The sequence below is a fragment of the Lepus europaeus genome, chromosome 14 (assembly GCF_033115175.1).
Source record: "Lepus europaeus isolate LE1 chromosome 14, mLepTim1.pri, whole genome shotgun sequence".
Taxonomy (NCBI): Eukaryota; Metazoa; Chordata; class Mammalia; order Lagomorpha; family Leporidae; genus Lepus; species Lepus europaeus.
This window is the reverse complement of record NC_084840.1, coordinates 43,395,058-43,520,253: the sequence shown is the minus strand read 5'-3', so window position 1 is coordinate 43,520,253 and position 125,196 is coordinate 43,395,058. Positions and strand designations below refer to the sequence as shown.

Here is a 125,196-nt window from a genome sequence, read left to right as displayed (position 1 = left end):
TCCTTCAAAATAGTTGACTTGTTGTAAAGCCACTGATGTGTTTTCTTCTGATCTCTGACTCTAAGAGAATAAAACCCTCTCAAATAAATAAATTAATATTTTTTTTAAAAACCTGGATCATTGAGTTATAAGGGTCACAAGCATCAGAGCACTTTGACTTACCCCCTTCTGGGAGATGGGCAAACCCTAGCCCAGGGAGACTGGCATTTTATAAGATGGGTATCCCTGTGGTGACCAATGATGAAACAGCTTTTTTTTTTTTTTTTTTTTGACAGTGAGAGAGAGACAGAGAGAAAGGTCTTGCTCTTCTATCGGTTCACCCCACGATGGCTGCTGCAGCTGGCCCGCCGCACTGATCCGAAGCCAGGAGCCAGGTGCTTCTCCTGGTCTCCCATCGGGTGCAGGGCCCAAGCACTTGGGTCATTCTCCACTGCACTCCCGGGCCACAGCAGAGAACTGGACTGGAAGAGGGGCAACAGGGATAGAATCTGGCACCCCGACCGGGACTAGAACCCGGTGTGCCGGCACAGGCACCGGCCGAGAAATGGCTCTTCTTAGGAGATCTGGGGTTCCACCCAGGACTATGTAAGAGCTGGTCCTTCCCATCTTGGGATGCATATTCCAAGACTGGATGAGAGATAAAGCTTCACTTGTGCACACTCATTAATGGTGCTTGTGAGGGGATGTGGGAGCATAATAGCATGTGGAGAGTGGATGGGAGCTCAGCAGAAAAGCACTAAAGTAGATTTGAGCTTCTATGTCCTGGTAATTAACAGGAAAGCCTAGAGAGGCTGCAGCTCTAGTTAACTCGGATGCCCTTGGCTGCATTACCTTGTATATGATGTTAGATGTCTAAGAGCTTTCGGGAAATACCCCTCCATGAAAGAAAATCCTGAAACCTAGTGTCCGAGTCACAGTCTAAAGGCTGTGCACCTCTGAGTCTCCTGGGATGTCTGCTGAAATGCAGATTCCAGGACTCCTCTGACCCAGGCCTACCTAATCAGAATCATAAGCCTGGACCCAGAGTTTCGCTCAAGTTCTTTGCCTGGCTTTTATGCCCAGCAAAACTTCAGAACCCTTAAAACCCTGAAAAAGGGACATGCCCAGCAAGTTTTGAACTTTCTTGCCCTTACAGAAAAAATTAAATCAACATAGGATTAAAAAAAAAAAAAAAGCAGTGTGGTAGCTTTGCAGGGTTCTTTAAAAGTCTGAGGGAACTGTGTGCGCACAGCTGTAACCAGATCAACAGGAGAAAGCTGTGATAGGGAAGGTTTCCCATCCCGCGGAGCTCGTTGAACAAGACCAAGAAGTGTTGCCAAAACCGAACCCTGGAGAGCCGCCATGAATAGCATTAATATATTAAAGCCCCCACAGCACAGGCCAGCTCTCCAGCCAGTTCGGGCAGCCTTTCTAATGTCAGTGTCACTCTCCTTTAAAGGAGCTGCCTCTCGCCGAGCCCTTCCAAATGAGAATGGTATTTACAGAACACTGAAGACACACTAACACCAAAGTATGTCTTCTTGCTACGTTCAACAGTTGGGGTGAACTTTCCCGTTGAAGCCATCGCCTGATACATTTTTATGATCACATCCACTGAAGTTAGGCCAAAAACAATGTTTTAAGGAAATTTTCTTAGTTGGTATTTGGGCACAACACAGATTCCCTCCCAACAGCCAGAAGCATGAAGAGGCAAATTCTAACGTGATGATTTTTGGACAGAGCCTCTTTTGGTAAGATAGGGAACCATTCGACCTCAGGAAATTCATCAACGGCTCACTGACAACTGTGAGAGAGAGTCCTGCATTCGCAGTCTCAAGAATGTGACCCCACGGAGAGCCTTGGGAACAACGGACACCTTCAGGTTGGTACCATTTGCCATGCCTGTTCACCTCTTAGTGTGTGCTGCTCTAACAGAACTTTAAACAGAACAGCAGCTTGTTTTCTCAGTTCTGAAGGCTGGGAAGTCCAAGATCAAGGTGCCAGGGTCTCTCCTGCCTTGGCCTCAGGAGATGAGAAATGCTGGCTTCCCCCTTCCTGCCCCTTCCGCGTTAGAAGCCAAGGCCGGGAGAGAGGAAGGCCAGGGGAAGCCTCTTTTATAAGGGCCTTAATCACATGCTTGAGGGAGGAGCCCTCTTGAGCTAAGGCCTCTCAAAGGCCCCACCTGTGGGCACTCTCACCCTGACTACTAAGTTGCAAACACCTGAGATGTGGGGCGGGGTGCACATTCAAACCCCAGCTCCTCATTACCCAACAGAACAGCTGCAGGTTTTCCTGTTCTGCTCCTTTTTGTTCATGAAGGCGATGCCTCAGTTCCAACTCCCAGATTCTGGTTTCACGGATCTGGGGTGACGCCCAGGTTGCCGACACCGAGCGCCAGGCTTTAGAACACTCAGCCTCCTAAGACATCAGCAGAGAACACATTCTCCCTCAGCGAGGTGATTTAATTCTTAGTAACACAAGCCATTTTCCAAATTAAGATAGGATTTTCTACCCCAGTTCTGTTATAGAGAAAAGCCAATTGTTGCATGCTTCCCACGCTGATGTGACATCTGTCTGTGGGGGGAGCCGAGCCCAGTTCCTCATGGGTCCACTAGGGTAATTTTTACGGCCCTCAATTCGAATGTCTAAAGGAGAAACGTTTCTGGCCTCTTTCAAATGAGGCCACATCGCACATGCAGCTTTGATTACGGAGGCAGACATGTTGTCTCCTGGGCTGAGTCACACGGGCAGAGCCTGACACCACATCCGGGTGCTCTGAATGCAGATTGCACGGAGAGGCCCACACACAAGAATGCCTTCTGTCATCCTGTCAACGTCTCATCCTGAAGCTCCGGTCCCGCCCACCTCTCCATGTTCGTCACATTTGTGCTTCTTATGAGTCAGCTGTTTTTCATTTCAAGGGTTTTCTCTGCCCAGTGTCCATTCTTGCTTCTCCCAAGATACTTTCTACTTGTATTTAGGATTCTGCTCAGGTCTCCACCCAAGCGGCACCTCTCTCAGAAACTGTCCCTGACATTCAGCATGGTTTCAGAGACGCTAAGGAGACTTAGTTTAGCTTACTAACACTAGGTCCCTTTCATGGTGCCAGTAGGGGCTCTATCAGTCTTTCATACGGTCATGCTTTCATTTTTTGAAAAAGATTTATTTTGAAAGAGTTACAGAGAGAGGGAGAAAGTTAAGAGAGAGAGGGAGAGACACAGAGAGATGGATCTCCCATTCGCTGGTTCATTCCAGTCCTTTGGGCCATCTTCCACTGCTTTTCCCAGGCCACGAGCAAGAGGCTGTATTGGAAGTGGAGCAGCTGGGACACGAACTGATGCTCGTATGGGATGCCAGCACCCAAAGTGGTAGCTTTACCTACTATGCCACCATGTCAGCCCCTACATTTTCACTGTGTGGGAGGTTTTTTTTGTTTTGTTTTTTGGTGTTTTTGTTCTTATAGAGAGCCCTGGAGAGTGTAACCTTCATGCCCCCACAAAACCTGGCTCTGCACCTGCTGACATCTTTCATTGTTCCACTGATACCTTTAGCATATTTTACCAAAGAATCCACCACTGATGCAGTAATTTGTGTCTGGGCAACCATGAGACTGCACACTTCTTGTGGGTTAGCACCGCTTCTTATCTATATTTGAATCTACAGGGGCTAGCTCAACACCTGACACATAGATACTCAAGAATTAGTTGATGATAGACTGGGTAAAGTCACAAACAGATGCAGGAGTGAATACTGCAAATGGATGACTCAAGGTTGGTTGCCAAAGACATCATCTTTATTTTCAGAGTTCAAGTTATAGGTTATTCACACAGTTAGAGTTCAACTGGGGAAAAATACCTTTAAGAATCTTCCAGCTGTTGCATTCTGATGAGCACGATACCAGTGAGAAAAACAAACTTAAACCCTTCATCCACAGAGAGAATTCTGGTTAAAAATAAACAAATCAACTATAATAACTAAAACCAATGAGTAAAACAAACCCCAAACCTTCTCCACTCAACACCTGTCCCACCAAAATAGCCTTGATATTTGAATATTGTGTTTTGATAGGTATGTGGATACTTGTGGATTATATGTTTGAGAAGGTGATGTGAGAAATGCAATCTTGAGTCCTGTCGGGCAGACAGACTGTTCAAATGAGAAGACATTGCAGTCTGAGATATATGTTGTTTGGAGTCTAAACTGTTTTCTGTGAAAATGTAGTTCTAAACTATAATGAAACAGACTTGTATAAAGAATTTATCAACTGTGCTCACTCAAATTCCTAATTCTCCCCTGTATTTTCACAGGAAACACACACACACACACACACACGGAGAGGGGTTTCCTTGGCATAGTTCATCATTATATGGTCCATACAGCCTGCTCTGATGCTGCAGCCATTGTTTCCACTGGAGTGTTTTGAGTGGAAAATGCTTTCTTCTCACCAAGAAAATGAAAAGTGGTTTGTTTTGCATTATTTGAGGTGCAGAAGGCAGTCGTTCATACTCAGCACCCTTTCCCACAAGCGCTCGCTTCACATTTTCTGTTTCTTTCTCCCTGTCACTGGTCTTTTTTTTTTTTTTTAATTAACTGGCCCAAATAAAACCTTATGTGAAACCCCAAGCACTGCTTTTAAAATTTTTTTTCATTTGAGAGATAGAGTTACAGAAAGTGAGAGGGAGAGAGAGAGGTCTTCCACTCCCTGGTTCACTCCCCAAATAGTCACAGCAGCCAGAGATGGATGGATCTGAACCTAGGAGCAGAAGCCTCCATGTGAATTGAGGGGCCCAAGCACTTGGGCCATCTTCTACTGCTTCCCCAGGCCATAAGCAGAGAGCTGGATCAGAAGAGGAGAAGTAAGGAGTAGAACCAGTGCCCATATGGGATGCTAACAGTACAGGTGGAGGATTAACCTACTGCATCACAGTGCCAGCTCCCCAAGCACTACTTTTGAGTCTTTCAATCCATAACCAAAGGAGACATCTAGCCATTTTTTCATTTCCTTGAAAGGATTTGTCTCAGGCATGAATGAGATCCATAGCAACAGCAACTGCAGAATTTTCCTTCCCATGAACAGTCAAGGTTTATAGACCCCTGAGTAAGAGGATTAGTCTCAGAAACAGGTGGAGTCTCAGCTTGTTGTGTTTTAATTGTGCTGTGATTAGACATATTCTCCAAGCTGCTCATTTTTTTTAAAGATTTATTTTATTTATTTGAAAGGCAGAGTTACAGAGAGAGGCAGAGAGGCAGAGAGAGAGAGAGAGAGAGAGGTCTTCCATCTGGCTGGTTCACCTCCCAGATGGCCGCAATGGCTGGAGCTGTGCCATCTGAAGCCAGGAGATTCTTCTGGGTCTCCCACATAGGTTCAGGGACCCAAGGACTTGAGCCATCCTCCACTGTTATCCCAGGCCACAGCAGAGAGCTAGATCAGAAGAGCAGCAGCCGGGACTAGAACCGGTGCCCAAATGGGATGCCGGTGCCTCAGGCGAGGGCTTTAACCCACCCCTGTCACTGGTCTTAATTTGCATGAAAACTCCCTACTCAGTAATAATGCTGCTTAACTTTTTTTCAGTTAGGTACTTTCTTGAAAATGTAGCTGATTTCTGCCCCCACCACCAAATGTCACAAATACAAACAAGTATTTTGTATGCAGTTTTTGAGATCTTCACAGACCTCTTAGTGCCATCTGCAGTGTCGTGCCCAGGGACCCCTAGGTAAAGAACTCCTGTGCATAGCCAATCAACCTCTTGCAGGAGTAAAAGGAGGAGTTGCTGGTACAGTTGCCTTTGTGGAAATGTGAAATCTACAAAATACTTGCACTTAAAGTGTTATCTAACTTTAAAAAATATTTATTCTATTTGAAAGGCAGAGTGACAGAGAAGAGGAAGAAGGAGAAGAGAGAGAGAGAATCTTCCATCTGCTGGTTCTCTATCCAATGGCCACAATGGCTGGGGCTGGGCCAGGTCAAAGCCAAGTACCTGGAACTCCATCCTGGTCTTCCACATGGGTGTCAGGGGCCCAGGTACTTGGGCCATCTTCTGCTACTTTTTCCAGGTGCATCAGCAGGGAACTAGATTGGAAGTGGAGCAGCCAGGACTTGAGCTGGCACTGTAGGATGCTCCATATTACAGGCCGTGGCTTATCCCCCTGAACCACAACACCGTTCACCAATGGAGTAATGAGTTCAGAAAGACAAAAGCAAAGATAGTAAAGCAAAGTTTATTAAAAGACGTTTCAAGTTAGGAATGAACCAGCCAAGAGAGTACATGGCCTAAGGTAAAAATCTTAAGCCAAAAATACTTCAAAGGGAGTTAAAGAGAGAAAAAGATATTGAGAACTCTAATTCCCAGTAACGGTTCTTTTGATTGTTGAATCTGAGTTGAATCACTGTTAAAGAAGATGATCTAGGAAAATTGCAAAAGTCATTATGGCAAAAAAAAAAAAAAGAATCCATTTTGCATAGTGTTTTAGCAACAAAACCCTTTCCAAAAAGATGATGAGTTTAAAGAATTCCTCTACTAATAATATTTTTAAGACTAAAGTTAAGTGTAAATGGATAAATAAATCTAATTTAAAAGCAAACTTAGTTATCAAGATCACCAAAATGCAAATCTTTAAAAATAGAACAAATCTTTAAAAATAAAATGTTTATTTCACATTATCTAAGTACATCCAGTTATGCAAATTTACATTTTTATTTCACATCTTTGTGTTCCTGATATACATATAACAGGACAAAGAACATATTTGCAATGCTCAGCTGGTAAAACCTTGCGTGGGAAGAAGATTCTCAGCTGCCTTAGTCTTCAAATAATTGGAGTAGAAGTCAAGAGTGGTAAAGAGAAAATTGAATAAATTTTTATGCCATGAGAAGTCATTCATGCTTGATTTAAAATGGTCTTCTAATTTTTAATCACAATTCAATAGGTAACATATCTTTGGGAACTTCTTAAACTATTTCAGAAGGTTAGTTGATTGTTTCTGGAACTCTAATGATCTGCATGAACTTGACACTCAGCTACGCAGCAAATGATGCTTAAATGTTGGCATTGTAGTCATGATGTGCACTCACCTAAGATATTTTTAAAGGGTAATCACTTTTTAAATTTATTATCCTTTTTTAAATTTAAATTTATCACCTCTTTTTTTTTGCACTTGTGAAAATATCTTGACAGGCTAGAAAATGAGCAATTATTTCTTCAATTATGCAAAGAAAAAGAACAGACTAGTACAATACAGTACTCACTTTAAAAGAAACAATTGCACTGAATTAAAGAATTAAAATTTTAGTTACAATATTATGAAATTCAAAGATATTAAAATCACATTATGCCACTAGATGACTGCATGTTCATTCTGTTCGATGTTGCCCATGAGATCTTTGGTGTCACTAGTTCCCGGGCTTGACCGGCTGTTAAAATAAAGAGTGTTTTCAAAGGTGCCCTCTTGAGGTATGTGCACGCGTCTTTTCTTATAAAAGAAATAGGCAGCAAAGCCAGCACCAGTCAGAATCAGAAGGGTCACGATAATCACCACTCCTGCCATGCTGGAAGACTTTTTGGAAGGGGCATCCTTTCTTGAGTCAGCTAGAAACAAAGAAAATCATTAGTGATAAAGTTGAAGGAGAAAGGGATGCAACTTAGTGCTACGGAGAACAGTACAATTTTCTTGTTGGAAAAACTAGAATGTATAAATATTCTTTCAAGTGAGATTTGTCAAGCAGAAGTGTAGGACATGAACACAGAGTCCGTGTGACATAGAGGATTATGGGAAATGATGATTATTCAGTTGCTTTGTACTAGGTAATCAATGCTTCCAAAATACATATACTGTGTTTCAGAATAATTTAAGACTGATTACAAATACATTATAAGAAGATAAATAGAATAGTCAAAATAATGATGATTAAAGTTCAAAACAAATGAAAAATTTAGGGAAAAAAGGAAATAAGAATAGTGTAAATTTGAGCTAATGACTATCATTAGTAAACAAATAGCACCCAGAATTTAGTAAGGGAATGACAGGCATTCTCACTTTGAGGCTTTTCTTAGCAGTCAAAATAAATGTTACCTAATTCAAGTTATCGATAAGAATTAAAGCAGAAAATTTACTTAAAAAAAAAAAAGACCCACAAAGAATCTTGAACTTGTTTTGATAAAGACACTATAGGGCCGGCACCACGGCTCACTTGGCTAATCCTCCTCCTGCGGCACTGGCACCCCGGGTTCTAGTCCCGGTTAGGGCGCCGGATTCTGTCCCAGTTGTTCCTCTTCCAGTCTAGCTCTCTGCTGTGGCCCGAGAAGGCGGTGGAGGATGGCCCAGATGCTTGAGCCCTGCACCCGCAAGGGAGACCAGAAAGAGGCACCTGGCACCTGGCTTCGGATCGGCGCAGTGTGCTGGCTGTAGCGGCCACTTGGTGGGGGGGTGAACCCACAGAAAAAGGAAGACCTTTCTCTCTGTCTCTCTCTCTCACTGTCTAACTCTGCCTGTCAAAAAAAAAAAAAAAAAGGTACTATAAGGTCTGTTACTCAAAAATATCATCCAAGATACACTGGTGGCACAACAAAGGCCAGAGCAGTCCAAACAATTCTGCTGAAATTGCCCAGGGGGTAGGAGGGGAATATTGTGGCTTTCAAAACAAATTGTGTTGATGCATCACTCACACTAAACTGAACATTTCATAATGGCCTTACCTTTTGTTGTAACTTCCGTCTGAGTAGGTTCAGCATCAACAACTGTTTGTTTTAAAAAAAAAGAAAATAATGAAATATTAGTAAGATTGCATGTGAATAGCAAATACTATTTGTTTTACAGTTATGCAAAATCTTTTATTTTGGTTCATGGTGATATGATATAATATGTATCACATTTGGACTAGTGAGCGCTTTACCCTCTTGCTCCTTGAACAACACACACACACACACATTCCGTATTATCTATTGACCTATGTGTTATCCAACTAGCCATCTATCTATCTAGTGTCCACCTATGTTACAGTAGCACCCTACAACTGCATGGTGACTCTGAATGCATTAGAAGATCTGAAAACGAGATCCTTCATGTTGCATTTGATCCATTGACCTTCACCCCCTAAGACTGACCCAATCTGTGAATAGGTATTCTAGTCTAGGGGGTTTAAAATTGGCCCATTGAAGCCTAAGATGTTTCAAGGTATTCAAATGAAAAGTAACATAAGACTCCAATGTTGTACCAAATGGTGCGGAAGCAGAATAGATTTTAAAAACATTAAAGACCTGTGCAATTAATTTATTTAAATCTATTATCTAATTAATAATTTCATCTCTTGGGAAGGGTATTCTCTGAGGCAGAATGATACCCAAATATCTTCAAAGGCGACAGTGCTATACCTTGAGCATTTTTTTTTTTTTTTTTTGACAGGCAGAGTGGACAGTGAGAGAGAGAGACAGAGAGAAAGGTCTTCCTTTTGCCGTTGGTTCACCCTCCAATGGCCGCCGCGGTAGGCGCGCTGCGGCCGGCGCACCGTGCTGATCTGATGGCAGGAGCCAGGTACTTATCCTGGTCTCCCCACTCTGTCTCCTTTCATGGTTTCCATTCCTATCAGAAGGAGACTGAATGGGTCTGACATGACTTATTCCATAATCAGTTCTGAGTCTTCACCAGAGCCCTGGCCTCTTTGGGCGGCTGACTGCTTCCCCTCTTCCCCTCTCACACAATAGGCTTTGTAGACTGATTCTCCCGACTGTTTGCAGCTTGGCAAACCCATATCCATGGATATGTCATGATAGACGAACTGATTAACAAAAACTACTGCCAGCTAAGCAGAGAGTGCCGCTTACTCTGACCCGCAGACTGCAACTGCTCACCACAACAGAACGGATTTTTCAATGAGAATGGGAGAAAGTGTGCAAGCGACCTACAAATTTGTGGAAAATCCATACGATCAAAAACTATGTGTGGATTTCAAAAAACTTTGCAGTAAAATAAATGTATCTCAATTTCTTTTTTCCTTTTTTGAAGTACCCTTGTATAATCATATACCTGACCTCTTCCTATTTGAAAGAAATGGTGGCATGTGAAGACAGGGACCATACAATAAGCTTCTCACTTACTTTTTGGTCTTTTACAAATATAACCCTTGTAGGAAGAACAGTGAATGTTATTCCAAAGTCCAGATGATGCATCTAAAAGCACACAGTCATTTCGTTCACCAGAGGGATCGCCCGTGTTCCAGTTGACAAAGGAGACTGGGTTGTTGTTTACCCACAGCCACATTCCTGATCATCGACCAGAATCAAGAGAAACAGAAGTTACAAATCACCCTCTTAAAACAGTTCAACTTATTCAAAATTTATATTTATTAAATAAAAGTTTTTTAAAAAAAACAGTTGAACTTCTTTGTGTATAGTTTCTAAGCATATTATGTTATGCTAGACTCGACAGTCAGTTACAATGAGACTTTTACCAGGCAAGACTATAATGACTAATGATTCCAGGGAAGGAATCCAAGAAAAATATGTTTCCTATATAGCTATAGTTGAAAATTTATTTTTAATTAGTACAAATATTTATGCTTATCCTTCCCGAGCTTTTTTGTTCTGGCAAAACAAATAACAAATGGAAAATGTTCTTAAATCTTCTTACACTAACTGAGCTGCAGAACATATTTTTAATTAGCAGCTTTGACAGCACATGTGAGACACATAAACTTTCAGTTATTATCTCAAATAAAAATATAAATTTGAATCTTCAAACTCTTCATGAATTAATCATGACTTACGTCAAGACTTTTTGGAATTGAACCCTTACCTTACATGTAACATTTTAAAACACTTGTGATTAAGTAATGGCTTTGCAAAAAAATTACCTTCCACATTTCTGAACATTCCTATCCAAAAATTGGTTTTACTTTTAAGAGGCTCAACCCGATACGACAGAAAACTAGACTCAGATGCACTTTCAATGGAAACCAGAGAAGAACCTGCAAAGCATAAAAAGACTAATAAGATGGGATTTTATTTAAGTAGTTGAACATATATTTTAAAACAGTACTGATAAGAGTAAAATGAAAATGCCCAAAGACTGTGGACTCAAAAGGCTTCCATAGCCTGGGCAACTCATGGTAAGAACCATCACAGACACTGACATCATACATAAGAGAGTTAGTTGATAAATTAACAGCAGGAGTCACTGTGCACTTACTCCCCATGCAGTTCCTCTGTCCTGTAAAACTTGTTCTCAAACAGTTTTTTATATTTTGTGTGTGTGTGTGCATGCGCGCGCGCAAATTGTTGAAAATTTTACTTAGTATAGAGTTGGTCTTTTGTGCATAAAGTTTATTGAAAATGAACCTTACTGGAGAATGGGACTGGGAATGGGAGAGGGAAGAGGAAGTGGGGAGGGAGTGGTGGTGGGAGGGTGGGTGTGGTGGGAAGTATCACTGTATTCCTAAAGATGTATGCATGAAATTTATACTTATTAAATAAAAATTTTCTAAAAAAAAATCCACCCAATGTCTCCATTCAAGCAAAGAATTTCAAAGAGTGAATATTTGTCTTCTCAGAATTTTAGCTTCCATTCTGAAAATATGGTTTTTTAAACATTGTGAACAAGCACTGAACTAGTTCCTGTAGGATAAGCAAAGATGACCAGGATGTGGGCTATATCTGAGAAAGTTATGGTTCATGGACAATAATAAATTGGGAGTACAAATGAACCTCATATAAGAGAAAATAAAAGTGCTATGTTATGGGCATGTCAAGCAATTTTGGATGATATAACTGAAAAGGAAGATGGGGAAAACAGAATTAAGCAGAGAGGAGGACAGGATATCACATAGAATTTCAAGCAGAAAGGGTAGAAAATCATACAGAAAGAGGGAGCAGTAAGAGAAAAGACAAAAGAGGGGGAATTCAGGAACACAGCTGGCTTGTTTGTCTGGGGTACGGCATCAATCTAGTCCACGGGCAACACAGACAAGGGGTAGGCCTTCCTACTTGGTGTCAAGAGATCAGTAGTTGGGGAAACACAGTGATAACGAACACTGCCTGTGCTCAGGCAGCAGATGATGCAGTGTTAATAGCACTGCCACATATAGGGCCTCTCAAAGCAAGAGGGAGAAAACTGTAAGGCCAGTAGGATGGCTGTGGGATTCACACCCATACGGAGTTAACTGTTAGCATTCAATGTTAGAGTAAGAATCTATAACCTACAACAATAACCAATGTATTATAAGCATTTTATATTACACATTTGAACTTTCATTAACTCATCAAAATCATATAACAATTTCATCAAATAGGTACTATTGTTACATTTGATTGATTAGGAAACTAAAGCACAGGGTAATTTGTGAAGATTCTAATGCTGGCGGAGCCGTCACTGTATTGTAACGTAGGCATTGTGAATCTTGGGGGTCTATACTTCACCACAGCCCACGTGCACTACTTCTGGATCCTGGATTACTCTCTCGATGATTGCTTTCATTGCGTGATTGAGTAAATAATCTATCATTAAATATATTTCATAGACATCAGCCATTTCAAAATATTTGTGACATACTCTGACAAATAAGAATTATTCACTTTAACAGAAAATAAAATCATCTAAAATTGAAACAAAGTTTCTACCTATTTACTGCAAGATAAAAAAAAACACTTAGCAATATAAAGGAAATCTTTGTTTTAAAATTTAAAATGGTGAAAGCAGACTTCAGGGACATCATCAGAAAGACCACAGTAAGTGCCTCTGAAAATCCTTTCCTCTACAAAAGCAACTGAACAATGGCAAATTTGTCAAAATCATCTTTTTTTGCATGCTGAAAATTGACCAAAGGCTTCCTTCCAGGAAATACTTGTTACAAAAAAATTATATCTAATTATTAACAGTAAATTTGTGGTGTTTCAACTTATTCTAATGCCAATGCCTTCTCCCTAGTTCCATGGTAGCCCTTAAAAATGAACAGCCTCGCAATCACAGTGAAAACCAGCAGCCTGGAAGTCCCTGGAGCAGTCATAAAGGGGCTGGAGCTCTTTACAAGCCCCATTCGCACAGAATTTCCATTATTTTTCTTCTCTGACAATTTCCTAGAAAAACTCATTTGAAAAGCTTGCTTTCATTTGAGCTGACTAGAGCTCACTCAGAGCAAACTGATTTCTCCCCGGGAGTATTTATTTAAAAAACTATTGAGCTGCCTCAGTTAATGATAACAGTTGTGAAAAAACAACAATCAATAAACTTCAAAGCAAACTCTAAGGAATGAGGTATTCAAAGGAGACTTTTAAAAAATTGCCATTTCCCTGGGAATCTAGGACGTCATAGACATACACTGGGGTGCACATGCCCAGAGCTGTGTGCATGATTGAGAAACACTGAGAATTAATTAACTTCTGGCTCACCCTGGGGCTCTGCGTAAGTAGGACGTGAAGGCTAAGGCAGCTTTTTAAACAGCCTGGATGAGTGTTGAAAATACATCATACTACGCACACAGTTCTTCCACAAAACTTGAAAGACTAATTAGTTCTAGACACTTAAACAAATCTGTGCTACCACATCTGGGAGATCCAAACTAAGAACATTATAATCTGATGGTCAAAAATCAAAAAGAGAGTCTTGAAACCAGCAAGAGAGAAATGACTCATCATATAGAGAGACCTTCATGTCGATCGTTCAGAAACCATGGAGGCCAGGAAGCATACTATACTATTTATAGCATATTATACTATTTAAAGGGCTGAAAGAAAATAGCTATTGCTGAGAAATTTTCTAACCAGCAAAAGTACCCTTCAAAAATTAAGATATACCTTGATAGCAAGGAAAAAAAGAGACTTCTTTAATACAAGAAATAATAAAGCAAAATTTTCAGGCTGAAATGAATTGACACTCAAGAGTAACTCAAATTTACATGAGCAAACAAAAAATAAAGAGCATTGGTAAAGGTATATAAGTAAATAGAAAAGTATAAATGTATTTTTATAACTTTCTTTTCTGGCTTAAAGAACTGTAAAAAACCGTAAGTGTAAATCTGCAATGGGTCTACAATATATAAAGATGTTCTTGTATGACAATAACAGCACAAAGAAAGGCAGAGGGAATGGAACTATATAAGTATAACATTTTTGTACACTATTGAAATTAAATTTATATTCATGGTGGTGAGCATTTGACCTAGGGTTAACACATGGCTTGGAACTCCTGCAGCCCATACCGGAGTGCCTGGATTCAAGTCCTGGATCCACTCCCAGTTCCAGCTTCCTACCAACGTGCATCCTGGAAGGCAGCAGGTGATTGCTCAAGTAGTTGGTCCCCTGCTACCCATGTGGAAGAACTGAATTGAGTTTCCAGCTACCAGCTTTGGGTTGGTTCAGCTCCAGCCAGTGCAAGCATTTAGGGAGTAAACCAATGGATGAGAGCGCTCTGCTTATCTGTCTGCCTGTTTCTTTTTCTCTAATAAATACAGATAAATTTTAAAAATTAAAATAAGCAGGGCCGGCACTGCAGTATAGTGGGTAAAGCGCTGCCTGCAGTGCCAACATCCCATATGGACGCTGGTTCAAGGCCTGGCTGCTCCACTTCCATTCAAGCTCTCTGCTATGGTCTGGGAAAGCAGTAGAAGATGGCCCAAGCACTTTGGCCTGTGCACCCATATGGGAGACCCAGAGGAAGTTTCTGGCTCCTGGCTGTGGATCAGCGTAGCTCTAGCCGTTGGCAGCCAACTGGGGAGTGAACCAGCGGATGGAAGACCCCTCTCTCTCTCTGCCTCTCCTTCTCTCTCTGCGTAACTCAAACTTTCAAATAAATAAATAAACCTTTAAAAAATTAAAATAAGCATAAAAATAAACTTATATTAATCTAAACTATATTGCTACAAACTAAGATTTTAATTTTAATCCCCAGTGTAATGATCAAGAAAAAAGTTGAGGGGCTGGCGCTGTGGTACACTGGGTTAAAGCCCCAGCCTGCAGTGCCAGCATCCCATGTGGGCGCCGGTTTGAGTCCCGGTTGTGCCTCTTCCAATCCAGCTCTCTGCTATGGCCTGGGAAAATAGTAGAAGATGGCCCAAGTCCTTGGGCCCCTGCACCTGTATGGGAGACCTGGAAGAAACTCCTGGCTCCTGGCTTCAGATCAGCTCAGCTGTGGCTATGTAGTCATTTGGGGAGTGAACCAGCAGAATGGAAGACCTCTCTCTCTCTGCTTCTCTTTATCTCTGTGTGTAACTCTGACTTTCAAATAAATAAAATAATTCTTAAAAAAAGGAAAAAGTTGAATGAATATAGATGTTACTGGACTTATGATGGTATCATATCTCAGTAAACCCATTGTAATGTCAAAAATTTGTAAGTAAAACCATCATAAGATAAGGACTATCCATTCAGTAAAAAAAAAGGAATTAAAATGGAATACTCTTCACAAGCTGACTTCTGCTGAAGCCCAGGCTTACCACATTGAAAGCCACTGCAGTGGACTGGCCTGTTGGGTCTCCTTGAGGGCAGATCACTGTACAGATCAGCAATTAACAGGCCTGCCACCCATTGCTTCTGATGCCGAGCTTTCTTTTCCTCCTGGTTTTTGTTAAAGCAGACCAGAGGATGCAAGTCAAGGGAGTGCCCGTGTCCGATCTCTAATCTTCGGTGGCCTGAACTACAAGTCTATAGTCACAGGCATGTTCTGTAGTAGCTTTTCTAAGGTAGACAATGCCCATGAGGAAAATTATATTCTCACTTTAAAACTTTCTTTCCCTTTGGTCTAAAAGGGAGGTTTTTTCTACTTACTCTATACTTCGCTGATGGCGAAGTGAATCTAGCTATGAGATTATTATTTAAGTTCTTATTTTGGCTATGCTATTACAGAAAAATGTTAGCCATCTCTTTTATAAGGTCTAAAGATTAAATTGTGCGTCCTACAGATTCCTTCATAATAGAATTAGTTTCCTACCTTGAAGAGAATAGAGAAATGAAAGAACAAGTTGGGCTTAGAATAGAGAAATGAGGGAGCAAGTCCTAGATCGCTTGCTGACAATAGCAATATCACATGAATACTTAGCAAACAGTTTCAACCATTAGATAACAACTTAAGAAAACATTTACCAGAAGGTCCAATGCCTTCTATAAATTTTAAGAATCATGTATTTGAAAACACCTCTTAAATATCTAACATGGTGTAGTTTGTTTAACCAGTAAACTTAAGCACAACCATCTAAAATGTTTTTAGTTTCTTTCTACCAACAAGTTTAAAACATATGATACACAAATTCAGGTCACACAAATTAAAATGTATCTTTGATTGATTTTAGCAGCTTAAATTTATGGACAATCTTATCTATAAGCCATTTAAAATAAAACTCTTAATAAAATTTCCTATGTGGACATACAATATGTACACACATATAACATAGCATAATAGACCAATATAGCAATTTTAATAATAGCTTTTAAAATCTTTAACTCTTTTTGTAGATTGCCAATTGATTTGAATTGCTTTTTTAGTAATCTCAGTTAACCATACTTTCTCTCAGTTGGTACTGTTAATACATTATTGGCTTCATCTGTTTACAGAGCCATCCCAAAGTACTGAATACAATAGAAGTGGCTGGAAAAAATCCATAGGAACCTATAGGAGGACAGCTAAACACAGAACCAACAACGTTTTAGTTTTATGAGCAGCAAATCATATATAACTGTGGATGACAAAAGACTTTAAGAGTTGGATCACTGGAAATGGACCTGCCCTGGAGTCGAAGGATGCCCAGGTCAGAGCCACAGATCTTATTGGCTCTAAGCTGAAAAGCCCTTCACTCAGCCCAACTTCCAAAGTGACCACTGCAGCTGAGGGGATGGTCAAGTAGGGTCAGCAACATGGCAGGCAGAACTGTAAATTTCTTGTTAGAGATGCCACCTGCCTTTACCTGGCCAGCTCTCCTCCCAGGCCAGCCAAGTAATGAAAGTCAACAGAGTGCCTTCCCCTAGGAGGTTCACACCTCCCTTAGGATATACCCCATGTGAAGAGATAGATAGGTCTGGGCCTCTTAACTTACAAGGCCTAAAGCCCACCAGATTATTATCAAGCCCCTTCTGTCAGGTTCTATTTGCCTCTCAATCAGAAAACTTAATTGTAGCTTAGACAGCACCTTTCTTAGCTCCTCTAATAATGACTCTGTCCTTTGTTCTAGGCCCTGTCTAGCGTACTTGGGCCTCATTCCTTTGTAATCATAACCTCTACTCTACCACCAATGGCTCTACTCCCAACCTGTGTGTACTGATAGTCCTCTTCCCCACTTAATGTTGTATAATTGTTCAAACCTGGTAAATGCCACTCTTAGGATCATTGGTTACTATCCTCACTCTGTCTTTTATGACCTTGTCTAAATATGATCAGAGTCGGCAAACTTGGAAGGCTTCCATAGCTTGGCAACTCATGACAACAGCCTAGGGTGGTTACTGGCGCCATAAACTAGAGTGTCAATTTGTTGGGTCAACAACAGGAGCCGCTGTGCACTTGCTCCTCATGTGGGATCTCTGTCCTTAATGTGCTGTACATTGTGATTTGATGCTATAACTAGTACTCAAACAGTATGTTTCACTTTGTGTGTCTATGTGGGTGCAAACTGTTGAAACCTTTATACTAAATTGATCTTCTGTATATAAAGAGAATTGAAAATGAATCTTGATGCAAATGGAAGGGGAGAGGGAGCGGGAGAGGGGAAGGTTGCGGGTGGGAGGGAAGTTATGGGAGGGGGAAGCCATTGTAATCCATAAGCTGTACACTGGAAATTTATATTCATTAAATAAAAGTTTAAAAAAATGGTATACTATAAATTATGAATTACAAGTTACCTAATTACAAAAGAAGATAGTAATAAAGAACTTAAGGAACTCAAAGACATAGAAATATGAAAAATAATGGCAAAATTACAGACATAAATCCTACCTTGTCAGTAATTACATTATATATAAACGGATTAAATACTCCAATTAGAGATCAGCAAAACAGAAATAAATTAATTAGAAATATTCAACTACATGCTCTCTGAAAATGATGCATGTAGCCTGAAAGTAAAAGCTGTTAAAAGATACGCAATATTAACAACAGCTTAAATAGAGCTGGAGCAGCTATACTAATATTTGACAAAAGAGGTTTTCACACAAAAATTGTTATTAAGGACAATAAGACATTTCATTTTCAAAAAGTCCAACTTGTGGAAAGATATGACAATTGTAGAAATATGAAGGGGTCCTCAAAAGTTCATGGAAAGTGTATAATGTGAAAAAACTATGCATGGATGTTTATTTTGGTGCAAAAAAATCTTTTAAGTCCATTTTCTATGAACTTTTTGAAGTATTCTCATGTATGTACCTAACAACAGAGCCCCAAAATACTTGAATCAAAAACTGACAAGCAGATTTCATCTCACTCAGACTTTTGAATGGACCCGAAGGAAATGAGAATAAAATTCTTGCACAACACCGTTGTATGAATAGCCATGAGCTGGAAAATAATAAAAATATGGTGAAAATAGTTCAATGAAATTCAACTAAGTGGCTTTCAAATGAACCCTGTCAAATTCCCCTTATTTGACATTTTATACTTCAGGGGGACACTCTCCTATGTTGTGCCTACTTGAGCTTTGTTTTTCTTCACAAATACAATCAACAGATATAAATCCTATTCTGTTACTGGTAAAATAAAATGTTTCGGGTATTTTTAAAACCTGAGCTTATCCACTCTGAGAAGGAAATAATACAACACTCTGTATACATAAAAATGAGAATATTAACAGTTAATAGAAATAGAGCAGAAAGGAAGAATTGTTGAGCAAATCATTATTTTCTACCTTAATTATCAAAAATGCTGATACTGCAAAGTTAGAAATTACATTTGGGGGGGCTGGCGCTGTGGCGTAGCAGGTAAAGCCACAGCCTGCGGTGCCGGCATCCCATATGGGTACTGGTTTGAGTTCCAACTGCTCCTCTTCCAATCCAGCTCTCTGCTGTGGCATGGGAAAACAGTAGAAGATAACCCAAGTACTTGGGCCCCTGCACCTGTGTGGGAGACCCTATAGAAGCTCCTGGCTTCCGGTTTCTGGCTTCAGATCAGCACAGCTCTGGCTGTTGCAGCCATTTGAGGAGTGAACCAGCGGATGGAAGACCTCTCTCTCTCTCTTCCTCTCCTTCTCTTTCTGTGTAACTGTGACTTTCAAGTAAAATAAATAAATCTTTTAAAAAAATAAAATAAGAAGAAGAAATTACATTTGGGGGCAAGCACTCTGGGGTAGGAGGCTAAACCTCCACCTGCGGTGCCAGCACACCACACAGGCACCTGTTCATGTCCCGGCTGATGGAAGACCTTTCTCTCTGTCTCTCCCTCTCTCTGTTTGTAACTCTGCATCTCAAATAAATAAATAAAGCTTTCTTTAAAAAAAGAAATTACATCCAAAGGGCATGATATTCACCATTCTGTTGTAAAATACATTATTAAAAATAAACATATATTTTTAACATTCTAGTTTTTTTAATGTACAGTGTTATTAGAATCACCAGGCTCCAGAAAAGATGATTATGAAGCTTTCTTTCAGAAAATACGTCACTTACCCATTCGGAGACATTCCAGAGACGCCTGTCCCCAGTTCCTTGTGTATGAGGATTCAATATAGTAGCAGTGACCATGGAAAGGAATCCAGGCCGTGTGCTCGGACTCCGGGCATCTGCCAGGCAGTTGTGGGGGCTCCGTGGCAGGGATCTCTGTTAATACAAACATACTTAAAATACCCAAATTTCTGTAGTATGTAGAATAATATTTTCCTAGCTAAGGGAAATTTTATCATCTTTCTTTTAAAAAAATTTCTAATGGTTATTATTTAGTTCCACCATTTTTATTGTTAAGATTTCTTTTACTTTATCATTTTTTTTTCAATAGAAATAGGATGTACTATGGTATGGTGGCAATAAATCACACTAATAATTATGACTATAGGTCTACTGATACCTGTAAAAATGTTAACAAATTTTTCAAAAAGTCACCCCCAGAAGTTTGTAAAAAGATTCCGCTTTCAAGCCACTCTTCCCCTTTTCTGGGATCTTGCTCTCCTACAAATTCTTCTTAACTATCAATTGTGCCTGTGACATACCTAACTGCTACTGTTAAAATTCTACTAGGACTGTGCCCATAATATTACTGATTCTAAATGAATACATGAATTCCGAATACATTCTTTTGACATAGACTTGTTGCCAACATCCAAAGCAAGCATAACTTCCTGGGGCATCTGATACCAGATTCAGGGGGAAACCTAAGCAGTAAGCATCCAGAGATTTATAAAAAGCAAAAGAAAAAAAAAAAAAGAAAAGAAAAGGAGAAAGTTTCTGAAAATTAAAAAAAAAAAATCACTAAATCATTTCGATTGTCTTGATCAATGTCTGTTAGTTTATAGCCATGTCAGTCTTTCGCTGAGCGGAGGAATATGTTCTCTCTTATTCTTAGCTACTCCAGACACATTACTGTTTAATGACACCAACAATGGGATGCAGCATGTTATTCAACTCCCCCAGTTGTGTTCATATATTCAATTACCATCTGATCTTTTGCAGAGAAAATAAAAGCTTTCATTGCAATGTGCTGTCTTCCAGTAGCCATCAAGATCCAGATAGACACATGCTGACTTCAGTTTGGGCTCATCGGGAGCCCAGTTAGTGTACCTCACCCTCCATCTATCAGTCCAAACGTACTCATTGTTGGTCTGCAGGAACAAAAATAACCATTAGCATGGAGCCTCGCTCCACTCAGAAAATGCCAAAAAGGACTCAGTGAGATACCAAAAGTATAGTGATTTGATATGGAATCTTGACCACTTGGGAATAAAAAGAACTTTACAAATCATTTCTACCAACTCAAATTCAGTAAAAGAAGGCTTTCTTCTTCTTCTTTAAAGATTTATTTTATTTATTTGAAAGGCAGAGTGAGAGAGAGTGAGAACGAGAGAGTGAGAGAAAGATATCTTCCATCTACTTGTTCATTCCCAAAATGGTTCCAACAGCTGGGGCTGGGCCAGACCAAAGCCAAGAGCCAGGAGCTTCTTCCGGGTCTCTGAGGTGGGTGCAGGGGCCCAAGCACTTGAGCCATCTTCTGCTGCTCTTCCCAGGAGCATTAGCAAGAAGTTGGACTGGAAGTGGAGCAGCTGAGACTCAGACTGGCACCCATATGGAATGTTGGCTACGCAGGTTGCTTTATCTGCTATGAGACAACATCAGCCCCAGAAAGACTTTCCTAAAAATGGTTATTTCTTGAAAATCCCCAGGAATACATTTTGAAAACAATTTTGAAAAATACTGATATAGATATAGACATAGATAGATCTTATTGCAGAAAACTCTGCAGGTTTTCAGCACAAAAGAGAAGCTTTGGGGCCAGCACTGAGGAGCAGCGGGTTAACACCCTGGCCTGAAGTGCCGGCAGCCCATATGGGTGCCGGTTCTAGTCCCGGCTGCTCCTCTTACGATCCAGCTCTCTGCTATGGCCTGGGAAAGCAGTAGAAGATGGCCCAAGGCCTCAGGTCCCTGCACCCGCATGGGAGACCCAGAAGAAGCTTCTGGCTCCTGGCTTCAGATCAGCGCAGCTCCGGCCTTTGTGGCCATCGGAGGAGTGAACCAGCAGATGGAAGACCTCTCTCTCTTTCTCTCTCTCTGCCTCTCCTCTCTGTGTAACTCTGAGTTGCAAATAAATAAATAAATCTTTAAAAAAGAGAGACAGAGAGAAGCTTTACCTTCATAAAATATAAGGTATTTCCTATATTAATATTGTAATTATAATAAAAATTAAACAATTTTCATTGAGTTGAAGGACCCTAAGAGACACCCAGCTTCTTCTCATTGCCCTTTTATAGAAAGAGCACCAGGGATAAGTGGCTTAACTAAGCTGACGTAAGCATGTAAGTGAGACACCTCAGCCTATTGACTTCCAGTTAGGCAATCTTTCAGTTATGCGAATCAGGATGTTGTTTTTTAAAAGGTGATTGTCTATGTTTTAAAAAGACTTATTTAATTATTTGGAGGGCAGAGTTTTGGAGAGAGAGACAGAGAGAGCAAGGTCTTCCATCCACTGGTTCACTCCCCAAATGGCTGGGCAGATCTGAAGCCAGGAGTCAGGAACTTCTTCTGGGCCTCCCATACATGTGCAAGGGCCCAAGCACTTGGGCCATCTTCCACTGCTTTCCCAGGAGCATTAGCAGGGAGCTGGATCAGAAGTGGAGCAGCCAGGACTCGAACTAGCGCCCATATGGGATACCAGCACTGCAGGTGGTGGCTTTACACAGGGCACTGGCCTCAGGTGACTGTCTATCCCATGTGGGTGCAGATTTCTTAGAAGTTTAGTCAAACATATTTATGATCACATACTAGTTGGTAACTTCAAAAATAATATCTTCTAATAATGTAAAGGAGATTTTATAGATAACGTTTAAAAATGGATGATATACAACATTTATCAGAGATAACTGAATCTTAAAAATATAAATAATTGTTCTCTTTATTACTGCATCATTTAAATCACCAAGTTAATTACTAAAGATCTATTCACAAAGTCAACAGCCTGAGTTTTCTCAAGTTACGATCTGGTAGTATTCCACCATGTTCAAACAAATAATGCTTTTCATTAATTCCATAGATGCAAGGAAGACAGTAGTACTTGTTTTAGTTATAAATATTAGTATGAGGGAAAACTATTTAATCTAAAAATACATAAAAGCTTATTTGCACTTGTAAGAGACTTATGACCATGTCTGCGAGAATCCAATGCATATATGTTGAAAAGTTGCATTTTAGTAGAAGATGGCCCAAATCCTTGGGCCCCTGCACCCACATGGAAGACCCAGAAGAAGCTCCTGGCTCCTGGCTTTGGATCAGCACAGCTCCGGCCATTGTAGCCATCTGGGGAGTGAACCAGCAGAATGGAAGATTCTCTCTCTCTCTCTCTCTCTCTCTCTGCCTTTCCTCTCTGTGTAACTCTGACTTTCAAATAAATAAATAAATCTTTAAAAAAAAAGAAAAGTTGCATTTTATCCCATAAAAATATACATCACATGTTAATTCAAAAATTTAAAATAAACTTAAAAAACAAACATAAAATGTAAAGAGAAAATGAATGACTTATCAAATGAATTATTAAAAATCTAGTCAACAGAATGTTTTACCTAACTTTAATCACAGAAATCATTACAGAACTGTGAAGTCTTCATTGCAGACAATGTAGGCCTCTGTCTCTGTGTCATGGAATTGGGAGCTCTGCATAACCTGACACTAATCTACCCTCCAGTTCCGTCCCCTTCTATATTTTCTCTTTTCTTGGTACTCCTTCCCTATGTTCTGCCATCCTAGACTATATCTATAAAGTTTGACTTTCTATGAGAAGCCCTCTCGGTCCTCTCCTTTGGCCCAACTAGTCCCCTTTCTCTCCTCCCGAAACACTTTGGGTACACCTCCCTTTAACACTGTTGGTATTACCTCTTAATTACATACTGATATATCAATTTCCCCTTCCAGGAAGTTTGCTGGTTGACTATCTAGATTAATGCGGGGAGGGAAAATAGATGGGTTACAAGGCATGAGAAGAAACTCATGTTAGGAATATTTTTGCCACTCGATCATCACTGTTAGATCTGGGCTTCAACCCTCTTACCACCCAATTCTCTGCCAACCTTCTTTCCTATGTTACAGAATACAGGAAATTGACTACAAGGAAACATTTCTCACCCATGGAAGCACTAGTACTTTAGGGCCAATACCAACTCTAGAATGGCTTATCACAAAAAAATAAAAAGTATCTCCCCAAACTGTTTAGAAGCATAATACAATTTTAATATTCCAAACCAATAATGTCAAGTTGTATGTGTTTTTGTAGCATCTTACCAAGTTACTGTTCAGAGCAATCCACACAGGTACATTAAATGTCTGCATTTGCATCCACACAAATGCATTGCTATAGGGATCCAGAATGCTAGCAATGAGGGAAGTGTCATCCTTGCAGTATTTGTCTGCTTCATGCCATTGTAACTTCAGTTTCATGAGTGAGTAGCTGCTTTTACCATATCTAATAAAGCCATCTGTTGGAACTGTTGTCCGAGAACTAGGCAAGGAAGGGTCTAGAATAAAAAAGAATATTTTCATTAGTGTTATCAATAAATATTAGTTGACCACAATCAGCACACAACTACCATGTCTCATCCATAATAAAATTATTTGGAATAGCATCAACATGAACATTCAGATGTCAAAAATATTTTCATGAGTTATTTTACAACAGAAAAAAAAGCTTTATTTTTAATCAGTATGCCTGGGTAAACTGAACAATTTCCAAACTGCATATAGGCTATTGATGTAGATATGTGATCAAATTTCCATGTGATCTAGCATATAGATGAAAGAAATGCCACAGTTTAATCACAAATCACAAATTAAAAAATATGTCTTCTTGTGCTTACTGATCCTTATTTTCCCACCTCAGTCATATATCAATGTCAAGAACAGCCTTCCTCTTCCTCTCCTGTTTGTTCCACTCCCTCCATGAGTGTACATCTATTTGTATCTACTTGAATCTATCCATAGCTAGTGTTATCCTCAGGAGACTGACTTAGGTTCTGGAATGGGGACACATACACACACAAGTGACTGACACCTTTAATCCTGCCCTCAGGATCAGCCTTTACGCTTACTGATGACTTCATTTAGGCCCTCACCTCTTATGCAAACTGACCCATGGGCTGGAGTCTTTCTAAGCCACAGTCATTTCACATTCCTAAATTTTCCTACTCAATATCTTAGTATGGGTTTCCAATCACTGCCTTATGTCTATCTATCTACACTGGGCAAATTAATCAATATACAAAAAGTGCTTGTTTTCATATATCTTAGCTATATGCCTTCTAAGTCTCCACTCTAGGGAAAAGGTCAGCAAATAATGGCCAGAGGGTGAATTTTGGCCTATTGTCTGTTTTGGTAGCTCATGAACTAAAAATGGCTAGAAACAAAACCAAAAAAACCATAACATTAAGGAATGATTTTTATTGATATTATAGACATATGAAATTCAAATTTGTGTCTATAAGTAAATTTGTTTTGGAGCAGTCATGCTCATTTGTTTACATTGTGCATAACTATGACCACAACAGAGTAGAATAGTCCCAACAGATACTGTATGGCTTGTACAACCTAAAATACTTAAAACCAGCTCGTCATGGAAAAAATAACCCCTGGTCTAGGGTCCTAAATATCCTGGCCTGCCAGTTTTTTCTTGGTTGATTCTCCGTCCTGTTTGATCTGATACCAACCAGTCCCACCACCTGCTTTGTTCTGTCACTACAGAAGTGCCAAACTTCCTTCTGGTCAGGCTCGGTAAACGATAACGTCATTTCAGCAAAAGGGAAGGCAGCCTCCCCTTTCTTCTGCTGTTGCTGCCATCTTGTGTTGGCATAGGATCATTAAACCAAAGGCATATGTCAGGATCCTTAAAATGTTATAGCATGTAGAGAACTACGCTATCTGATAATTCCCCAGCTTGAGATCCAGACATATCTTAACACCACTAGAAATATTTTGGATCATAAAAAGTGGCAAATAACACTTGAAGCACATAACAAAAACCAGTTCCAAAGAAGGAACTTCAAATAATTTATGGAAATATGGAATAAAAAGAGAAGCTGCCTTTGGTAGACAAAAAACTTGCAACCTGAGCAGAGTTTCTTCATAATTTTCACTTTCCATAAACTTTTTGAAGTCTGCTTGTACAGCGAGGAAACTTAGCTCCCCTGGCTAATTTGTTTATTTATTAAAATATTCACAGGAGAGGCAGAGCAAGATGGCAGTTAAGTCAGATGATCTGGTCAACACATGGAGATACAGTTGGAACACCTATTCAAACACCAAGTCACCTGCACAAGAGCTACAGAATTCAGGTGAGGGACTACCATGCCTGGTTTTAGTGTTGTAGTAACAAGATAAGATGCATGGAAGGAAACAGAAGGGGAAAAGTTGCCCATATCACCTCTCTCCCAGGCTCCAAGAAATACAGCATGAAGAGAGACACCTTGCCTTCCACTTGTGGGAGGGAGAGGGAATTAAATCCAAACCCTAGACTTGAAACCCAGTACCAGCCCCAACACAATAAAAAATCAGTGCCAGAAGAGCCTCACAGCTGCTGCTCCCAGGTCAGTACCTGGAGATTGAAACTTTGGATCATCCTCAGCCCAGTGGCCAAAGGATACCTTCACCATCTCTCCTTCAACCTGAAGTTCAGAGCCAGTTCTGCCATGGTGACAACACCAGATAAAGCCCAAAGACTCTATCCTCAGGTCATTGCCTGTGGAGAGAACCTCTAGACTTACCCAAGCCTCAGGCAGAGACTTGTGCCCCAATAGGATGGGCATGCTTTGGTATGCATCACTGCCAGGGTTGTGGCCCAAGAATCTGCAAGATTTTTGACAGTGAGTCCCAGGTGGGAACCAGCTTGGTATAAACCTGATGGCCAATAAGCTGCCTTTATCATCCTCCCCAGACTTTGAGCAGACAGTAAGGAATAAGGACTGTGCTGTATGACCCAGTGCCAAGTTGGAAAATCCAACACTGAGCAGATCCTAACAGTCCCTATTCCCAAGTCAGTGCCTATGGAGGGATCTTCTAGACCTGTACCAGTATCAAGTGGAGTCCCATGGCCCCCACATGGTCAGACTCATGTATCTCAACCAACATCATCTATGGTTGGTTGCAGTAGCCTAAGGCTGTGAGACCACCTCAGTATCAGACTGCTAATAGCAGTGAGAGGTTTGGTCCTAAACCTCATACTGTACTGATCTCAGTGAGCGAGCTGTGGAATTCAGATGTAAGCTAGCATCGCAGGAGCTAGGGCCACAGGATGAAGTATCCGGGCCTATCCCGGCCCCAGGCATATGTTTGCAGAAATGGACTTCCTTTGTCAGACATGTCCTCACTGCATTCTGAATATGTCAACCACTGATCTGGTACAAACTTGGGCTTGGAGTGTTTTCTATGGCTGAAACCGTGACAATGCATCAACAGCAGACTTGTGGCAAATTCTGACCTAGGGAGTCATCTGATGCTGAAATAGTAGAAGTGTTCACAGGCTCAGAGAAAATAAGCAATACTCTTTTAATATCTGGAAGGATGGCCATAAATAAAGTATTTCTTCAAACTATAGATATTGTCATAAGCATCAAAAACTTTCAGGTAAGTAAGATCTCACCTAACAAACAAAATAAAGTGGCAGAAAACAACCAGAGAGCAACCGACATTTGCAGATTCTTGGATTAAAAATTGTAAATAACTGTTTCAGGGAAGCTTGATGAACTTTCAGAAAACACCAACTTAATACTCTAATAGAGAGACTTAACAGAGAGATGGAAAGTAATTTTTAAAACGCAAACAAATCCATGCAGTGCAAAGTACATGAAGTGAAATTTAAAATGTGATGGAAGGCATCAACAGCAGAATAGATCAAACAGAAGAATCAGTGAAAACACAGATGAGAAAGAACATAGAATTGAGAGGAGCAAATAAAAGCTTACAGAAACTTTGAGATCTATTAAAAGAGCAAATATATAAGCTATCGATGCTTAAGCAGGACTTGAGAAGAACAAAGAGGGTAAAAAGCACATTCAAAAAGCTAGTAACAGAAAACTTTCCAAACTGAGAGAGAGATCCAACTATTCAGGGACAGAAAAGTCAGAGGTCAGGGGTCAGATTCAAGTCAACCATGTCTGCCCCAAGACATTATAATCAAGCTCTCCAGGTTAAAGATAAAGAGAGGACCCCCAAAACTGAAAGGGAAAAGAAACAAGTAACACATGCAAGTGTCCCAATTTGACTGACTGCAGACTTCTCACCAGAAATCTTACAGACCGTGAAAGAGTGGAATGACACTTTCACAAAATTGAAGGAAAAAAACCTTGCCAACAGAGAATAGTGTACTTAGCAAAGCTATCATTTAGATATGAAGAAAAGACAGACATTTCCAGACAAACAAAAGCTAAGAGAATTTTTTTTTTTATTTGACAGATAGTTATAGACAGTGAGAGAGAGAGAGAGAGAGAGACAGGTCTTCCTTCTGTTGGTTCACTTCCCAAATGGCTGCTATGGCTGGCGCTGCGCCAATCCAAAGTCAGGAGCCAGGTGTCTCTTCCAGTTCTCCCATGTGGGTGCAGGGGCCCAAGCACCTGGGCCATCCTCCACTGCCTTCCCGGGCCATAGCAGAGAGCTGGACTGGAAGAGGAGCAACCGGGACTAGAACTGGCACCCATATGGGATGCCAGTGCGGCAGGCAGAGGATTAACCAAGTGAGCCACAGTGCCAGCCCCGCTAAGAGAATTTATCACTACCAGACATGTCTTACAAGAAATGTTACATGGAGTTCTTCAAGCTGAAAGATAGAGACATTAATGAACCAGAAGAAAATATCAGAAGGTAGAAAACTCACTGGTAAGAGTACCTATACAAATTCAGAATGTTCTGGTATTGCAAACATGGAGTGTAAACAATCAATAATTTTAGTATGAAACCAAAACAATTAAAAATAACTGCATTAACGTGTTTAGAGATAGTCAATGTAGTAAGATAAAATAAAACATCAAACATCCAAAATGTGGACAGGAAAGGAGTGCAGTGTATTTTATTTGTATTTCTTACATATTTTTTCTTCTCTTTTTTCTTTTCCTTTCTTTATAAGCAATCATTTCAAAATAGCTTGTTAGATATCAAAGTGGCTTTTTGTAAGTCTCGTAGTAACCACAAAGCAAAAATCTGCTATAATCTATACTACCAAAAGTAAATTATAATATATATTTTATATGTATATTTTAATATAATATTTCATATTTATAGTTTTATATTTGTACTTTTATATATATTTATACTTTCATATAGCATATAAAAGTAAATTATAATTCTAATAAATTTGCCAAAAGTAACAAGCAAGGAAATATAATAAAACCAGAAAGCAAGTATCAAAATGGAAATAGTAAGACTTTCACTATCAATAATTACCTCAAATATAAATGGATTAAATTCTCCAATTAAAACACACCGAGTGACTGAATGGATAAAAAAAAAAAAACTCAACTGCTAGAAAAAACTCATGTCAGCTATAATAAAAAACGTAGACTGAAAGTGAAATGATGGAATAAGATATTTTATATAAATTGAGCCCAGAAGAAAGCAGGACTATAAACACATATATCAGATACAGATTTTAAATCAAAAGCATTTAAAGGAGACAAATAGGATCATTATACAATGATGAAGATTCCAATTTAGAAAAATGAAATAGAAATTGTAAAAACATATGCAATCAATATTGGAGCACCTAAATATAGAAAGCAAGTATTAATAGATCTACAGATAGAGGCGGTAATAATGGGCAACTTAAACACCTCACTTTCAGATATAGACAGAACATTCAGAGAGAAAATCAACAAAGAAACAACAGAATTAAACTGCATTCTAAATTTATTAGCCCTAGCAGACATCTACAGAACATTCCACCCAACATCTGCAGGATACATAATTTTCCCTAAAACATATAGAACATTCTCAGAACAGATCAAATTGTAGATCATAAAACAAATCTCAAGAAATGTTTAGGGGCTGGCACTATGGCCTAGCAGGTAAAGCCACTGCCTCAGTGCTGGCACCCCATATGTGCACTGGTTTGAGTCCCGGCTGCTCCACTTCCCGCACAGCTCTCTGCTATGGCCTGGGAAAGCAGTAGAAGATGGCCCAAGTCCTTGGGCATCCTGTACCGGAGTGGGAAACCCAGAAGAAACTTCTGGCTCCTGGCTTCAGATTGGCGTAACTCTGGCCATTGCAGCCAACTGGGGAGTGAACCAGCATGTAAGACCTCTCTCTCTCTGCCTCTGCCTCTGCCTCTCTTTTTCTCTGTGTGTAACTCCAACTTTCAAATAAATAGATAAATATTTAAAAAAGAAAAAAAGAAATTTTTAAAAACAGAAATCCTGTTAGGTACTTTTTCTGATTATAATTCAATAAAACCAGAAATCAGTAACAAGAGAAACTATGGAAACTACATAAATACATGGAAATTAAGCAACTTGCACCTGAGCAACAGATGAATCAAGGAAGAAATTAAGAAGAAAATTTAAAAATTCCTTGAAACAAATCAAAATGGAAACATAACGTGCCGAAACCTATGGGATACAGTAATAAGACAGAAGTCTATAGCAATTAATGCCTACATTAAAAGGTGGGGGAGGACGGGGCTGTGGCATAGTGAATAAATGGGACACCAGCATCCCAAATGGGCACCAGCTCGGGTCCCAGCTGCCTAACTTCCAATCTAGCTCCCTGCTAATGGCCTAGGAAAGCAGTAGAAATAATGGCCCAAATGCATGGGCCCCTGCACCTGCGTGGGAGACCCAGATGAAGCTCCGGCTCCTGGCTTCAAATGGGCCCAGCTCCAGCCATTGTGGCCTTTCTATCCAGAGGATGGAAGATCTCTCTCTGTGTCTCTGCCTCTCTGTAACTCTGCCTTTCAAATAAAATAAATAGATATTAAAAAAAAAAAAAAACAGAACGATCTCAAACAATTTATTGTTGCACTATAAGGAACTAGAAAAACCAGAACAAATCAAGTACAAAGTTACTATAAGGAAAGAAATAATGAAACCAGATCAGAAAAAAAGAGAGACTTCTAAAGACACAAAAATTCAATGAAATGAAGATGTAGCTTCTTGAAAGGTAAACAAAGTTGAAAAATCCTTAATTAGACTAAAAATAAAAAAGAGAATATGTAAATTTTAAAACTCAGGGATGAAAAGAGAAATTGAAACTGACACAACTGAAATAGTCATGAGAGGGGCCAGGGTTTTGGCCCAGTGGGTTAAGCCACTGCTTGCAACACCATCATCCCATATAACAGCAACAGTTCAAGTCCTGGCTGCTCCACTTCCAGTCCAAATCCATGATAAAGTGCCTGGGAGTGCAGTGGAAGATGGCTTGAGTGCTTGGGCCCCTGCTTCAGTCTGACTGTTGTGGCTATCTGGGGAGTGAACCAGCAGACTGAAGATATCTTTGTCTTTCTCTGTGTCACTCTGCATTTCAAATCAATAAATCTTTTTTTGAGAAAAAAAAATCATTAGAGATTATTATGAACAATTGCATGCCAACGAATTTTGTGACCTAGAAAAGAAATGAAGAAACTCCTGGACACATGCACCTTACCAACATTGAATCATGAAGAAACAGAATACAAACGGACCAAAAATGAGTATTGAGGATGGATTCAGTAATAAAAAGTCATCTCCCATCAAAGAGAAGCTCAGGAACAGGTGATTTCACTACTGAATGTCACCAAACATCTAAAAAAGAACCAACACCTATTCTTCTTAAATTGTTAAAAAAAAAAAAAATAGAAGAGGAGGGAATCCTTCCAAACTCATTTTATCTGGCTAGCATTACCCTGATAACTGAAATGAAACAAGGACACAGCAACAATAAAAAGAAAGCTACAAGCTAATATTTTTTATGCAGATAGATGCAAAAATCCTCAATAAAATACTGGGAAACCAAATCCAACAGCCCATTAAAAAGATTAATCACCATAATCAAGTAGGATTCATCCCAAGTGTGCACAAATGTTAACAGAACAGACTAGAGAGTCAAGAAGTAAACCTTAATTACCTGTTCTGGGAAAATTGGGTATCCACTGGAGAGGAATGAAACTAGATCTCTTTCTCTTACCAGGTACAAAAAATCAACTCATAATGGATTAAAGATCTAAATATAGGCCGGCGCCGTGGCTTAACAGGCTAATCCTCCACCTTGCGGCGCTGGCACACCAGATTCTAGTCCCAGTTGGGGCGCCGTTTTCTATCCCGGTTGCCCCTCTTCCAGGCCAGCTCTCTGCTATGGCCCGGGAAGGCAGTGGAGGATGGCCCAAGTGCTTGGGCCCTGTACCCGCATGGGAGACCAGGAGAAGCACCTGGCTCCTGGCTTCGGATCAGCATGATGCGCCGACCGCAGCGGCCATTGGAGAGTGAACCAACGGCAAAAGGGAAGACCTTTCTCTCTGTCTCTCTCTCTCACTATCCACTCTGCCTGTCCAAAAAAAAATCTAAATGTAAGTCATGAAACTTTGGGGGAAATAATTCAGAATATAGGACTGCACAAGGACATTTTGGATTAGAACTCAAAGCACAGGAAACAAAACTAAAAATTGACAAGTGGTATTTCATCAAACTAGAGAAGTAAAGGAAGATAGGAAACTAAGCAGTCAACAGAGTGAAGAGGGGACTAGTGCTGTGGTGCAGGGGTTAACGCCCTGGCCTGAGGTGCCAGCATCCCATATGGGCACCGGGTCAAGACCCAGCTGCTCCACTTTCAATCCAGCTCTCTGCTGTGGCCTGGGAAAGCAGTGGAGGATGGCCCAAATCCTTGGACCCCTGCACCCACGTGGGAGACCCGCAAGAAGCTCCTGGCTCCTGGCTTCGGATCAGCACAGCTCTGGCAGTTGCAGCCAACTGGGGAGTGAACCAGCGGATGAAGGGCCTCTCTCTCTCTCTCTGCCTCTCCTCTCTCTGTGTGGCTCTGACTTGCAAATAAATAAATACATCTTTAAAAAAGAAAAACATAGTGAAGAGACCACAATGAGAGAAAATATTTGGAAGCTATACATCTGACAAGGGGTTAACAGCCAGAATACACAAAGAACTCAATTCAATGGGAAAAAAGTGTCCAAATAGTTCTACCTAAAAATGGGCAATAGGTCTAAATGAACATAGGAATACATACAAATGATCAATATGTACATGAAAATGATTCTCAATATCATTAATCATCAGGGAAATGTAAATCAAAACCACAGGAAATATCACTTCACTCTAGTTAGACTGGCCACTATCAAAAAAAGTAAGAGCTAATAAAGATGTGGAGGAAAATGGACTGTTGCACACTGTTAGTTGGAAGGTACGGTAATACAACCTTTGTGGAAAAGAGTATAGTGGCCCATCAAAAAATTAAAAACAGAATGAATATATGATCAAACAATCATACTACTGGGTACATATCCAAGGGAAATGAAATCAGTCTGTAAAAGAGATATTTGCATCACCATGTTTATCACAGCCCTGTTCAGAATAGCCAAGAAATGGGAACTTAAATGTCCATTAACTGATGAATAGAAAAGAAAATGTAGTACATATATATACAAAAAAGAACACTATTCACATATAAAAAGGATAAAATCTTGTCACTTGAACCAACATGGATGGAAACAGACATAATTATGTTAAGTGAAATAACCAAGCACAGATAGACCAGTACCACATGAATTCACTCATATGTAGAATCTAAAAAAGTTAATCTCATGGAAGTTAAGAGTATAAAAGTGGTTACCAGAGCTGGTACTGAGTTATAGGTAGGAATAAGGAATTCTGGCATTCTATTGCACAATGAGAGATTATAGATAATGGTAAGGTCCTGTATATTTTTAAAAAAGAAAGAAAAAGAAACAGAAAAAGAGAAAGAGAGAGAGAGAGAGAAGGAATTAGAAGACCTGAGTTTTAATATTTTCATCATAAAAAATGATAAATGTTTGTGGCAACAGACATGTTATATCCTAAGTAGACACTAAATAATCTATATACATATGGAAACCTTATATGTACAAATGTATATCAGTTAAAATTTGAAACAAATGTTTTTAAATGACAGAAAAAATTTAGAAAAAATAAATGAGAAATTATTTCTATGTGGCTAGATTCCAGATAAGTTTTTCTCTTACATTTTTTTCTGTACTTTCTAAGCAAAGAAAATGTTTTACATTTTCTCAAATAGTGCTTCTTTATTCTAAGTTTCCTAGGGAGAGAGATGTATACTTCCAGAGGTTTTGAAAAATGCAGGAGACTACGAGGAAGAAACTAAAGCCACCCATAATCTCACTATCTGCAGATAACTAGTATTTGTATTTTGATTTCTGTAGTCTTCCTTAGTCCTATTTTTAAAGAGGGGTTGAAAATGTTTTTGCATAATTTATAGTTTACAAGATTTTATATGCTGTTTTTTCACTTTAACATTGTTCACTTGTCCTTGTCATGAAAAATCTTCAAAATATTTTTATTTGTGGCAATACATCCTATGACTTAAGTTTACAAGAAAAAGATTTTAAATAAACTTTCAATCACAATTCACTCCTAGAAGGAGCTTCCCTCCTTACTCAAAGTGTAGAGGAATGAGTGGTTGGCTTTGGCCTTACTGGTGGCCCAAGATCCCAGGGCTGTGGGGCAAAGCCTGGTGCGCCCTTGATAACCATGGGAGAACTGGTTTCATAAGCATCACTGCCTGGCCTTGTTAAAGACTTTTATACTAAAAGGCACAGTGGGGGAGGGCGTTTGGCACAGGGGTGAGGACGATGCTCACGAAGCCCACATCGCAGGTTAGAGTGCTTCAGTTCAAGCTCTGGCTCAGCTCCCCATCCCAGCTTCCTATTAGTGCATAACCTGGGAAACAGCAAATGATGGCTTAAATCCCTGCCCCCCGTGAGAGAGCTGGACTGAGTTTCCAACTCCTGGGAATGCAGCTTGGCTCAGTCTCAGCAGTTGTGGATATTTGGGAAGTGAACCAGCAGATGAGAGAGATCTCTCTGTCTCTCTCTGTCTCTTCCGGTATCTCCCTTTCAAATAAATAATTTTTTTAAAAAATTCTAAATAACAAAATGGGACAATAGGGGAGGTGCTTGACAAAATGGGTAAGACACTGGTTGGGATGTTCGCATCCACTCCCAGTTCTAGCTTTCTGCTAATGTGCACCCTGGGAGGCAACAGATAGTGGCTCAACTAATTGGATCCCTGCCACCCGGTTGGGACTAAGCCTGGCTATTTCAGGCATTTAGGGGGCAAATCAGTAGAAGAGAGCTCTCTCAGTCTCTCTATCTCACTCTTGCTCTCTCTACCTCCTCTCAAATAAATATTTTTAAAATAATATTTAAAACAATAAAATGTCATAGTATTTGCATGTAACCTCCACCTTATCCTCCTGAATATTTTCAATCATCTCTACATTGCTAATAACACCTAATGCAAGGCAAATGCTATGTAAGTCACTGGTATTTTGTATGGCTTAGGGAATAATGACAAGAAAAAAAATCTATGTGTGTTCATTATAGGTGTGATTTTTTTCCCTCTGTGTGTGTGTGTGTGTGTGTATATATATATATATATATTTTTTTTTTTTTTGACAGGCAGAGTGGACAGTGAGAGAGAGAGAGACAGAGAGAAAGGTCTTCCTTTTTGCCGTTGGTTCACCCCTCAATGGCTGCTGAGGCCACTGCGCTGTGGCCTGCACACCACAGGAGCCAGTGTGCAGCCAGGAGCCAGGTGCTTCCTCCTGGTCTCCCATGCAGGTGCAGGGCCCAAGCACTTGGGTCATCCTCCACTGCACTCCCAGGCCATAGCAGAGAGCTGGACTGGAAGAGGAGCAACTGGGACAGAATCTGGCGCCCCGACTGGGACTAGAACCCGGTGTGCCGGCGCCGCAGGTGGAGGATTAGATTATTGAGGCACGGCGCTGGCCCACCCTCTGTATATTTTCAATCCATGACTGGTCACATCCACAAATGCAGAACCCATGGATATGGAAAAGCAACTCTATAAAAAGAAAAGTGGCACTATCTGGAAAGCTTTTGGATTGAAAGAAAGTTGGAATTTTTGCACTATTGTTAATTCATCTGAAGAAACCTGAAGCAATCTTCAGTCATTATCATGAGTTGAAATTAGTTCTCTGATTCTCCAGGAAGTGAAGAAAAATCTATGAGATCTGAAAGAACAAGTACCTTCTAGCTCAAACCCCTCCTCAAGAGCTGTCCTCAGGTGACAGCAACCCTCATTTCTAGTCTGTGTTTACATTCTTCACTCTTTTGTGGAGCTAGACATTGTTATTCTAGTTTCAGTAGAAACTAAAATGTGTACAACTCTAATATTGATTCTCAGTGAATATCCTCATGCTTTCTTTTATTTTCATTTAACTATAGGGTTCTCCAAGTGAAAAGAGAAATTCAAATCAAGTATCAACATTTTTAACATAGAATATAGTACAGAAAATAAGCCGTATATGATGTTTTGTGCAAATGTGTCTCAGGTTTTCTGAGTTGAACTGAGCTATTCTGACTCTGACATTTAAAAAGGGTTCAGGGGAATGGGCATTGTGGCACACTGGGTTATGAGACACTAGCATCCCGCATGGGAGTACCTGGGTCAAGTCTTCACTGCTCCACGCTTCCTATCCAGCTTCCTGCAAATGTGTAAGGGAAGACAGTGGATGATGGCCCAAGTACTTGAGTTCCTACCACCCATGTGGGAGACCAGAACGCAGTCCCTGGCTCCTGACTTCTCCTTGACCCAGATTTGGCTGTTACAGCCATTTGGAGGGTGAATCAGTGGATGGGAGAATCTCTCTCTCCATTTCCCTCTCTCTGTATCACTCTTTCAGATGAATAAATAAATCTTTTTTTTAATGACCCATGTAAGCAAATATCCTAATTTTCTAACAAAATCAGTCTGTACAAAATTTTCTAGTAACGCATGATGGAGCATACTCATAAATAAAGTATAAAAAATACTATTCATTTTGTCTGTCATAGGTTCACATGGAATCAAACAGATTTGCTAATGTGCAAGGAAGTGGCCATTATAAAAGTGCATTATAAAACCTAGCTCTTCCAGGCAGGTGCAGTTTGGTAGAACTTACCAGAAGGTGTCTGGCATATGTAGCCTTGCTTACTGTCACAAGTGTCATCCATCCATTTCCCTGCATCCCTTGATTTCCCTCCAATAATAACAACACAGTCTGCCTGTATATTTATGGTGAAAGAAAAAGAAAACAAGCATGAATCAGAAATTATTTAAATCAATCACTAATAAGCAAAAAATATCCTTCATTATTTCCTAACTTCTGAATCGTAAGGACATCCTAATGCACATGTTCAATCTGTCATCTCTTTCCACCCAACCATGTAGATCCATTTGAACTCTTGTTATCCAAACTAGAAACTGAAAAAAAAGGATAAATTTGGAAGATAGGGATGAGCAACTTTGCTATCAGAAATATTATTAATTGCTATCAAAATTTCAGAACCGAAGACACTAGGGGAATACAATAACCTCTACATACAGATTTTTACCATGCAAACTGTTCAAAAGAAATGAGCACAATTTATATTTTTCATTGCTATCTCAATTTAGAAAAGTGTTAGTATAGGTTCAGAGAAAATTGATAGTATAGCTAGAAAGATTCATATATTATTAATGAGCTCACAAGGGAGTATTCCAGGACTAGGAAAATACTCTTATTTGTTTGGTTATCAATGTATTAGTAATTCTAACCTCCCATAGGATAGTCTCTCAGCCAACAGTGAAGGAAATAATCCATAAGACCTTCAAACATGAACCTGACAGAGCTTTAACTGTCTTAAATGAGTATTTTGATTATAACATGTATTCGGATTTTTAACCTATCACTTGTAATAATTATAGCTTACACTCATAATGTCTGATATTTCTAAGTATAGTACCATTCGTGTATTCATTCAACACACATGCGTCCTGTGATTGGGTTCACTTTGTAAATGAGGCAACTGAGGCACAAGGAAGTTAGCTAACTTGTTCAAGGAAGCAGAACTGGTAAGTGAAAGAGTTAGGATTCAAACCCCAGGCATTCAGGTTCTGCTACGCGATGCTGCCTGTCGTCAGGGAGAGAGGAATGCAAGGTGACCTGCAGGCTGGGGGCTCTTTCTTGTTGACAAAGAGCCAGGAGGAAGGGAGGATGCACTATGGTCTCTAATGGATCATGCCCTAATGCAGGAGTGAGGCCAGCACACCAAGGGTGCAGAGCAGAAAGAGGCAAGGAAGCTCCGCTCTGCATAATGCTGGTGAGCCACATACCTGTTTCACACATTTGAAGACACACATTTTTCATACATGAACATTTCTAAAATAAGAGATTCATAACACCATCGGGAGCATGTCCAAGTTTAATCAGCATTACTCTTTGTTAGTGGCACATAAAATAATGGCGCATTTTTCAGTTAATGGTGTTTGAGATGCTGTGAAATACCATAATTAGCTTCTCGGACTCTGGCCCTCTGTCACGGAGATAATACGTGTTCCTCACTGCTTAAGCTGTTTGAGCTGCACTTTTCTTGTGAGAACGAAGTCTAGATGCAGACCTGCATTTGTGTAGAATTGAGTTGTTGCTCCTGCTGCAGCCTAACCTTATCAGTGGAAATGCTTAGGGGCATGGCCACAGAGGCCAGCTTCCAGGAATTTGCTGCAAGTAGAAGGTCATGAATCACCTCCCTGGCTATATCTGGTCCAAGTCTTCAGGAAGTTGGGTTGGATTTTTTTTTTTTTTTTTTGGCAGGGGTGGGGGAAGTTTGAATATTTAAGTTCACTTCTCTCTTCCATTTCTCCATTCCTTTGAAACTTAAATATATGAAAACTGCAAACTTCAAATATGCATTCTCATTGTCTCTGTCTCTTTGTCTCCCCTGTCTCTCTTCCTTTCACTCTCCATAAGACACACCTTGACAAATGTAATACATGTGCTCCCAAAACAAGGACCACATTTTGGCAAATTTAAAAGAACGACAATAGTAGAAACCTATGCTTTAAGACCATAACAGAATTGAACCAGCAATCAATGACAGCAAGGAAACTCCCAAACACTTAGAAGTGTAAGAAAATGTTAAGTTAGCAACAATACATGAAAACTGATACAGAAATAGAATTTTAAAAATAAAGTGCAGTATGTCTGAATAAAATGAAGGAATTGAAGTGCCCCTGTCAAGTGAACACAGGCACAACCAAGGTGCAGTCATCTTGTCAGCTTTCTTGTCTCCTTGTCCCATGATGCCAGTCTTCTATCAGGCACCCCCATATCCTACATCTCACAGACTTCTCACTCATCCTCATCTGGCTTCTTGGCTTCTCTTATCCTCCATTATCCTGGCTCAGGGTCTCGTTACTACTCCTGAAAACAAGCACTTTCCACCACAAAACACATACAAAATGTTCTTTCCCACTCTCTCTAACCAATGATATTTAGTCCCCTCAATTTCTGAAGTGCTAAAATTGTAACAAAACATTATCTGGGCCGGCGCCGTGGCTTAACAGGCTAATCCTCCGCCTTGCGGCGCAAGCACACGGGGTTCTAGTCCCAGTTGGGGCACTGGATTCTATCCCGGTTGCCCCTCTTCCAGGCCAGCTCTCTGCTATGGCCCGGGAAGGCAGTGGAGGATGGCCCAAGTCCCTGGGCCCTGCACCCGTATGGGAGACCAGGAGAAGCACCTGGCTCCTGGCTTCCGATCACTACAATGCGCCGGCCTCAGCGGCCATTGGAGGGTGAACGAATGGCAAAAAGGAAGACCTTTCTCTCTGTCTCTCTCTCTCACTATCCACTCTGCCTGTTTAAAAAAAAAAATTATCTGTGTTTTGTTTCCATTTTCGCAAAAATAAGCTTTATGTATTTATACACGTGAAAAATCTAGGAGTCATGTTTTTAAATTAATATTGTATTCTTCTCTGGATAGTGAGATTATAGATCCTTGTTTGTTGGTTTTTTTATTATTTCTGTTTCTTTCTGCTAAAAACAAAATGTGAAATACTGAAACTGTTAGATACATGTAAAATTCACCTCTTGGAGTAAATGTAATGGCCCAGTGGTTAAGATGCCCATGTCCCATATCAGAGTGCCTGGGTTCAGTACTCGGCTCCAGGCCCTGACTCCAGTTTCCTGGATATCCAGACCCTGGGAGGCAGCAGTGGTGGCTCAAGCAGCCAAGTTCCTGCCATTCACATGGGAGACCTGGATTGAGTTCCTGGCTCCTGGCATTAGCCTGATACAGTCCTGGCTACTGTGGGCATTTGGGGGAGTGAACCAGTTGATGGGGAAGTTCTCCCTCTCTGTCTCTCCCTCTTTCTGTTTCTCTGCCTCTCAAATGAATAAATGAAGAAAAGTCACACTCCATTATACAGTTTTTTAAAAAATTCACCTCTGGGCATTAGTTTTTCTGAGCAAACCCCACTTCATTCCCTTTTACTTTGACCTCTTCAGTCAGTTTTCAGCCCTCATTTATGTAATGTGGACCAAGGAATTTCTCTGAAGGAAATAACTTACACATTTCTCAAATATATCTGCTCTATACCTAGCTACCAAATTAATTGCCATTAAAAAATGTCAGTTTGGTCAGATCATTTTTCTATTCAAAACTTTTCTTTCTTTTTTTGCTGCAATCTGGCCATGTCCAAACTCTCTCATAAGGCACATAAATTTCTTTAAATTCTTCCTATCTTTGAAGCTCATTCATACTTCTTTTCTCCTGCTAGATCCAAAATCATTCTCTCCTATCCAAACACACCTTGTGACCTTTTCTTGAAGACTTGGCTCACTTAGCATTGCCCTATTATCCTGTTATCAAGTTCCTCTAATTATTAGGTTTTATGTGTCTTGATAAAAATGCTTATAATTATTTTTCATATTCTCTTCCTCTACCATGCCATTCAAAGGCAGTGACTTGCATAAAGCGTTTCATGGATAGGAGTCAGCTTAATGGATCACCCCATTCCCTAGTGACTTTCTTCACTCCTCACTGCTGGGGGATTTTATAGCTGATGCTGTCATTACACACTTTCACTTTCCTACCGTCCTCTTGTGCAAGCCTTGTAGTCAGTTAACAGGTAGCTCTTTCAGGGTATGAACAAAATCTGACATTTTTCACATGTATCACAATCCCTAACATGATGTGTGACTTTGATAGGTTGACTGTTCAATTATATACAGGTGAAAGTAGTAAATAGCCAGATTAAAATAGTAAAATAAAAACACAATTGTCTCTCTCTCAGGTTAATGTACTGAATACACGTCCACAGTGTTTTGCACATAGTAAGTAGTTTAAAAATAAATGTTAGCTCATTAATGCTCATGATAATGCTGATGGTATCTTTAGAAGTACTGAGAGCTTCCAAAAGCACACCACAAGCACTCCAACAGCTGCAAGCGATAAGGGGAAGCTGATGCGCAGAAAGTTGATACTTCTGGGGGTAAATGTTTGTCCTGATTAGAACTTAGCCTCCACATGGTGCTGGCTTTCCCACTGCCTCTCACTACGGCCACTCCCTCCATGGGGAAGAATTCTTGGCTGAACTTAAGCCTGTTTCCTTAAGGTCGGCTCTGTCTGAAACAATTAAATCTGAAAGAAGAGACCAGATCAAGAAATAAGAAATATTCTGGTAGATTTCTCCCAGAAGATTAGTCAATAATATGATGACTCTAGGCAAGCTAACAGCATAGAGAGAGGTGACTTGAAACTGATACTTACATCTTCATAAGACAGACTGCTTCTTCTTCCACCAGGAAAACCTTTCCCCCAGTTTGTATAATGAACTCCTCGCCCATCCGTCCAAAGGAACGTGTGCTCAGAATTGACATCATTCAGCCCAGTCCAGGCATTAAAAGTGGAGTCCTTCATATGATAGATAAGAAATGCTGAAAGGAAGTTCAGAAAATAATTTTAAAACTGGGGAGTGACAATTCAAAATGTGGAAAACATTCAAAATATTAATTTCCAAATAGTGTGCATGTGACACATGTCTTTATCCTTGTGTAAAAGCACATACCATGAAAACAAACGTCCTAACCTTAGCCTTGTGCTTTCAGGTAAGCTTTGGACTTTGAAAAATTCCTTACAATAAAAGTCTAGGATGGGGCCGGGGCTGTGGCATCACGGGTAAAGCCACCGCCTGCAGTGTCGGCATCCCATATGGGTGCTGGTTTGAGTCCTGGCTGCTCCACTTTCCAACCAGCTCTCTGCCGTGGCCTGGGAAAGCAGTAGAAGATGGCCCAAGCCCTTGGGCCCCTGAACCCGCGTGGGAGATCTGGAAGAAGCTCCTGGCTCCTGGCTTTGGATGGGTGCAGCTCTGGCTGTTGCAGCTAATTGGGCAGGGAACCAGGGGATGGAAGACCTCTCTCTCTCTCTCTCTCTTTGCCTCTCCTTCTCTCTCTATGTAACTCTGACTTTCAAATAAATAAAGAAATCTTTTAAGAAAATAAATAAAAGTCTAGGTTTCATCTAGGCCACTACAGACAGTTCTGCCCTGTCCAAGGGCACCAGGTCAAGGGGATCGACGGAGGCTGAAGCTGAGCCCATGCCCCACTCTCCATTTTTTAGCACCCCAATCTGGGGTGTGCTGCCTACCATCTTCAAGAAGAGGCAGGGTGGGAGGGAAGTTATGGGGAGGGGGGAGCCATTGTAATCCATAAGATGTACTTTGGAAATTTATATTCATTAAATAAAAGTTTAAAAAAAAAAAAGAAGAGGCACATTGTTCTAATTCATGAATCATCATCCTATGGATCAGCAGCTTCTGATTTTTACAGTGGTGGGGAACCTTCTCCTGCCAAAGGACCACTTATTTGGATATTTATTACATCACTGTAGGCCACATAAAACCTAAAAATTAGCCAGCTGTAGATTTACTGAATCTCAAGTCCTGCCTGTGGTTACTTTACCAGGGCCAAACCAAACGATCTCACAGGCCTTTTATACGACCTGTGGGCTGGATGGTCCCCACTCACGGATGATTATAACTAATGGGGAGTAGGCTCTTAACCTATTTGTAAAAAAAAAATTGAGGTGCTGTCAATGATCAGTAGTTCAGATTGCTACTCAACTGGGGTTCCTTCTATGTAGACAACTCCTAGGGATCAGTGGCCAGCTGGTTGGTGTGCTTGGGCCAAGAGGCATCCTGAGGCTAACATGCTCACACCACCGGGTGAGAAGATCAACAGAAATTCAAAGAGCATAGAACGAATACAGCTTCTTGGTTCATTATTAGTTCTGTGGCACAAACAGTGGCAAATACCAAAAGCTGTAAGCGGTTTAAATATGAGGGTAATTTTTTAAATTTCATGGAAATTCTTAGTATATTTTGATGCAAAAAATTAAAATCCATGCATACGAAGAGTCTTTGAAATGATTATGGAAACATGTACAATGAAAAAAAAATCACATAGATTTCAAAGAAATAAAAATACACCAAAATGAAGTTACCTTTATTCTCTTTCTCTAGTTTAGCCCATCCCCATGCCTTCCCTAGCAGCTGCCTACTTTGGCCACTGAAAGTGTCATTGCCTCCCAGGAAGATGAACATCTACTCCAAACAACAATTTGCAAATGTTCATGCTTAAATAAGTCTTCTGAGTGTAAATAGCAAATAGGATGAGGAAGCACTGAGAGTCACTAACACATAATGCAAATTATGGGCTGGTGCTTTGCTGCAGTGAGCTAAGCAGCTGCCTATGATGCCCGCATCCCAAAATGGAGCGCTAGTTCAAGTCCCAGCTGCTCTGCTTCCAAACTGGCTACCTGCAAATGCACCACGGAAAGCAGTGGAAGATGGCCCAAGTACTTGAATCCCTACCACACACGTGGGAGTCCAGGATGGAGTTCCCAGTTCCTGGCCTGAGCCTGGACCAGACCTGGCTCTTGCAGCCATTTGGGGACTGAGATCCTAGATAGAAGATCTCTCCTGATCTTCTATCATGTACACACTGCTCCACGGAAGGTCACTGCTATATGCTTTGTCTTTCTGTAGAGTAGTAGAGGCAGCAACCACCTAGGTCAGAGATTTACCATTTTCCCAAGGAACTCAAGGTGAAATAATAATAAATCTTTCTTCTAACATTCTTCAGAGAGAAGAGAATGGGTAGATATTTATTTGGGTTTTATTTCTTAAATAAGATCATAACTTTTGCCTTATCCCCAAGTTGAAATGAAATGTGGAAAAGCTGTACCCGCCAATATTCAGCTCTGACTTTTTTTTTCTGCCAACAACCACAATAAGAATGCAACAACGTATGCCTGCATTGCCAGGAATAATGTTATTTTATCTGAAAATTGTTTCCTTCTGCACTTCTCTATTACCTAGGTTATAATTCCATCGTGCCAGGAATCAGCACTTTGTGGTTAAGAGAGGAAATCAATTATTGTGTTTCTGTGCTGAGTAGCTAAGCCCGAAGTGTTGAAGGCCAGTTAGAGAAATGTGAGTGTTATGTCCTTATACTGTGTGCCATGGGTTGACCCTTTCTTTCAGTCTCTGGCAAGCTGCTGAACTTGTCAGACGTTCTCAGCAAAAGCAGGGTTGATTTACCGTACGCTGTGTTCTAACAGAGCACGCGGCTGCCTTTGTAGACTAAAATAAACATCTGGGAAAGCAGCATGCAGGTTTCTGGTATCTTTCTTCTTTTTTTATAGGTTTTGAGGCACAACACTTTTATTAGTAAGTTATTTGGGAAATATAAGACTTTCAGAGCCAAAAGGAAATTTACAGAACATCCAGTCCACCTCTCTCCTACAACATTCTCATAAAGGGTATGTGTGGGCATCTTCGACACTGCACACCAGCCACTGTGTGTGACTCTGTAGCATCTAGTTGAGAACTTCCAGCTGCAGTGTTTTCACAGCTTTTAGAAACCTGATCTCCCTCATGAAGCAACCCAAAGGACCATTTGCAGCTCTTAGAATGGCCTCCTGGTTTTGAACCTAAATCTCTTTCCTTGCAACTGCTACTAGAACTGCTAGTTCTAGGCCTTCCTTCGGGAGCCATTCCTTTCAAGAATGATCCTTGAAAGTCCACATCCTCTTTTCTTAGCTGCACAAGCCGAGGGTCTTTTCAACTCTTCCTGGCTAGCAGGAGGGTGGTTTCTAGACACTTCCTCAGTTTAACCAGAACTTCCTGCAGTTGGGCAACATCCCCCTTAAAGTGCAAATCAGAAATTAACCTAATACCTATTACCGCAAAGGCAATGCTGAAAAGTCTGTGCAAAGTGTTAAGTGCCTCTCTTTTGAGAAAAATACAATGAATTTTACAGTCTATTCTCCTTCAGTGCTCTTCTTTGTTCTCTGGCTTATCCTTCCACTGTTATCAAAAACATTTTCTCAATGTGTTCAGCACATCTTTGCAATACCAGCTTTATTTCATTACAACTTAGATGATTAAGTGATGAAAAGAACAGTCAATAGGAAATCACTGATTTTCCATTTTATTCTTGGAGCTACTCTTCGAAAGAAAATGAGATTTAAGCTGGACAGAGCTAAGTTTTCATCTCAACTCCAATGCTTACTTCCCAAGCTCCTTGAACTCGGTGCTCTCTTGACACCATTTCCTCCTTCACAGAGGAGTTGTGACAACAGAAAGGGACTTTAAAATGCCAACATGGTGTCTACAACTGAATAAAGTCCTTCTTAGTAAGTGTTTACTTTTTTCCCCTTGCTAGTTTTACCCTGAAAAACAATGACAAAATCCACTTAGCTTCAGCAATATCTGATCATTTCAGGGGACAAGTGACCTATTGAACTACATCATCAGTTATAAAATGGCCCACATACCTTGCTCCTTTTCATTGTGTATGGAAACCAAATTTCCGCCAAACCCTATGCAAGCTTTTCGTGCATCTTGCCAATTTTTTTTTTCTTCTTCAACAAATCCAAAGATCTTGAAACACTGGAAGAGAAGGTAAAAACAAACAAAAACTACAGCAATTATCTAAAGACAATAATGTTTGCACTAAATAAATCAAATCCAAATAAATCAAAATGAGGAGTACAACTAAGGATAAATTTTCTCACAACCAAATAAAGTTTATTTTAAAAATTAAGTTAGTTTAGTGACCCACAATCTTTCTACAAATTTGTATTCTCCCTTGAGATAAAGGGTACATCTACTGGATAATATCTCAATTATGCTCTCAATTTCCATTGAGGCGGTACCATGGGAATCTTTACTCATTGGTGCCAAAAGTTTCCTAAAGTGATGAAGTAGGGAAAGGCTCACATCGGGTGGACAGATTCACATTCCACTCTCCAGATCGGTCTATGCCAAGACTGTACCTAATTTTTCTAGTACCTTGTTATTGTAAAAATTCCAACCTTCCTTACAACCACGTGGGCCTGGAGGCGCGGTAGGCATAACTGTGGCATTGATGCTGCTGTTATGCCGCTGGCAAATGAAGGCATTTGGATAACCACAGTTAATGTCATTCCAAAACCCTGGCAAAGAACAAAATAGTTATATTAGATATACATATTTATGTTTAAAAATATTTACTCTTCTTAAAAAAAATTATAAAGATTCCCAAAAGTGAATTCAAATATAATCAGACTATTTTTTACACAAATGACTAGAAGAATTCATGGAAAATCTTTTTGCTTTTTCTCTTAAACTAGTCACAGTTCAACTTTATATAGAGAATCCTATGAACCAAGCATGTACCTGCTATTGAAGATGTATTAGCTAGGTAATTTATGATAGCTAAATTAATAATATATTAATATCTAAGCTTTATATATACCAAACATACTTTGTGTTTTAGAATATTTCTTAATGACAGAAAATTCTGTCATTATGCCTATTTTACAGAATAACAGAAGCTACAGAGATAGAGAACAGTGATAGATAAACAAATCCTGGATATTCTCCTCAAGTCAGAACCTGAAAATATGCTTCATCATTTGGGAGGAAATGAGAGGACAAACTATGTCATTTATTAGTGTAGATGTTAAGCAACCATTCTTACAAATTCAACATTTGTGCTGCAAATATCAATTCCCCTTTATTCTCTCTCCTTTTCTTGCCTGACCTAAGCATACAACTTGCTACTTGTATCCTAAGGATGTAAAAAATGACACATCACACCACCAAGCAGATTCCAGAAGATTTGTGTATTGTTTACCTGAATTTGCATACATAGTTACACAGTTTTCATCCTCATTTGCAAAATTTGGTTCACCTGTGGCCCAGGACACATAATCTACTTTGCTTCCATCCATCCAACTGGAAAAGAAAATTCAGGCATTTTGCAGCAATTTAATGATTAGAATAACTGGCTGCAGCCTAGTGTTGGGAAAGGCTAGTCAATCAAGAGGGAAGAAGCACAGGATGCTAAGTGGCCAGATTGGGGAGATCTAGAGAGACTGGCAGGAAAGCCGCCAGAGTGGTGCCTACTAGGGCCCTCTACAGCAATTTGATGCCCTGGCTAATCTGCTTTCTTTTCTCTCCTGGAACAAACCACCTTTAGACAAAGTGGATGAAAAATGAAGATCCCAATTACTCTGGCTGTGGGCCAGAAGCAAAAATCTTCTCACAGCATTCCTTGGACATGATTTCCACAAAACAAAAACACCCATGGAGAGGCAAAGGATATAGAATTTCTCATTAGGCCATTCTCTGATTCTGATGTTTACTCTGGTTTCTAGTAAGCTGGCTGGGCCATGCCTATTTTTGTAAATTATAGAAATTCAGAGACTGTGAGAGCTGGAAGGAGACCAAGGGATCATCAAATTCGACTCTCTTGTTTTAGAGATGGTAAAACTTCTTACTTAAAGGAATATCAATCATTTCTGTTCTTTAAAAATGACAAGCTTGAGTTGAGGTCTCCATCGTTCAAAGATGGAGCTTATGAGGCTAAGACGTCTGCACATGAGCCAAAAGGCCACACTTGCTCTTCAAACCCAGGAGAATATGTGGCTCAATGAATAAGGAAAGAAATCCCCAGAAGGTACCAGTTTCCTCCCTCACACACAGCTTTCCTTGGTCCCTGTAGCAAATGGAAAATAGAACAAGCCTTTTATTGAAAGCAAAGTACTTCATACAGATGAACGAGTACTTCACAATAGTGCTGCTCAACAGTGGTGGGGTGCCCCAGTAAAGGGTTTTTGGGTTCTGGGCATCAACATTAACATAGATGGGAACTCATTTTCAAAATAAATTCAGTATTTATAACTGTCTTCTGAGTAGATGACCTACTGATGACTTTATATTATAAAGCAAAGACAGGTAATGATTTGAAAGATTAAATCCAATTTTGAGTTGAGAATCATAATGTCAAAATATTAATAGTATTACTTTTAAATTCTTTGAGAACACTGTAAAATTTTTTAAAATACATTTAGTAAAACAAAATAACTCAAAGGCATCTACAAGATCACTATCCTAAGCAAAACTGTCATAGCTTGATTTACTTACGCAAACTTTTTATCCAAGCTGACCAATAAACCAATAAAATATGCTGTCTGTGCGTCATTCCTGTTTACCTAAAATGTGGAAATTTACATGTAATTTAATTTACAATCATATAGTAAGCAAGTTCTTAAATAATACCTGCATATTAACTAGGTAATTTATTTGGAACATTTATAAAAAGAAATATGTGTAGAAATGTTGTTATATATTCTAAGTGATATTTTTATGGAAATAAAAGGAAAATATGCACATAATTTAACAACCTGCATTTATAAAGCAGATACCTTAAGTCGTTCCCTGTGCTTCCAAATATCTATAGTAGTTAGGTTGCTGAAGATGTTATTGAAAACAAAGGTAGCCAATTGGGATTACACATCAAAGGAAAGACTTCATACACACACACACAAGCGTACTTCAAAAAATTGTGAAAATGGAATTAAAAAATGCAATGTAATGTAAAAAATACAATTTAATGTAAAAATATAATTTAATGTAAAAAATTTTTGAAATCTATGCAAATGAAAGGGTCTCAAAAAGTGTGTGGAAAATGGATATGAGATTAGGAAGGATTTCAAAATTGTTTTTTCACCAAAGTAAAATTATCTTCTAATTCCATTTTCCCTGAACTTTTTGAGGTGTCTTCACGAATGTGTAAATATATATACTAAAATATAATAAACACATATATTTGTGCAACACTAGAAAATACCCTGAGAATTTAAGAGCAAGGAATATCCACAAAGATGTTGGTAAGTCGACATTCTGGTACCTTTGTAATCAAACAGATGCTCGTTCTATTAAGCACTGATCCATTTCCTTTTGGCTGCCTTCCCTCTTACCTCCTCTCCAGTAAACAATGAGGATACCATGACTATTTTTAATCAGAAATACATTGAGCCACAAACTCAGAAAAAATACTCTATACCTACAGTGATAGTTGATCATTTGAGTACAACCAAGAAAGGCTTATGTGAGTGATCGAGCTGTACTATTGGCTAGTGAACAATTTGGCCCAACTAAGATTTTTAAATGAAAACCAAGCCATGTGACACAGAAAAGGCTCAGGACTGATTTCTAACAACCTGTTAAGAATGACAATCTTTGAAAATAAAATTAGTGTTCTGCAAGCCCTTAAGCATGGCTCCTCAGAAAGTGCAGACTAAAATCTGTTTGGGGTTTTTCAGTTCTGCACTGAATATTCAAACAACAAAGCCTACATTCTGCCATGACCTCCCTCTCCCCAGCATTCACATTAATATCCTGACCTCAGGAGGTTCAAATTCAGCACACATTTTGAAACTGCATCATGAGATATCAGTTACAGACACTTTTTTTAGCACGTCACTATTCCATTCTTAAAAACCAATCACATTCTTACATATTTCCAAAGAAACTTCTTTTCACTTTCACTTTTAATAGAAACAAGATCACCAAAATTCCTCTTGCAAAATGCTCGTGCATTGTCCATGGTTTCCTTCTCTTTGCTAAAATAATACTGATAATCTTTGTAAATGACCCAGCCATCTTCAGTGACTGGTGGATCTGAAAATTAAGAGAAAGGGGGCAAAGTTTACTTAGACAAATTTAGGAATGCAGTATGTATGGTACACAAAAGTGAAAAGTACTAACCAGCTGTAGCAGAGATACCTGCCACCCCGAGAGCCCAGAAGACAGAATGTCTATGTCAAATACAGACTGAATTGTGTGAGGCCACACACTCACTCTCCACCCACCATGTCAAAGTAGCCGCATTACTTTCCTAAGTTCCATAAGTCTTTATTGGGTTAAAGAACTCCCAGCGCTACATTCATCAGTAGAAAAGCACAGCTGGAAGGACTTACACACATGCACCCAGGATGTTCTAGCTCCAAGTGGGCATTATAAGAAATCAGATTTCCCAGTATAAGAAGGAACTTTCAACAGATGGACATGGGTCCTTCAGTATAGGCTCAGAGCAATTCACACACCAAGTAGGTTCCTAAGCCCTCTTCCAAACCATAGGATTCTAAGGTTCTGTGCTGGAGGAGACTGAACAGGGCTCCCTAAACACAGCCAGGTTCTAATCTGTGGGATCCATGAATGTCACCTTATAATGAAAAGGAGACTTGTGAGTGCAATTAAGGATTTTGAGAGAACAAAGTTATCTAAGTGTGTAATAACACATGTACATGGTTAGAGGGATTCTTAACTGTGTGAAAAGAAGCAATGTGAAGCAATATGCTCCATTGCTAGTTTTGAGGATGGAGGCAGGGGATATGAAGCACAAAATGCAAGGAATGTAGCTCTAGACACTGATAAAAGCAAGGCAATGCATTCTCTCCCAGAGCCTCTAGGGGAACGTGGTCCTGCTGCCCTCCAGATTGGGGTCCAGTGAAACTGATTTCAGACTTCTGACTTCCATAACTGCAAAAGCATAAATGCATGTTGCTTCAAGTCACTGAGTTTGTTACGGCAACCACCTGCCATTAGCCATGGGCTATAAAAGAAGAAACTTGGGCCCTTACGTTTGATTCATGAACCCTTGAGAAACTGTACTATGAGCATATGAGATTCTCCCTGCAGGAGAAGATCTAACATTTCATGGGAGTCTCAGAGATATTCAGAACTTCTGCTCACTACCTTCCTAGAATAAGTCATTTTTGAGAAGGGAAAACAAAATAAAACAGAATTCCAAAGCAGATATCAGAAAATGAGCAGACACCTACTGTCTTGAGGAGCTGGTGTTGGCTCAGGTTTTAGTGTTTGTCCTGTAAAACAAGAGGAAATTAGGTAAACATGTGCTTGAAATTCGGCTATCGTAGGTCTTTCTATTGTCACTGTTTTCATGGGCCAGCATTGCTAACAACTTAATTGTTCTTTCTCTTTATCCCTCTCTTCCACTCTCCAATCCATTCATACTATTGTGGAGTGGAGAATGAGGGAAAAGAAAATTAGGAATTTACAGTTAAACAAATGAGGTACAACGATGGCCACCAGAGATGGAAGATGATTTTCAGGCACAAGAAATGTCACATGAAGGGGGGAATAAACAAACACGAATTTTAGAATCAGGAAGCCTAGATTCAAATCTCAAGCAGGGTTTAAATGGTTTAGCTTCAATTTTGTCAACTACCAAATAGGTAGGGTAAAATATGTGAGTTATTGGTATTTAGAAGGTGCTCAAGAGAAGTTACTTCTCTGGTTAGACACCTTTGAAATCACTTATAATGTCATATTTGAAACTGTTTGATGTATACTATTTACAAAATATGAAGAGTGGGCATTTGGCCTGAGGGTTACAATGCTGGTTAAGACACCTGCATCCCATATTAGAGTACCTAGGTTCAATGCCCAACTCTGCTCCTGATTCCAGGCTCCTGCTGGTACAGACCCTGAGTGGCAGCAGAGATGGCTCAAGTAGTTGGATGACTACTACCAGGGTGGGAAACTTGGATTGAGTTCCCAGCTCCTGATATCAGTCTGGCCCAGTCCCAGCCATTTGAGGGAGTGAACTAGTGAACAAAAGCTTGCTCATCCTCTCTCATTCTGTGTGTGTGTGTGTGTGTGTGAGACTCTCAACAAAATAAAAACGCTTTAAAATGTTAAAGGATTTATTTTCTTCCAATAATCTTATTTTAATTAAATGTATGTTTATTAAAATCTAACCAAAATATTCTTCTTTCCAAGTAGGTAATATTTGGATTTGGCTGGAATCTGAGATGAGGACTCAGGTTACCTGGCTTTTAAGTTAACTTATTTAACTTCTGTAGGAGTGGAGAGACAAATAATACAAAATGAATACCACTCATGTCTGGTCACTAGACTTAAAAAAAAAAAGATCTTGCTACCACGGATTCCTGTGTTCTGGAAACTTGGAGAGCACTATTCTAAGCAGAAGGAGTAAGGAAAATGAGCAGCCAGGCAGCAGGGGAGCAGTATGGTGTCCCTAACAGTAGAGTTGAAATAGTTGCCAAGAGTCCCCAACAGCAGAGGGCAACATGGCTCCATTCATCTGCTTACAATGGGGCAATGTGTGTTTTGGTTCAGGTTCAGTTTGTTACTTGATTTATCTTAACGTAATAACCTGGATTCTCTTACCTCAAAGCCTGAGTTGGACAGTGAAACTTTCTGAGTCATAGACAATAAATAGTAGCTTGCATGTCTTTTGACCATCAATAACATGATGAGTCTAACAGCATCAGGGGTCTCCAAATGGTACTTGTTCATTCTGCTGAACATGCCCTTGATTAATCAACACTTAAAACACCCAGACTTGGGGAAACTTTCACCTATTTGATGACTAATGTGGATGATCAGAAAGTGAAAATTCCAAAAAAAAAATTTGCATTTTCATTACTCTGCTTAAGTGTAGGACACCCACTCACTCCTGCCACTACAGAACATGGGCCAGAATCAGAGCAAGTTCGTGGGAACTATTTGGAGGACGTGACTCTTGTCCAGGATTCCCGGGTGGCCTTTTGATCTTCTGTTCCTTTGGAACATTTATCTCTGCTCAGCGACTTCATTCTTATCCTGTGAAATGATGGCCCCTGACAGTTCCTTTATTTTGTTATGTTGTTTGTCTGGTTGTACTAGTGAAGGGAAGATATTGGGACGTCAAGAGGTTATTTCTCCAAGCCGAAGGGAAGCGGAGTGTAGGTGATCATACCTTTCTGGATCTGGCAAATCCAGTTGTTAAGGTGTTCACAGTTGATATCATTCCAGGACATGCCAGGGTCAGCTTTTAGCTCACCACAAAATTCAACATTTTGATAATTATTTGGTTCTCCATAAGCCCAGTTTTCATATGAAACCTACATTAGGAATATTACATTACAACCATTAGCTGTTTATGTCTGCCCAATGCCAATTAGCTCTACAAACAGAAGAAGAGAGACAAGCTTGCATTTTTTGAATCCATTTACTTTTTGCCACAATAGCTTTGCTTTGAAAGCAGAGTTTGCTAACACAGGTAGAAAAGAAATAGCTTTTATTACACGGAAACTTTTGAAGTTGACAGGATCGCACATTGATTATTATTTTACTCTTATTAAATAGAAGGGTTCCAAGGACCACAAAAATGGGATTTTTATATAGGAAACTTTGGCAAAAAAGCTCCCTTTCTCAGTATTGGGAATTCCTAAATTTACAACTCATTCTTAAGGGATAGTATTTCAGTGTGTTGATGGAAATTTCTCTTTATTAGATGGGCAGGATAAAGATACTCTATTAATTCTCCTTACAAAAGGAAAAGGCCTATAAAATGTTGCCAATAAGTACATCAAATTTTACCAAAATGGAACAGTGGAAACAAATGGGGGCCCTGGATTTGGATTCTCCATGGAGTTTTTAATGTGGAAACAGAGTCCATGAGTTTTTAAACTAAGCATTATGATCTGTTTTCCAGAAATACACATATAAAATCCAAATAACAATGTAGCAATGTAGCCATCAAATAAACCATCTCACTCAAGCCCCTGGAAAAGATGCTGGTAAATATAAGAGGTGGAACTGAAATTACACAAAATCACATCCTGTGTTGCCTAGAGCTGCTGGATACTACCAGCAAGTACCATAACTGCTCACTTCTATCCTGAGAATGGAGAAAGCTGGCAAAATCTAGTGGTTATTATTGGGAACATCAAAAGTTGTTTTCAGTTCCATTGATCTGAAAAAGAGGCTACAAAACATTGAGTTTTTAAGAAGTTTAACCTCTTGCCCACCAATTATGTCAACGATGTGTAAGCCTTGATGACCAGGGGAACTAAACCAAGGCTGGGCAGGATAGTGATCCTGAAATAATGCTTATTTGATACAGAAAAGTACCTCTAGCTTTCAAAATATCTATCTTATCTAACTAAACAAAAGATAACCCAAAATTAAATACATGAGACAGGAAGAAAATGCTGTACTGAATGGAATTACTCACAGGAGAGCCGTCGCTCCAAGTAAAGCCCTCCGAAGGACTTCCATATGTCAGCCCCAACCAGAACAGTTCATGGTAGCTCCCGCCAGCCCTGCAACACCCAGGACACAAACAAAGCAATGCTATTGCATGGCATAAGCTCAGTAAGCTAAAAGGACTAACCAGATATGAAATTATGAAAGTTACCTCTAAAACATACGTTAGTTACACACAAGTGCAATAGATATACATTTTGTTACAATTCATAAATATCATGAAAACAGGCCATTGTTTTTGAATAAATAATTTGAAAATATTGAAAGATACGCATTCACTTAGCAAATATATATTGAGTATCACACACTTATATAGAAATTCATCTCAGGATTTCTTCCTATAAAATGAAAGGATTTGGAAGTGAAAATAGACCAAGAAAGGCTCATGGATTTAGGATATAATATAGGTGTTCAAAATAACATCTTGAGCCAACAATTTCATAAATACAAGAATTTCCTCACCATCATTAGCACCAAATAGGTAAGAGAAATGAATGGGACAGAGAAAAGATACTTACGTTATTAATCGCCATATTATCTGTTGTTCCTCTTTATTATTGATACTAGCCAACTCTCCGCCCACAGCTCGACAGAAATCTCGAGATTCAAACCATGTTTTCTTCTCATGTTTTCCCTTCGCAAACAGCTAAAGGTGATATGGTTTCAGAAATTATTTTACACTTCATAGATTCAAATCAAAAGAAAGAATTATTTACTTTTTATGAGATTTCATTTATAGAAAAGCAAGGTATTGGGGCCAACTCCACGGCGCAGTAGGTTAATCCTCTGCCTGTGGTGTCAGCATCCCATATGGGTGCCGGTTCTAGTCCCGGCTGCCCTCTTCCAATCCAGCTCTCTGCTATGGCCTGGAAAAACAGTGGAGGATGGCCCAAGTGTTTGGGCCCCTGCACCCACCCGCATGGGAGACCTGGAAGAAGCACCTGGCTCCTGGCTTCTGATAGGTGCAGCTCTGGCCATTGTGGCCATATAGCAAGTGAACCAACGGAAGGAAGACCTTTCTCTCTATCTCTCTCTCTCTCACTGTCTGTAACTCTACCTCTCAAATAAATAAATAAAAAATCTTTAAAAAAGTAAAAAAGGAAAGCAAGGTATTGTAATGGCCAAAACCATAGTCTTTTCTTAATTTAAAATCAATTTATGAGAGATTATTTGGGTCACAAAACTTGGGAGATGATTTTCTTAAGGAAACCTCAGAAAACAAAACTATTTTATAGAACAGGAAAATCACATTAAAATCTTACATTTTGGCATATGGGTTAGGTACACAGCTCATTGTGAAAGGAAGGATTAATCTAGTCAAGCTTGAATAGTGCTACTGAGATATAAAAGCGTAGAAAGTAAACAATAAGAAAATAGCCTGCCTAAAATCATGTCATAGTTTGTTATCCTATTTATCATAAACAATGAATAACCTGGCAATCCTTCAACACCAGTTAGTAGTATCTTTCAAATCTGCCTTGTCTCTTTTCCTTGTGATTGTACATCTTAACAACTAATGGAGCACATGCAAAAATAAACACTCATCTGGCAGAGGTGGGTTAAGCTAAGGAAATTTAACAGGTTATAAAATACAAGGACTATGTCATATTGTCCAGAGCACTGCAAATAGGATGGTGAAATGCAATCCATAATGACAGGCTGGGATGCATTTAAAGGTGTAAAAACACCTCTCCCTGGTTAGAATGGCTTACATACAGAAATCAACTAACAGCAGATGCTGGTGAGGATGTGGGGGAAAAGGCACACTAATCCACTGTTGATGGGAATGCAAAATGGTAAAGCCACTATGGAAGTCAGTCTGGAGATTCCTAGAAACCTGAATATAGCCATCCCACTCCTTGGCATTTACCCAAAGGAAATTAAATTGGCAAATAAAAGAGCTGTCTGCACCTCAGTGTTTATTACAGCTCAATTCACAATAGCTAAGACATGGAATCAACCTAACTGCCCATCAACAGAAGACTGGATAAAGAAATTATGGGATATGTACTCTGTAGAATACTATACAGCAGTAAAAAAAAAAAAGAAAAAAAGAAAGCCGATCATTTGCAACAAAATGGAGGAATCTGGAAAATATCATGCTGAGTGAAATAAGCCAGTCCCAAAGGGACAAATTTCATATGTTCTCCCTGATCTGTGACAACTAACTGAGCACCTAAAAGGAAACCTGTAGAAGTGAAATGGGCACTATGAGAAACAATGACTTGATCAGCCCTTGTCCTGACTGTTGAGGAACAACTTACTATTTTATTCCTTTTAGTATTTTTTTGTTCTACTTAATACCATTGGTTGAACTCTTTATCACACAATTATACTTAGATGTTTAAATTTAATTGAAAAGAGATCCCTGTTAAATATAAGAGTGAGAATAAGAGAGGGAGGAGATGTACAGTTCAGCACATGTGCACTCAAACTTACCCCTAACGGTAGAGCTAGAAACGTGCCAGGGGATTCCAATTCAATCCCATCAAGGTGGCATGTACCAATGCCATCTCACTAGACAAAGTGATCAGTTTAAGTTCATAATTGATCATAATGATAGGATTAAGGGTCAAAAGGATCACATAAAGAAAACTAGTGTCTGCTAATACTAACTGATAGAATTACAAAGGAGAAAACGATCCAACGTGGAAAGTGGGATACACAGCAGACTCATAGAATGGCAGATGTCCTAAACAGCACTCTGGCCTCAGAATCAGCCCTTAAGGCATTCAGATCTGGCTGAAGAGCCCATGAGAGTTTCTCAGGCATGGAAAGCCAAGACACTGTGGCAATGAAAATGACCTAAATGAAAGATCTCTGTGAGTGTGATCCTAGCGGAAAGAACAGGCTATCAAAGAAGGTATTTTTCTCTGAAGGGAGGAGAGAACTTCCACTTTGATTATGTCCTTGTCTAAATAAGATCAGAGTTTGTGAACTCAAGAGGCTTCCATAACCTTGGCAGCTCATGACAAGAGCCTCGGGTGATTACTGACTTCATAAATCAGAATGTCAATTGTTAAATCAACAACAGGAGTCACTGTGCGCTTACTCCCCATGTAGGATCTCTGTCCTTAATGTGTTGTACTATGCGAATTAATAGTAAAAGTACTACTCAAACAGTATTCTATACTTTATGTGTCTGTGTAGGTGCAGTCTGTTGAAATCTTGACTTAGTATATACTAAGTTGATCTTCTGTATATAAAGATAATTGAAAATGAATCAATGTGAATGGGATGGGAGAAGGAATGGGAGATGGGATGGTTGTGGGTAGGAGGAAGGTTATAGGGGGAAAAGCCACTATAATTCAAAAGTTGTACTTTGGGGCCAGCGCCATGGCTCACTTGGCTAATCCTGCACCTGCGGCGCCGGCACCCCAGGTTCTAGTCCCAGTTGGGGCACCGAATTCTGTCCCAGTTGCTCCTCTTCCAGTCCAGCTCTCTACTGTGGCCTGGGAAGGCAGTGGAGGATGGCCCAAGTGCTTGGGCCCTGCACCTGCATGGGAGACCAGGTGGAAACACCTGGCTCCTGGCTTCGGATTGGTGCAGCATGCTGGCCATTGCAGCCATTTAGGGGGGTGAACCAATGGAAAGGAAGACCTTTCTCTCTGTCTCTGTCTCTCTCTCTCTCACTGTCTAAATCTGCCTGTCAAAAAAAAAAAGTTGTACTTTGGAAATTTATATTTATTAAATAAAAGTTGAAAAAGATAAAAATAAAAACACCATAGGAGTTAACTGTAGCTACTAACAATTTTCATTCATTGATGCTCATAAGCCTAAACTCAGGGGGAAGGGACAAAGAGCCTTTGATTGCCCAAGCTGTTAGAAAGCAACTCAAGACAACTTTCACTCAAGACCCAGCTTGACTTGAGCTATCTGGACAAAGATGTCTGGAGCCAGTTTCCATATCAATATCTCCCAAGACTCCTGTGAGCAATTCAACGTGCTATACTCAACTTGCTAAACTGTGCTATCATATTTTATTTTCTTAAATATGTTTCCTAAAAGTTGAACTTTATTCATAATTCCCACATCTCAATGTTTGCAAAGATGATCTACACATTTCCAAATAAACCCTACCCCAAGTACCTCTAAAACCACCTAATTTCTAATGCAGCGCTTATTTTGATCTGTTGGGCATTGTCTCCACTGGAACCCCTCACTCACTCCCGAGCTCTGATTCTGCTGCTTTATCCAAAAAACCTGCGACAAATCTCCATAGCCTGCCACCCTCAAGTGATGTGTTGTACAGAGGATGAATCTGACTCTTGTGTTATAAAATGAAAGGTTCCAGAGATAACAAAAACATAGCTGATTTGCTATGTGTTACCTCAAAAATAATCCATTTACAATATCCTCCTCTCTCCTGGCCCAGTATGTCTCCTTCTTTATAAATTATGCTGTTAGGCCTGACTGCCGGTCCACACTGAATAGCCCATCAGCCTCTATTGCTACTAGTGGGGCTCACTAACTTAACTGGTCAACCTCATCTGGGAATGCCTTCATCTCCCATCATTATAGTCATCGGGGGTTAGCACCTAACCCTGTATTATTGTAAATGGGCTATCAGTTACGATAGCTAAGAGCTTAGGCTTCAAGAGCAGGGCAAAAATGAGGAGCAGCAGGAGAGTAGGAGGTATATATGCTTTCATCAAAATAGAAAGAATGGTGAGCTCAGCCCAGGCCTAGAAAGCCCAGGGAAAAGGAAGAAGCACATGGTAAAGCAGTTGACTCCTCTGAGTTGTGTTTGTTGGTTGAAATATAACTTGTCATCATCATCCCCCAGGGAGATCTTCAAAAACAATTAATTCCCAGCCTTTCTCCAGATCAATAGAATCAGAAAGGAATTTCTACAGGAGGAATATGGGCAGCATGTTTGTTTTTTTGCTTCTTTGTGTTTTATTACTTAGGTGGTTCTTTAGGCTAATATATATTCCAAATTCTTTATGAGCTTAGTCATGGAGACTTACCTTGAAACACAAGCTTGTTTTACTGCTGGTGCCCCAGTCCTCTGGACATTTGGGTTCAGGAGTTGTGGTGGGCTCTGGTGGACGGGTTACTCCTTCTGCCCAGTGCTTGCACACAAACTTTGCCTTTTCATCACACTTCAGAATATCCCATAAGCCCCCTGCAATCCCAGTTCTCATGGCAACACATCCTGCCTTTCTTCCTGCATTAAACATACACAGTGGAATTCACTCAGCAGGTGCTTGCTGAAGGTTTACTATGCCCACAAAAGACAGTTCCAAATGCAATGCCAGAATGTGTGGTCAGGCAGACATTTGGCCCAGCGTGATTGGTTAGGAAACCTGTGTTTCACACCAGAGTACCTGAAATCTATTCCCACCTCAGGCCCCTGACTCCAGCTTCCTGCTAATGTAGACTCGAGAGGCAGCAGTAGTGGCTCAAATAATTAGGCTCCTGCCACCCAAGTGGGAGACCTGCACTGAGTTCATTGCCCCCTGCTTCTGCCCCAGCGTAGTCCAGGCTGATACAAGCATTTGGGGAGCGAACCAGTAGATAGGATCTCCCTGTCTCTGTCTGTGTCTCTCTGAGAGTCTCTACCTCTCACTTCAGTAAGTAATTTTTCAAAAATCTGCATAAAAGATTCCAGTTTGCATGTTGTCATGCTGAATAATAGCACATGGTAGTGAGGCTAGGGCATAAAGAAAGCAAACAATCAGGGTCTATTTCAGAAGCTACTTGTAACCTCTTAGGAAGGCAAATCAAAATTTATGGGAATGCAGAGTGGTCCAAGTGCAAATAAATCAGATTTGGGAACTGCACAGCTAAGTCTGAATCCAAGCTCAGAAGCTTGGTAGGGGCTGGTGCTGTGACACAGCGAGTAAAGCTGCTGCCTGCAGTGCCAGCATCCCATATGGGCTCCAGTTTGGGTCCCGGCTGCTCCACTTCTTATCCAGCTCCCTGCTATGGCCTGGGAAAGCAGTAGAAGATGGCGCAGATCCTTCGGCCCTTGCACCCGCATGGGAGTCCTGGAAGAAGCTCCTGGCTCCTGGCTTCGGATCAGTGCTGCTCCGGCCATTGTGGCCAACTGGAGAGTGAACCAGCAGATGGAAGACCTCCCCTCCAGCCTCTCCTTGTCTCTCCATGTAACTCTGACTTTTAAATAAATAAATAAATAAATCTTAGAAAAAAAAAGCTTGCTAGTCACACACAGTTTCTGAGTCCCAGTTTTTATCTCTTTTAAATGAAGATATTTAACCAATTACCTTATAGTGTTCTTATAAAGATAAATTAAAACACAAGACATATAGAGTACCACACATGGTAGGTAGCACATACATGGAATCAACGTGTTCCATATAAGCACTGTCATTTACTTCGCCATGGAGGTATACTAATAATTCTATTCATATTGTATGGAAACATCTTATATCAATTTAACGAAATTTTAAGTTTTCAGAAACAAGTTAGTCATTTGGGACATTGATGAACATTTAGAATTTCACAAATATTTTTTCAAATAGAGCAGGACCAGATAATCTAGCAATTTTCTCTTCCTGTTTTAGAATACTGTAAACTCATTGAGGAATTTAATTTTTTTTAAAAAAAAGGAAACAAAATGAAAAGGAATGAAATACAAAATCTCTCATCAAAAGCACAATTAATTCACGTGATCTATCTGGAAAGCTACACAGAAAAATAATAGACCTTGTCCACTGGACTCATCAAAAATTAATGGCAAGTGTCTCAAGTGAAGTGCACGGCACATACCTGGCATATCTGAATTCCAGTGAGTGAACCGAACCTCTTCCTCAATGGTCCATTGAAAGGTGCCTTTGTTTTGTATATCTGAAAGTCCTGTCCAAAAATATTTTTCAGGCCTCAATCCAATCAAACTAGTCAGGAATGCTTGTTCATATCTTTAAAAAAAAATAAAAAAGAAAAGAAAAGTGAACATCCAACTAAGCTTTAGAAACATTTGTGCAATATTTTAAAAATTATCAACACAAGAAGTATCATAGTTCTATGTTTGAACTATGATTTAGTTGGCAATTCAAACACGAACTAGTACACTTGTATGTCACTTGAATTATACAAAATTTCCCTAAGTAAATGTGAGCTTACAAAGAGAAAAGTACCATCAGATTGGGTGAATCAAATCATTCAAATAAACTCAAGCCATGTCTCTGTAGTCCTCATTAGGCTCTCTATCCTGCTTCAAGATTTTAGAGAATTTTAAAAACACAAAGAACACTAAACATTCTTCAATACATTGTTCCAAAAAGAAATCCAGTTTTCAAATACACCAAATGTTGTTCTCAATTCTTTTTACTAATGATTTATTTTTATTAATTTGAAAGGCAGAGTTACAGAAAGAGAGAGAGACAGAGAGAGACAGAAATCTTCCATCTGCTGGTTCAATCCCCAAATGGCTAAAATGGGCAGGGCAAGAGCAGGCCACCAGCAGCTGGAAGCTTCATCCCGGTCTTCCACGTTAAGTGGAAGGAGCCCAAGCACTTGGATCATCTTCTGCAACTTTCCCAGGTAATTAGCAGGGAATTGGATCAGAAGCAGAGCAGCTAGGACTTGAACCAGCATCCCTATGGGATGCCAGTGTCATAGGCGGCAGTTTAACCCATTATGCCACAGCACAGGCCCCTGTTCCCAATTCTTGATTAAGCAAGTTGAGGGGTAGTAACATTGCCAAAACAATACAAGTAGGTAATCTGCATGGATTTTCCCCTCGATTTTGTTCTCATCTCTATTCTGAAACAGAGGAGAAAATCACAAGGCAATATAAAGAAGCAGAGATTGAATCTCGAGAAAGGCCTGAGGGCAGAATAATGAATGCAAACACTTTTGCCCCTTCTGGATTCTCATCTATGTCTTTGGCATAATCTCGTAACAGTCCAATTCAGTTGGCAAGGCTAACAAAGTTTGTCCTAAATGGCAAACATAAAACAAAGTATGCTGCAACACAGGCAATGAGCTTTCTTTGGAGCAAAAGAAAAGTGGTCCACGAAGTTTCCAGGAACAGAGAGAGGCATAGAAGACTCCAGAGAGGGCAGAAAGGGAAGATAGAGAGACCCAACCTTAACCAAACTTATGAAAAAAAGGTTTGGGGGTGGGGTGGGGACAGCACCGCCATACGCTGATTGATTTCTGAAATGCCCACAGCGGCTGAGGCTAGGCTGGGCCAAAGTCAGAACTTGTGAACTTAGCCCAGATCTCGCATGTGGGTGAACCATCACAGTTGCCTCCCAGGGACTGTATCAGCAGGAAGCTAAAGTTAGGAACCTGTGGGACAGGGGTACCTTAACTGGTGTCTTCGCTGCTAGGCTAAACATCAGCCCCCAACAAGAAGACACTTATTTGATCACAATCTGAATTAGTTTATTCCCTAAACAGAACAAACCAAAAACCCTCCAATTCAATTTAGTTTTCTTAAATATCTGGTAACCAGATATTTAAGATATTAACAGCAGAGTTAATAGGCTCCTAAGTATATATATCATAGAAAATCCATAAGGAAAAACAAATACAGTGAAATCTTGCACACAGTACTCCAAGTTTGAAGCACATCAGAACATATCTCCATGGCACTTACCTCCCTTGTCATAAGATTAAAAAACTACCTGTGTTCTGACACTTATGTGTTAGCCTTATATCAGGGTGCTACGAGATGTATTACACATGTCGTTATACATGACAGAAGGGTGCGGGTTGAAATTCAGTTCCTTTATAAAAACTATTCAACTATTATGACATCTTGGGGGCGGCACTGTGGCCTGCAGTGCCAGCATCCCATATGGGTGTCAGTTTGAGAGCCGGCTGCTCCACTTCTGATCCAACTCTCTGCTACGGCCCAAGAAGATGGCCTAAGTCCTTGGGCCCCTGCACCACATGAGAGACCAGGGAGAAGCTCCTGGCTCCTGGCTTCGGATCAGCACATCTCCAGCTGTTGTGGCCATTTGGGGCGGGAACCAGCAGATGGAAGACATCTCTCTCTGCCTCTGCTTCTCTGTAACTCTGCCTTGCAAACAGTTAAATAAATAAATCTGTTTAAAAAAATATTATGACATATTTCATTGGAAAAAAGAATGTATTTATTTATTTGACAGGCAAAGTGACAGAGAGAGTGGGACAAAGATCTTCCATCCATTGGTTTATTCGCAAAAAGCCACAACAGCCCACATCTAGTCCAGGCTGAAGCCAGGAGCCTGGAACTCCATCCAGGTCTCCTATACAGGTGGTAGGGGCCCAAGTACTTGGGCTGTCTTCTGTTTCCTTTTCCAGGTACATTAGCAGGGACAGAAATGGAGTAGCTAGGACCTAAACCAGTACTTGGAAGGGATGCTGGCTTTGTAATGGTGGCTCAATCTACTGTGCTACAATGCCAGCCCCTGATATCTTTCATTTTTTCAAAGGATTTTAAATTATCAATTGCATTCCCTACTTTTTATTAGGCCTATCATGAAAGGTCAATAAATATAATTTATGGTATTGGAATGTAATAATTTTTATCTCCATACTGCAAGAGAAGTGGATATTTTTGTTTAAGTTTCCTTTGTGTCTAATCCAAGACTTTGCCAACAATAGGTAAAGAAAAAAAAATAAAACTTAAAGATGGATGAGATCCTACACATCAGAAGTTAAATAAGACGTTCCAAGTCCAGGGGATTTTCTTGACCTATCAGTCTATTAACATAGCAAAGGAAAGAAACGAAGTGAAGAATGAAAATACTGAGAAAATTATTCAGTAAAATCTCTCTACATTCTTTATTGGTGGAGGAAATAGTAAATATAAAAAAAGGGATTTTTGAACCAATGAATTTGATTTTTCCTGCTTGAAAAATTTCAACTAATCTGATTTTATCCTCACACATTGAATACACAAGCTGATTATCATACTCTACCTCATAAATAGACATAATTTAAATAATATAAAGGAATATGTATATCATGAAAAGTTCATCAAAACATACCATAACTTTAAATATATACAGTAAGTCAGAAAAAGGTAGATCTTCAAGCTGCCTCTACTAGACTACTGGTAAACCGTCCCGAATACTGCTTTATTGTACTAAAAGTAGCAAAATATTTTACAACTTTAGCAATGAAGAGTCCAAATAAGGATAATATTTTAATGTTTCTACCTCTACAAACCATACCTCCAGATTCTACATAATCTGCTTGGAAATTTAAAGCATATTGATATCTAGGCCTTGCTGAAAACTTTTTACTATTTGACATATTTTTAAATTCAATTAAATTGGTTAAATACCTGTCTTCAACAGTTGTTAAGTAAGCTTTCTCACTTTCACAAGTTTGGTTTGCTTCTGTAAATGTAGAAAGTGTGTGTCCAATCAAATAGCAGTAAAAGCCATGTCTTTTCCAGCCCTAGTAATGTTATCAACAAAGGAAGAAATAACAAATTATCATGCATGTTTACTGGAAAATGTTATTTTAATTCTTCTATCATGAAATACAAATTGATCAACAATTGAAATGTCTAAAGAACACATATCTGAAGAATTCAAATGCAATGAAAAGCATATACATAATTAATAAAGAAAAAGGGCACATATTATTCCTCATTTGACAAATTATGATACAAAACGGGAGGATACAGTCATTCTCTCTACCTCCAGTGCATCCTCCAATAAAAAACTATTTAATGCTCACTGAGGAAATTAAGCAGCATAGCTAGGGTTTTTGCTTTAGAACAGGTAACCACAAGAAGTAATTTGGGGAATAGCAATCCTAGCTGCCTATTAAAGCCAATAATTGATGGTTAGTACTAAGCTATAATATCTGGGCATAGGAGAGAATTTATTAAACTTCAAGCAACATTCTTTGGTGTGGTTCCTGTCATATATAAAATACATAAACATGCTAGATAAAAATATAAAAATAAATGAAAAATCTATACTATGGGTAGAGAGGAAGAATGAATAACTTTCTGGTACTGTGAGGGGTCAGATGGGTTAACAGATAGTCAGGGTGGTCCTAATAGAATTTGGGGTGTAAAATACTTGCACCCTGCTTCCTTAAAAATCTCCAAATTTACCTTGAGAATAGAAGGGAGCTCTTCCTGAGCTCACAGCTTATTGTGAAAACCAGCTACCTATCCACCCTTCTGGATAGTTTTTTGTTTTATCCTGAGCAGCCAAACAGGATGGAGAATTGTAAATCGGGTCTTTTGATGGGTTTTGTCCTCACCTGGTAACTAAATGCAAATCTGATTGTCAAGTTTTTTTCCTTCGAAATTGTACCCCAGAGCTGGGATTTTCCCTCTCTTGGAAGCCCCCTTCCATGCCACTGTGGCTGGAGGTCTTTGACTCTAATAAATCTTTTTAAATCTCTCTGCTTGTCCACTTGAAATTTCTTCTTCCATGTGAGACAAAGAACTGAGATAATAATAATTTCTCCACCACTGTTTTCCTGTTACCAGTACCAAAAATAAGGGTAACACTAACATTTGTTTGGAAAGTACCTAAGCTTAGATTGCTGTTGCCCAAAGGTGTATCAGATCTAGACCAGGGTCCAAGGAGCTTGACTATTACTGTCCATTCAGAATATGATATTTGATCTTCGACTCACCGGAAGCAGGGAGCTAGAATTCAGATTCTTGTATAAAGATAATACCACTAACAGTAGCCCCTCTGTGAAAGAAGAGCTAGAAAATTCTACTCCCAGAATCAGGAAATGAAAGGGTCTTGTCATCTGCCTAGGGTTCTGGGTACCAAATTCACTTGAAAATGAATTCCAAATCACTGATGAGTAGGAGCTCCAATTTTACACTATCCAATATTGTATGAGAATCAACCGCCAAAATGATTACAACAGTACTCGGTAAATAAAGGGGGAATCTCTTAGTCACTGTAAGAAGCAGAATGCAAAACCATACAACAGAAATACCTCCGCAAACCAGGTCATGTGAGACTATGGTATCTGAGGGTAGAGACAAAGATAAAAATGGGTACTAAATCTCCAAAACGTGAGGGAAAATGTCTCATTTCAAGGAAAAGTAAAAAACTTAATAATTTTTTAAAAATTACAAAAATAAGCATGTTTGACATGGTTTAGTGGCAGAAGAAACAAAGAATAACAGAAGAGCAAAATACTATGCACAAAAAAAGGAGGATTTGAAAAAAGTAGAAGTTTTAGGAAAGAAAAATATAGTAATGAAGTAAAAAAAAATATCAGATTAAAGATAGACAGGGTTTCACAGAGAAGCAGTAAACTGGATGGCTATATCATAGATGAAAATATAAAAGGGGTTGGCCAGTGGCATGGCTCACTAGGCTAATCCTTCGCCTGTGGCACCGGCACCCCGGGGTTCTAGTCCCGGTTGGGGCGCCGGATTTTGTCCCAGTTGCTCCTCTTCTAGTCGAGCTCTCTGCTGTGGCCCAGGAGGGCAGTGGATGATGGCCTAAGTGCTTGGGCCCTGCACCCACATGGGAGACCAGGAGGAAGCACCTGGCTCCCGGCTTCGGATCAACGCAATGCGCCAGCCGTAGCAGCCACTTGGGGGGTGAACCAACGGATAAAGGAAGTCCTTTCTCTCTTTCTCTCTCACTAACTCTGCCTGTCAAATATATATATATATATATATATATATATATATATATACACACACACACACACATATATATATATATATATAAGAAGGGGTTAAAACACACTGATGGAAAATACAGACAATAGAGTATCAAGACTGAACACTGACCTAAGAGAAGTTTCAGAAGCAGTGAATAAAATTAGTGATAATTTTTAAAAATTCAAGGATAGATATATATCTTCAAAATGAAGAATCAAACAAAGTCTAAATGAAGACATACTGTAGTAAACCTGCTGAATGCCAAAGACAGCAAGATTTTAAAATCATTTAGAAAGAAATGATAGAATACCTACCTCAAAAAAATTCCATATAACAGATATTCCAGTGGCAAATATAAGAACCACAAGAAAATAAAATAATATATAAATTTCTAGCAGAAAGTAGTTTTAAAAGGCAGGTGTTTGGCCTAGCAGGAGGCCCACATTTCATACCGGAGTGCCTGGGTTCAAGTCCAGACTCCAGTTCTCACTTTGGGTTCCTGCTAATGTACACCCTGGGAGGCAGCAGGTGATGGCTCAAGCAGTTGGATCCCATGGAGCTCCTGGTTTCTGGCTTGCACCTTGCCCAGCCCTGGCCACTGTGAGGATTTGGGGCGTGAACCTGCAGATGAGAGCTCTCTCTGTCTTTCTGCCTCTGTCTCTCTCAATAAATAAGAAAAGAATTTCTTGAAACCAGACCATAGTTAATCTACAATTCTTTTTTAAAAGATTTTATTTGAAAGGCAGAATGACAGAGAAAGGGGGAGAGTCAGAGAGAAAAACAGATTTTCTTTTTTTCCCCTCCATTCACTGGTTTACTCCCCAGATGACCCCGAGAGCCACAGCTGGGCCAGTCTAAAGCCATGAAGCCAGGAACCCCATTGTCTCCTACAGGGGGGTAGGGGCCCAACTCCTTGGGCTGTCTTCTGCTGCCTTCCCAGGCACATTAGCAGAGAGCTGGGTCATAAGTGGACCAGCAAGGACTTGGAGGCAGAGGTTTTATCTGCTGTGCACAATGCTGACTCCAGAGCAGGTGTCTTTAAACTGGCCAGATTATTTAATCTCTCTGAATTTCAGTTTCCTCTTCTAATTAGGATGCTAATATTTCTCCTTTCAGTTCATTAAGACCCAATAGTAGCTGTACCTGTACTTGCCATTATTTTCCTGTTTTTATTATTTCCTAATAGTTAAATTAAATTAATATTTATCAGAGATTGTAGATATGCACTCACCAATAGGTAAAAATAAAATGTAAAATTTGGATTGATCCTGTGAAATTAATAAAAATTTTAAGATGTTTTTGATTGTTCTATAAAATTAAAAATAACATACATATATGCATATGATTAAGCAAAGGATGGGTGACTATAAAGAAACAAAGTACCTGGTTAGGGGCAAGGGACCTGGGTTCCAGCCATGCCTCTGTTGACTCTCAGAAAAATTCTTTGGGATAAAGTTTCCAGAATGTTAAATTTAGGAAAGGAATTTTGAGCATCACTAAGAGCCTTCCTATCTCTAATAATCCATGATTTTCTGTTATCTGCTCTATTTTTCTTTGTGGTTTGTTCATATGGTACAAGTTATGTTGCACAAATTCTCAGCCCTCTGGTGTTATAAGATTATGTGACCATGACATAACACTCTTGGAAAGAGAATTAGTTTCTACTTCATGTTTCATCCAAGAGAAGTGAGAAAGGACAAAAGAGGAAATGCAATTAAACAGGAAAATAACCATAAACCCTGTATTTTATAGTTTCTTTATGCTTTATAAAATTACTTTATAAAGGCAATTCACTTTATATGCCGAGAACCATTAGACCTGAAGGGAGGGACTACTGTCACACAGGTGAGGTTGAACACAACAGTTTATGCAATTTTCTTTAGTTTCTGAGTTACTGCTGATACCAGTTGGGGTCTCGATCTCCTGCCTCCCATTCCAGTGATCTACTGAGAATACTCACCACGAGAAGGTCCTCAGAAATAATGCAAAGGAGAAAAAATGCTTAAGGATAATTTGCTATTAGCAATTTGAGATTCTCTACTAGAAATACTCTAGACAACTCATTGTATCGTAGACTACAGGTACCTGGATGGCACTTCCTCCAAACTCAGCCTTCACCTCATGACCCTCACTGGGATCCACTGGATGTATCATTTTATTACCTGTCTTCTCTCTCTTCCAAGTCCATGACATTCGAAAAGGAGCTGCCAACCATGTTTGCCCCTTTATTAACTATATAGAGAACTCCCAAAACTTAAGTGAGAACAGTGATACCAAGCACGTACAATAACTGAACATTTTAGACAGTTAAAACATTTAACTGTGATGATAACAAAGCGTTTCACATGCAAAAATAAAGCCAACTATATCAAACGTTGCAGACCTGAACTCATTGCACACATTCTGTACTCACTTTCCTACATCCTGTTTCTACTTCCACTATTCCTGTAGCTTGGGTTCGAGATGTCATCTTGCAGATATAGTTTAGGGGCCGCTCGCAGGCCCTATCTGCCCAGTATCCATCCTACAAAGAATGAAGAAGGAAAAAAAAAAAGATTCTGAGTTATTTGACTTTGATGTAATTTTCTCACAACTGTGCCTTAGAGAAGGAAAACTAAGGTTCAAGGTTATTATCAAGCTTATGGCATCTACAAAAAAGAAAAGTAAATTGACAAAGATACAGAAAGAGATTGTAGCCCTTATAGAATTTTACATCTTAGACATACAACCACTGTTGAGAGAGAGCTAGAACTAAAATGTGGTAAGTCCTTAAATGATGGTGCTCTCAGAAGGTTTTCATACAGCCTGCACTTCTCAGTCTCCACAGTCAGCTCTGTCTTCAAGTTAACCAGGTACATTTAGATCACCCAGGAAAAACTCCCCTCACCCAGTGCACCAACTGGAAAATAAACCTGAAACCACCATCATCTCTCTGTTCCTCTTCCTGTTCTACTGACCAGCGTCCTCCTGGATCTGAGGCTCAACCTTGCGCTCTTGCAGATTTCTAACCCTCTCCTCCTTCCCTAGAGATTTCATGTTACGATTACCTTTCCTTTCTCTGTAACTGGTAAACATGGTGAAAAACAGCTTCCTAATGGTCTGTCTGTGATTCATTCCCCTGTTCTCACTTGTTCTCTGACCCCAGCAATCTGGCGCTCTCCCCTTCAGGGAGTTACATTACAAACTGCAGATTGGTCTCTCCATTTGCAAGAGAATATATTTTTCCTAAACCTCAATGCTAACTAATGATCCTCTCCACTTTTCTACCTCTAACTCCACTCTGCCAGCGCCTTACAAGCATTGTGCTCTGTGGTGTCCTCTGCCTACTATTTGGATAAAGCATACCTACTCTTTTCTTCAGTTTCACTTAATCACAGTACAAACAACCACAATGATAAATATAGAAGAAAATATTTATTGAACTCTAAGTTTGGGCCAGGATCTGCACACAATGTATGCATGAACCCATTTGATTCTCATGCCAACCTGTAAGCTAGGTACAATCATCATTCCTACTTTATAAACGAGCCAAGCAGTTGGGCAGCAAAACCCAGCTTCTGAACCACCATGTTCATCATTTGCAAAAACAATCCAATGGTAATCTTCTGTCACTAAGGTCATATTTAGATTATGGAGGCAATCATCTCATACAGCATCTCCATATAAACCAAACAAACAAATGGAACTCCCTAAGGATAGATCCTAGGTTGTGAGACCCATGACAGATCTAACAAGGTCTAAATCTATTCAGAGTAACCAAAGGTACGATCAAAGCTATGATTTTATCAACTAAATGATATGCAAAGATGCTTCAGAAAGGTCATGGGAAAATGGAATTAAATAATTTTATTTTGGTGCAAAAATTTTGAAATCTATGCATATGATGGATCTTCAAAACAGTCATGGAAAATGACTATTTTTAAAAAGTATGGGGGTGGGCATTGTAGTACAGCAATAAAGCAGCCTCTTAGGATATCTGCATCCAATTTTAGAGTGTCTGATTTGAGTCCTAGCTTCTGCACATCTGATTCAGCTTCGTGCTAATGTGTACCTTTGGAGACAACTGATGAGGCTCAAAAACTTGAGTCCCTGCCACCCACGTGAGAGACCCAGATGGAGTTCTGGGATCCTGGCTTCAGACTGACCCAATCCCAGTTTGTTGTAAGATTGGGGAATGAAACAGTAGATGAAGGATCTTTCTGTTTCTCTGTTTCTCTCTCTCTCTCTCTCTCTCTCTCTCTCTCTCTCTCTCTCCCTCCCTCCCTCTCTCTGCCTTTCAAATAAAAATAAATGTTTTAAACTATGCATGGATTTCAGATATTTTTAGCATCAAACCAAATACATCTTTTCTATTCTCCATAAATAAAACTTCATGAAGTGCCCTCATAATTATATGATGGCATTTAGAGCCCAACATGGGAACAAATATGAGCATTGGTTAATGGTTCATTTTGTCTTTGAACTAAGAGTTTCTGTCTCTTGCCCTTCTAGTACTCTTGAAAATTTGACTTTGATAGAATTTATACAGAATCATGAAATTGAACATCAATTTGGTTTCAATGTTGATCTATATCAATCTACCAGTAGTAGAAACTATCTAAACAAACATATGTAATAAGTGGGACTGAAGAAATAAACCCCCTGTAGTTTTAACCAGGTATCAGCAATGCAAGTGGCCATACCTTGCCTTTCATCACAACACAGTCCTCCTGCCTGTTGTTCTCATGGCTTGGTTCTCCACGAAACCATTTGGTAAAGGTTACAGGGGTCCCATCACTCCACTCAAAGTACATTTGAATCTTGATGTCATTTAAGCCAATCCACAGCTCATCATTTGGCTCTAAACAGGAAGAAAAATGCAAAAGTAATATATTCAAAGGCTGCTTTGCAAAGTCAGGAGGGAACCAGGAGAGGAGGATGATGTGCTTTATCAACACAGCTCTATGCCCTGATATTGTAACCATCAGAAAAGTGATCATAACCATCATAAAAAATGCTGATCTGAGTTAATTTCTATAGACTTAGATGCTAACCACATTCTATGTTGTCAGCTTTAAGTTACATAATGTATGCTTTGCATTGTGAATGTGACTATATTCTTTAATTACCTATAAATTATATCTCCTGGTACTTGTAAAAACAAAATTGACATAGGTCTATTATTACCTTTTTCCCTGTGAAGCTGTTTTTTAAAAAAATAAATAAATAAATAATTTACCATGCCAACCACACTCATGTTGTTGGAAATATGGCAGCCTATTTATATAAATCTAACCAACTACTATTAGATTGTATTTTTTAAATATAGCAAAAAATTTAAATCCACTTCTACTTTACTGACTCAAGTTGTTATCAAGAACATTTTAGGGGGGACAACACTGTGGTTTAGTTGGTAAAGCCGTCACCTATAGTGCCAGCATTCCATGTGGGTGCCAGTTCTAGTCCTGGCTGCTCCTTTTCTGATCCAGCTCTCTGCTATGGCCTGGGAAAGCAGTGGAAGATGGCCCGAGTCCTTGGGCCCCTGCACCCATGTGGGAGACCCGGAAGAAGCTCCTGGCTCCTGGCTTCAGATCTGCGCAGCTCTGGCCATTGCAGCTATCTGAGGAGTGAACCAGCAGATGGAAGACCTCTCTCTCTGTCTCTACCTCTCTCTGTAACTCTGTCTTTCAAATGAATAAAATAAATCTTAAAAAAAAAAAAAGAAAAACTCTAAATAGCACAACAAAAATAGGAAAAGTTGAAGTGATGGAAGGTCTAAGATTTCAGGACTAAAAAGAAACTTTTACAGATTTTTAAGAAATTAAGGACTACACAATTCAACATCTATTTAATTTGTATGATTGGGAATTCCATCATGAATAGTTGGTATATGATCTTTTAATGTTAAATTAAATTACTTCAGGGGCCAGCACTGTGGCATAGTAGGTAAAGCCGCTGCCTGTTGTGCTGGCATCCCATATGGACGCTGGTTCGAGTCCCGGCTGCTCCACTTCTGATTCAGCTCTCTGCTATGGCCTGGGAAAGCAGTATAAGATGGTCCACATCCTTGGGCCCCTGTACCCATGTGGGAGACCTGGAGGAAGCTCGTGGCTCCTGGCTTCAGATCGGCACAGCTCCGGCTGTTGCAGCCAATTGGGGAGTAAACCAGCGGATGGAAGACCTTTCTGTCTGTCTGTCTCTCTGCCTCTCCTTCTCCCTCTGTGTAACTCTGACGTTCAAATAAATAAATAAATCTTAACAAAAAAAAATCTGATAACACACAGACATGTGAACCAAATAAAGTGTCTACTGTTTAAAAAAATTAAGTTACTTCAAAGAATGTAAAGGTCATGCTGTGATAGAAAATGAGAAAAATACCATAATATATAAGAATTTCTGTAAGCGGTTTAGTTTCTTCCTCCTAAAAGTTGTCATTCAACTTTGCTTTTGGAGAAGTCCCTGGTTGGCCTTATGCCAGCCCCAGCAGATGTTTCCAGGCCCACAGAGCATGAGTGACATTGCCGGGATGAGCCCCCTTTCCTTTCAGTTGATTTGGCAGATCATGGTCTTTTGAGCAACAGATGTAGGCTTCTAAGAGAGCTCACAGAGACTCCAAGATGGCTGAATGAGGCAAAGATGCGCTGCTTTTGTCCAGGGGAAAATAGCAGAAGAAAAGAAGAGGAAGTGCATTGCCAGGAGAGAGTTGGAGAGAAGTCTGCTGTGGAAATTCTACAGAAGGAAGAGGGATCCCGTGGAGCAGCGTGGACGGTGCAGACACATAGCAGTGAGAGGGGACCACACACATGACTCCCGCAGCCAGGGGCTGGTGGAGATGCCGGCACAGGAGACCGAGCTGAAAGCAGATGGTGGTAACCTCATGCCCTGCTGATAGTGCCTGAAGGAGAACCTTGCACGCCACACTGACTTCGAGTCTAGCCTGGAGCCTAGTGGGGGACCAGAGAACCCACATAATCCAGTGAAAGAAAATCCCGTTTCTTTCTCCCAATTCCCCAACAATGACATCTGGCAACTGTGGGGAGAAGGAGCCAAGTTGACACCAGTAGAGGCTGTGGTGGCTCTCATACCTGCAAGTGCCCAGGGGATTTTAGCAGAGGGAAAAATCCACATTAAGCACTGACGTGAGTTTGGCTGGGAGGGTTGTCAGGGGGCTGGGCACCCGCACAGGACTGTGAGGTGCCCCCATCCTCTCAATATATCAGAGGCTCCGAGGCTCAGACTGCCAAAGCAGAGCGTTCACAGGCAGCTGGCTCTTGGAACATCCCTAATTCTCTGAATGGGGCAGGCTCACGGGGCTGGGCAGATCCTCTGCAGCCTACGATAGATCATATGCTAGGCCACAAAGCAAGTCTCGGCAAATTCAAAAAAACTGAATCATCTGCTGCATTTTGTCTGAACACAATGGAATGAAATTAGAAATTAACAACTTAAGAATCTTTAAAAAATATGGAGACATAAGAACAAACCAAAAGGGAAATCAAAAAATGCCTGGAAACAAATGAAGATGACAATATAACATATCAAAACTTATGGGATACAGCAAGAACAGTTCTAAGAAAGAAGTTTATAGCAATTAATGCCTACTTCAAGAAATTGGAGAGGCCGGCACTGTGGTGTAGGAAAAGCCACCTCGTGCAGTGCCGACATGCCATATGGGCACCAGTTTGAGTCCCGACTGCTTCACTTCCAATCCAGCTCTCTGCTGTGGCCTAGGAAAGCAGAAAAATATAGTCCAAGTCCTTGGGCCCCTGCACCTGCATGGGAAGACCCAGAAGAAGCTCCTGGCTTCTGGCTTCGGATTGGTGCAGCTCTGGCCATTGCAGCCAATTGGGGAGTGAACCAGCCGATGGAAGATTCTCTTTCTCTCTATCTATCTATCTCTTTCTCTCTCTCTGCCTCTCCTTCTCTCTCTGTGTAACTCTGACTTTCAAATAAATAAAAATAAATCTTTTTTTAAAAAAAGACAAGAAATTGGAAAGGCATCAAATAAATGAGCTATCAATGCATCTTAACAACAAACCAAACTCAAAATTAGTAGGAGGAGAGAAATAATTAATTAAAAAAGAAATAAAAATAAACCTCCCCCCAAAATATGAAAGATCAATGAAATGAAGAGATGATTCTTTAAAAAAAAAAAAAGCTGAAACACCATTGGCCCCAACCAAAAAAAAAAAAAAGAGGAAGAAGACCCAAATTACAAAATCAGAGATGAAAAAGGAGATGTAACAACAGATACCACAGAAATAAAAGGAATCATCAGGAATTATCACAAATAGCTATATTCCAACTAATTGGAAAATCTAGAAGAAATCAATATATTCCTGGATGCATACAATCCACAAAACAGAATCATGAAGACATGGAAAACTTAAACAGACCAAAAGCCAAACCGGAGATTGAATGAGTAAATAAGACCATCCTGACATAGAAAAGCCCAAGACTGGATGGCTTCACTGCTGATTTCTGTCATACATTTGAAGAAGAACTAAGTCAAATTCTTCTCAAACTATTAAAAATAATTAAAATGGAAGGAATCCTCCCAAACTCCTTCTATGAGGCCAGGATCCCTGTAATTCCTAAACCAGAAAAAAATACAACAGAGAAACAGAATTATAGACCAACATCCCTGATTAACATAGACACAGAAATCCTCAACAAAACACTGTCTAATCAAATCCAACAACACATCAGACAGATCATTCACACCAACCAAGAGGGGTTTATCTCTGGTAGCAGGAATGGTTCAACATATGCAAATCAATAAATGTTATATTAACAAATTAAAGAATAAAAACTATATGATTATCTCAATAGATACAGAGAAAGCATCTGATAAAATACAACATCCTAAGGCCAGTGCTGTGGCATGGTGGTTAAAGCTACTGCCTGCAGTGCCAGCATCACACATAGGCTCTAGTTTGAGTTCCAGGTACTCCTCTTCTAATTCAGCTTTCTGCTATGGCTTGGTAAATCAGCAGAAGATGGCCCATGTGCTTGGGCCCCTGCACCCATGTGAGAGACCCAGAAGAAGCTCCTGGCTCCTGGCTTTGGATTGGGTTAGCTCTGGCTGTGGCAACCATTTGGGGAGTGAACCATAGGATGGAAGGCCTCTGTCTCTCTCTCTGCCTCTGCCTTTATGTAACTTTGCCTTTCAAATAAATAAAATAAATCATAAGAAAAAATACAACATCCTTAAGCAAATTGGGTATAGAAAGAACAATCCAGGGCTGGAGCTGTTGCACAGTGGGTTAAGTCATGGCCTGCAGAACTGGCATCCCATATGGGCACCAGTTCGAGTCCCAGCTGCTATATTGCTGACCAAGCTCCATGCTAATGTGCCTGGGAAAGCAACAGAAGATGGCCCAGGGGCTTAGGCCTTTGCAACCATGTGGGAGACTCAGAGGAAGCTCCTGGCTCCTAGCTTTGGCCTGGTCTAGCCCTGGGCTTTTGTGGCTATTTGGAGAATGAACCAGCAGGTGAAAGATATTCTCATTCTCATTCTTGTTCTCATTCTCTCTCTTTCTCTCTCTCTCTCTCTCTCTCTCTCTAACTCTGCTTTCAGAGAAATAAATAGGTCTTTAAAAAAATAGGAATATTTCTCAATACAATCAAGGCAATCTATGACAAACCCATAGTCAACATCCTACTGAGTGGTGAAAAATTGGAAGCATTTCCACTAATATCTGTAACCAGACAAGGATGCTCACTTTCCCCATTGCTATTCAATATAGTCCTGGAAGTTTTAGACAAAGCCATTAGGCAAGAAAAAGAAATCAAAGGAATACAAATTGGAAAGGAGGAAGTCAAGTTATCCATTTGTAAATGATAAGATTTTTTTTAAAGGTTTTTATTTATTTATTTGAGAGGTAGAGTTACAGACAGAGAAAGGGACAGACAGAGAGAAAGGTCTTCCATCCACAAGTTCATTCCCCAAATGGCTGCAATGGCTGGAGCTGAGTCGATCCAAAGCCAGAAGCCACGAGCTTCTTCTGGGTCTCCCATGTGGGTGCAGGGGCCCAAGCTCTTGGGCCATATTCCACTGCTTTCCCAGGCCATGAGCAGAGAATTGTATTGGAAGAGGAGCAGCCAGAACACGAACCGGCACACACATGGGATGCCAACACTGCAGGCGGAGGATTAGCCTACCATGCCACAGCATCAGCCCAAATGACATGATTCTATATATAGGGGGATTAGAGGACTCCACCAAGAGAATATTGGAACTCATAAGAGAGTTTAGTAACATTGTAGTATATAAAATCAACACACAAAAATCAATAATCTTTGTATACACAGACAACGCCATGGCTAAAAAAGAAGTTGTAAGATCAGTCCCATTCACAATAGCTACAGAAAAATTATATACCTTGGAATACATTTAACCAAGGAGGAAAGAGATATCAATGATGAAAATGATAAAACATTAAATAAATAGAAGAAAACACAAAAAAATGGAATATTCCATGTTCATGGATTAGAAGAATTAATATCATCAAAATATCCATACAACCAAAAGCAATTTACAGATTCAATGCAATCCCAATCAAAATACCACCAACATTCTTCTCAGATCTAGAAAAAAATGATGCTAAATTCATACGGAAAAACAAGAGAGCCCACATAGCTAAAGCAATCTTAAACAACAATTGACAAAGGAGCTAAAATCAATCCTTTGAAAAAGGACAGTCTCTTCAACAAATGGTCCTGGGAAAGTTGAATCTCCACGTGAAAAAGTTTGAAATAAGACCCTTCTTTATATCTCATACAAAAATCAACAAAAAATGTTCAAGGATCTAAATCTATGACCTGGGGCCGGTGCTGTGGTGCAGCAGGTGAAAGCCCTGCACTGAAGCACCAGCATCCCATATGGTGCTGGTTCTAGTCCTAGCTGCTCCACTTCTGATTGAGCTCTCTGCTATGGCCTGGGAAAGCAGTAGAAGATGGCCCAAGTCCTTGGGTCCCTGCATCCACGTGGGAGACCCAGAAGAAGCTCCTGGATCCTGGCTTCATATCAGTGCAGCTCCAGCCATTGTGGCCATCTAGGGAGTGAACCAGCAGATGGAAGACCTCTCTGTCTCTACCTCTCTCTGTAACTCTGCATTTCAAATAAATAAAATAAACATTTAAAAATAAAAAAATAAATATCTGATACCATCAAATTACTAGAGGAGAACATTGGGGAAACTCTGCAAGACATTGGCATAGGCAAAGACTTCTTGGAAAAGACCTTGGGAGCACAGACAATTAAAGCAAAACTAGACAAATGGGATTACACCAAGCTAAGAAGCTTCTGCACTGCAAAGTGCAAAGTGAAGAAGCAACCTACAGAATAGGAGAAAATATTTGCAAACAATGAAACTAATAAAGAACATCCAGAATCTATAAAGACTTAAGAAACTCAACAATAAATAAACTAGCGAGTTAAGAAATGGGCAAAAGACTAGAACAGGCATCTTTCAAAAAGAGGAAATTCAAATGACCAATTGACACATGAAATGCCACCAGGGAAATGCAAATCCAAACCACAATGAGGTTTCACCTCATCCCAGTTAGAATGGCTGTCATACAGAATTCAACAAACAATAAATGCTGGTGAGGATGTGGGGGGAAAGGTACCCTAATCCACTGTGGGGGGACTGTAAACTGGTCCAGCCACTGTGGAAGATAGTACGGATATGCTTCAGAAATCTGAAAATAGATCTACCATATGACTTAGCAATCTCACTCCTGGGAATTTGCCCCAGTGAGATGAAATCAGCATATGAAAGAGTTCTCTGTATACCTGTGTTTATTGCAACTCAATTTACAATAGCAAAGATATGGAATCAACCCAAATGTCAATCAACAAATGACTGGATAAATAAAACGTGGTATATACACCTTATGGAATACTACTCAGCTGTAAAAACTAAAGTCCTGTCTTGTTTACTTAGTGTAGGGTTAATCTTATGATATAAAACAAAGCAGAAGTAGATCATTGTAAAAATTAGAAGAATAAGAAAGGAAGCTGGAGGAAGGGTGGGAGTGTGGGCAGGAGGGAGGGTAGGGTAAGAAGTATCATTCTCCCTCCTTCCTAAATCTGTATATCATTCATGAAATACATGAAATTTGTTCACCTCAAAAAATTGAAAAGTTAGATGCAAAAATGACCAAAAAAATAAATTTTTATCAATTAAAAAAAAAGAAAGAGAAAGACCTCAGTTACCCCTCAAGAATTTCAGGTGAAAATCAATGAAAAACTAAACTCCAAAGTCTCATAATTATAATAAAGTATTAAAAGTTTCCTATATATACTTTTCTCGTCAAAATGTCCCACATTATTACTTTTATAATTTCTAAGCACACCCTATCCTACAAACATAATGTAAGAAACATAAGTATATATATTTGTAAAACTGTTGTTAGTCTGATTTTTGTAAATCATGGAAGTTAAGTTTAGTCATAATTTAAGTGTACAGGTCCTAGTTTATCTATTTGTAGTGGATTTGCATGATTAATATAAAAGATGTCATCTCGACTAGCTAAAATAGATCTTTTTATTTGGAAGCAATGTTAATTTTCCAACTTATCTTTACCTTTATCAATATTATTTTGTTTTAAATAAATAAATCCTTACTGATTTTTTAAATGGAAGCTTTTCTAATTCATTCTCATGCTGAATTTAAAAGCAATCTTTGTTACCGAACTTTCCAATCTAATGACAGCAATAAAAATATAAGCTTCTCCTATTACTATATGTTATAAAAAGTAGAATATAATCTGCACAGTAGCTCCAAAACCATCTTAACTAACCTGTTTTCTACTGATTCATTTGCAAACTTTACTACCTGTTATCACTGTCATAATAAACTTCAGTAACTGTTATTTAGATATCTCAGTTCTTTATTATCTTTATAATTAGGTTATTATCTTTAGTCTGAATTTTCCAAGCAAGGTGAACATGGAATAATCAAGAAATTGTATATGGAGCCGGCGCCATGGCTCAACAGGCTAATCCTTCACCTAGCAGCGCCGGCACATCGGGTTCTAGTCCCGGTCGGGGTGCCGGATTCTGTCCCGGTTGCCCGTCTTCCAGGCCAGCTCTCTGCTGTGGCCAGGGAGTGCAGTGGAGGATGGCCCAAGTCCTTGGGCCCTGTACCCCATGGGAGACCAGGAGAAGCACCTGGCTCCTGCCTTTGGATCAGCGCGGTGCGCCAGCCGCAGAGCGCCGGCCACGGCGGCCATTGGAGGGTGAACCAACGGCAAAAAGGAAGACCTTTCTCTCTGTCTCTCTCTCTCTCACTGTCCACTCTGCCTGTCAAAAATTAAAATAAATAAATAAATAAATAAATAAAAATTTAAAAAAAAGAAATTGTATATGAACTGCAGCAGACCATACCCACGGCCAAGAACACTCAATGAATTAAACAGAAGAGGATGAGCTCCACTGCGCACCGATGCCACATGTAGCAGTGCTGGGTTTTTTTTTTGTCTTTGTTGGCCACTACTCTGCTGTTTCTCAGCTGTTTGTCTTCTGGCACACAACCCCCTTAATTTCTGATCCTGTGCATCAGGAAGCGTCTCCTCCATCCCCCCATCCACTTCCTCTTGTGTTGCAGGGTGGAAATGAAGAACAGCTGCAGCTATTCAGCGGTCTCATCAGTGGAAGATGAAAATGATAATCATTTAATCAACAAACGCCGTGGAGTGCCCATTATCATTATGTTGTTTCTCAACCCTCTCCTCTTCAGGACAAGCATGCCCAACCTGTTTTGCCCAACATTTTTGTTGGTACATTTTCTTTGTATTTAAAAAACCATATACATGAAATCAAGAGCCAAATTTCTTGCAAAGATTTAAGCCAACACCTAATCACACCAAAAAAATAAATAAATAAATTCCCATTCCTCCCACTGTTCATCCCCCATTACAGCATTAGCTGTAATAACATCAGAAAAATCATAGCTTGAGATAGTTCATTTAGGGAATTTTCTTGTGAGATAAAATGTGGGCCTTAAAAAAGAAGACACATAAAAAGACATGAGCAATTGCAAAAAAATTAAACATCATTGAAAGTTTAAGGTACACTGCTCTGAAACCAGATTATAGGTTAAAAAAATTAAAACTATCCATAAATTGAATGTTTTAAAGAAATGGTATATTTTAAAGAAAATTAACTGAATGATCTTTTAGTTAGAACTTGTTGAATTACTATACAATGTTCACATTCTAGACATGATTAGCATTTGTCATTAGATTTTAACGTAGTTAATTTGAACGTCTTAAACTTCACTTTGATGACTACATTTTTCAGAGATGATGTAGAGGGGAGAAGACTGGGGCGAAGTGTATTATCAATTTGGGGTTTCTCACCATATCCTAGCTGAGAGATAATGAAGTCAAACTCCTCAATGCTGTGGATGCTTGCTAGATCACCACCTTCCTTGCGACAGGCAATCAAGGCATCTTTCTGGATCTTCTTCTCCTCTCTGTGAATCCTGTAGCAGTGACCTGCATATGGCCACCACTGACTAGGACAGTTGCTGGGCACGTCACTTTCTAAAAAAAAATAAAAATAAGGTTTGAAAAGCATGTAAAAGAGCAGGTTTTATGAAAATTAATATTTTCTTAGATTCTATATATGAAATAGTTCATAGACATAGACAAATAAAGGTAATGTTTTCTTTATCTTGTGGCATATATAGTTGCATACTCTATTTTGTTTGTTTTTTAACTAAAAAGTCAATGAACCCATTTCTTACTTTAGAATGAAGTCAAATGGGAAATTTCTCTCTGAAGATTTGTACTTACATTAAGACCACCTTAAGATACAATAGAATGTCCAATTTATCCACATTTAACATCACCAAATCTGCAGTAAGCATATATTATGCACTAAATAAATAAATAAATAAATGAGACCTGAAAGGTTTGATAGGTACAGTAAGACATACCCTATTTCTCTAGGAGGGAGCCAGTTATTCTTTAAAAAAGAGTCAATACTCCTGATATCACAGATAAAGCAAGGAAGGCAATTGTAGGGGATGGAGATCACCAGAAGCCCTCACACCCAGAGCAGTGTGAGAAGCCACCTGTGCCTTGCACGGACCAACTAGTATTTCCTTGCTCCTACCCCAAATGATGTGTTTTAGGAAAGGGATTGAAATTCAGAAATAGTTCAGGCAAAATCTGAATTTGCCATAAGTTGTATGATCTTAGGCAAGTCACATCACCTGAACAAAAGCATCCATACATTGGCCAGCGCCGCGGCTCACTAGGCTAATCCTCCGCCTTGCGGCGCCAGCACACCGGGTTCTAGTCCCGGTCGGGGCACCGATCCTGTCCCGGTTGCCCCTCTTCCAGGCCAGCTCTCTGCTGTGGCCTGGGAGTACAGTGGAGGATGGCCCAAGTGCTTGGGCCCTGCACCCCATGGGAGACCAGGAGAAGCACCTGGCTCCTGCCATCGGATCAGCGCTGTGCGCCGGCCACAGCGCGCCTACCGCGGCGGCCATTGGAGGGTGAACCAATGGCAAAAAGGAAGACCTTTCTCTCTGTCTCTCTCTCACTGTCCACTCTGCCTGTCAAAAAAAAAAAAAAAGCATCCATACATGTAAAAAAGTTACATATTGTTAATACTAATATTAAGCTGCCCATTTTCCCTGAGTTCCTCTGAGGTAGAAAAGTACAGAGATAATGTGCGATTATTAATTAAGCTATTGTCAACATCTTCATTGCTGCTACTGATCACCATTGTCAAATTCCATAATTTTGACTGCATATTGCAGAAATGTACTTGAAGAGTAATGAGCTGGGGTAAACAGCAGTGAATATGCTTGAAGAGAAAGACTTACCTTGTTTGTCCCCGTATGCCCTTGAACTTGAAACAGGATTAGGTGAAATGAATGTTGGTGCAGAAAAACAATTGACGTTTTATCTGATACATGGCAGCTTATTATTACTATTTTCTGGATATTATTTCAAAAGGCAATTTGATAGCACCTCTGTAGACAGGGACTGTACCACTAAATGAAGGTCAAAGGAGCCAGCATTGTGGTGCAGCTGGGTTAAGCGCCACATGGTGACTCTGGCATCCCATTTCGGAGTTCTGGTTTGCCTCACAGTGGTCCCGCTTGTGATATAGCTCTCGCTAACACAACTGGGAAAGCAATGGATGATGGTCCAAATATTGGGTTCCTGCCACCTGGAGACCCAGATGAGGTTCCCAGCTCTTAAGCTTCACTCTGGCTCAGCCCTGTCCATTGTAGCCATTTGGGAAGAGAACCAGTGGATAGAAGATTCTCTCTCTCTCTCTCTCAATCTGCCTTTCAAATAAATAAATACAGCTTTTAAAAACATAAAAATAGGCCGGCGCCGTGACTTAACAGGCTAATCCTCCGCCTTGCGGCGCCGGCACAACGGGTTCTAGTCCCGGTCGGGGCACCGATCCTGTCCCGGTTGCCCCTCTTCCAGGCCAGCTCTCTGCTGTGGCCAGCGAGTGCAGTGGAGGATGGCCCAAGTGCTTGGACCCTGCACCCCATGGGAGACCAGGAGAAGCACCTGGCTCCTGCCATCGGAACAGCGCGGTGCGCCGGCTGCAGCGCGCCTACCGCGGCGGCCATTGGAGGGTGAACCAACAGCAAAAAGGAAGACCTTTCTTTCTGTCTCCCTCTACTGTCCACTCTGCCTGTCAAAAAAAAAAAAAAAAAAAACATAAAAAAAATGAAGATAAATTTCACACTTATGTGCCCAAATATGCTACTTTTGTAAATGCTCAATATAGAGTACTATGTTATTCTCTGAATGAATCGCCCCATTTTCCCTTAAAGGTGGGACTGAAATATCTTTGTTTAAGCCCCAAATTCTGTGCCTAGTAGTCATTCAAGAAAATAGTCCATCATAATACCCAAACATTGTGTTCTTGTAATGGAAAAATTCATGTTTTAAAAATCCGATTCCCTACATACAATTTAGACTCTACACAGGCTCAGCAGTTACCAAAGGTTGGGGGTGGGGTGGGGGGCGATGTTTGCAAAGCTCTGCAGCCCTCTGGTGGGATATTTTAATTGTACTGCCTGAGAAACTGAAAATAATGTCAGCCAATGCTAAGGGCTACAAGCAATGAACAGGTGAACTTGAACAGTATCTTAAAACGGGGCCGGTGCTGTGGTGCAGCAGGTTAACAGCCTGTCTGCATCCCATATGGACACCAGTTCGAGACCCAGCTGCTCCACTTCCAATCCAGCTCTCTGTTATGGCCTTGGAAAGCAGTAAAAGATGGTCCAGGTCCTTGGGTCCCACACCTGCATGGGAGACCCAGAAGAAGCTCCTGGATCCTAGCTTCAGATCAGCACAGCTCCAGCCATTGTAGCCAATTGGGGAATGAACCAATGGCTACACCTCCCTCTCTCTCTCTCTCTCTCTCTCTCTCTGCCTCTCTTCTTTCTGTGTAACTCCAACTTTCAACTTTCAAAATAAATAATTAAATCTTTAAAAAGTACCTTTTTTCTCTTCAAAATCTTTTAACTTATTTACAAGTAGAGTTATAGACAGTGAGAAAGGAATGACAGAGAGAAAGGTCTTCCTTCCGTTGGTTCACTCCCCAAATGGCCGCTATGGCCGGCGCTGCACCGATCCGAACCCAGGAGTTAGGTGTCTCCTCCTGGTCTCCCGTGCAGGTGCAGGGGCCCAAGCACTTGGGCCATCCTCCACTGCCCTCCTGGGCGACAGCAGAGAGCTGGACTGGAAGAGGAGCAACCAGGACTAGAACCAGCGCCCATATGGGATGCCGGCGCCACAAGGCGGAGGATTAACCAAGTGAGCCACGGCGCCGGCCCAAAAGAAAAGTATCTTAAAACAACTATCTCAAGTGAAATGAAGGGGAGTTCCCAGGGACAGACCCAAAATATCCTTTGTTCCTCTAGGGCAGTGTTCTCCATTAGGAATGCCCATGCAAACCACCAATGTGAGCCACCTGCAGACTTTTAAATGCTGGGAGTCATAGTAAATACAAAGAAAATGAGGCAAGCACCCTTCACTTTAATGGCATGTTGTGTTTGACTCAGTATATCTACAATCGTATCATTTTGACATGCAATGAAAAATTAGATGCTTTACATTTGTTCTTGCTGCTTGGAAATCCAGCATGCATTTTACACCTGCAGCACATCTCAGTTCACACTAACTACATTTCATGAGCTTCTACGACAACAAGTGGTTAGCTGCTGCGGACAGCACAATTCTAGAGACCTGGAATTATGGGCGTACAAGGTAGGGTTGCAAGGACTAAAGCCATGAGGTTGAATTCTTACCCAGTGGGGCCATCAGTCACATACACTGCATAATTTGATCTCTGATAGGATGTTTCCAAGCTCTAGTTTATTTGAAATAAGAAATAAGAGAATAATCCAAGAATTATAGAGATTCAAAAACCAAAGTGAGGTGAAGGTTAGTAAGTGGAGCTAGGGAGGCATTATAGAAAAATAAGACTTGACTGACTGCTTGACCATAGGAACATGATTCTACAGGAAGAATGGTTCATTAACATTTCCATGGTACAAATGAGGAACCTAAAACCGGAGGGTTAAGTAATAGAGCTAGGTGACAGTTCCATCTCCTGAACCAGAGGAGCTATAAAATAATGATTCTCCTCTTCCCCAGAGTGCCCATTCCAAGTCTTTGAAAGAAGTGTGTTGGGGCTGGCATTGTGGCATAGTGTATAAAGCTACCACTTGCAGTGCTGACACCCCATACTGGTGCCCGTTTGAGTACAGGCTGCTCCACTTTTGATCCAGCTCTCTGCTAATGTGCCTGGGAAAGCAGCGGAAGTTCACCTAAGTACTTGGGGGTACCCACATGGGAGACCCTGAAGAAGCTCCAGGCTCCTGCCTTCGGATTGGCTCAGCTCTGACCATTGTAGCCATTTGGGGAGTAAACCAGCAGATGGAAAATCTCTCTCTCTCTCTCTCTCTCTCTCTGCTTCTGCCTCTCTGTAACTCTGACTTTCAAAAAGTAAACAAATTTTTAAAATAAATAAATAAAAAGAAATAAGTGTATGAGGTCTTCCAAGAAAGAATTATAGTATTTTTTTCTATGGAAAGAACAGAGGAGAAAAAATGCAAAAATGATGGAGGCCTCCCTGGGACACACCCACAGTCATTGTGGAGAATCTGTAAAGTATAATGAAACCCTGTAACCAGGATCTTCATCTGCCTCTGCTGGAGATCTTGGCAATAGCCATTGTTACTGAGCTCACAAACATTCCTGCTCTGCCTGATCCAGGAACTCCACTTCTAGGAGCTGTGTCACAGGTATGAAATGGCATGTGCACTATTAGAATAACAATTAGTAAAAAATTAAAGAAACAATTTCCTCACTTCAGGATTATTTGTAATAACAAAATGTTGTAAGAAAGCTAAAATTCCATTAAGAGGTGACTAGCGAAAAGCAAGATATGATCTCAGTAATGGCAATTGTTCATCCATAAATACACACAGAAGCTATTTATTAATGCATAGAATGATGTCTAAAATTATTGCTAGTGGAAAAACTTAAATACAAAATGGATAGGATGTTGTTACCTGAATAAAACAGACAAATATAATGTTAACCATACTGGTTATAGCTTCATAGAATAACCAGGTAAGGATGCACACCCACCAATGCTTACTCTCCAGAGAGGAGCTGGGTGTTCAAGGGAAGAGGTGGGAGGAAAACATTATTCCTCATTTTTTATCTTCTGGATTTCTAGCAATGTCAATTATATTTTTAAATAAATGAAATTGCTTTTAAGAGTCAAGAAGAAAAAAGTCAGAAATATCACACCATCAGGTTTCCTAAGCAGAAAAAATAGAGAAATAAACCCTTTACAATGTTAGGTGTCCCCCAAAATCAGCTGATATTGAAAAAATAGTTTGCTTTTGTCAAATTGAGAAAAGAATTCTCTCTTGCCTTAGTAGCTGAATTATTCCATAAAATTATAAGGAAGAGTCTAATTGAAATTTTTCCCTAGAATTTCACACTCATGTAAGATTGTTACTATTTTCAGGATACTTTATTCTGTGAAGATTTCAGAGTAAGATGTTACATTAAATAGTGTCAGGACTTAGATAGGCCCATGAGGAAATAATATAAAGTCTCTTTCAGATATTTATTTTCTAGTCTGAATTCCAGTTTTGTCATATGGATAAGTTCTATATATTCTCTTCTTACCTTTCGCCTCACCTGTAACAGATGAATAATACCAACCAAAGGTAAAATCATTTATATTCTGTCAAAGGCTTTGCACAATGCCCAAATACTGTGGCACAGTCAGGAAATGGAAACTCAGTGGTAGGAACCAACAAAAAGAAACTTGATAGGACTCTGATTAAGTTTACTCTATAGACTATCAACAAAACCTGTGGGGTCATTCCCTTTAGTTACAACTGAGCTATCATCTCTTGCATCATTAAATTCCAACATCTTACACACTTCAGACCAAACAGATCACTTACCTGAGGGAATAACAAACGAATTCAGAGAAGTATTGCCTTTTTTGCAAATATAGCCCAGTTTCTGGACACATTCCAGATTCTCCCATTTAGCATTTTTTCCAGGATTTAGTGATACACAGCTTTTCCCAGGTTCTGCCGATGGACTTCCTTTCAGGAAAAGGAAAAGGTGAAGTGGCGTTACTACACAATTCAAAGTAGGGAGCTAGGTAGTTCCCCTTCCCCTCCCCAGCTTCACACGTTCATCCTCAGAATGTAATGGCTACAAACTCCCAAATAAGGATTCACTGACTTCAGCGCAAGAGACACGATCTGTATCTATTTGTTTCCTATGGTTGGGTCATTCCGGTGCCTGAAATGTTGATCATACATGTATACTTCTTTAAAATGAACTTTTTCCCATTAATAACTATGAAAATTAGCCCTTAAAGCAAATAATCTTGCTGGGTTAGATTATGGATCATAAAGAGGTACCTAAAAAACATAATGTTCCAAACAAACAGCATTACACATTTTCAATACCCACCATAAAAAGTAAGTCAAGTTAACTGAACATGGACGAAACATCTTTAGTTAAAGAAAGGAGACAAAAAAGAAAGACAGAGGAAGGGAGACTGGAAGCCCAGCATGCCATCTTCCCAGAATCAGGACTTTCAGCAGGTTCATCTCAGACTACTGAAAAGCACTTTCAGCAGCTAACCCCTCCTCCACTGCTTAGTGCAAACTGTTAAAGGAGCCAGAGAAAGTCACTGTCACTAATGCAATGGGCACATGCATTGAGAAATTTCTCATGCTTTTTGTACCCTAAAACATGATTTTAAGACCAGTGTTCTAAAAACTAACTCCATCACACACCTGAAAACAGGACAAATAAGCCATATTCTGTTAACAATTCTACTTTGTGACCACTGACATGTGCCTAACCTGTGCCTGAACTTCATTCCCCCTTCCTACAAGATGGACATCATATAACCTGCTCTATGAAGTGCATATCAGATATTCTGAAGGTTATTTGAAAAACATAAAGAAATTATTAGAAGTATAAAGAGGTTTTTCAAATGTATTTAGATTGTGACCAAAAGAACAGGGCAACTGAACAAACAGAAGACGTTTCAGTTCTACAAGTATTCAAGAAACAATAATGCATTTTATAGTTGTCACTTATTACTATGTTGCTAGTAAACCTTACAAAATGTTTATTTATCAATACAATACTACTACCAACTTTAGAATATTGATTACAGGGCTTTAACTGTTTACTAAAACTCTGTATTTGAATTCACATGCATAAATCGTTAATGTAAAATATCCTTTCTACAAATGTAAGTAGATTTTAATAGATGCATTACTTGGTAAGTACTCAATTAAAAGCTTATCTAAACAATTTCTACAATAACCAGTATTCCATGATGTTTCTAATTTTAGTTTAAAGAAACTCATACTATTTGAGAAAGTGACTTAATCTTGCACCTGCTCCTCAGGAATTTGGTTTAATAAGGAAGAGTGTTTGTTTCATTTCTCACCATCAACAAATTTAACCCCCCACATATTCTCACTGAACTGATAGAATGTAAGTGGTTAAATATCACCCTCAAGCAGAAAACCCTCAAGCAGAAAAACAAATAAAATGACTTGCCTAGTGTTTACAATAATTTAGCAAAAAAGAGAAAAATAAATTCTAGTTTCCTAATAAATAATTATTACTATGTAATGATCTGATTTGGCCCAATCAGCATCCTCTAGTTTAATCTGACTGAGGGAACATGCAAACAAGTTAAATCTTAATCCATAAAAAAGGACATTCTGTGATATATACAGACCATATTCCAAAAGAAAATAGTTGATTGACACTTGAGACACAGGCAACAGGGGCCACCTTGTGGTGCAAGCAGGTAAAGCTGCCACCTGCATCATCAGCATATGGACGCTGGTTCCCATCCCCGCAGCTCCACTTCCGACCTGGCTCCCTGCTAATGACCTAGGAAAAGCAGTGAAGATAGCCAAAGTACTTGGGCCCCTGCATCCACAGGGGAGACCAGGATGAAGCTCCTGGCTCCTGGTGTCAGCCTGGCTTGCTGCTGGCCATTGCAGTCATCTGGGGAGTGAACCAGAGAATGGAAGATCTCTCTCTCTCTCTTTCTCTTGCTCTTTCTCTCTCTCTCTTTGTCTCCTTCCCCACACACTCTGTAATTCTGACTTTAAATGAATAAATATTTTTAAAAAAAACAACCATCCACATTGAAGAAATGTACTGAAAGAGGAATTTCATAGTAAAATACAACAAATTTAAAGCACCATATATGCTGTAGCACCAATTTGGAATATAGTTTTATAAATCAGTATAGAAAATGGAGAGTTCTGTTTTCTGGGACAAATGGGAAATTCATTGAGAGGCTTTAAAAGCAGTCTGACCATATCAAGGAACACCATATGAGTATCGTCCATAGCAAAATTGATAAAGATGTGACCAATATGCTACTCCTCTCCTCTCCTACAGCAGACATCGTTAATTGCTAACTGCACTATTTCCTCATGATCCAAGATGGTACATTATGTTCACTGGTACTGAACAAAATGAAAAATTATCATTGGTCTTTTTGCTTTCTCTGAATACTTGCTTTAGCTGTGAAGCTTGTATTTTGCAATTAGTCTTCTTTTATGTCCTGTTACTTATAAGTTATGATAATGTATAAATAATTAGTTCACAGCATTTTCTGTTCTCTCAAACATTAGAAAGCTGTGAAAGGTTTAATCATCCCTTGACTGTATTTTCCTACAATCAAACTACAAGTTGTCAAAAGAAAGTACTAATGAATTTTTAATGGCAGTTTGGGATATTATAATCTGTGATTGAGACAGTATTTTAAATCCAGTTCTGTTTTATCAAAAACCAGAGGAAACAGATCATTGTAACAGTGACAGCAATGTTGCAAATACCCACAACTCAAGATAATGAGAAATTCTGCAACCTAAAATAATTGGCTTTCACTGAAATTCACAATTTTTACGTCTGTAGATATAATATATAATGTTTGAAATTGTATGTAGCATTATCTACGGCTTGTGATACACAAAACACTTTCAACCAGGACATTATAAAATTTAAAAAATACTGAACAGAGAATCAAAAGTCAGCCACAGAAAAAGCTGAAAGGGCCAGGTCCAAACTCATCACTGTTGCTGCGTGAACATTCTAAGGATGACAGCAAGGTCGAGGCAACATCAAGTAGATAGTGTCAGTACCTACTACAGTTAGAAATCAGGGTCAAGAGTAGCTGCAACATTTGCTTTTGAATAGGATACCTAACAAGACAAGGATACTCTGAGAATTTATACTTTAAACAGAGACCTGTATTGATCTGTGTGGTGATTCTGGAAAAACAAGTCCTTATCCCAGCGAGCTTGTTTAACATTAAGAGGTTTAGTGTATTCAAATCTAGCCAGCAAATTCCAAAGCAAGGGGAGAAATGGACTCCAACGGGCAAAGACTCCAAGTTCTTCCCTTTGAGATCCCGTGTGAGATCATAAATGTCTTCATGGTACCCAAGTAAATTTCAATTTGGATCAGTTCAACCACAGCCAGACTCAACCCTACCTGGTAACCAGTTCAAATATCGGAAGGGACTTCCACCGCTCCACTGCCAACCGCTGTTGAAACTCAGACTGTTAAGCCCAATCCAGAGTCCTGACGTCAAAGAACTGGTTAATCCTGTATAAGAAAAAGACAAAGAGCAAAACCAGTATTCAGAGACACAGTGAGATTTAACATCAGAATGAAGTGCTTAAATCAAAATGTGGTTGAGGGAAGCGATCATAATGATGAACATTTCTCCTTTGATTATCCTAACAATCTAAAGCAAGCTCAAATGTCACTTCCCTTGACAGCAAAGACACTGAGGCTGAGAGAATTTTGTCAAAGTTCCAACCCAGATCTAACTAGACTTCAAAGCCTTTCACCTTGACTACTACATATTTTCTCGTGAATAGTGAGAATGTGGGAGTTTTCTAGTCCAATTCCTTCATTCTGCAGATGAGGCATCTGAAGACAGAGTAACAAAGGGGTGAACAGAGCACTGATGGATCAGGATTGGAATCCAAAGTTCAATTTTGTTTTTCCAGTGAATTCAACATATTTTAATTAAATTTTCCTATGAGTTATTATAATACTTTTTTAGACTATTTTAAATTTAGAGCACCGTCAAGGAAAACAACTAGACAGATACTACTAATATATCTTATTGCTGCCAAATAGCAGCTCGGTGCCAGACTCATCCCTGTTGGTGAAAACTGTTGGTTCTTCAATGTTAGAATTCTACCTCAAATGTAAAAATATTTATTATAAAACTGGACCAAGGAGATGAAATTATCAAAATGGAAATCTATGTGTGTTTAAATCTCCAGGATGAGTGTCATCAAGGATCATTCTATTCATTTAAAAAAAAAAAAAGGTGATAAAAATTCATCGATATATAACAAATTATAGAGAAACTCATGTCATCAACTATTTCATTTTATTGTTTTACATACAGTTATTAAAATTATGTTGGGTATACTACCATTTATGTCTCTTTAGAGTAAGTCAAAAAAATCAACCAAAAAGTGTCAGCCCAACTCATTCATGCACATAGATAAATTATAAGGTGGTAAGAAGAGAAACTTGTCTACAACGCTGTACCTTGAAAGTCTTCTGAGATCAGCATGATGATGATGATATTTTATATTAATAACTACTCTATTAACACTATAAGTTTTCAAAACTGTAAATAATTCACAGACATAGAGAAAAATTAAGGGGCCAGCACTGTGGCATAGTGAGTAAAGCCACCACCCGACACTGGCATCCCATGTGGTCACCAGCTGGATTCCCAGCTGCTCCACTTCTGATCCAGCTCTCTCCTAATGTGCCTGGGAAAGCAGTCAAAGATGGCCCAAGTTCTCGGGCTCCTGCATCCATTTGGGAGACCAGGAAGAGGCTCCTGGATCCTGGATCCTGGCTTTGGATGGGCCCAGCTGTGGCCCTTGCAGCCATTTGGGGAATGAACCAGCAGATGGAAGATCTCTGTCTCTATTTTTTTCTCTCTCTCTGTAACCGTGCCTTTCAAATAAATAAATAAATCTTTAAAAAAAAAAAAGTAGATTTTGTCTGAGTTTGCTTAATTAAATTACTGTTTGGCACAAGGAGAAAGGAAATCAGTTTTTGAGAGGATTATCTATCCTTTGACATTCCTCATCAGCTCTAGATACGTCTAAGCTTGTCTGGAAGAATTAAATTCTTTTAAAGACAGGACTTGACATCTAGTACGTGTCAAATAAATGTAAACTACCACTATTATTATTACTATTGCTAGTAGTAACTCCAGGTTGAATCAGTGCTGACAAAAGGTGTGATTAAGAAACAGTATGTTAACTATATTGCCTAATGTATATAAGCATCATCCACAAGCTTTTTCTCTAATGTGCTTTTGTAATTTTCTAAAAGAGCAAACCCAAAATGTTTAGTATTGCCAAACAAAGCATCAATTCCATGTGTTAATTTTTAAATTTTACTGCATGTACTGTCTAAAATGGTCAAATACTGACTTTTTTTTAAGATGTACTTATTTATTAGAAAGGTAGAGTTACAGAGAAGCAGAGGCAGAGAGAGAAAGAGTGAGAGAGAGAGTGAGAGAGAGAGAGGAGAGAGAGAGAGGGCTTCCATCTGCTGGTTCACTCCCCGACTGACCACAACAGCAGGAGCTGGGCCAATACGGAGCCAGGAGCCAGGAGCTTCTTCCAGATCTCTCACACGGAAGCAGGGGCCCAAGGACTTGGACCATCTTCCACTGCTTTCCCAGGCTATAGCAGAAGTAGAGCAGCCAGGACTCAAACCGGCGCCCATAGGGGATGCTGGCACTGCAGAAGGCAGTTTGCCACAGCACCACCCCCCAAATACTGATTTTTAAACTTAGTCATGATACAAGATGTAATAATGCTCCATGTTACATTGGTATTTTTACTTTCATTCTAAGGTACTTCAAAAAGATTTGGGGAAATGGTTAAAAGATATATTTATTTTGGTGCAAAAAGCTTTTGAAATCCACGTTTAAAGAGGTCTTTGGAAAGAAAGTTCATGGAAAACATTACAAAAAATCATGCATGGATTTCAAAATTCTTTTGCACCACAATAAACTTCTAATTCCATTTTCCATGAACTTTTTGAAGTGCCTTCATAGAGTCCAAATTGTTTTCCAGGCAGCACCACAGGAAACTGGTCAAGCAATCAGGGGAACAAGCCAAATTTCACTTCCTATCTCTTTTTTCGGTTCTGTAAATCCTAATCCTGCACATGTTGTCAGACTTCTGATTCAGGAATTGAGGATGAAGTAAAACATCCCCGGGACAAGGAGAGGCTGACATGTGCGTTTAGGGTTCTTAATGCTTTGGGGTCCTCCAGGTTCCTGCTTATTTGTTAGGGAGACACAGGCACGGTGCAATAAAAGACAGGACTGAGTTCCATAAACATAAGGTAGGCCAAGTGTCCTCCGTTCTCTCTCCTCCTCTCTGGTCTCGCCTATAAATTGGTCACAGTGTTATTCATTTACAAGGTTAGTGTGGCTTTAGAAGTAAAACCCAGTGTTTGGTATACACAGCTATTTAATGACAGTGAATTTACTCTCAGAGTTACCAAACTGGCTTACACATTTCGAAAAATGATATTTATTCCTCAAAATGTTCACATTGAAAAAAGCCCTTACTTCACACTGTTGAAATCTTAAATATACTAAACTGATTTTCTGTATATAAAGAGAATTGAAAATGAATCTTGATGGGAATGGAAGGGGAGAGCGAGTGGGAAAGGGGAGGGTTGCGGGTTGGGGAGAAGTTGGGGGGGGGAAGCCTTTGTAATCCATAAGCTGTACTTTGGAAATTTATATTCATTAAATAAAAAAAAAAAAGAAAAGAAAAAGAAAAAAAACCCTTACTTAAAAGTATAACTATCTGCAGGGTTTTCTTTTTTCATTTTGAAAGCATATTTTTCCAAAACGGGGTGGATCACAACCCCCCCACTCACATTCTTATTTTCTAGATTCTTCCCCAATACATGGCAATAAACACCAAAGGTCGTGAATGTCTTTCTTCAACAATAAAAGAATATCTTTCCACTATTTTAATTTTTAGATTTCCTGTCAGACTTTCTTCCCTGAATACATGGTATTTTTGACTGAACGGCAGGAAGTACTCTGAATCTTATTAGAGAAGCCATTCTTATCTAGATTCCAGTTAAAATTTGCTGACTAAAATTCCAGGGGCTTGGAGAAGATTCAAATCCGTCTCTGAGGTGAATCTCTTAGGGCTCGTCTGCTCGCCTGATGGGCGCAATACCAGCACTGCCGATGAGGGCAGCGTTTCCGGCTGCCCCAGTCTGATAGGCGCGGCTGGGCAGAGCTGCTGGCCGCTCCGAACACCCTTTTCTGCTGTGGAGTTAGTGAGGAGAATCAAAAGGAACCCATCTGTCCTTCAGCTCCCAGAAACCCAGGAAACAAACAAGTTTGAAAAGTCAAGACACTACAACACACAAACAAGTCCCTGTGCAAAACAACACAAGCCAACTGCAACCAATTCAACTCTTGACACGAAGAGCCCACAGCTGTCTTACGTCGTCTTTTCTAGTCCTTAATTATCTACATGAACAGATTCGCATCTCCTTCTGAGTTTTCTTCTCTTTCTCATTTTCACACCTGTGTGAACATATCAATCACTCTGGTCTTTTGTCAAAAAGCCTCGCCGGCGCCGCGGCTCACTAGGCTAATCCTCCGCCTTGCGGCGCCGGCACACCGGGTTCTAGTCCCGGTCGGGGCACCGATCCTGTCCCGGTTGCCCCTCTTCCAGGCCAGCTCTCTGCTGTGGCCAGGGAGTGCAGTGGAGGATGGCCCAAGTCCTTGGGCCCTGCACCCCATGGGAGACCAGGAGATGCACCTGGATCCTGCCATCGGATCAGCGCGGTGCGCCGGCCGCAGCGCGCTACCGCGGCGGCCATTGGAGGGTGAACCAACGGCAAAAGGAAGACCTTTCTCTCTGTCTCTCTCTCACTGTCCACTCTGCCTGTCAAAAATAAAAAAAAAAAAAAAAAAATTAAAAAAAAAAAAAAAAGCCTCAAAAGCCAAGGCATAACGGAAAAATTGAGCCAGCTGAGGCATCCGATGTCTGTATTTCAGATTGCATACCGTGGGGTCACGCCACTTTTCTAGCCTCAGCCTCTCTGCTAATTACTGGCAGGAGACAGGGGTCACAGCTGATGACAGTAGCCAACCAAAGCCACTGGGAAAGAGAAGTGCTGGCAAACAGGCAAGATCAGGGGATGTGCCGTAGCCCTCGTGGTGGTTCACCCGCATTATCCCTTTAACACCTGAAGCCATGCAAGCACGGGAGCCTCAGGTATTCCTCCAAGACTCCACAGCTTCAGACATCCTGGCTCCAGATTCTGAGCCCCTAACCACTACACTCTGCTGCCCGGTGTTGATACTGCTAACACCATGTTTTGCCAAGTGTGGTACCTTAACCTCCTGCTCCAAAATCACCTGGGAGGTTGATGAAAGTGCAGAATCCTGGCCCCTTCACCACTGTTAGTGATCTAGAATCTCTGCAGTTTGGACCTCCTTAACTTTAACAAAGTTCTGAGATGATAAATGAGCAACTTCACACGGCAGAAAAACTGCACATACCGTCTTCTTGCCATAAACTAACTGTCCTGTTGTCCAGACAGGAGGATGAATTAATACATGGCTATTTGCATTTTGCTGCACCATCGCTGGACAGTCAACAATCATCCACTCAGACCCTCTTCCTTGGAAAGAAAGTTCAATGTCGATCTCACTGGGGGTCTGGGGGAATGGCATCTGCATTCACAAGACATTCCTCACTTTCAGCCATGTGCCCTCTAATTTGCACCCCACATGGTTCTAAGTTTGCATCCTTTGTGGCATCCACCACCTATTCATTTCTTTTCTTGCTTGTCTCTTCTCCCCATCAGATTTCAAGCTCCATTTGGACAGGAGAGGGACAGCTTTGGTGTCCTAAGGGCTTGCACACAGGTGCTAACTATCTTGTTGAATGAATACACAAAAAATAGAAAGTTAATATAGTCTCATGGGGGATGTGGCACATATATTCAACTGCCACAAAGGTGGCAAGAAGTAAATAAGAGAAATGTAGATAGAGAAGACTGCACTACAACTGAATCCAGTTTGGGAAAATGCACAGTTTTAAATGGCACTGGAAAAGATGTGGAGGGGAGAGAGTGTGAGACATCTTGGTCATCCATAAGAAACACAAGACTTTTCTTTTGTCCAAACAGTAAAATAGATGAAAAAGAACAATAGTAGGTGAAACAATGACAACCTTTGAAAGTGAAGTCAGGCTGTTTTATTAACTGTCTGATGGGCAGTGGGAAGCCACTAAGGGTGTTTTGAATGTGGTAGTCATGTGATCAGAGATCCGTGCAGAAGCCGCGTCTGGGAAGCTGAAGGAAGGGATACTGGATGCAAGCAAGTAAGAATGCTTTTGCTCCCAAATTCATTTCTAGTGCTAATCTCCCTGGTTTCTCAAGTTTGGATTTTAAAAGCTACACCCGATACTTTCTTTCCAAACCAACACAAGCTCTTTTAATTTAATTTTAATGTTATAAGAGCAGTGTTTAAAAAAGCAACAATATGCTGTGGAAAGAACATTAATGAGACTCGAAAACCAGTAGAGCCTGCAGGTTAAAAAAAAAAAGACTCAGGGTTTTGAGTTTTAGAGCAGCTCGCGGCTTGCCCTGTTAGGTAGGAAGTTAGCTATGAGCTTATGTGTGTGTAACAGGCCTAAAGAGAAGATGTCTATGTCCAGCATATGCTGCATCTCAAAGTCATCCTGACAATGTTACAGGGGCAGCCCGGTATTCGCATCCTGCCCTGCCCCCTTCTACCTGATAACCTGCCAGGTGGGGGTACCTGCTCCTTCTGCCTGACAATCTTCCACCATCTCCCAGGTGCAGCCCAGTATCTGCATTTCAAACACCCTGCTCCGGATCCCCATTCTCCAGGGGGTCCTGCTCACCCTTCCTCTGAACCCAGGATGGCACCAGCTAGCCTCCCTCCTGTCTGATACCTTCAAGGGAAAACTCAGATAGGAGCTTCTTAATATTTACGTCCATAAAATCCTTTGAGGAGATGTGTGAAGACCCATCTCCTTAAAAACCCCCAGCCTCAACCGGACTGCGCGCTCAGCCCTCTGCCTCTCTGCTGAGCCACCCGCCTGACCTGGTCAGGTGTACTCTCTCCACTCAACCATGTAACCTCGCTCCTCCCTCTCCCCCAGTCCAAGCGACTGGGCACTCTCTCAAGCTCTGTCTGGAGAGGTGCCCATCCATCCTTACAGATGTCCCTTCCCTAATAAACCTTGCTACTTTTACTTTCGACTACTCTGTCTCATGCCTGAATTCTTTCTTGCGTGAAGACAAGAACCCTGTCATTCTCCAGTAACAGCCCCAGATACCTCACTTTTTTTAAAGATTATTTAGTTATTTATTTATTTGAAAGGTAGAGTTAAAGACAGTGAGAGGGAGAGACAGAGAGAAAGGTCTTCCTTCTGTTGGTTCACTCCCCAGTTGGCCACAACGGCCAGAGCTGCACCGATCTGAAGCCAGGAGCCAGGTGCCTCTTCCTGGTCTCCCAAGTGGGTGCAGGGGCCCAAAGACTTGGGCCATCTTCTACCACTTTCCCAGGCCACAGCAGAGAGCTGGATTGGAAGAGGAGCAGCCGGGACTAGAACCGGCGCCCATATGGGATGCCGGCACTGCAGGTGGAGGATTAACCTGCACCACTGCGCTGGCCCCATCAGATACCTCATTTTCACATCTTGAACTCCACAATGCCAACGGAAGACCCCTGATTTCCATTTAGACATAGATAGTGAACATTTGACCAGCATGGTACCACCACCTTGTATCCAACAATCACATTTACTCATTGACTGTGGCATCCTTTACTCAGGATTTTCTTAGTACAATCTGACTGTCATAGCCAACAGAACAAAGCTAGCTCATGAAAGGCAGCAAAGGTGCTGACTCCCATTTCATTTTCAGAGTATAAATTTGTCATATCATCTGCGTTATCTGCTTAGGTACTGACGATATCATGGTGGTTATAATCACTTGTGCTGTCTACTATCAAATTACACTATACAGAAATGAAGTAATTCTGATTTTTACCTACAACATGGTTCTCTTTTTCATGTCTTTACCTGTCAGGTAGGTTTGCTCATGTATCTCAGTGATGCTCAAGAGCTCAGCATTCTGTTGTTGGCAGCTCTTCCTTGCCTGGTGCCACGTTAAAGCAGATTTGGAGTTTATCTGGTAGGAAATGCTGGTCAATGGATCTTTATTCCACAGGCTTTCACTTCCCTCAACTGTGAAACAAGTCAATAGAATTTGTTGCATTAGGCATAGAAAACATGATTGGTGAGCAACATTTTATAAACCATCTTGGAGGCATTATAGGTTGAAGCATTCTCTTCCATCTTCTTTGTTTCTCTTTTTGCTTATTTTTAAATGCCAATGAGATTTTCTTCACTCCTGAAATGAAGAGTTCAGAGAGTGAACCATAGAGAATCCCTCCCATGTGCCTAAAGCAAGTGAGCAAGGCATCATCTCCCTGTTTTTCTGTTGGGATATTTGGAATGAGATGAGTTGGGAAGTGAGGCAAATACAAAAAGAACAAAGAATAGAGCCCAATTCCCTGAATCTCCATAAAGGAGAGGGAGAAGAGATAAGAAACACAAGAGTACTACAGAAAGTACTGCCACTCACTAGTGGCTTGACCTTGGCTCAATTATTAACTGTTGGAGTCTCGTTTCCTCCTCGCTTGTATTCAATGTAAGGAAAGCTTTTAGCAACAGTACTAGTTGATTGTTAGTTTTCCTTCCCTCAGAGTAAGGAGATAATTACCTGAGTTAATTTTTTTCCTTTGCAACAGTATGATTTCCAACATACTCTATAAAGTCAGATCTACTCTATGAAAGTTCAGTAATAAATATACAGATAAATATTATTTACAGCCTCTTACATATAAGATGTTTGAGAAGCTAGTGAACAAATAAAAATGTTTGCATGTTTCATGTTGTAAAAATATCCTTTTTTCTCTTTTGAATAACAAATTCTACTTACAAGCCATGTGAAGGAATATTCTTGATTTATTTATAAGAGAAAAAGAGATTACATAACTTCTCAAATTTTCTGAGAAGTACTCAACTTACTATGAAATTGGGCAGTTCCCATAAACCTACAGCCTACATTGTGGTGAATTTTACCCATGTACCTAACTGTGGCTTGTGTCTGATGGGAAACCACCATGACCCCTTAGGCATACACATCCCACACCCTTAGGATATGAAACCTGTGGTCCCCTGGCACATGGAAGAGGAAGAAAGTTACTCAAAATGTGACACCAGCATAGAAAGATATTTTAACTGCAACACCCTTATATGTTTATATAAAAATAAAGCTGAACACATAATGCTAAATTATAATTACCCAAGCCCTTTCAAGTTTAATGGCCATGTAAGTGAGATCATCCAAATGAGAATTACTTTGGGTTTATTAGATGATGGAGGCATTTTAAACAAAATGTTTTAGATATTTGGCGGCTTTGTTTATAATACAGTAAACAAAAAAAGTGAATACTAAAATCAAGGAGTATTTCCTGCCCAGGCACAGAGGAAAGGAAAGGAAAATGACCAAAGCAGGAAATACACTTGGCTCTTCTCTTCATTTAAAGAAAAAGAACATTTTGCATTTCAAACCCAGGAATTAACACTTATTTCTCAGTGAATGTATAGGTTTGCTGACTATACATCATCTCCCCCAAAGAGTTCACATTCCCACAATCAACCAGCACAACCAATGTTGAAAGCTGAAGTTGCAAGCTCTGGAGAACTGAGACAACAGGGTCTTTCCTTTTCCTGTTCTCATGTTACTTGAAAATGAATGTCTAAATAGAAGGAAAACATTGCAATAAACAATGTAAAGGACAATGAACAGCTTACATTAAGTGTCACTAGGTCAATAACTGGTACCCCACTTTCCTGTATTGAACCCGCTATTTTAAAGTTAATATAAAATAAAATATTCTTTTGGAAGGACTAGAAAATACAATAGATTGGAAAATTTCAAATCCCTTTAAGGAAAGCATGAAATGAATCAAATGTGCTTTAAAATTTTAATGCATACTGAAATAAAGCAATGTTTTACTTTTCATAATAGGAAAAAATACAAAATTTAGCTGTGAAGATATAAATTAACAGAACAGGACTAAGAAACTATTCCATTGATCATAGGGTAACACATATCCAAGGCTGTGAGCGTTTTGTGTGTATTACTGGGTGACTCCATTTGTTCTCACATTTCATTCATTAAATCACATATGTATCCAAACACTCATGTCAGCCTCAGTGAAGTAGAGGTTGCTATAGTCGAACCCATGAAATACAACTCCTATACATTCCAGAATAGCAGGTTTAGAAAACATGATTCCTTCTAAATGAAGTAGAAAGACACTTCTGAGTCACTGCAAAGCGAATGTTTTATCTTCAGAAAAAATCTCAAGTCTTGCAGACAAAGACTTCTCATGCAAAAATGAGACATCTATAAAACACTAACGGGCCGGCGCCGCGGCTCACTAGGCTAATCCTCCGCCTTGCGGCGCCGGCACACCGGGTTCTAGTCCCGGTCGGGGCACCGATCGTGTCCCGGTTGCCCCTCTTCCAGGCCAGCTCTCTGCTGTGGCCAGGGGGTGCAGTGGAGGATGGCCCAAGTGCTTGGGCCCTGCACCCCATGGGAGACCAGGAGAAGCACCTGGCTCCTGCCATCGGAACAGCGCGGTGCGCCGGCCGCAGCGCGCTACCGCGGCGGCCATTGGAGGGTGAACCAACGGCAAAAGGAAGACCTTTCTCTCTGTCTCTCTCACTGTCCACTCTGCCTGTCAAAAAAAAAAAAAAAAAAACAACACTAACGGAAATCAGATCTCTAAAGGTTGATATAACAAAGGCAAATACATAGACCCCATCCAAGACCAGGCAAGCAGTGTCCCTATGAACATGGAACCTGTGAGTTTTGGGGGCCTTCTCCCAGCACAAAGGGGCCACATGCAGAAGATGTGTACAGTCATGTGCAGGGCTGAGAAATCAAATAATTTCTCTTCAGTGGGATGCTTAGGGATTATAAATCAAAAAAGACAAACAGCTACATGCCTAGAAGCGGGCTTTAATTTGACAGATGAAGATAATATTTGGAATTTGTGTTGCTTTATAATAAGGCTTAGATGCAGATTTGTGATCACGAGAGTTTCATTGTGATGCTCTCACAGTGCAGGCAGTCTCACACCATCCAGACTTCCTCAGTTGCTTCCCCTCTCCCTGCCCTTTCGCAGGGGAGCAGGACAGAGAGTTCTGGGTCGTACCAGGGAACGGAAGCTGCACTGATACAGTCTGAAGGAGCAGGAGGGAGCAAGGGGTAAGAAGTTTGGGAAGAAGTGGGAAGCCAGAAATAGAAAGAGCATGTGTATGGATGAGGAAGGTGAATCAAAGAACTCTTCCTTGTCCCTCTTCCTGGGCTCCAGCTCCGCCTCCCACCTAAAACCTGCTGACTCTATACAGAGCCTTTTAAAAAAGATTTATTTTTATTTATTTGAAAGGCAGAGTTAGAGAGAGGGAGAGATGGAGAGAAAGATATTCTACTAGCTGGTTTACTCCCCAAATGGCTGCAACAGCCAGGGCTGGGCCAGGCCAAGCCAATAGCCTGGAAGTCCATCTAGGTCTCCCACATAGATGGCAGGGGCACAAGTACTTGGCCATTGTCCACTGCTCTCCCAGGCATTAGCACGGAGCTGTATTTGAAACAGAGAAGCAGGGACTCAAATCGGCATTCATAGGGGATGCTGGCATTGCAAGTGGTGGCTTAACCTGCTGTACAGCAATGCTGGCCTCTCTTTACAGATTCTTAAGCATGGAAAGAACACCAGGACTTCATCTGTTCTGATGCCTTCCTGCTGAAATAACACAGTATCATTTATTTGACATGATTGCAATAAAATTTAAATTTTCATTTTAAACCTGCTTCGAGCTTATAAATTACCCACTGCATTGATTTGTAGCTGTGTTAAACTAAATAACATTCTTCCTAAGGTAAACTTTAAAAGGGTATTAATTACTATCATTTTCAACCCAAAGAGCCTTTTCATTACATTCATACAAAATTAAATGCAGGAGCCCCTTGCATCTCTTTCTGCATCTGACCCATCTTTGTGGCATCATTCATATTGTTTTTTATCTATGGTTGACAAAAGTAAAGCATTTGTGGGGTCATTGCTGTGGCTTAACAAGTAAAGCCACCACCTGCAGTGCAGCATCCCATATGGGCGCTACTGCAAGACCCAGCTGCTCCACTTCTGATCCAGCTCTCTGTTATGGCCTGGGAAAGCAGTAGAAGATGGCCTAAGTCCTTGGGCCCCTGCACCCACATGGAAGACTGGGAAGAAGCTCCTGGCTCCAGATCGGCACAGCTCCGGCCGTTGCGGCCAATTGGGGAGTGAACCAGCAGATGGAAGACTTCTCTCTCTCTCTCTCTCTGTCTCTCTTTCTCTCTCTGTGTAACTCTGATTTTCAAATAAAATAAATAAATCTTAAAAAAAGTAAAGCATCTGGGATATAGGGAAATGGTTCACCTACTGCCAATATTGAATAGATAGTGTATCATATATAGTGTACCTTGTCCTAGAGTTTTAGAAAATAACTGCTAATTGCAAGGAATGGTGGGTCATTGGCATGTAGTCTGGTGTTCTTAGCAAGATTCAAATCCACACAGAGAGCTCCAGGCTGAAGGGCAGGCCTTTGGTGTAGCTCCCAACCCACATTTGAATGCCTGTGTTTAATACCTGGCTCTGGCTCCTGATTCAAGCTTCCTACTCTTGCTAAGCCTGGGCAACAGCAGTGATGGCTCAAGTAATCAAGTTCCTCCCACCCGTGTGGGAGTCCTGAATTGCATTCCTAGCTCCAAGTTTTGCCTTACCTCCACCTCCACTGGGCAGGCAGTTGGGGAATGAACTGTTGGATGAGATCTCTCCCCGCACCCGTCTCTTTCTCTCTGTCTCTCTCTCTCCCCCTCTTTCTCTGTGTGTGTGTGTGTGTGTGTGTCTACCTCTCAACTGAATTAATGAATTTTTAAGTATCCAGTACTCAAGAGTCAGAAGATCTATATGCTGGTCTCAGTCACTATGGATTATTTTCTTCATCCTAAAATTGGGACCATGATAACAGTAAGGGGCTGTGGTGGGATATAATAAAATAATAAAGGTGAAATCACTCTGGGAAAAAAATGCTGTAGATCCATGCAAGGTCTTCTTATGCAGTCATCCTGAGCCTGCCAAACTTTCCTCAAAGAAAGCAGTCACTTACATTTCACTGGACAGAATCCAAAGAGCTTATCCGCATCGTAGTCTGTGGTTGTTCCACACCAGAGCCATCCATCTGAGCGCCCTGCACTTGTGCAATCCGCGTACCACTTGTTTTGAAACTTGAATGGAAATGCACAGGTTGCTCCATTTGCATTGCCCAGTAGCGTATACATGGCTAGAGAAACATAAGGATTTGCAATTCGAATGTGAGTGACACTTCTGAACATTGCCTTTCCAACAGGAAACACACTGAAGGAATCTCTTACTCCTCTGACCACGCCTGCTGTTCCCACCCAGGAGATTCCTTTTCTTTCTCCCACTTTTTCCTCTCTCCTCCTGCCTTTTGCTGAGTATTTTCAGTGGTTGGCACTTAGGAATAGCTCTAGTTATTTCTGCTCTTTGGGGATGGACTTCTCTTCATCCTCTCAGGCAATAGCAGTCAGCATTTCGTCTAAAACAGAGACAGGCCATCCTTCTCCTTGGTTGGAACCACAGAATTATTGAATCTTTACATGAAAATAACCAGAAAGCTGCATAGCCCAAATACAAAATCAATACCTAAATCCTCTCCAACCACTTCCCATCAGTTCTGTCCCCTCCTTAGTCTCTCAACAATGACTACAGGACACATAGGGATTTCGGCATAGTTCTCTGATCCACATCATTCAAAGAAACCACTCAAAACCATTAGATGCCATCAACAATCAATTTCTGTCCTTTTAAAAACTGAATTCAAACATATCAGGTGGGAAGGTGTGGATTCAACTAGAAAGGAACATTGAAGTAAATATAGAATCATTCTTGATTATGATTTAATATCATCCAAAAGGATTATAGATATTCAGACACATCTCCACTGACAACAAGGTTAACCTGCATAGCGAAATGCTTCTGTATGTTCAACCCTGCCTTTGTAGGGTTGGAAGATTATAACCTTTTACACTGAAGTATTTGTCCTTTTGCCATAAGTGGTCACATTCTTATCTATATAAGGAAGGACTTTTTCTTAATTATATTTCATGCATTCTATGAATTAAAATTTCTTAAAAGGGGCCAGTGCTGTGGCACAGCAGATTAAAGCCCTGGCCTGAAGCACTGGCATCCCATATGGGCACTGGTTCAAGACCCGGCTGCCTGACTTCCGATTCAGCTCTCTGCTATGGCTTGGGAAAGCAGTGGAAGATGACCCAAGTCCTTGGGCCCCTGCACCCACATGGGAGACCCAGAAGAAGCTCCTGGCTCCTGGCTTCAGATGGGCTCAGCTCCGGCTGTTGTGGCCATCGGGGAGTGAACCAGCAGATGGAAGACCTCTCTCTGTCTCTACCTCTCTCTGTAACTCTGTCTTTCAAATAAATAAAATAAATCTTTTAAAAAGAAGTTATTGAAAGACATTTAATTATTGAGATAAATAGTTTGCAAATCACACAGCACGTATTAAGAGCATAATAAATGCAAATTTCTTATTCTCTGTCCTTTCCCTCTACTCATTTACTTATCCATCCCCCCTTGCAGACTAGGTTCACGTTTAACTACCACTTTTTTTGTCGGTTGGCTAGTTATTAATAACCTTAAAGTGTTCCTACAGCTCTAGCTCCACTAAGTTACAGGACTAGGCTTCCAAATCACATATTGTACAAGGAATGTGCTGGAAGCAGAAATAACTATCACTCTTATTTGCTTGGACACTTCTTCCTTCCTGTGAAGAAAACCCATTAAGGCCACCTCAGGGCTAGTTGCACTATTCATTAAGTTGGCCAGAAATTTTCTGGGCTAGATTGATAGATGCCAATCAGAAATGGACATTTTTGGACTAACTGTATTTACCTGGTAATTTCTGAGCCATTCTATTACCAGGCACTGAGGCCAGTAAAACCAAGTTCCACCCCAGCCACTTCTTAGGATAATCATGTAGTTGTGGTCAATTTATTCTTCCTCTTATGGTCCAAACTTCCAGATAATATTTAAATCCATGCAAGTTTACAATTTTGATTCTATTATTCTAAAATAATCCTTAGCCTCAGCCATCTCCTGTCCCCCATAAATGGTCTTCAGTTCTAATGCATTATCAAGTCTGTGGAACTCAAGATCACTCTGAGTGACTAGACCCTCTTGAAGGATATTAAGTATGAGGACATCACTGGAGAGTATGTAAAATGTGGTTAATGTACAATCTGCCCCAGAATCTCTCAGGTTTTCATAAATAGACCTCAAGAGATTCCTGGATCCCTCTCTCATATGCTAATTCAATATCTGGGTGGGAAGGGGAGTTGGGATCTGCATTTTTAACAAGGTTTCCAAATGATCCTTGAACATAATGAAGTTTGAGGACCACTATCCTAAACCCTGTGCATATTGTCTCAAAGCAAATAGGAAGAAACAAAGTGAGAGGGAGAGAGCTACAGCATGGTATTCTACAATAAAGCAAGTCCAAAGTCGTAGCATCAATCTTTCTCAAGTTGAATTCCTCAATTAGCACAATTGTAGAATTTTATTCAAGTTGGATTCACTCTTGCCCTCCATTATCATTTTCTATTGAGTTTCTCCTGGAAGGTTGTGTTACTGAAGTTACCTCTCATATCACTTCCAACCCTACATTATGTTCAATAAATGCCTTCGAATTACTCATTTCTTAGCTCTCTTCTCACTTTCCTTCAATCCCTGCTTTTCTTGACCCCTTATACTGATGGAAAGTGGAAAACTGGCAAATTACCTTTTAACATGAATTCCTATGCTCTCTCTAGCTATGATAAACTAGATCCAGCCAATATTAGCAGCCCTAGTAACAGCGATTTTGGAAACAGGCAATCTTAACTCCCCAAAGGCAGGCTCTTCCTCTGACCTTGAGGTTGTTCTAGACAACACTTCACAGTAACCAAGTATCTAAAATCTGAAATGGGTTATAACATCAAATGATACAAGAGACCAGCCTTTATAAAAGTATTCAAGTTCTTTTTATTACTTCTTTCTCAGATAGCCCCCAGAGAATGAAATTTGTACAAGACTAAGTAATCATTTTATTTCATCTTAAAGAGCTCAAGGACCAACAACAAATAAAATAATGACCTATCCTACTATTACTACCACTTTGTAAGATAGCTTACTAAATCTGCTGACTGTTAACTTATAGGTTGACTCCTCAGACTTCCTAATCTTTTGGTTACTATAGCCTCTAAATACCCATAGGGAGACAAAAAAATCAGAAATATTTAGAAACCCAAATTGTCAAGGAACGTGCCAAAACTTCATTTTAGGCAATCTGAATATGCTAAGAATGTTGTTCCCAGGACCACTCCTCCAGGGATAACTTAATCCAAAGGTAAAGAAAAGTCTGATCGAATTTATTTATCACTACAATGTTATAATAATAAATAGGAGGCTTTGGGCCAAAGACCGACAGTGAAATTACTTTCTAAAAATTGCAACTCATACTTCTAAAAAAGCTTAGAGAAATTTAAAAGGAATGTCTGCCCATTAATCACAAATCACCAAAGTAACATTCAGGACCTTTCAACCTCATGTATTCACCATCACGTTATCTCAGAACAGAATAATTCAAAAACAAAAGTAAGTGATCAGTTAGTATTTCTAGTACAAACCAAACACAAACAGGCTTATTTTCTTGAGTTAGTTTACAACCAAGAAAATGAGAACAATATGATGCAGGGGTAACAAATTCCCAGCTTCTTACCTTCGTAACCTCTGGAGCACAGATCATCTGTGGTTCCATAGATCTTCCACCTGCTCCACAAACCAGATCCCTTGTACAGCATAATATTCTTTTCTTGTCTGTTGCCATAGTTAAAAAATAAATCTTCACCCTTGATTCCAAAAAGTGTGTCATTTTTGCATTCCCATTTCTGAAATTCACTTTTTGAGTCACAATTATATAGAGTGACAGAAACCCAGTCGGTTTTGGAAGGCACCCCCAAGCATAATTTAAATGCAACACTCATGACATGGAATTCAGACACCCATCGGAATCTCTGTGATTCAGCATCCTGGTTGCAAACTGCAGTCTGGACGGCACTGGAACTGATGGCTTCCACACAGCGCTTGTGATCTTCATTATAAATTAAAAATTGCCTAGTGTCTGTTAAAAAAAAAAAAAAGAAAGAAAAGAAAGCATGCTCAAGTGGATCCAAGAAGCAAAGACAACATTTTTAGGTCAAAAGTTCTCAACCTTTCTGTTTCCCCAAAGATGTATAATTATAGGAAAGGAAATGAAGGTGACTGTGTCTGGGCCCGCTCAGCTCCCTTCTTGAGACCCCTAAAGTTGGAGAGAGGGGCTGGCCTGAGGCCCTACCACGGTTAGCACCTGGGCAGTCAGCAATCATCCTTCAAGCTATTTTAATCTTTAGGAGGAACCTTAAGAAAAGGGCCACTTAAAAACAATGCTCATGGATCATAGTGGAGTGAATGTAAAAAGCAGATAGACGATAGAAGTGAATATAACATCAATCTGGGCAAAGAAAATTTGGATAATTGAATGCAGTAATATAAATGAAATACATGTAAGCATACTTCCAAAAGTTTGTAGAAAATGGAAATCTTAAGTTCATTTTAGCGCCAAAAAATTTTGAGATCCATGCATAGTTTTTTCATAATATGCATTTCATAATATGGCTCTTCCTAGAATAGGATTTTTAAGCGTGACACACCCTGACCCTCCTTCAGATACGTAGATGAAATCTAGATATAAGTATCCTAATAATAACAGTAGGTTTTTGTTTTGTTTAGAGACAGAGGCATAAAAAGCCCCATCCCCAAATGCCTATAATGACCAGTGCTGGGCTGGGGCTGAACCTAAGAGCCTGGAACTCAATTCCAGTCTCCCATGTGGGTGGCAGGGACCCAACTACTTGGGCCATCATCTGCTGCCTCCCAGGGTGGGCATTAGCAGAAAGCTGGAATCATTATCAGAGCTGGGACTCAAACACTCTGTACTCTGATATGGGAAGCAGCCTTCTTAACTGTTATCTAATCAGTAAGCAAAAAAAAAAAAAATTGTTTCTAGTTTATATAATTTTATCTTCAATTCCTGTCTTGTGTATTTTTTAAATTAAGTGTTTTTTGGGTATCCCAGGTTAGGCCAACTCAAAGTTTTTGGTTTTGCTTTATTTTATTTTTCTCTCTTAACAATATATACCCAGCTTAGATGTAGCATTTAGACAAGTTAGTGTCAGTTGTATTATGCTAACTTTCATTTCTTTGCATACTCAATGTAACCCTTATACAAACAGAAAGATACAAAGATGCATTTTAATGTTCAATAATTTGTGACATTCACAACAAAAGATAATTAAATGACAAGTTGTATGTCATTGGGGTTAATATCTTATGAGAAAAACTTAAATAAGAATGTGTTCTATAGTTGTAATTTGGGACTGGTGAGTTAAGCAATGTGTATGGATGGCTCATATACTTAGAGTACCTAGCTGCTAGCTGGCAAATCCAAACTTCCTCTTGCAAAAAAGGGGGTGTGGGGAGAATCTGGATCTGGTAAGGTTTTCCCCCATATATCAAAACTAAGTTCATATAAAATTTTTTGTATTTTTTTTCAAAAAAATACACAGATGAAAGGAATTGGCTTCTTATATTTTACAAGACAAAAATAAAGCAAGCACTTCTTGCAAAGTTTTCTTCAATTCTTTCTACTGGTAGGATTGCAGATATCTGAGGGTCTAAGTGAGCTTTCTTTGTAATCAAATCATCCCAGTGAAACACTCCCAAAGAACAGCTGCACTAGTCCTGTCCTCCAGAGTTCACAAAGAACTCTCACGTACCATGTGCCATTTATGGTTCTCAGCGCCAGTGAGGTGAGCACCACCTCCACTCTGAGATCAGTTCTGAAGTTCATACTGAATCTTTGCCATAGAAGAATATTTTTTCCTAGTGAGCTCCTATATCTGCTCTTGCTCCTAAGTGTTTAAGATTTCCCGCATTTATCCTTCCTGGGTTTCTAACTCTACGCTATCTTGAACTTCTGCCTCATTTCCTCAGCTGAGTTACTCATCTGTGTGGTTTCATTTCTGGGAATTAGGACTCAGTAAAGCCTGGATCCAGACTACTTGCTTCTGTTGTCACCTAAACACACGGTGCCTGACTGAATCTCCTCTCACCTAGTTCAACTCCTTCCCATGTTTGACCTGTTCTTGTTACTAAGAGTTGTCCTGGATTCTCAGGACTTGCACATTTTCCTGGGAAAGAGTGGGATGTAATGAGTAGCTCTATAAAAAATCTACTACAATGGTTAATTTTATGTGTCAATTTGGTTGGGTCATGGTACCCAGATATTTGGTCTAATACCAGTCTGAGTGTTGTTGTGAAGCTTTGTTTTGTGTTGTTTCAAATGGGATTATCATTCCAATCAGTAGTAAAACAGAATACTCTACACAATGTAGATGGGCCTCCTCCAATCAGGTGAATTCTGAGGAGAAATTCTTCCTCTGGACTACCCTGACTCAACTGCAAATCAACTCTTTTCTGAATTTCCAGCCTAGCCCTGAAGATTTTGGGCTTGCCAGCCTTCATAACTGTCCTTCAATAATGTTGTTCTCTCTTCTCAACCCAACTCCCCTATGTCTCTGGAGCACCCTAACACATCCTTCTCCTGTCACCAACTCCACTGCCCCCATGGTCTTGCTGTCTTTGGAATGCCATCACCAAGGAAAACATTGACAAATCTCTCAGTTTCCCAGAAGATGGGCTTGGCTTGTCACTAGACCCCAAATTGCAAACCTACCCAGAGTAATGGGTAGTATCCCCTGAGCTACATGAAAGAGCAAAGGTTTCTTTCTGTTTTCACAGTCTCCTTGGCAGTTTGCCTGTGATGAGCATCCCATTTGGTTGAATGCTTACACAATTATAAAATATTTTCTTTCTCTTCTACTTTTGTGAAAAAGGTTTCTGGGTTGGAAGGAGGTTTTTCTTTCTAGGTCTCCAACAGTTGAAACCTTTCAAGAGTGGTACCACTATTCCCAGGAAAACAACACATACACACAACTCCAGCCCCTGCATCACAGCTAATTCGAGAGGGCATGACCCAGCCCAGCTACCCTTCTGGCCTCACCGTACTCTCTCTCTCACTCACTGTCTTCCAAACACGCCACCTTGCTGTTCCTCAAACACTCCGACCTCATTTCTACTTGTGTGATTGCCCGTTTTTTAATTCTCTCTTCTGAGTATGCTTAGTAAGGTTTCAGCTCAAGTGTCAACTCTTTACTGAGCCGACCATCCTAATTTTACTTTTCTGTTTTCTATAGATGGTCCATAACCATCTTAAATCATGATTTGTTTACTTATGTGTTATTAATATCCATCTATGGGAATGCATACTCCACGAGAAGAGGAAACTGCTTATTCTGTCTCACTATTGTAGTCTCTCACCGATACAAATTGAATGATTCCAAGCGTATTCATTAAACCGGAAGCAGCTTGACGAATTACCCAAATTCATCATTGTTTAGTAATAGAATTATGATAATGCATCTATTTAAAATTAGTTTTTCCCCTGAAAGCTGATATCCACCAAAGAGCAATTAGTAAAAAATATTTAAATTGACGGGAAGAGTACATGGAAATGAAAAGCTTCTATTGCAATACACACAGCTCTTCTTATTTCCTTTATTTGTCTTTAGACGTCAGGAAGCAGTGTAAGTTTGATATTGCCCTTGCTGACAATACAAGGAAACGGAGAATGATCACTTTCTGTTGATGCCTTCATGCCTTTCTCTTCTCTCTAAGTTGTCAGCATGTAGCTTTGTCTCTGTGAAACGTATCTGAAAACACTGCACTTCCTCTGACAGCATGTTGAAGACCTTGACCAAAAGACAGCTTGTGGCATTTTTGTCACTACTAGTCACACTGAATGTGATATATTTATAAACATTGTATTTTTTGTCTCTACTAATTATATTATTGTAATAGAAGTATTTCAAGGCTGAGAAAATAAGGACAGCTGGAGAGTTATATCCATTTCTTGGTAATTTCACCTATGGGATTAGATGTGTGGGTTTTGTTTTCTTGGGCTTTGCTTTCTTTTTAATATTTACACAGCAGAAATTTTTGTACAGAATTGATTCTCCCTCCACCTTCACTTTATCTTACTGATCTTACATTTGTTTTTTAGCAAATAATTGGTGAACTCTACTATGTGCCAGGCACTATGCTAGTGACAACACAAAGACAAACCAAAGAGACAAGTTCCCTAGGCACCGTAGCACTCACCGTGCTGTGGTTAGTTCAAGAGCAGAAATATCTAGGGCAAAATTGCATTTGAGAAAAATGCAATAACTTTCTCCTCAGTAGGTCGGGTTGAGAGTAACAGAAAACTAACCACCCAATAACACTGGCATGAATTTTCTTTTAGGCACATTTTAACATTTTAAAATTACTCCCTAATGTTAAATATATAATTAAACTTCTAAACCTACTAGCAAAGAAAATTAGCTTATTAAAGGTGACTATTTAGAAATATAACTATGTTATGTCACATTTTCTTATATATTTTGTCCATGGTAAATGTATACAAAGACAAGAAGCTCAAGGCTGGCATTGTGGTGCAGTGAGCTAAGCTGCCATGTGGGCATCTTATATGGGCACTGGTTCAAGTCCCTGCTGCTCCACTTCCAATTCAGCTCCCTGCAAATGCACCTGGTAAGGCAGCTAAAGATGATCCAAGTGCTTGCCCCAACCACCCACACGGGAGACCCAGATGGAATGAACCAGCAGATGAAAGTTTCTCTTTCCCTTTGCCCTTCAAATAAATAACTAAATCTTGAGGAAAAAAAGAAGAAGCAGCAGCTGGAGCAGAGGCAGATGTGTGAGGATTCTGTAGCAGCATCAGTCAGACCTGACTTATTCCTCCTCGGCCTTTGCCATTTCAGTGCATACAGGCCTTGTTCCCAAATGCCAGCACTACAACCGTGAGCCTGGGGTTTTGCCCTCACCATGAGAGCCCCTATGCCTGTACATGGCACAGACCAGACGGGTCAGAGAGTTAATAAACCCCCTTCGGAGGAGCCCGTCCCAGTGATGGGTGGGAACTGACAAACCGCTGAAGCCTGGTGCCTCGGTTGGGGGGACCCTAAGCACATATCCCACACCATCGCTCAGAGCTTTCCTGTAGCTCACAGCGGTCACTGGCTTGGCAGTGCACCCCGTCTTCCTGTCTCACTTCCCCACACCCCTGCCGGTGTTTCCTGGGATTGCCTACAAAAAAAAAAAGCCCTACTTGACTCAAATCAGAGCGCAGCTGTCACAGGCCAGCTGCTGGGAGAGCCTAGACTAAGAAACACTGATTGTTCATCAGCCATAGCAGGAGAAATGGAAAACCTACATTGTACCCCTATCACCACCACCACCGGGAACTGAAAAGAAGTGAAAACTATTTGTTGTACACTTAGAACGTGCAACCAGCTGTGCTGGGTGCTGGCAGGGAAATCTAGGAAACATTGAGAATTAATTTATTTTTCACTTCACTCTTTCATTCATTCATCAAACATTCAGAGAACCTACTAATTTAAATTGCTGCATGTGGCCTTTTGGGGGCAAAACAGTCTGACTTTAAGGAAAAGATGGGGAACATGAAATTCTCCCAGTCACCCTCCTACCTCCTAAATGTATGAATGTCCACACCTCCTCTAGGCCATTCAGTCTCATCTGGGTATGAGAGGCCTTCCTGCTGCTGCTGACCTCACTCCCTGTGCCCTGGATCCCACCCTTCCTGCTTCTCCACTCGCCAGTTTCTCCACTTGCTCATACATCTTCAACCTATGCCTCAACTTCAAGGCAAACAAATAAACACCTGGCAGCAAGAATGACCATGCACCGATCTTTCTTCATAAAGAACCATGCTAACTGATCACTGAAATCAAGTATCATGTCAACACTATCACAACATCATCAGAGCCCTACTGTTTGGTCACCATGTAGGCAGAATCCACAGCTTACTGGCTGGATGACCTTGATCCCCTTCAAAACGACACTGTACTTCCATCCCCTCATCTGCAACCCAACAGGGAAATAGTTGGACCTAATCATTGTTGTAAGAATTAAGTGAGATGATTTAACTATAGTACTTAACATAGCTCCTGACATGGACATTACTCAATATATATGTCTTACTGTTATGAACCTGGAAGACTCCATCCTGAATACAGTGTGCAACAGTTCAGGACAAGATGAGACCAGAGGGATCAGGGAACCGGTGCAGCAGCCACACAGAGGGACCGAGGAACAGAACACAGAGACCAGGCACCTTCAGCCCTGGGGGTCACGGTGGGCATGGTGAAGAGAGGGATGCTCTTTGGGGTCGCCAGACTTGCAGTCAGATCCCACTTCCACCATTTAAGGCTGTTTTATCGGACTTAAATTAAACATCCTCGCCTCAATTTCCTCATCTCTAGAAAGCCCTCTACTTCCACTGGACTTGTTGTGAAGCCCTTAATGGGTCATTTATGTAAAGTACCCAGCAGGTCCCTCTGCGAGTAGCTAACACTTATTTTTTTTTTTTTTTGACAGGCAGAGAGGACAGTGAGAGAGAGAGAGAGAAAGGTCTTCCTTTTGCCATTGGTTCACCCTCCAATGGCCGCCGTGGCCAGCGCGCTGCACTGATCCAAAGCCAGGAGCCAGGTGCTTCTCCTGGTCTCCCATGGGGTGCAGGGCCCAAGCACTTGGGCCATCCTCCACTGCCCTCCCGGGCCACAGCAGAGAGCTGGCCTGGAAGAGGGGCAACCGGGACAGAATCCGGCGCCCCGACCAGGACTAGAACCCGGTGTGCCAGCGCCGCAAGGCGGAGGATCAGCCTGTTAAGCCACGGCGCCGGCCATGGCTAACACTTTACAAATATTAACTCCCTCCCTTCCTCCGCTTGAAATAAAAATTCTGACAAGTGATATAAATGAAGGGACCTAGGTCCTTCTTTAAATATACAGGATATTTCAAAAAAGTTGTGGGAAGATGGAATTAAAAGATAAGTTAATTTTCGTGTTAAAGAAATTTGTAATCCATGTATAGCCCACACACACCCCTCCCCCGCCCCCCGGTCCAGAATATACATTTCTGAGCTTTTGGAAGCCTCTTCATTTTCATGGATTCCAAAAATGTTTTACACCAAAATAAACTTGTCTCAAAACATCATCTTACACAGCCTTTTTGAAGTCCATTGTTACTGTTCCTGACCAGCACACTCCGGCTGATACATGGTGCCTAGCCTCAGAGTGAGATCATGGTTAAGAGGTAGCCCTGGCCGGCGCCACGGCTCAATAGGCTAATCCTCTGCCTTGCGGCGCCGGCATACCGGGTTCTAGTCCCGGTTGGGGCACTGGATTCTGTCCCGGTTGCCCCTCTTCCAGGCCAGCTCTCTGCTGTGGCCAGGGAGTGCAGAGAAGGATGGCCCAAGTGCTTGGGCCCTGCACCCCATGGGAGACCAGGAGAAGCACCTGGCTCCTGCCTTTGGATCAGCACGGTGCGCCGGCCGCAGCACACCGGCTGCAGCAGCCATTGGAGGGTGAACCAAAAGCAAAGGAAAACCTTTATCTCTGTCTCTCTCTCGCACTGTCCACTCTGCCTGTCAAAATAAAAAATAAATAAAAAAATAAAAAAGAGGTAGCCCTGGGCCTTCCTCACTTGCTGACTTCTGCAGCCCACTTAATCCTTGGAGCCTCAGTTCTCTCATACAGCGACACCCACCCACCTGCTTGCTGGGAAGCCATGGCCCCCCAAGATCTTCATTTCTGCTCCAGTCACTTATGCACAGTAACATACTCTTCCCATCCCTTATCCATAGGAGGTCGAGTCAGAGCGACCAGGTGACCTACACCATAAATAGAAGGAATCCTACGTATGCCTTTTCTCTACACACATACCTATGATAAAGCTAAATTTATAAATTAAGGCACCGTGGCCGGCCTGCGGCTCACTAGGCTAATCCTCCGCCTGCGGTGCCGGCACACCAGGTTCTAGTCCTGGTCAGGGCGCCAGATTCTGTCCCGGTTGCCCCTCTTCCAGGCCAGCTCTCTGCTGTGGCCAGGGAGTGCAGTGGAGGATGGCCCAAGTGCTTGGGCCCTGCACCCCATGGGAGACCAGGAAAAACACCTGGCTCCTGGCTTTGGGTCAGCGCGGTGCGCTGGCCACAGCAGCCATTGGAGGGTGAACCAATGGCAAAGGAAGACCTTTCTCTCTGTCTCTCTCTCTCTCTCACTGTCCACTCTTCCTGTCAAAAAAAATAAAAATAAATAAATTAATTAAGGCACCATAAGACATTAATAACAGGAGGTAGCTTTGCAGTATAGCAGGTAAAGCCATCGCCTGTGACACTGGCATTCTACATGAGCGCTGGTTTTTGTCCTGACTGTTCTACTTCTGATCCAGCTCCCTGCTCATGGCCTGGGAAAAGCAGGGAAAGATGGCCCAAGTGTTTAGGTCCCTGTATCCATGTGGGAGACCCAGATGAAGCCCCTGGCTCCTGGCTTCAACCTGGCCAAGCCCTAGCCATTGCAGCCATTTGGGGAATGAACAGTGGATGGAAGATATTTCTCTCTCTCTCTATCCTTCTCTAACTTTGACTTTCAAATTAATATATCTTTTTTAAAAAATGAATTAATATTTAGGAGTGAGTGTTGTGGCACAGAGGACTAAGCCACTGTTTGGAACACCCATTTCCCATGTTGGAGAACCTAGGATTGAATCCTGCCTCTGCTTCTGAACCAGCTTCCTGCCTGGAAGGCATCAGATAACAGCTAACGTTGGGTTCCTGCTACCCACATTGAACACTGGGATGGAATTCCTGGCTCCTGATTATGGGCTGGCTCAGGGTGTTGCAACCATTGGGAGAGTGAACCAGCACATGGAAGTGCTCTCGCTCACTCGATCACCACCCCCCCTTTGCAATAAGTAAATAAAACTTAAAAAATTATGTAAGACATGCTTTTGCTGGATCAAAGTTTTCAAGAATAATTATCAGAATCACCACTATGACAACTACATGACAAAATTCCTTTCCTTAGCATTTGGATGAGGAAATTGAAATAGGAAGTGGATCAGGACTATAGGATTTAGCATGACACCAATGTGGATGTGAACCACATTCTGACTGCTTCCAGCCCATTGTGAGCTCCCAACATGATGCAGCAGGGATAACCTAATTTGCATGTGTTAGTGTTCAATTCACAGCGAGAAATTGAATGAGGATGGAAAATGGAGAGCTGCAGCGTGATGTCCAGGGTTGCCTCTACCTGCTAGATAACAGCATACTGGCCCTTAGCCTCTCTGAGCCTATTGCTTCCTTTATAAAATGATGACCTCAAAACTTGGTCATCTCCAAGTTCCTTTCTGCTTTAAAGCCCTATGGTGCCAAAGCCTCCTCTTCCATCAAGACTTCCCTCGTTTTCACTCTTAGCAGTTGATCTAGGCTCTGTCACGCCATGGAGCCCCTTATTCTGCTTTATCCTGAGAGCCCAGTGAGGCTTGGTGTTGCCCTGTGGCAGTGGCACTCACCACTGAGAGTCTGGTTTTTGTCGTCCTTCCCAACTCTGCCTCCAGTTGCAACATATTGGCAGTTTGCAATCAACCATGATGGGATTACCCCCCACCCCCAGAAATCAGAGCACCACAAATCAATTCAGTGCTTCTTTCTTTCTGCAAACAAAGCTTTAAGGTTGCCAACATACTTCTGCCCAGGAGCCACACCCTTTCATTTCTAAGCTGCACTCCTCTGCTGTGGTCCCACTTCTGTGCCTAAACTGCTCTCCCTGTGACTGCTGTGATTAGAACCCCATGGAGGGCCGGTGCCACGGCTCACTAGGCTAATCCTCCGCCTTTCGGCGCCGGCACACCGGGTTCTAGTCCCGGTTGGGGCCGAATTCTGTCCCGGTTGCTCCTCTTCCAGGCCAGCTACCTGCTGTGGCCCGGGAGGGCAGTGGAGGATGGCCCAGGTCCTTGGGCCCTGCACCCACATGGGAGACTGGGAGGGAGCACCTGGCTCCTGGCTTTGGATCGGTGTAGCGCCGGCTGCAGCGGCCATTTTGGGGGTGAACCAACGGAAAGGAGACCTTTCTCTCTGTCTCTCTAACTCTGCCTGTCATAAAAAAAAAAAAAAAAAAAAAGAACCCCATGGAGGCCTGAACACAGGGGCCAAATGCTTAAGAGACAGCAGGGCAAGAAGAATAAACAAACAAAGGGAGAGACTCCCTCAATGCTGCTGGAAGCCAGAAAAGGTAAAATAGGAATTGTAGGCTCCGGAAAAAAAAAAATCTGGAAAGGGCTCCCTTGCTTCATTTTGTTTGTTTCTAATTCTGCAAGCGAGCACATCCTCAGCACCTCCCTCCTCTTCCAGTATCTGTGCCCTCGGAGGAAGGCAGCAGTCAGAGGCAGGCATCCTGCTGCTCCGGGGGGGACGTCCTACACTAACTGAGAAACACTGCTCAGCACCACTGAGTCGGTTTAGAGCGAATAAAGGACTGTAGCTGAGCTGCCCAATAGGGCAACCAAGTGATGCTGTACACTTTAAAAAAGGCTGGTGTCAACTGGGATGTGCTGTAAGGTTTTGAAGTGTTCATTTAAAAAAAGTAAATGTGAGAATAGTCCAATATGTCAATACGGATTAAATGTTGAGTAATAAGATCTTGATTGGATTGGATGAATGTTACCTACTTCCTTTAAGCCCCCCGCCCAGAGTGGCTACACAATGTGGCTAACTGCATTTCTCGTGGGCTGTGCTGTGTTTGAGTCCAGTCTCAAAGTCCTGGAATTGTTCATCCAGCTTGTATTTGAGGAACTTAGGACTCCTAAGTAGAATGGTCTACTTGGGTTGACACAATCCTCAGAAGATTTTTGCTTATCTTAGTTTTCCCCTTTGGTGCCATGAAGAGTATTTTAGCAACTCTTTCCCAAGACAAACATCTTGCAAAAGAGGCCGAGAGAAGGCCACACCCTATCTCAGCGGTCTTCACAAGCCCAAGTTTAACAGCTCCCCTTTCAGCACCCTGCATCTTTGATTTGTTTGTTTATTTATTATTTAAGAGGCAGAGAGACAGGGAGACAGAGAGAGCAATCTCCCATCCACTGGCTAACCCCCCAAATGCCCACAACAGGCAGCTTGGGACCAAGGCTGGCAGTGGGAAGCCAAGTTTGACCTCTCGCTCGTGGGACAGGGACCCAGCTACTCACATGGGGCTCGGACTCCAACCCAAGCACTCAGATATGGAATAGGTGCGGGCTCGGCAGTGTCGACTGCAGGGCCAAACCTCCACCCCTCACCCCTTACTCACTCAGAGAACCGCTTTACAGTCAGAGTAAAATATCTCCTGGCTACAATCTAAGCATTGTTTCCTGGGAAACTTCTCTTTTAAATACTTAATGCACTGCTTTAGGGGACAATTAATGACTATTGAGGAAAAATCGCACAACGTTTCATACACGTGCTCTTCAACGAGTTCAGGGAAAACACAAGTGACTTTTTGATTCCCTTTTTCCACAGGCTCTTTGAAGTCTCCTGTAGCTAACACCTGGGAAGCTTTTCCTATGGGCCATCGTCTGTTCTGAATGTCTCCCACACTAACGCACTGACGTATCAGCACAACTAATATTATTCTCGTCACTTTATAGCACAAAGAAATGAAGTGGCTCGTCCAAGGTCACAGCTCGAAAGTGGTGGAGTAAAGCGTACCGCCTTTGTTCATGTTTTGATAATCACTGCTCCCTAGTGGGCACACGATTGACCCTTGTCTGTTGTCAAGCAGCCTCCCATGGGGAAGCGTCCAGCCCCACCTGCACGGCCCGGAGCATCGGCGCTCAGCTCATCACTGTTGATTTGATATAAAGGAACGAGGATTGGGAGCCACAAATCAAACGTGGAATCCTTCTATATGCTCTCTAGATAGGACAGGGAATGAAATCCTTCTAGGCACTCATCCTGAAGCTCAAGCAGGTTGAGTCTACAGGAGTAGAAAAGACAGACTCACTAAGGTCTTCGAGAATTTGAAAAGCTCTGAATCTATTCCTAATGAGTAATTACCAGTTCCCAGAAAAAAGTAAACAAAACAAGAGGAATAAATCTGCTTGTGCAGCAATTCGAACAATCAAAACACTGATAAGGATGAGCTTGCCAGCAACAAAAATTATGAAGGCTTTAAAGGGTTCACAGAAAACAGGCGTGCGCAGGTGGCATGCAATCCCTTTTTGGGGGCTGACCTGTGATCTCATCCTTACACCTAGGATGAGGGGGCACCAAGCTGCCCTCCTCTCAGCCACTCAGAAGCTGGACTGAAACCTAGAATGAGGGAACCACAGAGCAGGAAATTCCTGAACAAATAAAATGTGGGCAGGAACCACAGGAGACAGAAGTTCTGGGGAGCCCAGCGCCGGGCAGCCTCCCACCTCCAGCTGCAGCTCCAGGGCCCCGGGGGGCCAGGTCGAGGCAGCGGGTTTCACTAGAGGGCTTGGGGCGCGGGGAGCTGGGCTGGCCGCCTCGGGCAGGTGCAGAGAACACTCCATCAACATCCACCCCAAAGGAGAAGGCGCGCCAGGGTGCCCAGGGCAGGGAGCCCCCACCTCCCAGCACACTTACCCAACAGCTGAACAGCAGCCGGAATGACAGAGACAAAAGCCAAGAGTAGGGACAGCTTCATGGCCCCGCTGTCTTTTCTGCCGGTGGTGGAGAGGAGGGAGAGGAAAAGCAACGCACAAGTGAGGGCCCCAGAGCACCCGCCACCTAGTCCATGCTCTCAGAGCTGCCCCGTGGAAAGAAGTGGAGAGGAAGCTCTCCCTTTTAAAGGGCTCCTGAATTTAGGGAAAACCTCCAATAAGGAGATATCCTGTCACATGAGGGTGGTTGGAAAAACAGGAATTCAAAGTTACAACTTTGCTTCGTAAGCTAACTTGTGAGAAGGGCAGACACAGAGCAAGGGGAGAAAGGGACACGTGGAGGAGAGGGGTGACGGGGCGGGGGTGAGGGGCGGGGCGGGGAGGAGAGAAGGCCATGGTGAAGGGCAGGGAGGCCGGCCCTGCCTGCAGCAAAGGAGAGAAGTGAAAGAGCTGAGGGCTTCCTGGCCTCCTCAGACCTCAGTTGGCACTGGGTGGAGACCAAACTGCAGGCTACTACCTGGGCCAGAAAACCGAGTTCCCCCCGGGAAGTAACCCCTCAGGGGGCCCTTGGCAAAGGACACCCACTCTAAAGGGACAGGAAGGCGACACTAAAAATCCGTGTTATGGCAGAGCCCTGGTGCTTAAGGGTTGAGGCCCATGTCCTCAGTCTTCATGGGCAATGTTTTTGTTTTTAGAGCTTCTAAAGAAACCATTCACACTGAGCTTTCTTCCTCTCCCTAGAAGAAAAGCAAGGGAGGCTGCACCTAAAAGAGACTCTCATTAAGGCCAGGAGGGAGAAAGTTCTAGAAGCCCTTTCCAGAAAATTCTCTAGACAACAGAAAAAAATAGTGGTAAAGGAGTTGCAATAAAGCCTTGCTGTCCAGCCTTACCCGTGGTGGCCTCTTCAAGTTTGGAAGGGTCCTCTCTCAGGAAGAAGAAAATCAGGCTGTTTGGTCAAAAGATGTAGATTAATTTCATAGCGAGTGGAAATTTTTCTTAAAATGAAAAAAACAGACCTTTCATTAAACAAAATGTTAACTAATCCCCTCATCTATTTAGCTATTTTTCAAATGACACATGAGTTAACATTTTGAAATAGATAATGATTGGACAGCTGACCCATACTGGAGTGTGGGAAATGTTAAGACAGCAAGAAGTAGCTGATTGAAACATTGTATTTTTTTGCAATTTTAAATGAATCATTTATATTCAAATACAAAGCTTGATTTAACATCTTTGCAATAAAGTTGGACACTTTGCTTCCTAAAAAAAAATCTAATATAGTTCTATTGCTGATTTTTTTTAACACTCTAAATTTAAGATCATTCTGTTAAGAAAGGAAAAATTGGTGAAAATGTAGGGCGGGTGACCAATGTTTCATTCTTAAAACATTGTTTCACTGATTTATCATGAAAATATTTTAAATGAGTCACTTGTGGCTTTTAAATGTAAATATATCATATACATTTCAAAAAATATTCCTGCCAAATTTGTATTTATATTATTTCAGAAGCAAGTAGAAGTCAATTGAATTATGTCTACACTCGTATTCAGAGTTTTTTTTTTTTTTTTAATTACACAGTTGTGTTGTATCACAGATGTGTAACTAAAAATCGGACTCAGGGGCCAGTGCTGTGGCACAGGGGGTTAACACCCTGGCCTGAAGCGCCGGCATCCCATATGGGCACTGGTTCAAGACCCGGCTGCTTGACTTCTGATCCAGCTCTCTGCTATGGCCTGGGAAAGCAGTGGAAGATGGCCCAAGTCCTTGGGCCCCTACACCCCACGTGGGAGACCTGGAGGAAGCTCCTGGATCCTGGCTTTAGATCGGCACAGCTCCGGCTATGGTGGCCAATTGAGGAGGTGAACCATCAGATGGAAGACCTCTCTCTCTCTCTCTCTCTCTCTCTCTCTCTGCCTCTCCTCTCTCTGTGTAACTCTGACTTTCAAATAAATAAATCTTAAAAAAAAATTAAACTCAGTAGTAAAATTTGTGGCTTTTGAAGAAAGTGAAGCCAACTGGCCCACAAGAATTTACCCACCACCTTGACCTTTTTGAAACCAAGAATTGTCAGACCTTAAGAGGAGATCAAGGCAAGAAAGAAATCCTACTTTGGGAGAATTAACGTCATGGAAGATGCTGGAATCCATCCTTCCGCCTAAACAACTGTTGCACTGGCAGGAACTGTCTTGAGTAACTCAGAACTCTACAGTCTACTCAGAAATGTGAAGCATGCAGGAGACAGCTTGATAAAGAGGCTGCTACCTGGGTTTCCACTCTTCACGGAGAGTAGGAGCAACCATCCTCCCTTGATCATTCCTGTGTTAGGCAGCTGGGAAGGTGGCTTTTGCCATACGCCTGGTGCAACCTGCTGGAGCCAGGATGGACAATCAGGACCTTGTTCTCCAAATATCAGGGCTGTGTGTTCTGAAGGCCCAGTGGTGCTTTCAATTGCTTTCACTGCTGCTATTCAACAGGCTGGAGGTGCTAGCTAGAGCAGTGGGCAAGAAAACAAAAACACCCAGTTTGGAAAGAATAAAGTAAAATGTTCTCTGCTCATAGATAGTATCATTTTATACGTAGAAACTCTTCAAGTTTCCATTAAAAAAAAACTCTTAGAGCTAATAAATTCAACAAAGTCAAGGGATATAAAATAAAAACACAAAATTCTGTTGCATTTATATACACCAGTAATGAATAATCTGAAAAGTAAATTAAGATAAAAAGTCCAGGGTGGGTAGTGCAGCAGGTTAGGATACCACATGTCATGCAGCATCCCATATAAGCACTGATTCAAGTCCCCACTGTTCCACTTCTGCTCTAGCTCCCCGCTAACAAACCTGGGAAAGCAGAGGAAGAGAGCCAAGTGCTCGGGCCCTTGCCATCCATGTGCGAGACCTGGATGGAGTTCTAGGCTCCTGGCTTCAGACCGGCCCAGTCTTGACTATCACAGCCATTTGGGGAGTGAACCAGCAGATAGAAGATTCCCTCTCTGTCTCTGTCTCCCCACCCCCCAACTTGTGTAACTCTGACTTTCGAATAAATAAATCTTTGGGCCGGCGCCGCGGCTCACTAGGCTAATCCTCCGCCTAGCGGCGCTGGCACACCAGGTTCTAGTCCCGGTCGGGGCACCAGATTCTGTCCCGGTTGCCCCTCTTCCAGGCCAGCTCTCTGCTGTGGCCCAGGAGGGCAGTGGAGGATGGCCCAAGTGCTTGGGCCCTGCACCCCATGGGAGACCAGGAGAAGCACCTCGCTCCTGCCATTGGATCAGCGCGGTGCGCCGGCCGCAGCACGCCAACCGTGGTGGCCATTGGAGGGCGAACCAATGGCAAAAGGAAGACCTTTCTCTCTGTCTCTCTCACTATCCACTCTGCCTGTCAAAAAAAAAAAAAAAAGAATAAAAAAAAATATTTGGGAAAAAAAAAGAAGTATATTTCAGGTTCATGAGATTGAATATTTAATATTGGTAAAATGACAACATTACCCCAATTATCCACAGATTCATGCAATCCATACCAAAATCCCAATGAGATGCTTTGCAGGAAGAGATAATCTAATCTTATCGTAAAATTCCTATGGCTTCTTAAGGAGCTCTGCATAGCCAGAAGTCTTGAGCAAGAACAAAGCTGGAGGATTCTTCCTAATTTAGAATTCTTCCTAACTCTGAAACTTACTACAAAACTAGAGCATAGTAATCTAAACAATATGGTACTGGAATTGGATGGTATAGGCCAATGGAATAGAAGAGAGTCCCCAAATAAATCCTCATGTATGTGGCCAATTGATTTTTAACAAAATGCTAAGACCATTCAATGAGGAAGGAACAGCATTTTCAACAAATGGTGCTGGGAAACCTGGATCCCCACATGCAGAAGGAGCAGGCTGCCCTCTGACCACACATGAAAGTTAATCCAAATAGATCAAAGACATAAACCTAAGAAAAGCTGAAGTCTCTTAAAAGAAAATATCAGTACAAATTTGAGATTTGACAATGAATTCTTGGCTATGATGTCAAAAGCACAAGCAATAAAAGAAAAATAAAAGATAAACTTGATTTGATCAAAACTAAAAACTTTTGTATCCAAGGATGTTATCAAGAGAGTGAAGAGACAATCCATAGGATAGGAGAAAATATTTCCAAGACATGTCTCTGATAAGAGATTAGTAAAGAACTAAAATTCAACAACAACAATACCGTAACAAATTTAAAAATGGTCATTGGCTCTGAAGAGACCTTTCTCCAAAGACGATAGAGAAATTATCCATATGTACTTGTAAGGATACTCAACACACTGATCATCAGGAAAAATACAATACAATGAGATACCCCTGAAAACTCAACAGGACAGCTATTAACAAAAAAAGGAAAATAACAAATGTTGGGGCAGATGTGGAGAAACAAACTTTTTTTAAAGGTTTATTTATTTATTTGAAAGTCAGAGTTACAGAGAAGGAGGGGGAAGGAGGGAGGGAGAGAGAGAGATCATCCATTTGCTAGTTCACTACGGTCAAGGCTAGGCCAGGCTGAAGCCAGGAACTTCTTCCAGGTCTCTCACACTGGTGCAAGGGCCCAAGCTCTTGGGCCATTTTGTACTGCTTTCCCAGGCACATGAGCAGGGAGCTGGAGCGAAAGGGGAACAGCTGGTTCTCAGACCCATGCCCATATGGGATTCTGGCACTGCAAGTGGTGGCTTTACCTACTACGCTACAGCTCCAGCCCCGAGGGACAAATTCTTGAGCATTGCTGGTAGGAATGTTGAATGGCAAACCACTGTAGAGAAGGGTTCGGTCAGTATGGCAGATCCTCACAGAGTTAAACAAAGAATTAGGACATGACCCAGCAATCCCACTTCTAGGTATATGCCCAAAAAGAATTGAAAACAGGGGCTCACAGAGACATTTGCACACCAGTGGTCATAGAAGTATTATTTACTTAATTCAGCCAAAAGGCACAGGCAACTCAGTCTATCAGCAGATGCTGTATAAGCAGAAGGTGGTCCATGCACACCACATTGGAATGGGAGATCACAGTCATAAAAGAGAATTACAATACCTACTGCAACTTATACAACCTTTCAACATTATGGTGAGTGGAATAAGCTAGACACAAGAGGGTGAATATCATGTGATTCCACCTGTAT

General features: G+C 40.8%; 1 protein-coding gene across 1 annotated transcript; it reads right to left on the bottom strand.

Moving 5' to 3' along the window:
• Positions 1–6,609: 6,609 nt before the first annotated feature.
• On the bottom strand, positions 6,610–120,199 carry MRC1 (mannose receptor C-type 1). Its single transcript, XM_062210526.1, has 30 exons — positions 120,038–120,199; positions 107,159–107,560; positions 103,472–103,645; positions 98,267–98,431; positions 90,603–90,716; positions 87,011–87,157; positions 80,892–81,077; positions 71,225–71,382; positions 68,956–69,066; positions 64,224–64,339; positions 60,710–60,858; positions 58,945–59,144; positions 54,493–54,620; positions 53,943–54,030; positions 52,683–52,827; positions 50,740–50,781; positions 49,413–49,576; positions 48,038–48,105; positions 46,746–46,846; positions 45,920–46,062; positions 45,403–45,517; positions 41,335–41,501; positions 36,708–36,810; positions 23,853–24,085; positions 20,524–20,689; positions 19,545–19,694; positions 10,826–10,939; positions 10,071–10,235; positions 8,673–8,714; positions 6,610–7,565 (listed from the first exon to the last, which is right to left on the bottom strand). The coding sequence occupies exons 1-30, from the start codon at positions 120,096–120,098 to the stop codon at positions 7,315–7,317; spliced, it is 4,368 nt and encodes a 1,455-aa protein (XP_062066510.1). The 5' UTR covers positions 120,099–120,199; the 3' UTR covers positions 6,610–7,314.
• Between the last annotated feature and the right edge of the window lie 4,997 nt (positions 120,200–125,196).

Excerpts from the sequence above, each read along its gene's own strand:
- MRC1 (XM_062210526.1), bottom strand. The coding sequence starts at position 120,098 with ATGAAGCTGTCCCTACTCTTGGCTTTTGTCTCTGTCATTCCGGCTGCT. Across the intron at positions 60,859-64,223 it reads TTAACAACTGTTGAAGACAG|ATATGAACAAGCATTCCTGA; the intron begins GTATTTAACCAA and ends TTTTTTTTAAAG. Across the intron at positions 52,828-53,942 it reads CTTGGAGCGACGGCTCTCCT|GTTTCATATGAAAACTGGGC; the intron begins GTGAGTAATTCC and ends TTCCTAATGTAG.